Consider the following 123,077-nt stretch of genomic DNA (forward strand, 5'->3'; position numbering starts at 1 on the left):
ACACACACACCTTTAAACATACAACCTGATGAAGACTTCTGGAGAACTGGAAAGCTTGCACATTGTTATCTCCGTCTTCATAAAATGTATTCCCCATGACTTATGTTCAAGGTACACCTGGAACTCAGCAAAGGCTGGAAGGTACAGCTTCTTGAGGAGGGCCATGTCCATGGGGCTACAGCAGGAGCAAGAATGGAGTCAACGCAAGGCCGTCTGCATTAACAAAAGTAGGCTCCTGCCATGCATCTGTAACCCTCACTTGGGATGGACTTCCAAATGCAACTGGAGGTGGGGAGGAGGGATTACAGCCTGGCGCCTCATATTGGGGGCTGCTCCCCCGGCCCCAGAGAGACTTGTGGAAGGAGAGTGAGACGTTGCAAAATGTGGCAAAATGTAGAGCCTCATTAATTCCTTAGCTGTGACAGGCACACCCTAAAAGAGTGTAGGGTGACAAGTCCACCACCCCTTGAAGGACTGCAGGACTTGAACTGACCCTTCCTCGACTTGGTTGGTTGATCATGACAGCAGTTTGGCACTGCATACAACATCAACAGTTGACTACACCATTCTGTTTATTCCACATGCTTAACACCTATCATCCAGATTACTTTATTGCAGCATTGACAGCACCTTTCCCTCTCCCAAATCCCCAAGAGGCTGGGGTTGGCATTACTGCACATAGCCTTAGTTTCAACGGCTGCCTGGTTCTAATTTAACGACTGAATGGCTGCTAAACTGCTGCAACTTACCCATCTGTGAAGCAGGAACCATTTGTGTCTCTTCAGTGGTCAGTGAGGGATTGTAGGATATAGAACCACAACAATGCATTTTTTAAAACATATAAAGAAGGCTTTCTGCTCCAGTACTTTGCCTAAAACAGTTCCAGTGCTCCACTGTCTTCCCATTTTTGCAGCGCCCATTAGCTCTAGCTTTATTTGCCACATGCAGTTCCACAGGGCCTGTAAGACGACCCTCTTCCGGCTAGCCTATACCTAGCCAGAATGACAACTGATAACTGGCCAGCCATCTGTTTACAGTAAATTGAAATATCCTGTTTTAAAGTTTTAACTGTTTAAATATTTAATTGTTTTTATACCTGAAATTGTTTAAATTTTATGTTGATTAATTGTTGGAAGCCGCCCTGAGCCATCCGTGGGAAGGGTGGGATATAAATCCCAAATAAATAAATAAATAAATAAATAAACATGCAAAGCCCAAGGATCTTATCATGGGCCACATACAGTAAATGCCTCCTCATCTCCCTCACCAACTAAAGCACATCACCTGGCATGGGAATACAAACGAGATGCTCCCTTCTTGACCCTGTGTTTTTGGAGCAGGACTCATCCAACCAAGCCAGGATCCTGTCTGTATTGTAGAAGACAGTGCCCCTGAGTATGTGCAGAATGTTGCCTCTCAACATTGAGAAGCCACAACCTCTGGAGGTGTGGATTGTATACAGCTCCCATGCTTTCTTTCCAAACTTAAGCTTCAGTAGCCATTAACTGAGTGCAGCCCTGCTAGGTGGAAGGGCTTTTCTTCCCTCTGGACAGTCAGCCAAGTCCTTGGAAAAGGGAAAGCACTGAAGGTCACCAAGGACGTGTTTGCCCCCCAAAATCTCTCATTTCCAAAAATAGCAGGCGGCTCATGGCCTGGATAAGGAAGTGGCCACTTTGCCCAGGACCTTCCCAGCTCCTGCACACTCGGCCGAGCGGCTGAGGCAGCCACACCCGCCCCAGCCGAGGCCTTGAACCTGGCAGAGTTATTTCCCATGACATTGGCATCGTCTTCGAACATCTGGCATTCAACTGATAATTGCCTGCGATTCTGCCGGAAGCTCAGCTCTCCTTTCTCTCTTCAGTGAAGCAGCCAGAGGGAGGCCTCGGGTCCCCTTTTCTTTCTGGTTTGTAAGCTGTCAGAAGCCCTTGCAGAGAGGAGGAGCTGGTTGTGGTCCTCCAGCATTGAGTGTAAGGCACTCTGCACAAACTCTGCGGCACTCAGAGCCAAGCTGGAGCTGCAGCATTTCCAAAGGAAAATAGGTAATAGAAGCTGGAGGCCAGTGCAGCTTTTGCTGAAGTTGCTGCAAAGCAGGCAAAAAGACAGACTTTACCAGAACAGCACTGGCAGAATGGCAAAAGGGTCCAAGAGAGTTGGCTAGTTGGTTGTTGTAGATTTTCCGGGCTGTGTGGCTGTGGTCTTGGCACTGTGAGACCTGACGTTTTGCCAGCAACTGTGACTGGCATCCGCAGAGGTGTAACCCAGAAAACTGGAGTTCTCTCTAGTTTTCTAGAGAAAACTCTAGTCTTCTGGGTTACATCTCTGAGGATGCCAGTCACAGTTGCTGGCAAAACGTCAGGTCTCACAGTGCCAAAACCATGGCCACAGAGCCTGGAAAATCTACAACAACCAATGGACTCCAGCCATGAAAGCCTTCAACATAGAGAGTTGGCAAGGTCTGACCAAGAAGGGATGTGGGTGTACCTTGAAGCTTCTTGTGTTAGGTATGCCACCTTTTTTTTCAGAACCAAATATAAACTCTCAACTAAATACTTTTATATAAAGTAGCATACCTAACACAAGAAGGCAACTATTCTACCATCCATACAGCCCAATTACCAGAGTGGAGGCATGGCTTCCAGGTACGTTTATGCCCTGTTTCCTTTTTCATATAATCATAGAGTTAGAAGGGACCTTCAGGGTCCTCTTGTCCAATCCCCTGCACAATGCAGGAAATTCACAAATATCTCCCCTCCATACACACACCCAGTGACCCCTGTTCCATGTCTAGAAGATGGAAAAACCCTCCAGGATCCCTGGCCAGAAGAAAAATTGCTTCCTGACCCCAAAGTGGTGATCAGCATTTCCTTGGGCATGTAAGAAAGCACCATGAGAACTAAGCACTAATGCAAATCTTCCTGCCCTCCCTCTCCTGATCTTCCTCATGATTTTTCCACAGGAGGACATTCTGTGGGAACCTGAAATTGCCACCTAGATACACTGTTGTCAGATACCAGTTGCTCGGCAATAAATTGGTTTTCTGGGCAGGAGGAAGAAGTTTCTACAGCCATGCAGTCATCCAAGCCATTCAGTCTCCCCTACAGCTCCACTTCTCCCTTTACCCTTAGCCAAGGTTTTACTAACACCCCTAGGCTTTCTTGCTTCTCAGGCCTTGTTCCTCCCATCAGGCTCTGTGGCTCTTGCCTAGAGGCCTGGGCAGATTTTAATGTGGACCACTTATTTCTGAAACACAAATGGAAGCTGAACCTCAAAAGTGGAAAATGGAATAGACACACTTATGATCGTTAGGGAACAGCTCTTCTTACAGAGCTTGATTTGAGCTATTTTTGAACCCCTTCAATCCTTCTCCTTCACAATGGTGCACCTTCTCTGATATCAATTTGTTTTATATTTTTAATTCCACTTTTTTATCAGAACCAAATATAAACTCTCCACTAAATACTTTTATATAAAGTAGCATGCCTAACACAATCCTGAATTTATCAACAATAACAGTAGAACCTCAGCCTAATGGTGACTCCCCATCTCATAAATTCTACTGCTACCAATCTGGATGAGGGGTTTTTTAGCCTCCTGAAGGTCATGAAGATGGACAGCAAGCTTTGCAGGGGCCAGACTTCCACAATCCTGGTGACACCAATGAGAACGCCCTGTCATGCTTGATACAGCACAGAGCCAAGGCTTCTTTGGTTTACTTTGGTATGCAAATGCAACCCTTGAAGTAATCTGGTCTCAGACCATTTCTGCCCTTTAAAGGTTGAAACATTGTACGTTGAATTGGGCCTAGAAACATCAAAATGGGTGTAATGACCATTAAACCAGCTAGCCCCTTTAACAATGTGGCAGCTACATTTTGAATCAGATGAAGCTTCTGAGAAAATTTTAAAGGCCCTGCAAAGAGTACTTCTCAATAATCCAGTCTAGCCATCACTGGCATATGTGTAACTGAGCCCCCTTGGCCAGGTTTCTCCAAATAAAAGCAAAACAACAGCCAATACGGGCAGACAAATACCAGCAGCAGCACCAATACCTTAGTTCAAAACAACACAAAACATCCCAAATCTTTCAGTGGGGAAGGAGAATGCCTTGGCTAGCAGGAAAGGAGGTAGACTTCCCTGCAAGGAGAATGTGACACAATTCCAAGGCCACTACCAAAAAGGCATATAAGCCACTTGCTGTGCTTCCAACAGAAAGGATCAGGGCCTCTCATTAATATGCTAACCAGCAGCTAGATTTGCACAGGAAGAGGAGGGGATCCTGGCCCACTCCATCGAGACGCAATTTGTACTACAGGGAACTTAAAACCTTCAGCCACCTGGCAGTCACATTCAGAACCTGTTGTTACTTCCAAACACTCTTCAACAAGTGATTCTGGCAGGTTCTGAGGTAATGAACATAGAATGCTTGGGGAAAGATTGCTATAAAAGCCAGGTGTTGTTGCTGTTATTGAGCAGAATGCCAGCTAAGCTATGGGTCAGCAACTCTGTCCCCCATTCAAATCTCTCTCTTGCTGTTAATTCATTAAGTAGTCTTATTCATCAGCTAGGTCTACTTTTTGGTGCTGCTGTAAGAATGGAAACTTGCATGCAAAGCTAATTTAAAGCCCTTACTCTCAAACAGCAAGGCAGTGCCTTGGCCCACTTTCTAACAGGCAAGGAGGGAAGAGCACTTGGCACATGCTCAAAGATGTTACTTGTGGGGCATCTAAGGGCCACCAGAGCCAAGAGACATCACTGAACTTTTTTCTTGGATATCCTCCCCAGCTGCATATGTCAGGTCCACTAGGGCTGCAATTGGACAGGGTTTCTTTTTTACCTCAGACAGCCCCACTGTGCCCAGTGAGCAGAAGGAAGGAGAAGGTGGTGCTGCCCATAAAAAGTTATCTAAAGGCAAGTTTGAACAGGGACATGAGCTAAGTCTTTGTTATTCTGAGGCCCTGGGCAAAGTCCAGGAAGGACCCCCAGAATCACTGCCACCCTGCCCCCAAGAGGGTGACCCCAGGCTCACATAAGGGATGGACCTTGCCCCATGCAGAGTGGACAGGTGCCCAGCAGCTGCACTGCCCGAGCCCCAGGGTGGGGGTGGCTGCAGCTGCTTCCTCAGTCCCAGGAGAGAACATGCAGTCACCACTGAGACTGAGCCAGTCGTCTGAGAACCAGAACCTGCCTGCTCCTCATCTTTTCTCCCCTTCAGAGGAGAGTTGGGCTCCAGGTGGTTGGTCCATGACCTGCCCATGTGGCAAAGACCTCTCCTGGGTCTGAGTCACATCACAACTGGCAGGCTACAGCCTGATCCAGCCCTGGCATCCAGCCCTTTCTGGGAAGAGGGGAGCACATCAAGCTGTTATGGAACCTTCACAAGTCAGAAACTGCCACCTCAGGGAGCCTCACGCATATCAGAGCCTGTCAATGGGAAATTGTGGCAATCTACCCTAGTTAACCACTCCGGATTAAGCCACCAGATGGGACCAAACTTCATCTCTCAAGGGAGCAGTGGGAGTGGGGGGTGGAGAGAAATTGCTCTGCTGCAGGGGAGATCTCCTTCAGCAGGACCAGGCAATAAATCAGGGAAGGTTCCTCTCCCTCCCTCGTTTTTTTAATGAGCCCCTTCCTCGGCAATCCATGAGCAAGTTTCCTTCTTCTCTTGCTCTCTCTGTGGCAAAGGTCCCACATTATCTTCTCAGCTGCCACATTCTAAAACTGTTTTTTTTAATGAACAGTATTTTGTATCTTAATTTTTTTTTAATGCCGTCACGTGGACACAGAAAGCCAATGAGGCACCTTGTCTGAGCCCATCTTGACCACCATTTGGAGGTAGGGAGTGGCTGAGAGTCCGGCAAAGTCTGCGACTCTGGACACAAACGTGTCCACATTTATTCCATTGGATGAGAACGAAGGAAAGAGAAACCACAGCCAGGGAAACTTCTTGCTGTTCTGATGTATCTCCATTCCGATTAAGAACCACATCCAAGGATCTATTGCTTGCAGTTTCTACAAGAGACACACAACGGAGATTCCCGTGGACAGAGAGACATTTCCCAAGTAAGTGATTCATATGAGAGCTGCCAATCTTTTTTCTCTGCAGTTTACCTCTACCACTCTACCCTCTGTCTTTAGATAAGGAAGATCAAGGGCATCAGCAAAATACGGGCATATTTGCATGCCCGTTGCTGGAAAGATAAAATCTGCCTCCTTGTTCTGAACTAAGCTTGGAGGAGCCCTTTGAGGTTATCTTCCTTCCCTGCATGCGTGTGTTTCTATCTTGCTTCTTTCCAACAGTCTTTTCCTTCACTACTCTCCAGAAAGATAATATGCATTTGGATTGGGGCAACAAAATGCCAGCTGGCATGATCCTTTTCTCTGCAACAGATGTTGGTCTGGGCTGCAGATTTCAGCGTGGAGCAGACTCTATTGGATCAATCTCCGTTCCTATCAGGGCTGGATCTGAACAGGGGCTTACTAGGGCTTTGTTCCTACACTTGTTCTTGGCACAGAGTGGCCCTGAGCAGGGCACCTGCCTAGCCACCATCAGCCTTCCCATTTCCAGGTATCCAGGCAAAGGGCTTAGAAGCAGGACCTCTCAAAGGGAGTTGTAGCATCATAGACTGTGGAGGAGTGAGGTTTGTGGCTTAGAATCAGCCTTCTTTCCCCTAAATGCTTAGACCCAAGCCCTTATTGAGGACCAATACTCCCCCTAAGCTGTGGAGTCTTGGGAGCAACAATTCTACTTTAAGAGCTACTGGTACTAAAGTTGTGAGCTCCTGCATAAATTAGCTTGCTCTGAGGCCATTTTTCCTGAGCTAAGACAAAAATGGGTGAGCCAGAGGCTAAAAAACTGAGCTAGCTCATACTAACTCAGCTTAGAGGGAATGCTGTTGAGGATCCTTCCCAATTCAGTTCAGTCTCTGATGCCATTTCTTTCCAGGTGCACGTCTTCTGTGTTCACGTCCCTCACTGCCTTTCCTCATTGTAAAGGGGGGGGAAATCAAGGCATATGCAGAGTGCAATTCCCTCATCAGAATGACTGGGGTTGTCCTCTGAGCATGCAGGTTTAGGAAACAGGGCTTCCCATTGAAGGCCCTAAGCAACTACAGCAGCCCCATGGGTGCCAGGAGAAAAACTTTGAAAAAGAGAGAAGCGCTGCTGGGTCTCAAGTATATCCACAAGCCCCATGTTCTTAGCCAGAGCCCCACTCCCTTTTGCAGAAATCAGTCCTGGCCTCAAAACAGATTTCTGAGCAGGTGACTGAGGAGACATGCAGAGGACTTCTGTCAGTGCTGCATTGGCAGCTGTTCTCTTTTCCCCAATCCCAAGTGTGCAAGATTGGTTGTGATTACTTACCACAAATGTAGATGTTCAGAAGCATTCCTGTTATAAAGATCTGAAATATAAAGTTCTGCCAAGACAGACCATGATCCATCTAGCCCAGTTCTGTCCAGGCTAACTAGCAGTATCTGTAAAACCTGTATTAGGCGTTTGCTCATAAGAATCCAGATAATAACAAGCAGGAGGCAATGCAATTATATTATAAAAGAAAATGCTATTTAAAACTATAAACATCTAAATTTAGTATAAAATCAAGGATAAACTAAGAATTCTAGCAATACTTCTTTGTTTCTTCCCTAACTTGATAAACCCAGTCAACCATCCCACTCAGTTGAATTATTGCCCACCAGTAGAAGTAGACAAGGAAAGATTAGTATTAGTTGGAACATGCATGCAAGCAGAGTGAAGACATGATTGTTTAAAACTTAAACAGCATAGATATTACTTTCCAGCCCTGCTGAGGATTCACGGCCTCAGTTAGTACCAATACTGGGGGAGGGGAAAATATACTGAGAGGTAAAGATGAACAAGAAGTAGCTTTCCATTTGATAGGTCTTTTTCAGATACATTAACTAGCGATGCCAGAAATGGGAACTGGGGTCTTCCAAATGCAGAGCTGGCACTCAGCTGTGGCTAGTCCCAGTTATAGAAACAAGGACACGGGGAAACTTGCTCGTGAGCATGTGCAACTACCTTCTACCACATTTGTCCCGTTCAGCTTAGCATTACCTTTGCCTCAGACAACAAAAGTTCTTTCCCAGCCCCTAGGATCCTGTATGTAAGAATGCCATCATTTATACTTCTGCATGTTGACCCATAAGTCCCCTCCCCTTCAGAGCAGCGTTATTCTAGGTACCCCATAGCATCATAGTCAGTTTAGATGCAGACCTTTGGCACCCTCTGTAGCAGAAGGGCTGTTCTGCTCTGTTTGCAAATGCAGCCTTATGTATGGCTCTTTGCATGGGCCAAGAGGCTTCCTATTGGTAGTACCATCTCCAACTGGTAGTCACCATTCAGTCCAGTTGCTGCGCCTTGGCAAGGCCCTGGACAGCCATTTCCCTCCCGCAGACAATAGCCCAAGCAGCGCAGCTATTCTTAGACACAAGAGGAATCCCTCCCTCCCAGAAGGCATCTGTTTCCTGCTTCCCATCCCAAAGATGAGGAAGCCACAGCAGTCCAAAGCTTTTAATTCCCCTCCATGCTTCTGAATACACAGCAAAGTCACACAGTCAAGCTTTCCTGGAATATACCGCTTCATCCTAGAGGTTGTGGTGTGCAGATCTGAATTCTCCCCCATAGAAATAAACTTACTTGTACATGTTTAAAGCCCTATCAAGCCAAGAAGTAATATTTTTTTGCAGCCTCTCTGGTCTGCTTGTTTTTGGTGGGCGGATATTGTTCTGTGTTGTAAATGATTTAGGCATGCAAATCCCTTATTTCACCCTCCCCAAAGTGCCATCATCCAGTGCCCACCAAATGAATGGATGCCCTTTAGGTGGCATGGGACATCACCTTGTTTTGTGCAGCTGTGGCTTATGCTGCTGCTACCGGCTTGCGGGGGGGGGGGGGCTCATGCACTTTTGTCCATTCCCCAAAAGCCTGCAAGGCCAAAAGACTGAGCTCCTCTCTGCATCAAAAATCACTATTCCCTCCCCCACCCAGCGCCATGGAACAAGCTCCAAAGGCTCTGGCCTTGCAGCCGGGCTTAGTCTGTAGTGCAGCAACTGCCTGGCTTGGATGGAGACCTGCCTACCACAGCTTGCCTGGGCCCTGCGTCACACTTGCAGAAGAATGTTGTGGTGGAAGGGAATACAGGGCCTTAGAAGGCAAGTGGCGGATTCCTGCTGCAGTTGGAATATTCCTTTCCTTTTAAAAAAACCACACACACACAAACATACGCACACAAATAACAAAAAAACCCCCATCCTTCTCCCATCTCTTAGTTTGCTGCGCTAGTTTTCTGCTCCCCCACCATATATATATATAGAGAGAGAGAGGAGTAGCCAAAAAGGTTGACTCAGCCCTCCATCCTTCCGAGGTCGGTGAAATGAGTACCCAGTTTGCTGGGGGTAAAGTGGAGATGACTGGGGGGGGGGGGGACAACAGCAAACCATTTTGTAACAAAAAGTCTGCCAACAAAACATTATGATGTGGTCACCCCATGGGTCGATAACGACTGGGTGCTTGCCCAGGGGACCACCTTTACCTTTGTATCCAGACAGATGACCCTCCAGTTGCCTACTGTCCTCCATTCGACGATCACATCATTCACTTGTGACTTTCAAATACTGGCCCTCCCTCCCTCCCTCCCTTTCCGGCTGTTGAGGGGCTTGCCCGGATTTCTTTTCCAGGGGAGGGAGCAAAGGGCTCCTCCACCTGCCTGCATCGAGGAGGGGGCATTGGGAAAAGGCGCCCTCTAGCACACCTGGAACCTGGCCGAGGGAGGGAGGCCTCCTTCCGCCTTGGGCCTCCCACCCTCGGCTCCCAGGAGCGGCGCGAAGCCTTCCCTCTCCAAGCCCACCCCACTCCACCCCCAGCCGCCTCTGTGGCCAGAGCCTTTTCTGCACTGGGCCCACCTCGCCCGCGGAACCCGAGAGACACTGGCGGCGCCTGAGCCGAGGGAGATCAAGCCCCCTGGAGGAGAGAGAGAGAAAGAAAAGGGGCCGGTGGTGGCGCTGCTCCCCATCGCCACTTGGTGGATCGTAGGCAGAAACCCCCTTGGCTCTGCCTGCCTGGGGCCGGAAGCACTTGAGGCCGCTGGGCTGGCCGCAGCCCTAAGTCCCAAGCCCTTCTCTGCGGGTAGCGGGAGCGAAGGCAGGGGGCGGGGGAAGGAAGGGAAAGGTCCGCTGTGCAAGCGCCAGTCGTTTCACAACGTTTTCACCGCAGAGTTTTTTCGGGGTGGTTTGCCATTGCCTTCCCCAGTCGTCTACACTTTCCCCCCAGCAAGGTGGGAATTCATTTTATTGACCACGGAAGGCTGAGTCAACCTTGAGCCGGCTATCTGAAAACCCAGCTCCCGTCAGGGATCGAACTCAGGTCCTGAGCAGAGCTGGTGCGGCCAAGTGGCTAAGGCAGCCCAGCGCAGGCCGAGCTCGGGAGCTCCGCAGGGAAACCCCCAGGAAAGGCCAGGGGTGCGACGCAGGGACAGGCAAGAGCAAACAATCGCCTCTGAAGCCAGCCCAAAGGCGGTTGCGACTGGACAGCACCCATCCCAAGCGTTACTCGCCCAGGAGGAGGAGACCTTTGAGTCGTGGCGGATTCTGCGCCAGGGCTCGTCCCCCCCTCGCCCGCACCGTGGACTTCCAGCGATCCCAGGCTCTCTGGAGAGGGCGAAGGCGGCTGGGCAGATGGCGAGAGCCCCGGAGGCCCCCACGCCACGCCACCCGGGGATTGATTGCCCGGCCGGGGGCAGACTCGGGAGGGGAGCTGCTGGCGCTCCCCCTCCGGTGCTCCAGCCAGGCAGCCCCCCTCCCAGCAGCTCCCAGCGACACCCTCACCCAGGAGGGAGCGGGGGAAGGGAGGAGAAGGCTGGTTGCCATTCGCGGGAGTGGTCTGCGGTGGTACAGCCTAACCGTGGAGGTGGCGAGGACTGTACCAGGTCAGCTTGCAGGTGGGCAGCTTCTCTTTCCGGAGGAGAAATACTAGGGGCGTCGAACTCACTTGTTATGAGGGCCGGAGCTGAAATAAAAGAGACCTGGTTGGGCCCCGTGGCGCAGAGTGGTAAAGCTGCGGTCCTGCAGTCGGAGCCCTTTGATCACGACCTGAGTTCGATCCCCGGTGGAAGCTGGGTTTTCAGGTAGCCGGCTCGTGGTTGACTCAGCCTTCCATCCTTCCGAGGTCGGTGAAATGAGTACCCAGCTTGCTGGGGGGAAAGTGTAGATAACTGCGGAAGGCAATGGCAAACCACCCAGCAACATCAAAACGACTGGTGTTTGCACAGGGGACTACCTGGGCCTCCTGCAGGGCAGCGTCTGGTTGGGTCAAGCCATGTTGGGCCGGCCATGTGAGTACCTATTTAAAATTAGGTAGCAGAGATATAAATTTTATAAACACCACAGACAAACAAATATATATATACACAAAGCATATATAAATATGCTTAAAACGTTAGCACTCATTGGTCTTAAAGGTGCTTTCTTTGTATGTCTCCCATTCTCAGTAGCTCTGCTGTGCGATTGAGAGAGCCTGGCAAAGCAAGCTATTCGTCCCCAAGGGAGGAGCCTTAGCCAATGGAGAAAATAGAGGTTTTGTTCTATAGCTCCTGTGCAGTTGAGCAAGGCTTGCAAAGCAGGCTGTTATGCAGAAGGAAGCAAGAGAGGGAGAAGGAAGCAGATGACAGCCAGTTGCTCGGCCCCCAAACTGCATGTTTGACACCCCTGCCTACATAATGCACTTTCCAACTGGATTTTACTGGTGAACTGGCCAGATCCAGTTGGAAAGTTCACGGAAAGTGGATTGGAAGTGCATGATTTAGTGTGGGTGATGGCAGCAGCGGAAAAGGGAGGAGGGTGAGCGATACCCTTTCTCGGTCCCAGGAGGGGTTTTGTATTGAAATTGCGAGGCTTGCCCCCTCCCCCCCCCCCACTACTACCCGGAGGGTCCTCGGCCTGCCTTCCCTGCCCCCCGCCGTTGCGGCTGGTTCTTGGGCAGGCGCCGCAGGGGACAACAGGGCTGAAGCGGGGGCCACACTGAAGGGAGGCGGGCGGGTGGGTGGGATGAATCCAGCCCTCTTCCTCCTGACCCCGCATGCCGGGCTCGGCGGCCTCTGTGGAAGACCTTCTCGCCCTCCTCCTGCTTCTGCCTGAGGCCGCCGGGGGAGGGGGGGTGGCCGGGATGGGCCTCCTGCAGAGCAGCGCAAGCTGGGGAATCCAGGCCCTGTCTGGGGGCACCGATGGCCCGGCCCTGCCGTCTGGGCGGCCAGGCAAAAGAAGCGACCCGCTGGTCACCCCCAGGGAAGGGGCCCGTCTGCTTCCACCCACCGAGGGCGTGGGCCGGGGGGCTGCACTTCGGGAAGGGGGGGGGGGTTGCTGGCTGCGTGCTCCGACAGTCCCGCTCTATCAGCTGGTCTTCCATGGAGCATGTGGGCGCTAGCCTCGCTGTCCCACCCCTCGGGGCGCCTGTGCCCGTCTAGCCGCGCCCGCATCGCGCACTCCTGTTGGAGCTGCCAGGACCCCCCCCCCCCCCGCTCCCCTCCTGTGAACACCGCGGGGAAAAGGCCTCCTGTCCAGAGGGAGAGCCCTCCGCTCCCCCGCCCCGGCGCGGCGCGCCTCCTGCCTGGCGCCGCTGCTGCCAACGGCCTCCGCAGCCCCGATCCGCTGCCAGGCTTCGGGGGACAGTATGGATTTCGCCGAGAGATTTTAGTAAAGTTTCTCTCCCTGGCCAATCCCAATTGGGGGGTGGGATTCCCTCCATTGATTATGGTTACCCAGTTCTCCCTTCCAATAATTGATTGAGGGGATCGGTACGAATTTTATATATATATAAAATTCGTACCGATCCCCTCAATATAATATTTTAAAAGTTTGCAATTTGATTTTTCACTCCCGACACAACCCCCCTCTCGGGTTTAGATTCATAAGGCTGTTGGACGGAGGAACCCTAAAGTAAGCAGGTATCCCGAGCAAGCAGAGCAGGCGGCCCCCTTTGGGGAACCCTGGCTGGGGGGAGGGGGAGAATAAACCCCGCGGGGCGGCCTCGCATCGAGCAAGAGACAACCCTGGCAAGGGTCGCCCTCCCCGGCCTGGCACAGTATTTGCACCCCTTTCCAGACTAGACAGCCGCGGCTTGTTGAGCGCATCCGACTGGAAAGCAGCCCCGCCGCCCGGAGGCCTTCTGCCCAGGCGGGGAAATCCTGAGAATTCCAACAGGAAACCTGGAATTGGTCTAAAATCCAGTTGCTTTAAAGAAGAGGGAGACGTGTTGACGACAACAAGGCTCTGGGACTGAGGCGACTGAGACGGGGTCCGGGGAAGCGGTGCGGCCTTTTATCTTGCCCCCCCCCGCCCCACTTAGAATCATCGAGTTGGAAGGGACCTCTAGGGTCATCTAGTCCAACCCCCTGCGCAGTGCAGGAAACTCACAAACACTTCCTCTTAAATGCACAGGATCTTCATTGCTGTCAGAGGGCCATCTAGCCTCTGTTGAAAGACCTCCGAGGAAGGAGAGCCCACCACCTCCCGAGGAAGCCTGTTCCACTTAGGAAACGCTCTAACTGTCAGGAAATTCTTCCTAATGTTGAGCCGGAAACTCTTTCGATTTAACTTCCCCCCTGCTGCCCCAGTGGTACCCGAGGGGTGGGGGGCGGACCTCAGTGGTACCCGGCCAGGGGCGTGGGTAGGATCCGAGTCGGGCTGCTAGGAAGGGAGGGGGGCGCCTCACTGCTCTGCTGCCCGAGGGCCAATCGCCCCAGAGTTGAGGCCGGAGCAGACCCGCTCAGAGGCTATCCTTGATTTTCCGCGGAAGATCCGCGAAGGGCATCGAAGGGACCTGCTGAGGGCTGAAGCCTGCAGCGCGCAGTTTCTAGAGCCCGAAGGCAACGGAGGCAGGGTGCTGCTGGAGGGGGGTAGAGAAGCCAACGCCCCCCCCCCAGAGCCGCCCCGCTGGCGGAGGGGGAGGAGCGAGGCCCGGTCGCTTCAGACGTGGCTGCTGCTCCTTCTGCGGAGAACCCGGCCGGGGTGGCTGCTGTCGAGGCGGCGGCGGCGAGGGGCCCCCAGCTGGCGCAAGGCTTCGGCGCCCAGTAATGTCGAGAGTCCCTTCTTCTCCCCTGCGGTTTCTGCTCAGTCCCCCGGGGAGTTCTGCTCCTTCCGCCGCCGTCTGCCCCGTCCAGGCTTTCGGAAGGAAAAGCGCCCTGAAGCCTGGTCGGAACCAGAGCGCCCGACGGGGAGGGGGCCTCAGGGGAAGGAGGGAGGGGAGCTTCTCCCATAGGTCTGCCCCACTGCGGGGGGGGGGGTCTGCATCGGAGGGGGCTGTGACCCCACCCCACGGGGAACAGAGAACTCAGCGCACTCGCAATTCCCTCCTCCCGCCCCCAGCACCTCGAGCCCGCCAGGCTATAAAGGCGGCCTCTGCCCGCCGCGGCACCTCCCTCCCTCCCTCCTTCCCTGGGTGCCCGGGCCGCCGGTCGCTTGGTGGGTCAGGCGGGGTGCGTGTCCCTTCCCTTCCCTCCCTCGGGGCTCAGGCGCTGCCCGGCTCTTTTCCTTCCCGCAGGCCCGGCGGAGGTGGTGATGGATTATTCGTACGACGAGGACCTAGACGAGCTCTGCCCCGTCTGCGGGGATAAGGTCTCCGGCTACCATTACGGGCTGCTCACCTGCGAGAGCTGCAAGGTAAACGGCGCCGACCGACGGGGACGGCACAGCGCCCCGCGGGCATTGGGGCGGAGAGGAGGGCTGGGGGACAGGCGAAGGCTCCCGCTCCCCCGAATATCCCGGGCGGGAGGGCGCTGCCTGCCACCCAGGAGCCAACCTCGACGCCCCCCGGGAGGGCGGGAGGGGTGCCCCTACGCCAAAGGAGAGGCAAGGGAGGCAATCTTTGCTCCCCAGTAAAGCCCTCCGCGTGCCAATCGGTTTCCTGAAGCCAGGACTGCCTGGCGGCGGCCTTCTCCCAAAAGCCGGGGGGCTGCAGGGCGAGCGGCGGGCAGGCGGGACGGGGCGCGCAGAGCCGGCGGAGACTGAGCCGAGCGGGCTTCCCCCTGGGCAGCAGCCGGGAAGGGGCGCAAACGAAAGGGAGAGAAGGCGGCGGGGGGGGGGGGTGAGTGAGGCGCACCTACCGCTTGAAGAGCCGCCCTTGCAAATCCGGTCTCTTCACAACCGCGCAGGAAGAGGTCTGGCTTGCCCATCGCCTTGAGGCGCAGAGGAGTCGAATTCATCCCGGTCGTCCCCAAAGGCAGCCCTTCCCGCGGGTCTTCGGCCTCCCGGGGATCGGGGCTCTTTCCTGCGCACGACCCCTCCCGCCCTCCCTCTCCCCGGCGGCCGCCCAGACCGCTCGGGCCTCTCCGGGATGGCCCAGGCTCCCCGCGGGCCGGGGTTCTGCCGGCTGCCGCCTCCGGTTGCAGGGAAGCGGCTCTGAGCGCCCCGTCTGCGGCTGCTTTGCCGGCCTCCCCCCTTCCTTCGGCCTCCCGGGGCAGGAACGAGCCTCCATTCGTTTCCTAGAGCCCGCTGGCTGATCCAAACCGCCTCCCTTCTAGTCCAGATCTGAATGTCCGTTTGCGTTCGTTTGGGAACGAGGAAAGCGGCAGCGGCGCCAATTCGATGTTGCTCCGGTTGGTGGGGAGAGGGTCAGGAAAGGCGCCCCGAGAGCTGCACAAACTGCCCTCGGGATTTGTTCTTGCGGCCGCCAGCCCCGGCTCCAAAGGAACGGCGGGGCTGAAGGAAGAGCACACGAGGCAGAAATGAAGGATAAGAACACAAACGGGGAATCGCTTGGGAAGAAACCGAACCGCTCCTTCCCTCGCCCAAAGCCCAGCAGCCTCAGGGCAGCAGCCCGCGGCCCTTTTCTTTGCAGCGGGGAAAGTGATGTGGAGCCGGAAGGGCTTTGGCGGGCTGATTCCCCGCGGGGACAAGGCGACAGCCGCCCGCCCCCGGCCCTTCAGGGCAGGCCCTTGCAATGAGGGGGGGGAGGCACCCGGGGGCCTCTCCCTCCACCCGCCAGCCTGGGAGCGCCCGCCCGACATCCTGGTGCCCATGCTGGGAGAAGGTGGCTCCGCTCAGGGAAGGGGTGACAGGGGGTCTGGGCCTGGAGGGGCTTCGGCTGGGTCCCCCTTCTCGCCTTCTAACGGCAGCAGAGGGAAGAAGGTCTCCCCACCGCCAAGAGAGCCGGCGACAAAGCAAAGGGGCTGCAGGCTGCTGACCCCTGGGCGGGGGGGGGGGTTGAGGGGTGGGGCGAGGCTAATGAGACGGGGAGGGCGCTCTCCTTTTGCCAGGCCTTCCTTCCCAGGTGTACTAACCCCCCTCCCAATCCCGATGGCTGACCTAGTCACCGACAAGGCTTCTCCAGCGAATAGGGCGCGGGGAAGTCGTGATTCCCGGAGGAGCCACGGGTCACTTGGTTGACCTCCCCCAGGGGGGCAGTCTCCCGCATCTGCTTCTTGTCCTGACCCCCCCCTTCTACCCGCCTTTTCATGCGTCTCTAACAAGAGTCCCGATAAGCTCCCCCTCTGCTTTCTAAGATGGGCACTAGATTGTGGTCTCTGCATGTGCCCAGGAGAGCGCTTCCGATGCTCTGCTCTGACGGCCCTGCACAGAAATGGTTGCAGTGGTGCAGAAACGGGGGAAAGGCACACTCTGTGCATGCTCAGTTGCCCCTTGGGTTGCTTGTTTACATAGTCTAGGATTCAGCCCTGGTGCCAGAGCTGAAGCCGGGTCTACGACCGACCGTCGTGTGTGTTTAGAGCCATGTCGCTAGTACAAGACCGTGTGCCTTCAGGGGGTGCGGAGAGCAGGGGATTTCCAGCGCCCTGTCCTGCCAGCCTGAGAGGGCCTCCTGCACAGCTTGACAACAGCCCTGTGAGGTAGATCAATAGCTTCAGCCTCATACAGTCGATGAGAAAGTAGCGAGAGAAGCTGCCTAGAGAATGGGGTGTGTTTGCGTGTGAGCTTTGGACCGGTGAAAGAGTCTCGCTCAGCTCACTTTCTTGCCCCCCCTTCCCTAAAAGGCGACCTAAATGCCAAAACTGGATCAGTTGGATATTTGGGCGGCCTGTGCAAATACACAGATCTGAGGCCAGGACTCTCAGAGACCAGCCTGTCTCTCTCCTCTCGGGAGTCGGCCCCAGAAGCCACGGGGATGGGCTGCGATGGAGGCTTTTTATGCCAATAAAGGCATGGAATTGGAAATGGATGGAGGCTCAGAAGGGTGGATCTGAGCGCCTCCCAGGAGGGGCCGGAGGGCCGTGGAGAGCTCTCCTGGTTGCTCTAGTGCCAGAGAAGCAGCCCCCCCCCCTTGGCCTGCCCGTCCTGCTGGACTCGACGCTCAGCCGCCTGTCTCCGTCTCCCCTCCCCTCCAGGGCTTCTTCAAGAGAACCGTGCAGAACAACAAGCACTACACGTGTACGGAGACGCAGAACTGCAAGATCGATAAGACGCAGCGCAAGAGGTGCCCCTACTGCCGCTTCCAGAAGTGCCTGACTGTGGGGATGAGGCTTGAAGGTAAACCCGGGTCCGTCTCCGGCCCTTTCTTTGCGCCTATGAAATATCAGCCCGCAATGCATGCAGGTGGTCTTGGACCCGGAGGAGCCAGGCGGGACAAACGCGGCACCAGTTTCAGCGTGAAGGCGTCCGAGGGGCCCTACACAAAATATTCAGAGCTCCCCACCCCCTACTCCTCGAAGCTTGCTTATTAAAAAAAAAAAGTTAGACAGGAGATGTGCCCCGATTAATAATTTAAAGCCGTTTCCTCCGCACTGGCCCAGAAGGCACCTTGCAAAAGGGTTTTCTACGGTCTTGGGAGGATTCACGCGTGGCAAAAGAAATCTCCGGAGTATTAAACGGCTTTTCAGTGCAACGTGTGAAAACTTCCTTCGGGCATTCAGGCCATGCTTTGTTTGTGCTCAGCCTCCTCTTGCTAGATTTGCGCCATGGGCGAGGCAATGAGAAGCGCAGCGCAGCGCAGCCCTTACAGGCGTCTCTCGGGCAAAACAGAGGCTGCCAAGAGCCATGGAAACAAGCAACGAGGAGCAGTGCGCAGATGCTATTGTCTGGAGGCAAAACAGAATTTTAAAAGTAAAAAATAATAACATATAAATGATTTGTTTTGCGGTGTGTGTGGGGGGGTTTGTTCAACGAATCAGGCTTCTCTGCGGCTCAGCCCTAGAATATAGTTTCAGTTCCAGGGCTCAGTCTGGGAACAGCTACCTAATAAAGACTGCATCTTTGTACATGTGCAAAGTGTCTTTCCTTTCCACAGTAATGGAAAGGGACTGCAAGACAGGACTGCAATGGAAGGGACTGCAAGACTGAGAGCTGACTTTCAGTTCAGTTCGACCCCCCCAACACACAGCTCCTCTCCAACCGGCTGTTAACCCTAGACCTAAGAAAAATATAATCAGTCGGCATCGAAATCGGGGGTAGGGGTGGGGAATGCTCCCCGTAGAGGAGTCTGAGGAGGGGGCAGGCTTCCCGGGAGGCGCTGGAAGGATCCGCTTCTTTGGCCTGGAAGGAACAAGAGAAAGTGAAAGCGAATTCCTCAGCGGCGGGGCGGGGCGGTGCTGGCAGCCGGGGAGAGGGAGCTTCAACTGACCGATCCTGGCTGCTCCGCCGCTTCGTTCCTCCTCCGAGGCCTTTTAGCCAGACTCTTTTCTTCTTGGAGGAAGAGATGGGGGGAGAGCTCCTGGTTGCCCACCAGCCACAGGCACAGATTAGACTGGAGGGGGTGGGGGCAGCTGTGCTGAATCAGTCGTTGGTGGGCAATGCTCCCTCTAAGCTGCAGAGTCTTGCGAGAAAAAAATGCTACTTTGTGAGCTACTGGCATGAAAGTTGTGAGCCACTGCATACATTAGTGTGCTCTGGGTTCGTTCTTCCTGAGCTAATACAAAAATGTGTGAGCTGGAGGCTAAAAATCTGCGAGCTAGCTCATCTTAGAGAGAAAGCTGCTGGTGGGTATGCAAAGGCACTTTGCGCATGGTCAGAGGCGTTTTCTTTTGGGCAATACAACACGGCACAAAGCAAGCATTTTCCACTGGTACTGATCCGGGGGAGACAGCGTTGTCGAGGGACCTTTGGGAACAGGACACCCTTTGCCTGTTTTTGTTGCAAGCTTGAGGATGTGTTCTTTGGGGAGAATATATGGCAACGTGGTAGCCGAAGCCGAGCCATGTCAGTCTGTCGCAATAGAAGGGAAAAGGGCTCCCCTGGCGCCTTAAAAGTCTCACAGACTGATGGAAACATAAGTCTTTCTAGGCTCCAGCCCAATAAATCTCTGAGCCTTTAATTCTAAACGTGCCACGAGATTCTTGTGCGTTTTTGCAAAAGGCACTCAGAGCAAGCGCGCAAGGGGACTCGGTTTAATGCAGGGCACACAAACGATCCCTCTGGGCCCAATCCTGACGCGTGCGGAAGTCAGGGGAAATTCCAGTCAACCGTCTTATTTTCCAAATCTTGTTTCTGATCCTGACCTTGAAAGAGCAGTTATTAAAAGTACTTTCCCCTTTGCGATCACGATCGGCTTCTCCCAGCGCTAGATCAGCCAGACGGCTGAAGAATTTCGCTACGTTGCGCTGGACTCCCAGGCAAGGGGTCGGGGAGGGAAGAGCGGCAGGAGGCAGGCAGCGGGGCCATTTGATTACTGGGGAGGGCAGAGGGGGAATGACACCCCCCCTCCCGCTTTGGCTGCTCTTCTTGCGCTGAAAATGCTTCCCCTGGCGCGGAGAATTTCCCGGGCGGACAAGCGACTCTTCCGCAGCAGTGCTTCATCGGCAAGGGACTGTAGTATCGAACCAGGCAGTCTCCCAGCCCCAGTCCAGTGTGCGAGCGAAGACTCCCGCCTGGGCTTTCCAGAGGGAGCCACTGCTCGCCTGAGAAGGGGGCAAAGCAGAATGCGCCGTCGGTGCGCAACGGAGATGTCCGCCAGCCCCTGCTTGGACGCTCAGTCTCCGTGGGAGGGCGACTGCAAAAGCGGCGTCTTTGCGTGAGTGGGGGAAGGATTCCCGGGGCCTACTCACAACAGCCCTGTGAGATAGCCTGAATGGCCGCCGCATTCCTCGGGCGCAAAATGAGCCTCCAATGGCGAAGTCCAGACCACCAAGGGGGCCTCCGACTAAAGCCGGATTGGAACCCAAGCCATCCCCGCCCCTCCTCAAGTCTATCCTTTTGATCATAGGGGCTGGACAAGTTTTAGGGGGGAAGCTCGGTATGCCGAAGCAGGTGGGTGGGTGGGTCTTGGGAGCTGGTGTGAAATGGCGGGCTAAGGGCTGGGGGCTCTGGCCCATTTTCGTTTTCCTGCGGCTCAGCAGGCTGGGGAAGGAGTAGGCCAAGGCTCCTGGGGCTCTAGAGCGCTGGAACTGCGGAAGCCCGCGTGCAGAAGAGCCTCTCAAAGAGGGCCCACTAAGGCCTTTGCTGCCGTGGGGTTTGGCTTGCTGCGGCGAACTGCAGCTAGGATCCGAAGGCCACAGCCGCCATGGCCCAAGAGGGCCTTCTGCAGGAAACTCGCTTCGGAAGAATGTGGGAGGCGAAGCCGCGTCCCTTTTGCAGCGACTGGGCCTTTGCCGCGACGGGGGAGTCTAGCGTGGCGGCTGGAAGCGTTTCTCGAGCCCTCCCTTCGCCCTCTCAGGGGCCTGCACAGGCCTTGGCTTGGAACTAGCGGGGAGAGAGGCCCGGCCGGGGGCGGCTGCAGTCTTTCCCCTGAAGAGCCTGAACGCACAACCCTCCCAGGCTCTCTGGCGGGGGTAGAACCTCCAGCTGTCCCGAGTCCCAATCGCGCTGCAGAGAAGCACCTGCTTCCCGGCGGCGCCCTGACACATTCTTGGGCTTCTGGAAGAAACAAGGCGGGATTTTGCCAAGGTGGCTGCATGGCTGGGACCCACAAGGCCGCGGGCTGCTCCCCACCCACCTCCGCCGTCTGCAAGTTTCCGGCCTCCCTTTACCCCTCACTTGATCCCCCCACTCCCCAACTCCATGTCTAGTGGGTCCAGAAATCCTTCCCGGTTGCTAGGCAACTGCCAGAAGGGCCCCTAACCAGCCAGTTGCCTAACAACCACAAGGCGCGTCCTTCTTCCACCGTCCCAGGGACCTGTCCAAACTAACCCACCAGTTGCAGGTGTGTGGAGAGACAATAACCAGGGGATATGGGGACAGAGTACACTATATAGTAGTACATGTGCCTGTGAGGTGTGGTGTGTGAATTCAACTAATGCAAAATGCCACCCTGTGTCCTTCTAGAGCCCTGCTCTGATGCCTCTGTCTTCTCCCCGCCTGTAGCCGTGCGTGCTGACCGCATGCGAGGGGGACGGAACAAGTTTGGGCCCATGTACAAGCGAGACCGTGCCTTAAAGCAGCAGAAGAAAGCGCTGATCCGGGCCAACGGCTTCAAGCTAGAGACCACTCCGCAGATTGTGTCCCCCGTGCAGGCGGACTATGGCCTGCCTACCTCCCTGCATGGTGTGGCCCACCCAGCCTCCAAGGGCCTGCAGCCCACTGCCATGACGCCTGTCGACTATGAGCGGAGCCCCTATGGGACCCCGGCCATGGGCATGCCAGTGCCAGGCCACGGGCCACTCTCCGGCTACCACTATCCATCCTTCCCCAGCCGGGCCATCAAGTCCGAGTACCCTGACCATTACGCACACCCTCATGAGGCCGCTCCGGCCTACGCCTACCCAGAGGCCTATCCCAACAGCTCACCGGCTGCACCCGATGTCCCGGACGTGATCCTGAAACTGCTCCAGCTGGAGCCTGATGAGGAGCAGGTCAAAGGGCGCATCCTGGCCTGCCTGCAGCAGGAGCAGTCCAAGAGCCGCCATGACAAGCTCAGCCCCTTCGCCTTGATGTGTAAGATGGCCGACCAGACCCTCTTTGCCATTGTGGAGTGGGCCCGCAGCTGCCTCTTCTTCAAGGAGCTGGAGGTAAGGAGGGGGAAGGCAGCAAGTGGAGCCTGGGGGCTTCTGGGCACATGCAGAGGGCCATTAAGAGCCCAGATATTCCACCTTCCCTTGTCATAAATGAAGCAGGCAGCATGTCTGTATTAGGATTTGAAGATGTGCATGGTCCATGTTATTATTATTCTTTTTAAAGATTTTATTTACTTAGATTTGGTGCATGTTATGTTTTGCTTCATTTATTTCTTTGCTCCCTTTCTTGGTCCCATGCCTGATAGGGAAGTGGTGTGCAAAATGAATGCAACATACACATGCATGCTTTTCCTGCCTGGCTGTGTGAGGTTTGACGGAGAAACAAGTCCCTCAGGCAGCCTGATAGATTTAAAGCTTCTCCCCAGCGGGGCCCAGGTGTTGCTGCCGCCAGCGGTGCTGGAAGCCGGAATTGAAAGCACAAGAGTTACGGCACTGACTCGTGGCCATCAAAACTGATTGCCTTGTTGCCTGCCTGCGTCATCAGCTTGTAGGATGAATAAGGCCCTCACACTTCTCTTATGCACCATTCCCCTCCTACGCATAGTTTCTCAGAAGAGGAAGCCCCCACTTCCTTGGATTTTGGTGCTTAGGGTGTGCCAGAGCAAAATCGTAATGAATGACATTATTAAAACACTTGTCCAAAGATGAGATTGGAGTGGTAGTGGTTAGCATTGTATGAGATCAGACAGGGAAGTCGAGGTCTGTTGGGAAGTGGGGGGAATATCTTTCCATCTGATTTGAATATTTAGATGAGCATAAAGAGGGGCACCACTTGGCCTTTGGGCAGCATTAAGCATCACTGACCTGAGTGGTACTTCTGGAATTTACTCCATCCACCACTGGAATGGAGAGTGAACTGGACACTGATCTGTTCTGGTTTGAGACTGGAATACTGGACTGGATGGGCATTCAGTCTCATTTAGCAGGGTTCTCACTAAGAACACAACCCACATAATATTTTTAATTAGGACCAACCAAATGACCCATAACAGTGCAAGCTTTTGAGTTCACCAAAACTTATAGTCAAGCAGTAACATTAATTAAAAAGAATTTGGGAAAGGGACATAGTATTCAGCCCTGTTAAAGCTTGCATTGTTTGTGGGATGCAGAACAGATTCAATTGGAGTTGGTTTCAAGTCACTCCAAGCCAATAAAACAACTAAACTCCTCAGCTAAGTAAATCCAGAAAATGTGTGATATCTCAAAATCCATTTTTAGAAGACAGACTACAAATCACTTGGCAGTCAGTGTATTAACCCACAGCCTGTGTGCTGAACAAGAGCATTGGTTGATTCCAGTCCTTCCTTTGCCACCTCCTCACTCTTCTAACCTTGAGTGTGGTGTTCTGTCTTGCTGGCACTTCAGGTGCGAATTCAACTTGAGCACATGGGGCTTACCTAAGGTTACTCACTGAGCAGTATAAAGCTAAAGCTCAAGCCAAATTATTCGTTGCCTCTTCAGGAAACTTTGGGGCTGGGTTTCCCAATATCCTGTGTAGCTAGTAGCAGACTTCTGGTTTTCTAGCAGAACAGCACAGTTCTCTTTTGGGGCCATTCTGCTTCCATCCAGCCATTCTTACACTGTAAAAGACAACAACTTGGCTGCACGTTAAATGAATTAAATGAACTCTCTGCAGTGTGGCTTTTATAGCATCCCGTTAAAACTGCTAGCAGAGTATAAAACTGCCACCCCAGCAATTGATGGGTGTAACTCATTCGAGGCACAGCTGAGAGTGTGCCTCTGAAACATGGGCAGAAGTGTTACTTGCATCTGCCATTTCCTCTTACAAACTGCAGCATGGTGCCAGATGTGGGCTGTACCTTCCTTCAGAGTTGGCTGCATGGTGTATCTCCAGCTCTTCATTCAGCTGGATTATATGCTGGAGGTACATCAATTCTCCCATCCTAGCAACCCATGGCATGTCATATCTAGGCTGACAACACTCTTTTGGTGTTCTCCGTGCAGCATGAGTGAAAGCCATAGTTCAGAGCAGTTGTCAGGGTTTAGGTGCAGTAACTGCTTGTAATTTAAAATTCAGCTCTTGAACATGTGAATTTGCAACCTACAGTACACATCCAATAAAACTGCAATTAAAATACACATAACTGAAATCCATAGATAGCCACAGAATAAAAAAATAAATACCCAGTACAGAAACCCAGACCAAAAACAGCTGCATAAGGCAAGCTCAGTAATATACCTCTTCCTTAGCCTCCTAAATCTGAATCCAAATGGTCAAAGACCAGAAATTGATCTGTCAGACAAATGAAACATATTGATCAGACATGAAATCTCAAAATCCTGTTGGAATAATGCCACTTCATGTAATTTACTAAATCTTGTTGGAGAGGGCACTCTATGCACTTCCTCTGGCAAAGCATATTCCACAAACAGGAGTAATGACAGAGAAGGGCGTGGCCCTAAGAGAAGACAGATAGCCCTCCTGAAAAGAGGGAAAGGCTAACAGATGACACTGTGCCAATCTGAACTGGTGTGTGGGCTCATATCAGGAGAGACAGTCCTTCAAGTTTTACAGCTTTTGTGTAATAGCTCTCGTTAAAGATGATAGTCCCTCTCTGACAGCAGCGTGTGCCTTTTCCAGACTCTGGAGATTTTATTTTACTGGGATACACGCTGGTAATCCTGCTCTTTTTTCTTTTTTTTTTGAAAGAGAATTGGTTCTTAACAATTTTGTGGGGAAATGCTTGGTTTTCCAGAAAAGACAAAGATCAATTGGGAAATTTATATTTGCTTCTCCTTAATTGTTGGTAAGAGTGCTTTGAAGAATGATACATCCAAATTTGGGAGGACATGTGCACCCTCCTTCAGAGTTAAAAAATCTTGCAGTGCCAGACTTTTCCTACTCAGGGTGATGTTTATGCTTTCTAGTTTTGTCTGGAAGATTGCAGGCTGTCATAGGGGAAAATAATGGAAAGACAGATGAGGCTTTTCTTTAGTATCAGTGAATGAGAACGGTGAGCCTCTCTGGTGCAAGGAACGGAACTTTGGGGTTCAGATAGTGACATCCCAGCCATAGGCTGAACTGCTGTAAGAATTCGGAAAACTCGCATTTTTTTCTTAACTGCTCATAATGAACATGTGCATTAGAAAGTTGATGGTGCAGTGTGGAGGAGAGGGCAGAGTCAGCCATAATGTGAGGAGAAGGATGTTCTGTGGAAAAGAGGTGACAGGAAGATATGGAACTGAGGCAAGAAAATAGAAAGTGATGTGGGAGGGACAGGGACTTATGGGGCCAAAGGAGTTACAGAACTACGGACATTTGGATATACTTTAGAGTGGAGAGCTAGAATGGCATGCAAGGCAGTATGGAGTTGAAGAACTGTTGCACGTATTGATTCGAATGGACCTAGAATCTGGTGATCTTAGTCTTGGTGCACTTTTCCTGATGACCCTACCTGATTGTTGTTTGCTCCAGGGACTGTAGCAGCCTGGCCCTATCCCTAAATTCAGCAGTGGCACCAAACTTCCAGGGGGATGTTGACAAGTCCCCTGTGCTTCCCACTCATAACCGTTGGTGCTCTGTTGTGAAGGACAAGGGGAGAAGAGAGAGCTGAACCGCCAGGGGTCTAATTGGCCTCTTGACATTGGTTCCCATGTAATATTCTGCCCCCTCAAGCCCTAGGACAGCCAGATTGGAAACAAATTTAACTTCCCAGATATATCGTTTCATTTAAGAGCTAGTAATTCTGTCAGTCCCAGGTTGACAAACGAGAGCCTGCCTGCCAATCTGCCGGCAAGAATGATGCGCTGGTGTACCTCTCATGTCACCCGCTGGAGAGTTACAGGCTCCGCTGGCCTTCGGAGGCAAGACTAATAATGCAGCCTGGCCAAAGGGGGATTTGGGGGGCTGCTTGTTTATGGAGGGAGGTGTGTGGTGAGGGCAGGCGAGCTGAGGGGGAAGAGGTCAAAGCTGACACCCATAAATACCAACTCTAAGTGAGTAGAGATGAGATGTGTCAAGGCTTGAGAGAAGATTTGCAGGGGAGAAAAGTCCAGGCAGGGAGGTGAAATCAGACTGTTTTCCAGCCGGCCCTGCTTTAAGCTATGTTAATATTAACATTATATAGATATAATATACATATATAGTTAATTACATAAAAACAGATGCTACGGCAAACACAGAACAAAGTTTGAGGCCAGTGGCACCTTTAAGATCAACAAAGTTTTGTTCGAGGTATAAGCACGCACACTTCTTCAGATACAGTGAAGTGGGAATTAGCAGTCCATACATATAGGTAGACAGTATGGAGTAAATTAGCATACAGTTTAATGAAGAGACCAAACAGTAATGATAAGATTTGCTTATATGGTTACCATTTATTTGGGTTTAATTTCAGGGAAAATATTGCGAAGGAAAAATATGTCAAAATTGGAGATTGATGGGCAGGCAGATGTATCCTTAACTGTGGAATGCTGAGTGTAATTAACTGAATCCTGCCATTATGCTCCATCCATCTCCTCTCAAGCATGGAGGTGACCTTACAGCATCTTCTTTGAAGTGGGATGATTGGCTGCGCAGAGTTATCTCCCCTGTCCCCAGACCAGAGAAATACATTCCAATCTACCATTCCAAATTACATTACATTCTTAAATTTTATTTTAAAAATAATAAAAAAATTACATTACATTCTGCTATTTGTTGTGTTACATTACAGTCTGCTATTCTAATCTATTATTCCAAATAAGAAATAAAATAAAGAGAGCGTATGTCCTTTCTGGAGGATTGGTGGGAATACAGATGTAAGGGCTGACTGAGGTTAGCATATATAGTGAGATAAGAAACCAATATTCCTGTTAAATCCTGGGGATTCTATTGAAACACAGTACAAGTTGATTGTGAGAATGGATGGTGGAGAGGATAAACGGATTGTTTGGGTCACTCCATTCTGAACCCTTTCCCCTCTCCAAAAAAAAAAATGAACTCGTAATACCTCAGTTCCTTTATATGTTAATATGAAAACACTGTTGTTAGTTGAATTGCAAGTTTCTGCACTCTCAAAGGAACAGCAGATTAAGACAAACATTCAGTCAAACTGCCTTTTGAACCATGAGAAAAGACGAGATATAAATGATTTAGTTCAGAAAAAAATTAAGTAGCTTTAAAAAAGAGATTAGTGCTGAATCACAAGCCCAGCCCAAACAAAACCATCTTGCTGCTGTCTGCTGGATATTTGCTACCATGATGGAAAAAGATCTTTTTGCAGGGACCCTTGGCCCCCTGTGCAAGCACCAAGAACATGCTTGGTCTGTACAGAATTTCAGAATTCAAAACACCAGCCCAGGCATATCTGGAGAAACTAAGGAAGTGGCCACAAGGGTGTTTTGTGGGGATGATTGGTGCTCTCAGTAAGTGTTCATGGAGGATGTAAAGAAGGAGGGAAAGCATGTGAGTGGAAAAGACACATGGTTAGCGAAGGTATGCTGAAATAACTAGAAGTCAGCAGGAATAGAGATTGCAGTAGCCCCTCAATCAAGAGGAGACCAGGGGTGGGCAGCTACTCTGGCATCAAACTCAGAGGCCAGCCTTCTCAATCTGTGCTGACTGTAACAGGCACCATGATTGTAATGCTTGTGTTTGCGGGGACAGTTGTCATTGCCGTGTTCCTGTCACTGCTCTGTTTCTCTTTAAAATGGGTTCAGCAGACTATTATGCTGAGGTTTATTTACTTATTTTATTTATACCGCACCTTTCATACTGACACTTAAAGAGGACTGCAGAATATAAAAACAGTTCAGTCAGACAGCATAAGACATCCAGTAAACACTGCAACAGAATTAGAAAACATGGCAAATGGAAAACCATCTAAGGCATGATTTACCATTAATAATACAGAAAGAGGATTACAAAAGTAGAAGATGCTGATGGCTGGTACAGAACTGATGCCAGAAAGATATCATTGCAATAACAGCCAGAAGTTCTAAGACCTGGAAAGTTGGAACCTTGCTGTAGGGCTTGCTCAGAAGCCAAGGCAAATGGCATCACTTTACCTAGCAGGCACTGCTAGTCTGATGCCCATTTCTTGGCTTGGGCAGCTGTCTCCTGAAATTGCAGTGACTGGTTCCTTTTCCCTGCAGTTCCTGATGTTGTTGACCATCATCCTGTCGGCAGCCAGATTCTGATTTGGGTCATCATGACCCCAATTTCTGATTTGGTGCCAGAGTATTTTTGGCTGCTGCTGTCACCACATGGGGAAATGGCTTCTAGCCTGATGTTGCTGTTTTGTAACCAACCAGGTTGCCTCTTTCTCAGGAAACTGAAGCTTGCTAGGAGGAGCAAAGAGCATCCTGGGAGGAGTTTTCATTTTCTGACAAAGTTCAGTTTCCAGGCTATTGTGAGGGCCATGCTCTGAATTAGGAATGGTTCCTTTTGCACACCAGTAGCTGTGCTCAGCTGTTTTGTGAGTGCTCTTCAAAACAGGCAATCCTGGTCTGTCTTTTCTGTTGCTTTCCTGGCTTTGTTAAAATTTTAAGCTCAGCCCAGAGATAATTGTGCAACAGTACAAGAAGAGGTGGAGGTCTTTACCTTGGACATTCCCACAAGTTTGGCGCTAATTCTTTGACTGGAAGAGCTCCTAGTATTTGTGGGCAATGATTGGGCTAATTCTGCAAAGCCTAGCCATATAGATTCCCCACCCCACATATACACCTGTGTTTCAAGGATGGTTTAGGAGAAGAGTTCTCTTTGCTTTATAAGGATACCTGGTGAATGAGAATTTTTTTTTGTTTGTTAGGGTCAACACAGAGTCAGCACAGGGCTCCAAACACAAGATGAGCTGGGTGTGGTTTAACTGAGAGACAGACTGTTGTAGTGTTTAGAGAGTTGGGCTAGGATGGGGGTGACCAAACTGTAGCTCAGGAGCCACAAGTGGCTCTTTTACACATATTGTGCAGCTCTTGAAGGCCCCCCATCAGCTTTGTCTCTTTAAATAGCTTTGCCAAGCCAGCCAGCAGGTTGGAGAATGCATTTAAAGTTGGCTTTTTTACCCTCTTCCTCCTCTCACCTTCCTTCCTTCCTTCCTTCCTTCCTTCCTTCCTTCCTTCCTTCCTTCCTTCCTTCCTTCCTTCCTTCCTTCCTTCCTTCCTTCCTTCCTTCCTTCCTTCCTTCCTTCCTTCCTTCCTTCCTTCCTTCCTTCCTTCCTGTTGTGCAGCTCTCAAACAACTGACATCCATGTCATGCAGCTCTCAAATAGCTGGTGCTTATTCTGTATGGCCCTTACGTTAACCAAGTTTGGCCACTCTTGGACTAGGGATCTGAAGACAAGAGATCTGAATCCTCACTGTGCCATGGAAGTATACAGGATGACCTTGGGCCAGCTGTGCACTCTCAGCCCAGCCTACCTCACAGTGTTGTTGTGAAGATAAAGCAGGAGAGGGGAGAATGATGTTGTACACCTCTTCAGCTTCCCACTGGAGAGAAGGATAGGGTGAAAATAAGTTTTAAAATGTTACAGATATCACTTATATGACTGACAGAGAAAGGGCTGCCAGGCCAGGGTTGCCACTTTTAGCCAAGTTTCCTCCCTGTGCCTCTGTGCTTTCTCTTTCCAGATGGAGGAGTAAAATCTCAGGATAAGGAGCCAAACTCAAGTAGAAATCTTAACTTCTGCCTCCCCTCAGAACATTTGCTGCTCATGTTCTTCTGACTCCTCCTCAGAGGCACCAGGCATACTGATTCAGGCTTAATGGGTTCTGTTAGGCTTGGCCTTTATCCCGCTGGCTCTGCCAGGCACCACTTCTTAGTGGGCTTTTCCCACTATTCTTGGGGTCAGAGACTTAGCAGATCTGGCAACACTAAACAGAGAAAGGACAACTGCTTATAAGTATAGTATATACATTGGGCCATCTACCACAAGTTGTGGAGACAGTCACTGGGTTTGTGGGGTTTTAAAGGATTTCCACAAATGCATAGGGAAACAGGTATGTCCCGGATAGCTGGAATAACTCACAGTGCAGAGACTGGTCCAAATTGCAGGGGGTGGGGCTCAATAGAGGTGGATTGTTGCCTTCATACCCTACGGGGGGATTTCCCAGCAGTCTTTGTCTGGCCATAGGATGCTGTACTAGATAAGACATTTGCTCTTATTTATCTTAAAGTGTGAGTATAAAGTTCAGTGGTTTAGAGGCTATCAGGTGAATTTCAGTTGTATTGGGAGCAAAGCTACTTAAAATAGGAATTTTTTTTTACTTCAGGTAGCAGAAGCCTTTATCTTTAACCATGCATGTTGCAATACAGCCAATGCACCCAAAGACCCAGGGAGCTGCAAGTCCATGTGATGATAAGCTGACAGCTAGGCAATAGGCAATTAAACCATTGCTGTTTTCTTGATGGTCTGGGGGGGAGGGTGGAGCCCATCACTTTGGCATCCAGAGGGGCAGGGCTGTTATTAACACCTTCAAATTGTGAGTGATTTTGATTGTTCTCTCTTGGTCCTGATCTCTCCCTTCTCAATTGTCGAGGTGACACCTCCAGTCTTCACCAAATAATTGTGTCCCCTCCCTCCAATTGTTGCATTTGTAGTCTCTTAAAGGGCTTGGTGGATGAATTCATCTTGATTTTATAGTGCAGTGCGCACACACACAACCATACGGTGCCAACAGCAATCTGACATGCAGTTACTTGAAGGTAAGGTCTTTCCTAGCTTGGTGATGGGAAAGGCAGTTTCTGCCTATTAAGTAGCTATTATAGGCACAAGAACCTATTTCCTTGCTCAGAGTTCTACTTTCTTGTTGCACCAGTTGAGTGATGCAGGACTGATTCAAATGAGGAGCTGCTGAGTCTTTGGGGCAAAGCTATAGGGAAGGCTCAGTTGCCAGCATGCTGACCCAAGCAGGGGATTCCACCACACACCCTTTCCTTCTAACTTCACATCCAGGCTGCACAGTCATGCCTAAGAGTGTGCAAAATGCCGCTTTGTGGAGGCAGGTTCCTTAATTGCCCAGTCAAAGACAGCCTGCAATTGTTCCACAAAGTAAACCTGATAACTACAATACCCCTTAGTTGTGCACCACAGTTATTCTCAAGGTTTGTACATCTTGTGCTGTTGCTCTTGAGCCATTGTGGGTGTTGGGGAGAGAACCTCCTCCTGCACCAGCTTTGAACTCCAGCACCAGCCAGTGCTTACAGTCAATGACCCTGTTATCCAGGCCTCAAACCAATTTGCACCTCTAAATAGTGACTCTGGGCCGCTGGTCATTTGTTAGAGATGGCTTGTGCAGAAGCAGCTTCTGCCCTTCCTTCTGGGGCTTTGTGTTTCTGAGGTCATTGGTCATTTTTTCCCCCTTAATGTAAAACTCAGGACCTTTCATTTTCCTTTAAGATATATGCTGAGAAAAGAGCAATTATGTTAGCTCTGCTTATGGCTACCTATACAGCCTGTTCTGTGGATTATCATCTGTTAAGGCTCCTTGTGGGGTCTGACAAGAGGACTACAAAAACAGTGGCAAAATTCAGTTCATGGGCACTAAAACATCGTGGCCAAGTCTTGAAACTATCTTGTCTGAGTGGGTTTAGAGGACTGATCTAATTTTGATAGTGGGCTTATTAATATTTTACTTAATTTCCACAATGTATTAATTCCATCCTTTTATGATATAAAATTCTGAATCTGAAATATGTACATCTACTTATTCTATTTTACCGAATGCCTATATTAGGGCTAGCCTGAATAAGTCATTATGCTTTATGTACTATTTTACTGAGAATAAAACGGAATAAATGGGGGGGGGCACTCAGCAATGCCAGAAAAATGTTCCCCATAATTGCCAAGGAGTGAGTTCAATCCCAGCAGAAGCTGGGTTCAGGTAGCCGGCTCAAGGTTGACTCAGCAGTCCATCCTTCCAAGGTCAGTAAAATGAGTACCCAACTTGCTGGGGGGAAAGTGTAGATGACTGGGGAAGACAATGGCAAACCACCCCATAAAAAGTCTGCCATGAAAATGTCATGATGCAATGTCACCCCAGAGTCGGAAACGACTGGTGCTTGCACAGGGGACTACCTTTACCTTTTTAATAGCGTCTAGTATTGCCATACTAGCTGTGTAGTATTCATCTCTTCCTGTTATCAGGGTTGAGAATAGAATTCAGGAAAGAAAGTGCTCTTGAAAGGCAGCCTGGTTTACACCTCTGTGAGACAGCGAGGGTGCCTTTCTGGACTTTCCTGGATCTGCTACCATAGGTAGCCTACCAAGGAGCACATAATCCCCTGGGCTTGATCTCTAAGCAGTCCCCTCTCCCATCTAGCTGCCTGTTCTTCCTGCAGCCATTTTCCAGGTCAAGAGAGCATTTGACAGATCAGCTCCATTGAGGAGCTCTGCTTTTTTTTTATGCCGTTATAGTGGTCCCTTTTCTTTTCACCATCAAGAATCAAGGCTCAGTGCCCAAAATTATAGATTTAGGTGGTCTAATTGTTTTGAGTCCAGTGACACCTTTAAGACCAATAAAGTTTAATTCTTGGTATAAGCTTTCATGTGCATGCAGACTTCTTCAGATACATTGAAACAGATTTTGCCAACCATTAAACATACATGGAGAGAAGGCGAGGATTAGTCATTAGGAAGGGCTAATTGGAGTATAGATGCATAAGTAACTGAGCAATAACTATAGTGAAGTTTGAATTTAAAAAGGTAAAAGTAGTCTCCTGCAAGCACTGAGTTATTACCGACCCATGGGGTGATGTCACATCATGACGTTTTCTTGGCAGACTTTTTGCAGGTGGTTTGCCATTGCCTTCTTCATTTGGTAAAGCCCGTGGATAGCAGCAAATCAGCATACAGATCATTAAAGAGTTAACAAACAGGTGTGAGAACTGAGTGACTTAGCATGTGTAGTGAGATAAAACCCCGATGTCTCTTTTAAGCCCTTGGTGTTCCATTGTCATGAGTGTTGTAATAATTTGTAATTCGGCAATCTCTCATTCTAGTCTGTTTTTGAAATTCATTGTGATAAAAAGCTATTAAAATTATGCCTATAATTATGACACATCTTTCGATAAACATATTTTGAGAAGTGCAAACTGTAATTTGGAATCTTTTGGAACAAAACTTTAGCAAGGGGGGGTCCCTAAGGCACTTTGTAGCAACTTCGAACAGGTGATCCTGAGGCTGCAGTGACCCTTTGATATACCTGTCCTTTGGTGGTGTTTGCACCATGTAATTCCACTGGAACACGTTTGCAGCCTTCTGGTTAGAGGAGATAGGGCTTTGTTTACGTTGGTTGGTTAGGAGAGGGAAAGGAGGAGAGCAGTGTGGACGCTAGCAAAATGAACAGGCTGCACTAAAACATCGTTGAACCCCAGGGCTTAACAGAGATATTGGGCATTATCATACTTTGGAAGGTAAATCCTTTAGTGGAGGGGCGGGTTCATAGTGTCACATTTTCAGCTTATAGTGAGCATAGGGCTCATTCTGAAACTGAGATGCAAATAGCACAAGATGGCGGCTATGCACTCATCCTATGCAGACTCAACAACGTTCTTAAAATTCAATTGAACTATGACTTCACTGGGCTATCTGAGATAAGCAGTATCCTTGACTTAGTTTCCAGGTTATAAAAAATAAAATAAAAAAACTGGAAGGCCAACCTTATCAGGAGACCCCTAATGTTCTCTGAGGTTGAAATAGGTGCCCTGAGAGTCTTGCTGGTTGTAAGCGCTTCTGGGAATGCTAATAGATTGCTTTTGGGCAGGGCCTGGAAGGACGGAGACCCCACAGGGAACAAGAGAGAAGGTACTCAGATGAGTATTGTTTCTCTCCTCTGACACTTGGCCTCAGCTGATAACAGGGTGGGGGGCTTGCTTGGCCTTAGTTCACAGCAGCAACAGCCTCCCTGCATTGTTATCCAAACTGATGTAACAAACTCCTTGCGATTTAGAAATGCCACCGGAGCAGGAGGGGCCTTAGCTTGAGGAGGCTCCCAGGATTGTACATGGGCAGTGGCAACAAATCCAGGGCTTTGAGTTCCTAAAAGCCCTCTTTCCTTGGCAGAGTTCTCTGTTTGCTTGCTGTGGTTGCGCTCTCAAAACCTTTTGCTTCCAATCCATAAGTGCTGCTTTATTGCTACCCTTTGCTAGGGAATCATGGCATTCTCTAGTTCCTCAACACCACATCTGTCTTCTTTCTATTAGAAGTGGCTCACACAATGGCACTGGAGGCCCAGACTCTATGAAGGCGGTGTGTGTATGTATGCGTATATTACCCATAATAGGCTCAGCTCCCTTGTTGTTCTGTCAAGGTGTCTTGTTTTTGCTCCCTTAGAACAGGGGTGCTGAACTAATTTGTTAGGGGGGCCGGATCTGACACAAATGGGATTTTTGTGGGGCTGGGCCATGTGTGTCATAAAATGTAATATGAGGTAGTGGAGATACAAACTTTAAAAAGGACACAGACAAATACAATTAAAGATATTATATTTTAACTTAAAATACAAACATGCTTAAAACTGTTGCAATATTTTGTTTAAATTGGAAAGGTAGGGAAGTAGTGGGGTTTGGCAATGCAATTTTAAAATGCCTGCTTCGGCGGGGAGGGTGGGATATAAATCAAATCAAATAAATAAAATAAAAATAAAACATCAAGAAAAAGCACAAAGATCACAGAAGAAACAAAAAATATAAAATGCTCTGAGCCTGGGAAAAACATTGAAATGGCATAGCAAGCTCCCCCCCCCCCGGGTCTACTTAGATTGGCAGTAGCTCTCCAATGTAATATCCCCCTTTGACTGTGGATTCCCAAGTTAGAGTACTCACTAAGCATCATTTCTCAGGTCTATTGAGCAGAGACAAGCTGGCTCAAAGCAATCAACCTCTTTTTTTTTTTTTGCAAGGACACAACTCCAGGAAGCATGAGCTTCAGCTGGCTATAGGAGCACTGAAAAGTGAAACTGATCTCCATTCCATTGAAACAGATTCTGTATAGACAAAATTGCAAGCAAAATGTGAAACTGATTCTCTGTTAAGGTCTCTGGGCCCTATCTATCTGAGCACCTTAATGGAAAATCCACTCCACATTTTCTTTACAGCTTTGCTTCCTGCTGCATCCGGCAAAGACAAAACAGAAAGAGCAGGGAACTTTGGCAGCCTTGGAGCTTCAAAGGGTGAGGATAGGAGGGGGAAGAGGGGGAGAAAAGAGTCCCACTGGCCAGATTAAAGCCCTGGGCAGGCCAGTTGTGGCCCAAGGGCCAGACATTTGACATCCCTGCTGTAGAAAGTCATGACATACTGGGGTGCATGTTTGTCTGAGGACTGTCTTTGAAGCTAGATAGTGAATCCAAACTACCATGTGGCCATCTTTATACGTTGGCCCTATGTAAACACTTGTGCCAGCAGGTATTGTGACTCAGCCCGGGGGTGCTAATTTCTTAATTGACCAGCATGGTGAGTAAACACCAGGGCTAAACTTACACATTCCAACTCCAAAACCTATTTACTAGCAATTAAAGTGAAGAAGTTTCTCTGAACATGCGGAGAGGGCTTTCCACACACAGCACCTGGTGTGCAAGGGCCAGATGTTCTCAGTGGATGGAGAGGATGGTGCCAGAGGGGTTTAGAATCCAGTCAGGTGTGACTCTCCAGTATCTGTTGGCAGTCAGCAAGGGATGATAAGCCAGCAGATTGGAGGTGTTGTGGGAGTTTGGCTTGGCTGGATAGGTCACCATACCCAATGAGGTGGTTGGAATTTGCCAGCTTCACCTTTGCTTTAAAGCATATTCATGTTGGCTGCTGCATTTGGAAGCTTCACACCCTCAGATATGAAGAGGGAGGGGTGGGGACTTCTAACTGACCATATGCACCTGTGTGATCATTCCGAATTAGGGCAACCAGATGACTAAGGAATTTTCAGTTGACCAACTGATTACATTTACATGTTACCAAAACCGCTATGTAGGTGCCATTTGGAGATGTTGAGGGAAACATAAGATAATGTACAATTTTTTTTTTATTTAGCATTTTGTATATTTGTGCATCCATGTGTGTGTGTTTGCACCTGGAAGTCGTGTAAATCTCTGGTGACTGACCCCTACTGGGGGCCTGGAGGATATTCAGAGAGGTGGCTCCTGTCCTTTCAACTGGGTATTTCAGGGAAGTCTCCTATCCAAGTACTAACCACAGTCAACCCTGCTTAGCTTCTGAGATCTGACAAGATTGGGTTTGTCTGGGCTATCTGGGTCAGAGCAAGATAATGTACAATAGGGAAAAGTGGCTCCTCCATGTCAGAAAGAAAGGATTCCTTTCAACTTTTGCTTTTTAATTCTCAATGGCAGAAACACATAAAATAAGCCTTAATTTGTCCATCCTTCTGTGGGCTCTTTACTTGTTGCCCTGCCAGTCTTAAAATTAGCCTCCATTCATTGATTTAAAGCTATCACTGATTAAATGATCTGATTATAGGTGCTTATGGGGTGTCTTGGCTAGGCTTGGACTGGAGACACCCAATTCCCACTTGGGTGTGCCACTCACTTGGGCCAGTTGCTTTCTCTCAGCCCAGCCAACCACACAGGATAAGATCAAGGAAAAGAAAGCCATATATGCCATCTGCAGCTAACTTTCCAGCCCTGATTGCCCTTTTAGGATGAGTTTGTTGTGTTCTGATTTTGGCATCTTTGTTACAAAATAAATTCAATAGCTGACCCTCCCAGGCCATATCAGATCCCCCAAAGTTCCACCTCTTCCTCCCTGTTCCTCCTTCTCTCATCTACTGCCCTTACACATTGTGAACAATGCTCATGGTGGGTGTTGCCAAACTTACTTAATGTAAGAGCCACATGTAATAAATGTCAGATGTTTGAGAACCGCAAGACATGAACGCCAGATGTTTGAGAGCTGCAAGGAAGGAAGGCAAATAGATTGGCAGAGGGAGGGAGAGGTGGAAAGAAAGCAACGTTTAACTTTAAATGCATTCTCCAAGCTGCCAGCTGGCTTAGCTTGGAGAAGTAATTTAAAAAGAGAAATGTCTTCTCCACCTGGCCAATGGGGGCTTCATATTTCACACACAATATGTGTGAAAGAGCCACATGTGGCTCCCAGGCCCCACAGTATGGCCATTTCTGTCATACATGTTCCTGTAAGGAAACCAGCTGCCTGGACTAAGGGTTAGGTGATGGCCAGCAGACAAAGGGATATATTGGTCAGGCTCATGATCCATTTAATTATTTACTTATTTCATTGGGTGGGGATCCAGAATGACTTACATAGTTCTCCTCATCTCTATTTTATCTTCACAACCCGGCTGGGACCATGTGACTGGTCCAATGTCACTCAGCAAGCTTCCATGGCAGAGTTAGCATTCATACCTGGGTCTCCCAAATCCTTGTCTGACATTCTAACCCCTACACTGCACTGGCTATAATTTATAGACCATTTTTAATGTGTGCAAATGGGAGAGGTCATGCATGTTGCCTCCATTCTATAAGGTGCTTTGGGTTCTTGTTGGAGAGAGAAATGGAGAATAATTATTTAAATAAATCAGGCCCCATGCAGGTGTGGTTGGTGCTGGAGCCTTCCCGACACCTTCTCTTGGCCATTGGACTATGTCTGTAGCGCTGCAATAAGAAACAGGAGCAATGCCAACATCCCCTCCCTATCCCTCGATCTGCAGTTTTAATGCCAAGCAAGTGAGGGTTCTGCCTGGCACTAGGGGGGTTAAGGAAGGCTCTTTGCTCCACATTCCTGTGGGGCAGAAGAACAAACACTGTATTTTTGAGAGCAAAATGTATCCAGAGTAGCATCCCAGGAGACACTGGCCCCTTTGTGTAGCAAACAACGGGGTGTTCTCCCTCTTCTAGCTCTGCTGACCGGGGGATGCGCCTGGAGATATTTTGTTGAGTTTGGTGAGATTCTTGCCCTGGGGAGGTGACTGAGCACAGATAGGAGTGCAGCTGAAAAGAGCTGGCTTGCTCTGCGCTTCCTCTGTTGTGGCAAGGGAGGTGGCATTGTCTTGAAAGCAGGGCCTGGCAGCCACAGCCTCTGAAGCCCAACCCTCCTTTTCAGAGGCATGGGAGCCAAGACACCTTGCACACACACACTCAGCACTGTCGAAAAGGAGCCCCGTCTCCTGCATAATAAAGGATAATTGGGATCCAGATCCCAAGGATGGATTTTTGGGCTACCAATCTCCATTCTCTTCTTGTCATGCCCTACTGGCCATGTCCCTCCACCCTTCTTTTGAGGACTGTTCATGGCTGTTTCTAGCAAGAATGATGTCTGATCTCAAGGATCGACACCAAAGAGCTCAGATGCTTCTCCTCGGCCAGAGCTGCACTTCCAGTTTCACTGCAGTGCAGACCTACTCATAGCATGCTGCAGCCCCCACCCTCTCACAAAGACCCCCTCCCCCCAAAAAATTTCCTGGAGCAAATCACTTGCATATATAGGATGTTAGATGCTCCCCATCCACAACTCTCTCCCCATCAGAGAGCTTCCATGTTGCATTTTAAACCCTGTAGGGGTGGGGAGTAGTATGACCCCCCACAAAAAAAGTCTTGCTGCTTCTTTCTGGGTTGACACAGCAGAGGTCACAGCAGGGGCTGCAGAAATGGCTCCCATGGCAAGACTGGGACTGCAGGGTAAGGAAAGTTACTCTTCTCTGCTTTGCCAAGCAATTCCTCAGTTGCGGAGGATGCTTCTTAGCCCCTGCTTCTCTCTGACCAGGTGGGAGACCAGATGAAGCTGCTGCAGAACTGCTGGAGTGAGTTGCTGGTGTTTGACCACATCTTTCGGCAAGTGCAGTATGGGAAGGAGCATAGCATGCTGCTGGTGACAGGCCAGGAGGTACGTTTGTGTGCATATATGTCCAAAGGTCACTGTTTTCTTTTGGGTAGTGATACTCATACGTTAAGGATGAGGGACACCAAGTAGGCACATCTAATCCAATATTCTGTCTCAACAGCAAAGCCAGATGGCTCTGGTGGTGGTGGTATTTTTATTATTATTTGTTATGCTGCCTTTCACATTGGGACTCAAAGCGGATTATAAATATGATTTAAAAAATCAATTTCAGTCAATCATTTAGCAGAATAAGTGTGAGGGCGTTCTTTTCGGGGAGCAAGTATTGAGAGATGTGCTGCCTCTGAGCATATAATGAGTGATGGTTACTGATAATCCTGTCCTACATGGATTATCAGTCATAAGAATCTGATCCAGTAGCCACAAATTGTGCCAAACTTGATCTTTTGGATCAAGCACAGAGGGTTGCTAAAGCCAAACATTTTCCCTAAAGTAATTATCTTGCTTAGCATTGAATTATTTTGTTGATAGGGGGGAAATATTGCCCACTATTGAATTTAGAATGAATTTTAAAATGTCAGAGTTACATTTCAGCTTTTGGATCAAATGTTTGGATCTCTCCATTTCATTGAGATATTTCCCTATTAATAAGGAGTTGATATTCTTTAATATGTTTGTTTAAATAAATTAGTACACTTGTTTAGTCACATATTCTCCAAGCACTGTCTGTATGTTAGAGGGTCCTATTTATTGAAGTGGCTGATGCATCAATTGTCTGGGCGCTCTCCTGGTTCTCTCCTGAGATGGAACTTGAGCCCTGTCTGTCTCCTATGTTTCTAGGTGGACATGTCAACAGTCGCTACACAGGCAGGGTCTATCCTGAACAACCTGGTGCTGAGGGCACAGGAGCTGGCGCTCCACTTGCATTCCCTCCAAGTAGATAGGCAAGAGTTTGTCTGCTTGAAGTTCCTCATTCTCTTCAGTCTTGGTAAGTGGGGAAGGGAAGGAAAGGGAAGGAATGGGGGGCATTGTAGGAACATGTAAGGGGGGGCATAGGAGCCCAGGAGGAGTCAAAGACTTGAGTGCATGAGTCATCTGCACAACAGAGTGGTATCCCTGTTCTCTGGTTTGTGTGGGTGGGTGGCCCCTGCCTTTATGCAGAGGACTGTTTCCTTGTGCTCTTCCATCTCTGTGATTCTGAGAACAGGGTGCAAAAAAGATGCCTGCTACCATTATCTTCTCTCCCCTCCTGTGTTCTTCTGCACTGGTTGGCATGGGTGGCTGGTCTTTGGTTACCAGGCCCTTGCACCCTGATGAGTGTAGTCTGCATTGCAAAGCCTCTCTTCTTCCTGATTGACGCAGCAGAGACTACAGCAGGGTCTGCAGAAATGGCTCCCATGGCAAGATTCTCAAGGAAAGCCAATTGTGTTGATTCCCCTGCAAGTTTCCATGTAGGCCACTTTTGTGCTTCCATCTTGTGGATCTTATGCCCTCCCCAAATATTTCCTATACCTTGTTTTGTGCTCCAAGCACTGCATTTCCTGCATGTTGCAGTCTCCTCTTCCATAAAGGTTATATGTTTCAGTGCTTTACTGTTGCTTGTACAGATGCTATTTCCCTTGGAGTTTTTGGTTTGTGGAAAGGCTTGTCTTCTTGCAGCCTGAGAGCACCCACCAGACTGGCATAAAAGTTTTCGCATAGGCTATGTGAAATCTGAAACTGCCAACTGGGACACAGAATCAGCAGCCTGTGGCAGAGGATTCCTTGCCATCTGGCTGAAATAATCCTGGTTACGTCCTATCAAACTTCAAAAGATTTGTTTGTGTTGAGTGTTGCCAAAACCAGTTGATACAGCCTTTGCAAAATATAGGTGTTGACAATCTCTTGCTGCCGTGTTGGTGGGGGCAAAGGTAGACGCTATCTGGTTGGATTTGCGTCAGAGGAATTCAGGGCAGCCTCCAATGTGGCAGGCAGTTGCACATTACTCAAGATTAGCTCTGTGGCACAGTTCACACATTCACTTTTTGCCTAGACAAAATATCTGTGGTGAATTAGGCTAGGCTTGATTTGTGCCTCTTCTGCTCAAATGCTGATGTATGCCAATGCACAGACCTGCTTGGATGGATCTGGGTAGCTTGCAAAATGTTTCAGCTCCTGCTAGTGGCCAAGGAATCAGCCACCAATATGGCATAAACAGGAAGGTGCCATCATGAGCATTTCAAAATGGCAAAGATTGGAAGGCAGCCTTGCATGTTTCATCCCTTATTTGGACCTGTTAGATGGCCATACTGTTGGAAGTATTCTGGCCCAGCTGGTGCAGCAGCACAGTACAGGATTCCACAGATTTTTTTTCTCCAGAGGGCCACTTTGCAAGAGTCTGGGGGAGGAAGGAGCAGATCATTTGTGGAGCAGATTTCAGCCTCTTCCATTATAGTGTTCCAGTTAATCTATGGATATTTTCTATATTGTACTCCACTGAGAAAGTAATGGTTTTCTGGGGATCCGTCAAATCCCAGTCCTGAGCATCATCAATGAATATTGTAAAAGATTTTCTTTCTTCCTTTTTGGTATTTTTGTATTTTTGTGTGTGTCTGCACCTGGAAGTCATGTTGACCTCTGGTGACTGACCCTGACTGGGGGCCTGGAGGATATTCAGGGAGGTGGCTGAATAAAGCCTGTCCCTGCCTCCTGACCCGGTATTTCAAGGACAGCCTCCCATCCAAATACAAACCACAGTCGACCCTGCTTAGCTTCTGAGATTGGGCTTGCCTGGGCTATCCAGGTCAGGCTATTGTAAAAGCTTTCTGTGGAAGGGTCTGTGTTTGTACTTGATGCTAAAAATTAATCCCAGTTATGCACCAAGAAGAAACAGTTCTGTAACTTCCATACATTATGCAAGTTATGTAATTCATTCTGCATTTTTTTTTCTTGTTTTGGTGTTTGCAAGGGATTGAAATCAGCCCACCCCCCTCTCCTTTTTTGTTTTGTTTTGGTATTTTTGCATTTTTATGTGCATGTCTGTGAGAGTGTGTATGCACCTGGAAGTTTGGTGACTTCTGACCCCTACTGGAGGCCTGGAGAATATTCAGAGAGGTGGCTGAGTAAAGCTTCCCGACTGCTGGTATTCCAAGGAAGTCTCCAATCCAAGTACTTGCCAAAGTTGGCCCTGTTTAGCTTCCAATATCTGATGAGACTGGGCTTGCTTGGGCTATCCAGGTCAGGGCCATTGCCCCCTCTCCTTCTGAAAATCTTATGCAGAAATCGCTCTGCCCTCTGGCTTCCAACAGCATTGCCCTCACACTCCCCATGCATGTCTCAACTGCCATAAGGACTAGGGACACGCTTTGGGTTAAAAAGAAGAACTGAATTCAGCATGATTTTTGTCCTTGCACAAAGGCATGGCCTGCCTCAGTTATGTTTGGAGAGGGTTACTACCATGTGCTTAATATCCAGTGGTATTCAAATGGGAGGTTTTAAAATATTCTTATCCTTTCTAGAATGTGATGGTCAAAATGGAGCATAATATTTTGATCTCCTTTTGAAGCAGGCCATAGTTAGTTAATGTTGAAAAAAGTGCACTCTACATATGCACAAAGACTTTTTCTAGCCTATGAGAGGGCTGCCTTAGTGCTTCAAACAAACTGTGGCTATGCTGTGGTGGATTCTTGTTCACACCTGGATCCTTTTTCAGAGGGAGGGGGGAGGTTTTCTGGAGGAAGCAAGCAGCACCCCAGTCCCCAGGCCTGTCCGCCTCCCCCCTCCCCCCCGCCGTAGCTAAGCCTTTCTCCATCCTCTAGCATCACATCCCAGGTCCAAAAGAACCCCCTCCCATCCTGTTTTGCGCATTGCGTTAAACTTCTGCCTCGTTGTTGTCCTTTCTCCTTTGCCCAAGCTTTCCAGAGAAAACCAGGAACAAAAGGTTACCATTACTGGCGCTGCGTTGCTGCCCCACATCCAACTTTTCTCTCTCAGTACCGCAGAGCGTGCTGGGAGCCATTTGCCCTTCACAGGCTCAGCTGTACAGAGCTGCCTCGCTTATTATGTGTAAGATGTAATTGCCTTTCACGAATTTTCACATTTCCCTCTTGGCTGTAGCACAATCAGAGCTAAACTGCACACACACACACACACACGTTCGTTCGTTCGCACCCGCAAGTACAAGAGGCTGCCATTTGAGCCTAAATAGATTTCTCTCCTGAGCAGGTAAAGAGATTTAATTAAAATTAGGGCTTCTCAAAATAGCAATATTTATGAGGTTGGCACACAGGTTAGCTTTGTTCTCCAGAAGGGTTTAATAGGGCCTTAATGGATTGACCCCTACCGCGGCTGCCTGACTTCCATTCACCACGCAGCCACTCCAGGGGAGGGGAGCAAGAGCGGCTTTTATAAGCCTGCATTCCCTTAAGCGGTTGCAATTTATCAGAAGCCTCCGGCAAACAAAAGGAGCCATGAATAGGAAGAACACTTCAGGGCATAGAAATCGTCCCCGGCAGCTCCGCTTGTGTGAGGGGCTGCTTTGTCAGAGGACGGAGTCTTTACAGCCGCTGCGGCGGCTCTAAATGAAGTGAGTCGATGTTATTTGGACAACATTCTTTATGCCTTGCAGGAATGAAACGATTATTCAAATATTCAATTAAACTGTGAATAGGGTTTCTTTTCCAAACCAGGTGAGTCGCTGAGAAGAACTTGCTATTGTGGTGCCAACTCAGGGTAGAGAGTTGACATTTAGCAATATAACTTCTAAATGTGACAATCACAATAATATTAAGCCGCTAAAGAGATTTCAGACTGATGTGCCTGGTTATAAGGGAGTGCAGTGCGTTGCCTCTTTTCCACTCAGCCAGAGCCGAAGACCCAGGGCTTTTTAGCAGCTAGAACAGGCCGGGACTGACAGGAGCTGCAGACTCTGAACGCATAACATAACATCAAGCGGCTGATGTTGGCGGGCAGTCTGCTGCCTCCCACACCAACTTGTTTGCTTGGGTAGAAGGCAGGGAGTGGCTTGGGTGGCTTCTGCACAGCATCCATCCTCCATGAAGTCCTAGGAGGCTGCTGCAGTGAATGCTTCTGGCAATGGAGCATCCATAGTGCAATTTCCCCCTGCATCTGGCTTGCCCCAGCTCTCTGTAGTCACCATCCCACCCAGACGGCTTTTTAAAAACATCAGTAATTGACAGATGGCTGTAGTATTAAGCTACAGCCCCATGCCAATTAGGGATTTTAAACTGTAGCTATGTTAATTATATTCAGCAACTGACCTTCCTCTGCCAGAGATTCTGCAGTCATAGTGTGCTGGGTAGGTGGATGGTCTGACTCAGTAATGCAGCTTCCTAAGTTCAGTCATACACAATAGCTCAGTCTCATGTGCTGACCACCCCTTGAGCAATGATGGAGAGCCAGTTTAGTGTAGTGGTTAAGTGTGCGGACTCTGATCTGGGAGAACTGGGTTTGATTCCCCACTCCTCCACTTGCACCTGATAGCATGGCCTTGGGTCAGCCATAGCTCTGGCAGAGGTTGTCCTTGCAAGGGCAACTGCTGTGAGAGCCCTCTCCAGCCCCACCCACCTCACAGGGTGTCTGTTGTGGGGGAGGAAGGTAAAGAAGATTGTGAGCCGCTCTGAGACTCTTCGGAGTGGAGGGTGGGATATAAATCCAATATCATCATCTTCTTCATATCTATGACCTTCAGTCATGCAGTCTGGAGAAACATAACACTGTGGCACTTTCCCCCTGCTGCTTCTTTCAAAACCAGAGAGAGGCAGATTTGGAGTCACATTTGCAGTCCCCCAGCCTGGCTGTGTTGCTCATCTTCTACTAGAAAGAGCAGCACAGGCTATCCTTGCATGGTCCATCTGAAAGGGCTGGGGCAGGCCACTGGGACAGCTTCAAGGTGGTGAGACAAGCAGGTGGGAGAACTCAGAAGGCTGCTGAATGAAGGGTGATTGCAAAGGAACATAACTGAAAGGGACAAGCATTGGGTGGAATAACTATAAGCTCTCGGTCTCTCAGGGGTATTGTTGGTTTTGTTCTATTTGCAGAATAACTTCGCAAAACTTTTGTTTAGATCACTTAACTCTCTGTGTGCATGTGAGTTAAGTGTCGTCAAGTTGCTTTTGACTTATGGCAACTCTATGAATTAATGACCTCCAAATCGTCCTATATAATGATGTATTCGCAAAGGGCTTTGTTTCACTCAGACTGCTCAGTCCTTGCTTAATTTGTTAGCTAGCACTTTCAAGAGGAAGCTTCAAGGAAAAATTAGCACAGTGTGAAACTGGAAAGCTCCACCTAAGAAAGGTATAGCCAGGAACAGCCAAGAGTCAGAACTGAGAAGAAAGAAGGGACGGAGGGTCACTCCAGCTGGCACCAAGGAACCTCCCCCCCACTCCCCCTCATCACTTCTTATAGTGCTGCTTCAGGTGAGAAGCTGCCACGAGCAGTGGATGAGTGAACACATATGGAGCAGATCAGCTGGTAGGGCTGACCCACTGCACTGTACAGCCTCAGCCCGGTCCTCTATCTTCTCCCCACCCTCCACTCTGAGGCCCGTGATGAAAGAAGCGGAAGCAAGGCCCTGCCTGCCTCTTCCTCTCACCTGATGGGGATGAAAAGGCTTGCCTTCCCAGGCAGGCTGCCAGCTTAAGGGGGATCTGCTTATCGCCTTGCATTCACGCTTGCCAACTGCATCTCTCGCTTCCAAGGAAGTCGTCCCTGCACGAAGGGCCCTTCTGCTGTAGATTTAGCAAAGCCACTTGCCAATGTCTGGTTTCTGAGCGACAGCTCCAGGTACACCAGGGATAAAGGTTTCCATGTCGCCTGATCCATGTTGCCACTTCTGAGAGGTCGGGGCAGATTAAGGTGATCTCTTCAGGCGCTGTTCAGAAAGGAACACAATCTGTGGCCTTACACGGAAGGTGAGAGCTCTGCAGGTGCCCAAAACACATGGACAAGAAACAAAAAATAGCCCTGGGGATGAATTTCCACAGCAGCCTTACACTAGGACCTTAAGACATGCTGTATCTTTTTTGCATTCTAAAATGTGTTTGCTGCTTTTGTATAGCATTTAAAGGAGTACATTCTGGGAATCACATATCTTGTGGGTGCTGGAACTTGGACTCTGTAGGGATCTCCTCCCCCAGTTTCTTTTTATATAAACAACGGTTGGACTGGAATTAGTAGGAATTCTGTAGCTCTATGTTTTAAGCTTTAATAAAAATACCAACTAAAAATTCATGCTTTGCCTGAATGAATTGTTTTAGTCCTGCTTAATCGAAAGGGACTAGCTGTATAAGACATGCAAATTGCTTTTGGATGGCTGGTTCAGATAGTATTGCCACATCTGTAAAATTCCTGTTTCAAATTAATCAGGCAGCCCTATAACAAGATGTATGTAATTCAGCCCTTGCTTGTGGCTCTCCCTGGACCACAATCCCCTGACCTCCTATACTTGGCTGTCCTTACCAACAGCATGTTTCTCAAATCTGTATGAGATTTTTTCCCCATGGCCTCAACTTCTCCTTAGCTGCTCCTTTTCTTGGTTTCTATCCTCCATCCTCTGCATTTTGGATATCAGTTTTTCTACCCACCATTCTCTTGTCACTGTTTTGTAGCCCACTGTGTCTCTTACCTGTGTCTGGACCCTCTTCCCACTCAGTCCTCCAGGTTTACCAATAGTGAGTGGTGCTGTCTCTTGTTTCTGTGTTGTGCTTTTCTCTGTTAGGGCCACCACTTGTTGACATATTGTATGGTTTGCTTCTATGTGCAAGCAGTCAGAAAATTAAGAGTGACTGTGAACATTCTGTGGCATTGTGGGAGATTGAATTTCTACACAAGTTTTGCAGGAGTCAGCCAGATTTCTTTGGCTTTTACAATTCGGTCCCTGTTTCAATATCCCCCTGAAGATTCAGGAATAGCTCTGCACCCCATTAGGCATTGCCTCAACATGAGCTCATTTTGTCTTCCTTTCTCATTTTGCTGCAGATGTAAAGTACCTGGAGAATTCCAGCCTTGCAAAAGATGCCCAGGAGAAAGCCAATGCAGCACTGCTGGAGTACACCATCTGCCACTATCCTCACGCCACGGACAAATTCCGGCAGCTGCTTCTCTGGCTAGCTGACATCCGGTCTCTCAGCATGCAGGCTGAAGAGTACCTCTACCACAAGCATCTGAGTGGGGAGGTCCCTTGTAACAACCTTCTGATCGAAATGCTCCACGCCAAGCGGACTTGAGTGTGACCTCCCCCCACCTTTTCATGGGAAGACTTTGGTGAAGGAGATGCTGGGGCAGATGGGAAAGATGGTCAGGAGAATGTCTCCTTGCCTGCTGGCCATTTCCCTCAATAGTTCTGTTTAAACCAAGCCAGTGAAAAACTCCAGACAGCTTAATATGAATATACAGTATCTGTGGGAGTTTACTACTCTGAAACTGTAGTCCTTCTGCATTCAGTGTGCCCAGCCCTGAGTTTTAGGGTTTTGTTCCTTTTATCCCCTCATGAGGCACAGGAAAGTATTGCATCCAAGAGCCCTGAGGCTTACCAGTGCAAGGCTGCCCTTGATGGCAGTTTGGAGGCTGAAACTGGTAAAGAATGGTTAGAGACGCTATGGCTGGGGGGGGGCGGGAAACAGGGAGGAATTGTGTTGCCCCGGAGCCAAAGGCACTCGCTTCCTTGGCCTTCACCAGGCCCAGTTCAAGCTGTTCTTTTAGACCACTAAAGATTTCAGTGGCCTGATCCCCCCTACAGTGAAATCTCCCCTGTGGCCTTTTGCAGCTACTGGAGGCAGTTGAGGAAGTAGCAACAGCATCTGTGCACCATCTGCTGCAGTGAGAGCCTGCAGGGCTTTAGCTGTGGGTGCCCTACTGCTGTGGAACTCCCTTCCCATGGCAAAAGATTGAGACGAAGCATGGTTGAAAGACATGGTCAGATCTTCCCCTGAGGTGGGAGCGAAGTTGAGCAGGGGGTGGGGGGGTTGTTTTATTTTAATTGCCAATTAGTTCAATATCTATTTTTATTTTCTAAAACCTGTTGCAAAGCACATTGCATACTCTGAGCCTTCAAGTCTGTGTTAGGATACAATCTTAAGCTACTAATTTAATTGTACCTTAAATGTGTGTGTTGTGCTGCCTAAAAGCAGTGTTCTTGTATCAGATGCTTAGATCCATCCCGGGGGCATGAATGAGCCAAGGCAGCCTCTCTGCACTTTGGAATGGGTCAGTGGCCCATCTGGAAGCGCTTCTCTTCCCTTACAGGCATAAGGAGTCTAACATAGATGTGGGACATAGATATCCACCAGCCCACAGCTGTAGGGGTGGCTGCTTGGCACCAGTCGGAGTGCCTCTGCAGTGATGGACTGCAGTTATGAATTTGCTAAACATCCCTGCATACAACTGCAGGTTTTCTCCAGAGTTTCCATGAGAGGTGGGGGCCATTTTGCAGAAGCTCCCCCATAATCATAGATGTTCAAAGGGGAAGGTGAGCATGCAGAACTCACAAAAACTACCCCAGGGAATCTGCAGAGAAGCAAAATTGTCCCCTCCCACAGAAGGCAGGGTGGGTACGTTTGTGACATCAGTGTGCTCAGGCGTGCTAGCATGCAGGATCACAGGGGCATATCTTGCAGCTTTGCTTTGTCCAGCCTTGGACTAAGAGCTGCTGCTTTAGATGGTTGGACTCTTTTATAGGCATTATTCCCCAGATGGGATTCTGATCTTCTGAGGCCTTAATCCCACTGATGCCTCCTGGGGCTCTCCTCTGGCTGAAAGTTTCAGAACAGAAAGAAAGATGTTTCTTCTCCATGTGTGGCTCATCCTCGGCAAAAATCACCTTTTTTTGTTCCAAAAAAGTAGTTATATCCTTGGGGATATAATCCCACTGAGCATCTCTGCCCCCCAGCCCTCTGGACCAATCAGGACTCAAATCCATAAGCAAGCATGGCTGTGACAGGTGCGCCAACTGGGCTTTTAGAACCAGCTTGCCTTCCACTTGTCCAAGGCTGCATCCAGACTGAGGGAATATTCTGCCTTTAACCTCTCTGCTTCCCCCTCCCACCCTTCTGCCTGACACTGTGCTCTCTGCAATTAGTGTGCAAAGTCCCCTTGCCCCACTGTGGCTTAGATGTGGCTGTGATTTCAGAGGGGGGAAGCTGGTTTTGGAGCTGCTCCATTGGAGCTGGGAACCTGCTGCTCAGAGCAGCTTCTGGCCTGGCATTTGCCTGCATGGCAGAGCTCTTGTAACAGCTCTGAAGCCTTTGGAAGCTTTTAAGCTACTACTCTGGTTGCTTGTTTCTGCATTTTGACAACATGTTGCTGCGGTTTCTGCTCCACATCTGTTGTTGGGATTCCTTTGTTTTCCCTGTGTGTGTGTGTGTGTGTGTGTTTTACGGGTCAAGAGAGTTGGAGAACATAGTTCAAATGTGACAAGCTGTCTTTTTTCTTCTGAAAGCAAAAAGTGCCCTTACGTGTGTGTGTGTGTGTCTCTCTCTCTGTTTCGTTCTGTTTCTCTTCCTCCTAAGTCCTCCTGAGGCAGAGGGGGGAGCGATGATTGAACTACCTTGCCAAATGAAGACATTCCAATAAATTTTGCAATTCACTTATAAGCCACTGGTGTTCTTTCTTTTAAGCCAGCAAACAAAACCAGCCAACCAGCGGCAGTTGAGGATGCTGGCAGGCCTTTGGCTGGCTCCCTTGTGCCACTGTGCCCGAGTTCATGAGTGACAGCTGGCAACAGCATTTGCCCATGTAGCACACCCACCTGTACAAACCGGCTTGTTTAGTCACAAGTGGCAATTGCAAAAAAACACTTTCTGTTGCTGCAAGTGACGCATCACAGCCTGCCGCAGCGACCCGGAAGCATATGTCCCTGCTACTTGATCTCACCAAGGAGTTAATGTTCATACTCTCTTCGAGGCAACTGTTTCCAGCCACTTTTAACTTAGCTTCACCAAGAGCGCACTCACCCAGAGAAGAGTGTTCAGCATTATTAAGAGTCTCTTGAGCAGCAAACGTGAATGACTCTGGCCGTTTTCCTAAAATGCCGCTCCTTTTGCAGCCTAGCTAGTATCACGCAGCAGGCGCCTTTCTACTGGGCCAGCTGTGTGGGTATCTGAGGCCAGTGAGCATCTGAGACACCAGAGCTAGTCCTTTGCGTGACCAGGGCAGCTTAGACTCTGGCCCTACTACCACTAGCCTACAAAAGGCATCCTTTTCAGTAATACTGTAGTCTTTTTTAGTGTGTGAGAGACGCACACTTGCCTTTTCTTCGAAATTCCCTAGCCTACAAAAACAGTGACTGCGCCACAGCTGGAGGCACATCCCTGGCCATCTGAAGGAGAAAAAGGCTCTCCTGCTTTCAGAAGACATCAGGAGTGGGTTGATGTGATAAGGCACCAGGCCTAACAGTGGTTGTGTGGAGTATGGGAGAGACAGTATTGCTTGCTTGGGAAGAAATCTGGGCTGAGAGGTTGCTGAGAGAATAATCAGACAAGACAGCAGCAGTCCTAAGAATAAGGAGGTACCAAATAGGACAAAATGGATGTCTGCCTGGGGTTTGGAGTCCTTGTGCAGGTGTTATACCTTGAGTGGGGTTGGGAGCAAGCTCTACCTTCTCAGAGGGTTATTTGGGATCAGGATAAAAGAAGAGGGAATCATTGTGTCTACCAGTAAACCTCATAAATTCAAAAAGTTCCTTCAGGCTCACTCAACAGATGCTGGATTCCAAGACTTCTGCAAGCAGGAACCATCGCATCAGCAGTGATGAGAGCACATCCAGGGCAGAAGTAGCACTGACTGGGAAGGAATTTCAAGCCAATCCCCGCAATACAATTTGCTTGCAAGATCTTCAATACCGGGAGCTCCTTAAGTTTTTAGCATAACATTTCTAATTATGAAAGATGTTAAAGCCAACTGTTGCAAGCCTTTTTAAAAAATGTGAGGGATGGTAGAATTTACTTTTTCTTTCAATGCTTGTTGTAATCTACCTTGCAAAGGGGGCTCTGTTGTTCTGAGTTAAAATTAACCTAGAGATTTATTTTTTTTTTAAATGTAAACAAGCTTCCTCCTTGAAAGGAAGCCCAAGGCAGCTAATTAAATCATAAAATCATTAAAATAATGCATTCACAATAATACAAATGGACACGATTTTAGAAAGCATAAATGAAAGAAACGAGAGTTTTAACTCACAAACCTTGTCTTAATTGAAAAACAACAAACTTTTTACAGATTTCTAATGCATCAGTTCCAGGGGCATCCAGGCATATGCATGGGGAAAGGACAATTCAGACAGACACCAAATCCAGAGAGGTGGAGTTAAATACAGGTTTTAATCCACCAATGTCACTGATGCAGCCAGAGTAGTCTGCACCAACACATGGCCAGTTGAGAAAGAGATGGAAGCCTTGGGAGGCAGAATGACAGGGGCAAGACAGAACTGCAAAGTCCCTTGGGGGCCTGCAGTCATATCACTGCCATCAGAACAGGCAGGATCCACTAGGAAACAATTATAGGCTACTTTGGAAGAAAAATATTTCCAGAGTCATGAGAGTGGTCAAAAGGGGAAGAAGTCCTCCAACACAAATACCACTGAAATAATGGGAGGAGCTCATAGACATGGTAGAGAACTTCCCCAGCAGATGATTCCCAATAAGTGTGACAATCCATCAATGACAAGAGAAACTTATGGCAGATTTCTTATAGAGGCACATAGGTTACCTCAGTCCTCCTTGCCCAGATAAATAGTTTGGTCTCCTGGGTCCATGAACAGTCAAGACCAGCAATGCACCCTAAAAAAACCACCAAACATTGCCCAAAATAGATAAATACCATTATGGGAGGACAGTGTATTGAAGACCATCTGCCCAGTTAGCTATAAGCAAAACAATGCCCATTTGCTGCCAGATCTGAACGAAACTGAACCTGGTCGCCTGCAGGTTCCTTGATCCTGTCTTCTGCCTGAAGAAATTCTTCCAAAGTTGTGCTACCTTGGGGTGGATGGAGGAGATAACGAACACCTCAGAAACCTGAAGGACAAGAGGAGAACACATCAGCTGAAGTCAGAACAGTAAAATATAAATACCCTGTACTAAAAAGTATTTATCTCAAGCTACAAAGTGGGCTTGGTACTCCCCTGCTAAAAATAATGTAACAGTACCTCATGGAGTTATTCAGGCATTTCCTCAAGGGCTTTTTAATGCTGTGTAAATAACCAGAAATCATTGGCTTCGATCCTATGACCACTCACACTTCTCTCTGTCTACTATAGCAGATTTCCTCTGCTTCAATACTGACATCCTTTGCTTCTATTATTCACAAAGGCTCCTTTAAAAACTTTGATCTTGTATGCACAGAAGTACTAGCCACAGAGGAAGCCACTGCTGTAGTGGAGGGAATTTTTTGGAGCTGCTGGAGAGAAGCACAAGGAAAACAATGTCATAGGATAAGCCACTCTCTCTAGGTCTCACTTACCCACCTGTAAAGGGGGAATAAGTAATGCCCAAAATTGCAAGGATGCTATATGTGTGTGTGGTGGGGCAAGTAATACAGTTCATAAAATGCTAAAACTGATTCTCTTTAGGCAATATGATGACCTTGGGAAACTTGCGTAATGACTAACCAACTTACTGGTTCAATGAGCTCAGGATTAGCCACTAAATAGCAGTGACTCACCAGGTGCTCAGACAGAGATCCTGAGATCTATGAATGGGAAATGCTGGGAACTGAACCTGTGACCAGTTCCCTCTATGCTGAGTTAGTTTGAGCTAGCTCGCAGTTTTTAAGCATCCAGCTCACACATTTTTTGTCTTAGCTCAGGAAGGATGGTCGCAGCACAAACTATGCAGTAGCCAAATTGCTCGCTCACAACTTTGATGCCAGTAGCTCACGAAGAATTTTTGCTCACAAGACTCCACAGCCTAGAGGGAGCATTGCCTATGACCCACTGAATATAAATTGCAGCACATAAAGTTCTATTAAAACACATCAGATTATCCCATTCAGGTAATGTCATTCAACATCTAAAATCGTGCTGTTTTTCAATATATACAACAGATGGACTCACATTCTAGCTATATCTGAAGAAGTGAGCAGTGACTCACAAAAGCTCATACCCTGTCACAAATCCTGCTAGCCTTTAAGGTGATATAGGACTCTTGCTCTTTTCTACTGGTGATCAGTAAAAATTTCAGGTCAAATTTGCATACAAAAATCAAAGCAGTTTATTTTCACAGTACAATTGTTGATACTGTTGGGCTTGGGGCTGCACACACAGATTTATAAAAGGTTGCAAATCTGGCACATTGATTCTTAACATTTAGCTACCAAATTAGGACAATCAGGTGTTTCAACCATGTCCATTTAGAACCTTTAGCAAAATCAGAAATTGCAAAGGGAAAAAATACATAGGCTCAAATTGTAGCAACTCTGGAGTGCTTGGAAAAAGCATGAAATAAACAGAGCATTCAGATTCTGCTTGTCTTGAACTGCTGTCATGCAGAAAGAACAACACAAGGATTCAAAGAGGACACTATCCCTCCCCCCAATTTCTGCTAGCAAGAGCCATCTAGGCACCCTGGTCTTCATTTGAAAGGCAACTTTTAAAGGGGGCTCATTGGGACATTGCGGAGACTCGTTGGAATGGCTTCCTAGTACTCCTGGAGGTGCCCAGCTGTGGAGACCAGGAGGCACATGTTGCTATGCACGGCTTAGCAACATACAAGATGTATTCAAAGTGGATAATGAAATTATCACAAGGAAACAATGGAGCGACACTCGAGGAGATGGGGGCCGAGGCGATCGCCTTCTTCGCCAAGATGAAAAAGACGCTTCTTATTGTCTGCAAATATGTGACAACATCCCCCCACACTTTCCAGGGGCCTCCCCTGCCCACATAATGGGGTATAATGAATATTGACAGAAGATCATGTCTCTATAAAAGAAGCCAGAAACTCATTAGAGGGGTGTGTGTTTGGGGGAAGGAACATGTGGCCTCTTGTGTGGTGAATAGGGTCCAGAAGCTTTGAAGGGGGGGTGTCCTTAACATGGAGGGGGAATAGAAGAACCTTCCAATACAAGTGCAGAGCACCCTGTGTTGTGCCAATCCAGGCTCAACAATATGCCTGCCTTTTAGTGTAAAGTGGTAGTATATATCAAGGGGTAAAATTAAAATGGTGGGTTTTTCGTTAACATATTTGTGAAATAAACGATTGTTTACAAATGAGTAGCTGATTTCTCTGCAGCTATATCTTTTTTTTTTTAATTCACTGGTACTATCTTATTCTTTTCACTGAGAATTTCATGCCTCTGTTCAGATGTCACCTTGGAAAAGCAGCCAGTAAATAAGGAAAATAAATAAATAATGCTAGGGACCCTGATAAATAAATACCACAACAGCTTTTATGGCTATTGTTTCAACCACACCTTTGCTTCAAAGCAAGGAATAACAGAGGGTTGTAATTAAAAAAAACAAACGTCAGACCACTCTTTGCCTATCCAAAAGAGCAACAAAATCAGGAGAAATAATAGAGTCCAGCTTCTAGGTACTATATAGTCAGACACTGCTTAGCTATCTCATAAAATTAAGTTTGTTGTATGTACAATTTTTACATACTTGGAAAAAAACCCTGGAAAATAAAAAAGAAACAAAATGGGTGGGTGGGGTCATATACCCCAAAACAACATGTGGAAGTGGGGTAGTGGAGCCCCATGAGTGAAACAATGTGGGGATTGGAAGGATTAAACCCCTCTCCCCCCTAAGGCCCCAGTTAGAATTGGGGCTCAGAGCAGCCTTTGTGAAATAACAATCTACTCAGGGACTTTCTGCCATCATGTTTATGTTTACAAGAAAACAAAAAGGAGGGGAAAACTAGCGTGCAAACAGCCAATAGAAAAAATATATGCTAGTATAAATCATAAGTATATACCACTAGAGTATGTATATGTATAACACATATAATGAGCAAACAATATTAATGAGACAAATATATTAAAGACACAGATCTGATTATATATTATATTATATAGTGATACATACTTATGATTTATACTCATGTTTATGTTGACATCTTAGACAATTAGGTACCTATAAGTTTTAAACTTGCCTACTACGGATGTGTATTGCCATTTTTTTTCCACTTTCCAGAGTGAGAATATGGGGATTATAATTATTCCAGATTATTAGGGTCTCCAATACTGGTTAAGTATTCAGATTTTATTTTCTCCCCCTGGAATTCTGAAATTATTCAGGGCCCTTCTTTCCTATGGGGAATCTTTCCAGGGGACTGGAGTGGTTTGTTTTCAAGCAAATGAAAACATTTGCTCCACAGTTAGTGTCACGTGTCCACTAAAGATCCCCAACCCCACCTGAGTATCAGGTGAATTTGACCAAGGGGCCCTGTTCTAGGTTGGTACTGAACAAGATGCTCCCCCAGCCATCTGCCATTGTTTCCTTGGGGGGGAGGGGTTAATCCCATGCTTTCTCCAGGGCAAAGAATACCCAAACATACAAGAGCAAACTATCATCCAATTCACACAGAACCAGCAAGCCCAACGGAACCAATGCCAAACACAGAGAATCCCAGTAAAACCACAGGCTAATATGGTAAACCCAACACATCCAATCTAATGCCTAACCAGAGAATCCAAGCCAAGCTGACTGAAGCAAAGGAAGGGAGCCCAGCCCAACAGAACTGATGTCAAAACACAGAAGCAGGGCAAATGTGGCAGCATAAATCCAACAGAACCAATGTCAAACCACAGAATCCCAACAGTATGAACCTGGCAAGTTCCCTCTAATGGGTGATCCCATTTGTCTGTGAAAACTGCCTTCCTCCCTGCTCCTTCTTGTTGCACAGTAAACCTTCAGAAATAAAAAAAACCCCACTCCCCAGGGTTCCAACTTTAAAATGGAAGCCACAAATATTCCCAGATATTTGGGGGGATATTCAAGATTGACCAAGATTCCCAAATATTGATCAGGTTCCCAAATATATATATATTAAAAATACTGATGAAGTATCTGGGGGGATATGTATTCAGATATACCTGAGTGCACATTCCTAATGCCTACTGTTACATATAGGGGGCAGGTGATTAATTCATCCCTAATGAGTAGGCAGAAAACAGAGTGGCAGTGGCTTTGTTGAATGCGAGTGAGGGACCCCCTAAGTGCTTGCAGAACCCGTGGCTCACTTTTCTCTCTCCTCTCCACTGGTCTTACAACTCTGCATGGAAGGCAAAGGTGCCAAAGAGGGATTAAAATAGCTGGGAAAACCCCATAGGCTCATTCTTTAGATTGGTCAACAGGGTAAAACATTTGGTCCAACACAGCAACTGGTCCAGGATATGCTGAGACCAAACCTTCTTTAATGGTGAGCAGCAATCTCCCAAGTGCCAGCTACTACACGGACTTACATGGTAAGAGGACAAGCCAAATGACAGACCAGGAGAGAGTCGGTGACTAAGATCTGAGAACTCTACTTAGTGCAGCCGCGATGGCCGGCCGAGGGATTCCAGTGCTCCTGGGGAGGGGAACGTATGACGGTGGGAGTAGACAGTTATATAAAGGAAGGAGACAGAGACAAAAAAGGGCTCGGTCACCATCCAGTCTACTTCCCATCCCAATGGTGGCAGGTAGTGGGACCAAGAGGAATTGCTCGCCTCTGTCATTGGTGTTATGCAACGCCAGGTCCATAAACAACAAGACCGTGACCCTGAGGGAGTTTTTGCTCCAGCAGGAGGTGGACCTGGCTTGTGTGATCGAGACCTGGGTGAGGGACGGGGAGACAGTAGCTCTCTCCCAAATGCCCCCCCCCCGGGATACTCGGTCTTTCACCAATCACGGATTAGCGGGCGGGGGGGGAGGAGTGGCGTTACTCATACGGGAGGGTTACTCCTTTCGGGCCCTCCCGGACCCAAAGATTGATGGCATTGAATGTGCCGGTCTGGCGTGGGATGTCGGAGAGGGGTTGGCAGTCTGGTTGGTGTACCATCCGCCTAACGCACCAACCGGCGCCTTACCATCACTATTGGAGGCAGTGGCGGGCTGGGCGTTGAGGTTCCCGGGGCTTATGGTCCTGGGTGACTTCAACGTCCATGCTGACGACACGGCCTCCACTCAGGCGATGGACCTAGTGTCTTCCATGGCGACACTGGGACTCTCTCAATTTGTCACGACTCCCACGCATCAGGCCGGGCACACACTAGACCTGATCTTTGCGTCCGGGATTTTGGTGAACGATATCGCGGTAGAAGCGGTACCATGGTCGGATCACCTAGCCCTTAAGGCCCGTGTGGGGACGCCACCCCAACCCTGTATGGGCGGAGAGCCTATTTTGGCTCGCCCTCGGAGCCTGATGGACCCGGAACGGTTCCAAACGGCCCTGAGGGATCCTTGGCCCACTAGCAATTCCCTCGATGGCCTTGTGGAGACCTGGCAAGACCGGCTAACCAGGGCCATCGACGAAATAGCACCCCGGCGCCCTCTGCGCCGTATGAGGCTGGCTCCATGGTACACCTTGGAATTGCGCCAGCTGAAACAAGGGCTCAGACGACTAGAGAGGCAGTGGAGACATACTCGGGACGAAGCAATGAGAACATCCTACAGAACGTTTATGAAGTCTTATGAGATGGCAGTCAAGGCTGCAAAGAAAGACTATTTTGCAACCAAGATTGCATCTGCAAACTCGCGCCCAGCACAATTGTTTAGAATAATCGGGGACCTGATAACATTGCCACAAGGCAAACCAAACATTGGAGAATTGGAGATTGGCTGTGAGGCATTTGCGAAATACTTTGCAGATAAAATCACATTGCTCCGCCAAGACCTGCCTACCACCTTGGATACAGTGAGCGAAATTGAGGCTCCGTGCCTGTCTTCGGATCTGGTACTGGATCACTTCGACCCACTCAACCTGGAGGAAGTCGATGGGATCCTCTCGGCTGCTCGCCCAACAACATGCGATTTGGATCCTTGCCCCTCTTGGCTGATTAAATCTTGCCAGAGGGAGCTTAGATGTCCTTTACGGGACATCATAAACAGATCCCTCACTGAGGGGCATTTTCCAACGCCCTTGAAAGAGGCGTTGGTTCGCCCTCTCTTAAAAAAATGCACAGCAGACCCGGCCGAATTGCCGAATTACCGTCCGGTGTCTAATTTACCGTTTTTAGGTAAAATCATTGAGAGGGCAGTGGCGTTGCAGCTGCAGAGGTTCCTAGATGACGCTTCCGTTCTCGACCCGTGCCAGTCTGGGTTCCGACCGGGCCATGGGATGGAGACGGTGCTGGTCGCCTTGGTAGATGACCTTCAGTGACATCTGGATCGGGGCGGCACTGCGGTACTGATGTTATTAGACCTGTTGGCGGCATTTGACACAGTCGACCATCAGTTGCTAAAGTGCCGCCTCGCCGACATAGGGGTTGGGGGGCTGGCCTTGCAATGGCTTTCCTCCTTCCTCTCTGGTCGGGGACAAAGGGTGGCTATTGGGGGTGAGCGATCCCAGAGGCACACACTTGATTGTGGGGTGCCTCAGGGGGCAGTTCTCTCCCCAATGTTATTCAACATTTATATGCGCCCCCTTGCCCAGATTGTCCGGAGGTTTGGGCTGGGTTGCCATCAATATGCAGATGACACCCAGCTCTATCTGCTAATGGACGGCCGGCCCGGCTTCGCCCCAGGGAATCTAGATCGGGCGCTGCAGGCTGTAGCGACGTGGCTCAGATTGAGTGGGCTGAAATTGAACCCAGCGAAGACAGAGGTCCTTTGTGTGGGTCGCGGCGCGCTAGGAGGGGAAATAGCTCTCCCAACCTTCGACGGCGCACCATTGAAACCAGTGTGCCAGGTAAAGAGTTTGGGCGTTTTACTGGAGCCTTCATTATCAATGGAGGCCCAGATAGCAGCCACTGCCAAGTCAGCATTCTTCCACCTGAAGCGGGCGAGGCAGTTGGCCCCCTTTCTAGAACGCCGCGACCTCGCAACAGTGATCCATGCAACGGTCACCTCAAGATTGGACTACTGTAATGCCCTCTACTTGGGGCTACCTCTGTGTCGGACCCGGAAGTTGCAGCTGGTGCAGAATGCGTCGGCCAGGCTACTATTGGGGCTCTCGAAATGGGAGCACATACGGCCGGGGCTGCGCGAACTGCACTGGCTGCCAATTACCTACCGAGTCCAGTACAAAGTGTTGGTTATTACCTTTAAAGCCCTATATGGCCGAGGACCAGCCTACCTAAGGGACCGTCTCTCCCCATATGAACCCCAGAGGGCACTGAGGTCAATGGGTAAAAATAAAGTGACCATCCCTGGGCCGAGAGAGGTCAAATTTCAAAACACCAGAACACGGGCCTTTTCAGCCGCGGCTCCGGCACTGTGGAACCAACTTCCGGAGGAAGTGCGGGCCCTGCGGAACCTTGACCAGTTCCGCAGGGCCTGCAAGACCGCCCTTTTCAGACAAGCCTATGCCAATATCGACTGCTGAGTTGCTAAGAATAAAGAACCGCCATCTATAATACGATCACAGAACTATCTAAACTGGCAGAACCAGCGCCAAACAATTTTATTGCTGCCAGATATATTTAATGTAATTTGAATTATGTATTTTAACTTAATTAACTGGTTTTTATGTTTAATTTCTTTTTAATTGTTAAATTTAAAGTTTTATCTATTTATGTTAATTGTGTGAAATGTTGTTAGCCGCCCTGAGCCGCCTAGGTGGGGAGGGCGGGATATAAATAAAATCTATTATTATTATTATTATTATTATTATTATTATTATTATTATTATTATTATTATTATTATTAACTTGGCCTCAAGAATTCACTATTGAAGACATGGAGAGAAAAAATAAAGTTGATGCCATCATTGGTATGTGTAGAATGCCCAGCTCTAATTGCTGAGAGCCAATTGATACTTTACAAAGTCCACTGGCACACGTGAGACTGCCACAAGAACTCTGGATCATAGATGTGCCTGGGATTCCGCATTAGGAACTCAATTCCTAGGTGCTCAGCTGGCCGCTTCTGATTGGGACTGCAGCATTTGGGGAGAACAAGTTTTAACCCCCTCCCCCCTGTGCTGTTTTCCTAACCTGAAACAAGGAGCTGCCGTTTGCCTAGTTGGGAAAACATACCTGTAGCTATCTGCACATGCAAGTTTCTCCAACAGGCAGTCAGCAACTCTATGTGACCATTTTCGGCTAGGAAAACAGTGAAGGAAAACCTGCCCTGAGCTATGGTCCTAGTCCAAATTGGGCCTGCATGAACTTGGGAATTAAGCTGCCAGTACAGAACTCACAGAACACATCTGTCAAAAGTCCACATGTGAATTAGCCCTCTGGGATGGCAGGGTGGGGTGGGGGGAGGGTTAGGGGTTCCAAGGCTCAGGAAGTGTTTTCTATACAATCCGAACAGTTCTCACAGGAAAAAAAGAATCCCACCTCTGCATCCACTTGCCATCCCATGTGGCTGTGGTCAGGGCTGAAGTAATCAGAAGGAGGCAACCCCCTGGCGAATTTCCCTAACAACAGAGCTCTAAAAGTCTATCTGCCATTTGTGAGGACTGGGGGCTTCACCACTAGGTGGTACAAACCAGCCTCAAAGGCAACAGCCATCGTCAGTTTGGCGGACTGAACTACCCAAAGCATTCTGGATATGTCCAGGTTGCTTGTTTATTATGGTCTTAAGACCAGCATACAGTTTAATCATAGGTCCAGGCTTATGAACAGCACCTTGCAATCTGCCTGTGAAATGCTTAGGTTGGAAAGTTATTCTGGGGGAGTCAATGGCAACAAAGCTCTTTGCATAAGGGTATTTCCCCTGCTTAGTGCATTTTGTTTTTGCTTTTAAAACAAAATTAGGGTGAGGAAAGAGGCTGCCATGATCCCAAATGATTACAAGATCTGGGCATAGTTGTACTTTTCCCTGCAGCACATAGACTTAAAATGCCTATCCTAAGCATCAATTGCTGCTTGTTCTGCAGGCTCTCTTCTGTTGCATAACTTGCTTGGGGCAACTGCATAGCTCGACTGGCTAGGGTGTGGGGGGGCTGCTGCAATGGTCCAACACAGCAGGAAGGAGTGATTGGACTAGAGAGTGATTCCCTCCACCCTCTGATTCTAAGCCAAACAACAAGGCATCGGGCAGCTGTTTTCCTCATCCTGATGCCAGCCACAGCACAGTCCGTGTGTGTGTGTGTGTGTGTGTGTGTGTGTGTGTCTCCACCAGAATTCTCTGCTCTCAACACAGTATTGGGCTGATGCTTCAGATAAGAGAAGAATCCTTTGCATTGGTAAGGGAGCCTGGGAACAAGCGGGCACAAGTGGCGTGGAATTTGTAAGCATGGCATTTCCCCTGCAACAGATGTCCAAAGGGATGCTCCCCCAGGCTGGCCAGCACGGTGGCTTCTCCATTCTCCGGGGGCTGTGGCCTTGAGGACATGGTGGTGTGGGCTCTGCTGAGCCAGGCATTGAAGAACCAAAGGAGACCCTGCGCTGAGGAAAAAGCAAACAGAGCAGCTTCACAGAGTTGTGGTTCAGCAGGTCCTTCCACGCTATTAAGTGACCAGAAGACCTTTGCTTATATATATTCTAAAAGGAGCTCCATTCTCTGGTGCTGTGTGTGTGTGTTTGTAGGGGGTGGGCAGGTATGGAGAGAGATGCTAGAGCTAAATAAAGCCATGAATGGCAAAGGGAGAGAAGAGAGTGCAAGACAACTCCCACGCTCTGGAAAGACATAGTACTACTCACACAGTGGTTGGAGAGAAATTGATTTGCAGCAGATTCTGAATCAACAAAAGGGTAGAGAGGGGAGGGGGGAGGGAGAGGGAGCACTTTTGAGCAGTGAATGATTAACTCATGGAGGCAGTGATAATCACTAGCATGACAGGCTTCTCAAAATTAGATATACTGTTAAGGATAACTCTGCCACTGATCATGATAGCTAAAATATAACTTCCATATTCAATGGCAATATACCTCTGAATACCAGGTACTGGAGACAAACAACAGGCATAAGCCTTCTTGGAGCAGCTGGCTGGCCACAGCTGAAATCACAGCACTGGTCCAACTACAGAACATCAGCCTTATTTAAACAGCACTGTGATGTTTCAGGTGGAGGAATTCTATTTGAGATGCATGAAAGCCCCCTTAGGTGGGAAAAATGGTATATCTGAATTAACCCTCACAAACACACAGATGGTGGCATAGTGGTTGAAGGGTTTGATCTGAAAGACTCTGGTTCAAAATTCCACTCCGCTGTGGAAGTTCACTGGGTGACCTTGGGTTAGTCTGTCTCAGTCTGACCAACCTTGCAAGGTTGGTTTGAGGATAAAATGAAAGGGAAAGGAAGTTGTAAGGTGCTTTGGGTCCCAACTGGGGAGAAAAGTGGTAGTAGAACTATCAAAATAAATAAATAAAACAACAACCTCTGTTTGAGCAAGCTTAAATGTGGAAGGAATCTGAAGTACTGTTGTTGTTTTTTAAAAGAAGTCCCTTATTGTCAAAGAACAGGAGAATCTGGCCTCACATACCACTCAGGAGACCAAGAGAACCAGGAAAAATATACCAACTCATACAAGAGGGAAAACAATTACCTGATGATTTGAATGCAGTCAGTTGCACAGCCTGAAAGAAGGCGGGGGGGGGGGGGGGGGGGAGAAAAGCAACAACAACAGTGTATTTATTGTTAAAAGCATACAAAACCTGAGAGCCTCCAACAGGACTTATCTGCAGCCTACAGTTAGTCATAAGGCTCATGGCTAAACATGGGGCTCAGTTTTACTGGCAAGAAAGATTTCTGACTCCCTCCACATGGCAGCCTCTTAAGATCAGCTATCAGATTTGCTAAGATAACTGCAGTCTGCAGTTAGCCCCCCCACCCCCGCCACCTTCCAAGGTCACTGTAAGGACTCAGTAATGCTAAAGATGTGCATTATTGCTGGTTTTAATATTTTCAGGTAAGTGGCAAGTTGCATTTCTTGCTTTGTCCCAGATGTTTGTTGTACAACATTAGACTTCATCAGCATGATCCACTTGTAACCTAACTGAGCCTGCTGCAGCTCAGCCCCTCCCCAATCCACTCTATGGAAGAATCAGCATGTCCAAAGGTTGCCTCTACGGTTTTAAACACATTAGCCCTAAACAGAGACCTAGTTCTCTTGCTCTACGTCTCTTGCTGAGTTACCAACAAGGCAGCTAAGACTGATTATCAATTCCATGTCAAATTTCATTCTGCAGCTGCTGAAGTGAGAGTTGGATGAAACTGACATACAATTTATCTGGCTGTATACTCATCAAGGAAATAATTTGGAAACTTTAGACAGCCTTGGACTTTGTTGTAGCCCCCAGCCCCCTCTGAGAATGTCTCTGGGCCACTACCCAGACTTTAGGCAACAAAGGTCACCTGGAAAGCATGTGGGTGAGGCCTGGCAAAAATGGAAGCCAGAGTGTGTGTGTGTGGGGGGGGGGGGGGGAGGATAGCCATTCCTAGCGGCCAGCAGGTAATTTGAAAAAAAATTGAAATTTGAAGGAAAAAACCCCAACAGCCTAAGTATTTAAGCAAGTGAACACACTGGATTGGCATTGTCTGAAATTCAGAATTTGGGCTGTTTAGGGTTGTTTAATTTTAGGTGCACTTTCAACCCAGCCCAGATGATACTATGCCCCTTTGACCCACCATCGAAGTAGAGAAGCTCTCCCAGCTCAGAGTGCAGCTGATTCTATCTTTGCCTCTTAAGACCAACAGAGGGAAACACAGTGGCCTTGGCATTTCAGAAATCCACCCCACCGTTAACAGCACTGGAAAACTTAATCTCTTTAGCCTGAACCTGAGATTGGGTGCCCAGCAGCCTAGCAATGACGTGGATCCAACAGCTGGGCTCAGGGTGTGAACAAATGGTCATACTGGGCTCCCTTTACCTAGAGGGGTGTTTGGCTGATTGTTGCAGCTAATTCTACTCAAAAAGAGCCCCACATTGCTAAGGGCAAATTCTCAGGTCCTCTCCTGGAATCAAAGCACTGTTTATTTGGCTGTGATGCAACTGGTGCCCTTGGATGTCAAGCAGAAGGAACACGACATAATCCTTTTCAGCGGCAGGGACACTCATGGCAGAAATGCAATCAGGTTTTAAAAATATTCTTTGCTTCATAGAACACTTCCTTCAGACTACCCAGCTCCGAGTCTGCTGTCGCCAACTGCAGCGCTGGGGGAAAACAATGAGCAAGCTGCTCACCTTGGATGGAGTCACACCCAGCTATACAAAGAGACACCAGCCTTTCAATAGCAGGCTTGCTTTGGGGATGGCTCAGTAGCCATGACCTCTGTTGCTTTTAGCTGGCATGTTGTCTTAGTTCTGTACAGGCTCTTTGGAAGAATGTATGGTTTACTTTTGTTTGTTTGTTTGTTTGTTTTTTCCTTACATTCAAATGTCTTGGGGGAAAAAAGAAAGAAAACTTCTGTCTGAGAAGCCACTGGCTTAAAACTCAGGATGATGTCAAGCAGAGGGTGTCTGGCAGCCAAGAGAGGACAGAAACAGGCCCAGCCCTAGATTGTCTGGCACTCTAGGCAAGGCTAACTTCTGGTTACCCTCCCCCCCCCCCGGCACTGATAATGTCACCAACCCACATGGGGAATTCAGTGCCCCCAGAAGACTGGTGCCCTAGGCAATTGCCTAGTCTGCCTAGATGGAAAAGGTTGTTTCTCCTACAGGGTGACCACAGATGGAGAGATAAAATGGGGAGTTCAAGGGCTGCAAGAATCTTTCCTTAAAGGGGAGGGGGGTCCATGCAGAGCTAGAGTTAGAAGCAGGGAGTACAAAATTGAAAAAGAATATACAAACATAACCCAAATCAGTAGTGAATTTTGAGTTCCAACCTCCTGCTTTGAGCCAGTAGGTGACAATCTACTTGTCAGCCATCCCAGGAAGGACTTAGATACATACCGGTCTCTCTGGTGACATAACTGAGGAAATCCCCATTGGGAGTTTGGCACTCAAGTTCCCTGTATTTGGAAGAAATGAGTATCAGTTGGTATGTGAAACGTGAACTAACACATTTATTGCTTGAAAAAGCACCTAACCCTGAAAGCAGAGCAAAGGTTATCTCCATACCTTTGTTGCTGATGTTCTTGTGGTTGATGTCCACCGATAGGTCTTTCTCTACATGGGGAGAGGCAGCACTGTCGGGTGTGGAAGGGCAGAACTTGCCCATTTCCCAGGATGTGTTTCTTGGACTTGACAGGTAATTGATGGGGTGGGAGCAGTTCTGAAATGACAAGGCAGTTGAAGTGTCTGTCCTGAACCTGGGAAACCATTCAAATCTGCAAACCAGCTTGATCTTGTTCTGTGCTTCTCTTCCAATGATAGGCTCTTGCACGATATCTTTGTGCTTTCCAAGCTTTCTTTATGCTTTCCAAGTTTCCTCCAGCTCTGCCACAGCTTCCCCCAAAACTGCTTTGGTAGGATCAAGCAGGTTGGTAGAAGGTGTGGACAGGAAGGTGCCAATTTTGGCATCTCCTTGCCCATTTCCAGCGTCATTTCTCCTCATTCACTCCACCTCACCCCAACCCTTGACTGCCAGTGGACTATTTGCAGTTTTTTTTAAAAAAAATCACTTGTAAATATATTGCTTTTCCTACTACTATCAGTTTAAAAAAACTGCAAAAAGCCCAACTTAAATGTGACCACTCTACAATTCCCAACTGTGTGACAACACTATCACGTTACCTCTTTTATGGGCTTACTATAAGACCCACATGTAAAGATGTGTCAGGACACAGAGTTTCTAGGACTACACCTTTTTAAATGTCAGGTGATCAGTTGCCCCAACACACTCTTTGCAGACCAAACACCAGTGTGTCAGGGACAAAGTTGAGCTGGAATCCTCTTCCCAACATGATATTCATTGTCCTTGAGCAGCAAGCTTTTATATTGGGGACATCCAGAAGCAGGGCATTTTTTGTAGCAGGAACTCCTTTGCATATTAGGCCATACACCCCTGATGTAGCCAATCCTCCAAGAGCTTAGAGGGCTCTTAGTACAGGGCCTACGGTAAGCTCCAGGAGGACATCAGGGGTGTGTAGCCTAATATGCAAAGGAGTTCCTGCTACAAAAAAAGCCCTGTCCAGAAGACTGCCTGTCCACAGCTAGATATTAATCCCCTAATGGACGAGGCATCACCTATCAAGAGTGCTTACACAGATGTTGTTTTCCCACTTCAGCCCTTTTTGTTTGACTTTGTTCACAAACAGCAGTCACAGGCTCCCGGTTAGATCTGTCGCATAGTGCTTACCAGAGCTTTCTTTGTAGAAAAAGCTCAGCAGGCACTCATTTGCGTATTTGGCCACACTGCCTGGCCTGGGAGGACATGGCTGCCGCATGGCAGGTTGCATCAGCTGGAGCCTATGGGCTCCAGCAGAAAAAAAGCCCTGGTGGTGACAGCATCTGACTAGAATCTGGGAGACCCAGGTTTGAATCCCTACTCTGCCACAGAAGCTTGTGGGGTGACCCTGGCCCAAGCACACAATTTCAGCCCACCTACCTCACAAGGTTGTTGTGAGGATTAAATGGAAGTGAGGAGACCAATGCAAGCAGCTTTGGGTCCCCATTAAGGTAAATAAACAAAGGAAGTCAAATAAATTTGAAGAGAATCAGAAGGCCAAAGTCAGGCATGTGCCAAGGAACAGCAACAAAATGACTTCAAAAAGTTATCAAACCAGCAGTCTGGACCATCGACTTGGGAGACTGAGGCAGGAGGCCAAGAGGGAAAGATGGAATAGTATTTGGAAAGAAGGTTTTAGAATGTTTTAGAACACAAGGATCAATAGAAAGAGGCCCATTGGGCATGTCTGGGATTGTTTGGCTAGTAGATTAAGCTAGAGAAGTTATCAGCTCATATTAAAGCTTGCTATAGAAAAAGTGGAACTGAAAGAAACAGATGCAAGAAAGAGCAGAGAACAACGGAAGCGCAAAGGTGGGGGCACTCAGGTCAACCCTAAAAAAGCAGAAGTAGAAGATTGTGGTTAAGGTTGCCTAGGGTTGCCTAGCGACCCGACAGGCCAAGAAGGAGGAAGCTGAAACAGGTGAGCGACATCACGCTCTGTTTACAGCCCTGATAAAACGGAAATGTTTATAGCTTCTTCAAACGGAAATGTGTGTGTGTAATGATTATGCAAAAGGGTATATAAGGCCTGCGTGCCTCTGTGGTCTTCGCTCAGACTCTCGGGTCTGAAGCCCGCACATGTGTGTCAAATAAAGAAAGCAGTTTTCCTGACTTCGCCTGACGCTGCCTCTGTTATTGATCCGACTGAAATTGGTAACGTATGAGCTTTTCCTGCTACAAGATGAGACACAAGCTAGGAAGTAATGTGTTCCCTCATTGTGGCTGTCAAGATTTCCATTGCTGTTATGTATTTGAGCTTTTGACTTTTGTTGTTTTCAGTGGCCAACAACAGATGGCCGGCATGGGGCAGCACGAAGCCACCCCAAAAAGAGCGAGCCAGAAACAGCAACTGGGAGCTTCCCAACAGTGCTAGGAAAAGGGGCAGCCGCAAGCACCCAGGGAACATCTGGAATGCTTATGTGCCCTGTCCACGGCTCCCCGGGTGCTTCCCGGCCTTCCAGACAGCCAGAGAGGCAGCTCCGAGGCGCTCCAGGGAAAAGGCACCACTTTCAAAGGCAAGCTGGGGCGACTTGGGGGTGGGATGGGGACAGGAGTCAGATGTGTGCATGTGGATGTGCTTTTTTGGTCTGCCTGCCTCCCATCCCCAGGGCAGCTTTAAATGCCCGTCTGTTATCACCCAGTCTGTCTAAATAGTTAAATATTTCAATGCACCTTGTGATGGTTGTTTCTTATAGCATAAGCTGCTTTGAATGCTTGGAAAAGCAGTTATATAAATACTTTAGATACACAATTACTTTTAGAAAAGCTGCTCCAAGATCAGCTCAGGGGTGACACTAGCTCCCTTCCCCTGCCTCTTTGATACCCACCGTGAATGAGAGAGCTTTCTTCTTTTCTTTCATCCGCTGGATGGCATTTCGCACCTACAAGTTGAGCACAGACAAGAAATCAGCACTCCTTTCACCTCTCTTCAGAACCCCCAAGAAAAAAAATGGAGGAGGGAAAACATGACAGCAATTGATCACACCCACCAATCTGGTTTAGCCCTGATCAGATAATTTCTTTGGCTGTCTCTGCAAGTAGACTGTCTGACTGTGATACAGATGGGTTCCACAAGTTTGCCTGAAACAAAATACTCACGCAGCCCAATGTGTTGGACCCAGTTATTACTGAAGGCATCAAGAGAAAAGATGGAATTCACCAAGCTTGCCTTGTTGTGAGTTCTAGGGCAGCAGTCATATTAGCTATACAGACTCTGCTCTTAAAACACCCAGATCCTGTATTGTCTTATAATGTGAGAAGGCTGGAGACAGAACAAAGTTTCAGTCCAGTGGCATCTTTTAGCCCAACCGAGTGTCATTCAAGGTGAGCAATAAATTCCAAGGGGAAACATACATGTAATTTAATTTGGAATGGTAGACTGGAATGGTAGGGGGGGTGGGTGGGCTCCCTCTGGGTATCCTACCCCCCCAGGGAAAGTGTATACGCAATACATAGCCTCTCCTCTCCCGGTGTAGTGAACGCCGCGTGGTCAATGTCTGGCTATGCCTGGCAGATGGTCACTGCAATGGCCTCTCCTGCATTACTGCATCCGTAGCAACACCTTCTCGCTGGTCCCCCCTGTTTTTCACAGAGTTTGCTACGTCATGGTGCGACCGAATTGTCCGGCAGTATAACCGATGGGCAGGCTGGGCCCACCTACCTCGCCAGCCTAAGAGAAGGAAAACTCTAACATCAAACCCGGGCAGATAGAGCTCGTTAATGTAACACCTACCACCTGGAGGATTCGCTGCCGGCGTCCCGGCTTACTGGGCCATGGCAGATGACCCCCAGGTGAAAGGGTGGAGCCAGTACCGCGCACACTGCGCTTCACCTAAAAAATTCCTCTGTGCAGGCCTGAAGGGCATATCCACATACACAACCCACAACACATCAAGTCCTGCAGCGATGGGCAAGGGGCGAAACGGCAGGTGGAAGGTGCCACTGGAAGGCGCAGTCCTGATCCTGCATGTAGGCGGTTCAGGGTATTGGTCGCCTGATGCTAACCCGGAGACGAAAGCATTTTTCGGCAGCACCCTGAACGACCAAGCAGCCTTATCTAGGGACAGCACTGCTTGCTCCACACGGAGAGGGGCCTAGAAAAGGTGGCCTAAACAAAGCTCGTCTCCTCCCCCCCAGTTGGCTAGCCGCGGTCAACGGGCATCCTTACTTGCGATCAAAAAATAACAACAAAGAAAAGGCATGCACCTGCCTCACAAAGTGTGCAAAGACTAAAGCTTGCGTGTTGGAACATCAGAACCATGCTTGACACAGTAGACAGTGGTCGCCCTGAACGACGCTCTGCTCTAGTTGCCCACGAACTTCTCAGGTTGAATATCGACATAGCAGCTCTCAGTGAGGAAGGTAGTCTTCAAGAACACGGTGCTGGCTATACCCTCTACTGGTCAGGTAAGTCAAAGGCTGAGAGCCGCCTTTCTGGCGTTGGCTTCATGGTCAGGAACTCCATTGCCTCCAAACTCGAAAACCTGCCAACAGGTCACTCAGATCGCATCATGTCCATGTGCCTCCCACTTCAAAACAAGCAGCATGCAACACTCTTCAGTGTGTATGCCCCAACCCTTCAAGTAGGTAAAGACTCGGAAGCCTGGAAAGGAGTACTTGGCAAACATGGCATTGGCAACTGCAGTGACAACGGGCGCCTCCTGCTAGAATTCTGCATGGAGCACCAGCTCACCATCACCAACACTATCTTCCAGCAGAAGAACAGTCTGAAGACAACCTGGATGCACCCACGGTCCAAGCACTGGCACCTTATCGACTACATTCTGGTGCGCCAGAGAGACCTTCGAGATGTCTTACACACCCGAGTAATGCCCAGTGCGGAATGTCATACGGATCATCGTCTTGTACGCTGCAATCTCCGTCTTCACTTTAAACCCACACCCAGGAGAGGAGGTATCCCTCGGAGGAAGTTTCAGGTTGGCAGTCTCCAGTCAGCCGAAGTTAAAGCTGCCTTCCAGGCAAAACTCCAGTCAAGAATTGAGGACCCCAGTTGCCCCACAGACCCTTCTCCAGAAGCACTCTGGGAACACCTAAAAACTACCATCCTGCAGATCTCTGAAGAAGTCCTCGGGTTCTCCACAAGGAAGAACAAGGACTGGTTTGATGAGAACAATCAAGAGATCCAAGATTTACTGGCAAAAAAGAGATCTGCCTACCAAGCACATCTTGCTCAGCCCTCCTGTCCTGGGAAAAAAGCAACCTTTCGCGCTGCATGTAGCAACCTCCAGCGCAAGCTTCGAGACATTCAGAACGATTGGTGGACCAAGCTTGCAGAGAGAACCCAGCTGTGTGCAGACACTGGTGATTTAAGAGGGTTCTACGAAGCCCTGAAGGCAGTATATGGTCCATCATATCAGGCTCAGAGTCCCTTGCGTAGTGCAGACGGCCAAGTGCTCCTCACAGACAAGGCATCCATACTGAACTGGTGGTCGGAGTATTTTCAGGTTCTCTTCAGTGCCAACCGCGTAGTTCAAGATTCAGCAATCCACCTCACCCCACTTCAACCAGTGAAAACAGAGTTGGATGAGATCCCCACCCTAGAAGAGACTGTTAAAGCCATCAAGCAACTGAAAAGTGGCAAGGCAGCAGGAGTTGATGGAATTCCACCAGAGATCTGGAAGCATGGGGGCACAGTACTACATAGCTCACTTCACAAAGTACTTGTCACCTGCTGGGAACAAGGCAAATTACCACACGACTTTCGCGATGCAATCATCATCACCCTATACAAGAACAAAGGGGAAAAGTCAGACTGCTCCAACTACCGGGGGATAACCCTGCTCTCCATCGCAGGCAAAATCCTTGCCAGAATACTCCTGAACAGACTGGTGCCCACCATTGCAGAAGAACTCCTCCCAGAGAGCCAGTGCGGCTTCAGAGCTAACAGGAGCACCACCGACATGGTATTTGTTCTCAGGCAGCTCCAAGAGAAATGCAGGGAACAGAACAAGGCTCTGTATGTGACTTTTGTCGACCTTACCAAAGCTTTCGATACCGTTAGCAGGAAAGGCCTGTGGCAAATCTTGGAACGTTTAGGATGTCCCCCAAGGTTCCTCAGCATGATCATCCAGCTACATGAAGACCAGCGAGGCCAAGTCAGACACTGCAACGACCTCTCGGAGCCCTTCCCAATAGGCACAGGTGTAAAGCAAGGCTGCGTTCTTGCGCCAACTCTCTTTACGATCTTCTTCTTTTTTTTTTTGAATTTTTAATTTTTTTTTAATTTTTAATTTTAATTTTTTTTTTTTTTGAATTTAAGACTACTGCAACTGGATCGAGGCGGCGTGGCGGTGCTGATATTGTTGGATCTGTCGGCCGCATTTGATACGGTCGATCATCAGCTACTGGCCCGCCGGCTCGCCGACGCGGGGATTGGGGGATTGGCCTTACAGTGGCTTTCCTCCTTCCTCGAAGGACGGGGACAAAGGGTGGCCATTGGGGGGGAGCGGTCCCGGAGGCACCCACTAATATGTGGGGTGCCACAAGGGGCAGTTCTTTCCCCGATGTTGTTTAACATCTATATGCGCCCCCTTGCCCAGATTGCCCGGAGGTTTGGGCTTGGGTGCCATCAGTACGCCGATGACACCCAGCTCTATCTACTAATGGATGGCCGGCCTGGCTCCGTCCCAGAAAGCCTGGACCTAGCATTGCAAGCCGTGGCAGGTTGGCTCAGACTGAGCGGGCTGAAGTTGAATCCAACGAAGACAGAGGTCCTTTGCTTGGGTCGCGGTCCCCTGGGAAGGGAAATCCCCTTACCGGTCCTTGACGGTGTGCAGCTTAAAGCGGCACATAGGGTCAGGAGCCTGGGGGTTCTTCTGGAGCCTTCATTATCGATGGAGGCACAGATAGCGGCTGCTGCCAAGTCCGCGTTCTTTCATCTTCGACGGGCGAAGCAGTTGGCCCCCTTCCTGGAGCGCCGTGACCTAGCAATGGTGATCCATGCTACGGTCACCTCGAGACTGGACTACTGCAACGCCCTCTACATGGGGCTGCCCTTGTGTCGAACTCAGCGGCTGCAGCTGGTGCAGAACGCGGCGGCTAGGCTGTTGTTGGGGCTCCCAAGTTGGGAGCACATACAGCCGGGGCTGCGCAGGCTGCACTGGCTGCCAGTGGTATACCGAGTTCGGTACAAGGTGCTGGTAATTACCTTTAAAGCCCTATATGGCCGAGGACCTTCCTACCTGAGGGACCGTCTCTCCCCACACGAGCCCCAGAGGGCACTGAGGTCATCTGGGAAAAACCAGTTGAATATCCCTGGGCCAAGGGGGGCCAGACTGAAGGCCACCCGGGATCGGGCCTTCTCTATCGCCGCTCCAATGCTATGGAACCAACTCCCTGAGGAGGTGAGGGCCCTAAAATGTTTAGATCAATTTCGTAGGGCCTGTGAGACCCACCTTTTCAGGATGGCCTTCAACTAGTGACAGAATCAGTGACAAAGCTAGTTATGCTGCTGGAAATGTTCTATAACGCCACACTGTTATGTTAATTTTAATAATTTATAACTGTTTTAATTATGTTTTTATGTTTTTATTATGTAAAACCGATGTAATGTATCATTATGTTGTGAGCTGCCCTGAGCCCGCTCCGGCGGGGAGGGCGGGATAGAAATAAAAAATTATTATTATTATATTATTATTATTTACACCACAGAAACCTAATTACAGAAAAAAAAAGTAACCTAATAGAGGTAGATTATGGTATACAACAGTTACTGTCATCTAACAGGTAAGTTATTTTAAACTTCATCAATAAATAGTTTCATACAAATCAGCCCTTTTCCAACCAAATATATAATTTTTCCCATTTCTTTATAGCCTCACATTTTGACATTCCTTTTATCAGATTTGACAAAATATCCATTTCAGCAATGTTTAATATCTCACAAATTATTTCATCTTGGTGTGGGACAGCTTTCTGTTTCCAAAGTTTAGCAAAAAGGATCCTGGCCGCTGTCAGGATGTAAACAGTGATATACTCGTCTTCCCGCGGGATTTCGTTTCGGATGTACGAAAGCAACATCATTTCTGGCTTCAGTTTTATATTCACATTTAACATTTGTGTTAGCAATCTGTGTACCACAATCCAATATTTTTTGGTTACTTCACAATACCACCACAGATGGAAAAAGGAACCTAGGCATTGGCCACACTTCCAACACTTCGGGGAATAGGCGGGATTTATTTTATTCAAATGGGCAGGCGTAATGTACCACCTATGAAAAAGTTTAAAAAAATTTTCTCTAAAATTAACTGGTTTGATTATACTATAATTATTTTTCCATAGCAACGTCCATTGTTCCAGCGTAATATTTTTCTCTAGATTCTTAGCCCATTTTATCATTACCACTTTGACCACCTCATCCTCCAATTTCATTTGTAATACATAATTGTATACTTTCTTAATTAATTTACGTGGTCCTGAAAACAAAATTTTATCGAAATCGAAATTATGCTTAGAGAATCCTAACACCTTATCCCTGCTATATTTTGTTGTAATTTGTACCATTACCCACCAGTCCATGTTCAATCCACACGCCTTCAGCTCCTCTTGCTTTCTCAGATTATCCTTATCATCAAGTATATCTGAATATCTTATCAGCCTCGATGGTCTCCACAAATGGGGGTGCACCAAGGCCTCTTCGGGCGAAATCCATCTGGGGGTCTTTTCCCCATATATTTTATTTTTAATCTTGATCCATCCTTCATAAAGAGATTTCCTAATAAGGTGGTTTTTAAAATAATTCTGAGCTTTCCCTAAATACCAAAGATTAGCGTGCCACCCGGCTTTTAAATCAAAGCCTTCTATTGCTAAAATACGTTTATCTTCCAACAAAACCCAATCTCTTAGCCAAAGTGTCGTACATGCTAGATGGTAAACTTCAAGATCAGGGAGAGCCAGACCTCCATTTTGCTTTGTATCCGTTAAGACCTTCCACCTAATCCTGGTTTTTTTCCCCTGCCATATATATGACCTTATCTGTTGATTGATCTTAACAAAAAATGGCTTTCTAGCGGCAAAATTAACCATTTGTAATAAAAATAGAATCTTTGGGAGAATAGACATTTTAATAAGGGCGGCCCTCCCCATAAAAGATAATCCTAAGTTTCTCCATTTTTTCAGCTGCAAATCTGTTTCTTTTAAAAGGGGAATGTAATTATTCTCATAAATTGTACTACATCTATTGGAGAGTGTAATACCTAAATATTTTATTTTGTTTTCCAGTTTAAAATCCAACCTTCTCTCAATGTCTCGCGATTCTTGTAAAGTCATGTTTTTTGTCAAAATTTTCGATTTATGTCTATTTACCTTCAAACCTGCCACCTCACCATATTTGTCTAGTTCCTTAAGAACCTCATCCACTGACTCTACAGGATCTTGTAGAATTAAAACTAGGTCATCTGCATAGGCCAGAATTTTGTACTCTTCTCCCTTTATCTTCAAACCCTTAATTTTCGGGTTTCCTCGAATCACATTGTTTAAGACTTCCAGCGATAAAATAAATAGCAAAGGAGAGAGCGGGCAACCTTGTCTTGTCCCTTTCTCCAGTATTATCTCCTCGGTTAGTTCCCCATTAATGATTATCTTGGCTGCCTGTTTGTCATAAATTGCTTCAATATTTCTAATGAAATCCTTACCAAAATCCATTTTCTTAAGAACATTAAACAAAAAACTCCAATCTAAATTATCAAAAGCTTTTTCAGCGTCAATAAAAAGAAAAGCTGATTGTTTATCCCGGCTCAAATCAAAATACTCCAGCGCATTTGCAAGTATCCGAATATTTGTCCGCATATATCTATTGGGAAGGAAACCTGACAGGTCTGGGTGTATTACCTTTTTAAATATCTTTTTCAATCTATTGGCCAGAATTGATGCGTATATTTTATAGTCCACATTTAGTAAGGATATTGGGCGATAGTACCTTATATCGTCCAATTGCCCACCCGTTTTTGGGATCAACATAACATTGCTACCTACCCATGATTCCGGCAACTTTGCAGAAGACCAGACCTCCTCTATTAGACTTTTAAAATAGTCTATAAGAATATCTTTAAAAGTGATGTAATATTCTGGGGGTATGCCATCTGGACCTGCCGCTTTATTTTTCTTTAAGTTAGACCAAACTTCTTCTATTTCATACATAGCAATCGGTTCATTCAATATTTTTATCTTATCTTCCGATAATTTCATCTGCAGTTTATTTACTAAATATTCCTCTTGTTTTTCCTTAGATAACTCCCCCTTTCTATATAGTTCTGTATAGAATTCTGTAACTATTGACTTTAAATCCTCAGTTCGTACTTTAAGTCTTCCCTCTTTATCTTTTAAAACTTTTATCGTCTTTTTTCCCTTTTCCTTCCTAACTTTGTAGGCTAACCATTTCCCTGCTTTATTGGCTGATTCAAAGTAGTGTTGTTTAGAATATGCGATTTTCCTATCCATTTCCTCTAACATTATCAGATGGAGTTTATGTTGTAAAATTCTAATTTCATCCTTAAGGTCCTTTTGTAATGGATTTAGCTTTAACTGCTCTTCTTTTTGTTTAATTAAATCCGTCAATTCTATCGTAGCTTTAGTATCTTCTCGTCTTTTATTTGCCATAAAATTAATAACTAACCCTCTAAAGTAAGCCTTGCTTGTTTCCCATACTAACGAATGCGGGCTCTCATCCTGTGTATTCAATTGAAAAAAGACCTTCATCTCTTCTTTTATATGGTCAACAAACTTCTTGTTTTTAATCAAACCCGGATACATTCTCCAACCAGATTTCTTTCTGCTGTACCCCAACCCTAGAAGCATGGGAGCATGATCCGCTATTGTCGATGGTAGAATCTCTACTTCATACACCATCTTGACCAAACCTACTGAAACCCACATCATGTCGATCCTAGACCAGGAGTTGTGTCGGTTGGAAAAAAAAGTATAATCTCTTCTACTTGGATTTAAGATACGCCAAATATCAACTAAAGCAAGATCATCCACCAGTCTAAAAAAAGTCTCAGGTAGTATATTGCTTCCCGACCTCTTCTTCTTCTTTTTATTATCAGATATTGAGCTCCTATCCAAATCAGGAGTAGTCACTGCGTTAAAATCCCCAGTAATGCAAAAGTTTTCATATTTACTCTTGATCACCTTAGAACATAACTTCTTATAAAAGGCCCCCTGCGTACCATTAGGGGCATATATATTGACCAAAAGAAATTTTTGTTGATCACACACGATTTCTATACCCTGAAAACGTGCATCTTTGGCCTCAAAAATTAACTCAGCTTGAATGTCACCCCTGATATAAGTTACCAGTCCTCTTTTTTTTTTCCCCTCCTCTGATGTAATTATAGCTTTCCCAAGTCCTTTATTAACTAGTAGATACTCATCCTTCTTTTTAATATGAGTCTCTTGTAGACAGATAATATCCGCCTTCAATTTTTTAAGCTGAAGGAAGGTTCTCTTTCTTTTCTGGGGGGAGTTTAATCCATTAATATTCAGTGATATAATCCTCAATTTATTTATCATACTTTATTTTATACTCTCTATCAGTCAGTCAGCTGGGCTTTTTTCTTCCTCTGTGATCTGGTTTCTCTTTGTGTAGCTTCTTCTCCTTGACTTACTTCTCCCTCCTCCTGTCCGTCTGAATATAAAGGTTCTGGAAAACGTGAGGGCTCGCCCTGTGCATCTGTATCATCCAAGCCCTTCACCGTTTTAGATTTCAGCTTTCTTTGCCAATTTCTTGCCTGATTAGTGATAAAATCCTCTAGCTTAAACATTGAATCTATTTTATATCTAGTGTTAGCATATGTGAATAACATCCCTTCAGGTACTAGCCACCTGTACAAAATACCCTTGTCTTGCAATTTCTCCGCTAACTTCAAATATGGTCTTCTCCTAGATCTTATTGACCAGGGGATCTCCTTCATTATCTTAATTCTAGTTCCCTTTATCATTATTTGCATTTCTTTAGCTTCCCTCCATATCCTTTCTTTCATAATCCTGCGTGTGAATTTCACGTGTACCTCCCTAGGGAGGTCATTCTTTTTAGCATATAACGTATTAACCCTGTAAATACAGTCTACCTCTTTCTCTATTTCTTCACTCTCCATTCCTAAGATATCTGTTAGAGCATCCGCCATTACTTTCAACAGGCATTCATTCCTGTCCTCAGGTATGTTAAGAAATCTGAGAGTGTTTTCAGCCTTCCCCATTTCAATCTGAACCAGTTTATTATCGAGTTCAGCCTGTTTTTGCTCTAGATCTCCCACTTTGGTGTCTGTCAATTTTAATTTATATTCTATTGATTTTGTTATTTTCACCACTTCAGATAAATCCTTTTTAGTGTCGTTAAATTTGTTGTCTAGACCTTCCAGTTTATCTGCCAACCCCTCTATCTGTTTAGATAGAGAAGCCTGCATTTGACTCAGTGCCTCTTTAAAGTTCTGCTGAAGCTCCTTAATAGAGTCTTGTGGGATTGAGGCACCCACTGCTCTTGGTTGTCCCGGCGAAAATTTAGTTTTACCTTGCTGAGACATCATAAAAAGATAAGAAAGTATTTAACAGACAGTACTAATATTATTCAATTAAAGCCAGTAAAGAAATACCAAAATAAGGCAATGCCTTAAACCTCTAAGGGAAAAAGAAAAAAGAAGTAAACCCCTTTGAAATCCTGAAATAAACTAGGTTCGCTCCTAAACTCTTAAACAATATAAGGCTTGTAATCTTACTGTTCTATGTAGCCAATGAGGTCAACCAAACACTTATTAAGCACTTTACAGATACAGACCAGAACCGAAATAAAGGATCTATTAAGTCCGCTCCAACAAAAAGTTTTCTCTTCAAATGAGAGTCGCGGTCTTTTTCCAGTCTTCCTTATAGTCCAGTAACTGTAAGCGTCCAAAATGCTGTATGTCAGATTAGCTTGACTAGCTTGATTGTAGCCTTCGCACCACAGACCCCTTACAATGTGCAGCAGAGTCAGAACTATTAAAGTGTCTCCCTCAGCATCGGCTGAAACAAGAGACAAAACTGAGCTTCTCAGCCACCGTCCGTCCGTTCGTCACTTTCTGCTCCGCCGACGTTTCCACCAGCCCCAGTTGCTTCTTAAAGGGGAAGCACCTTCCAATCAAGCCTCTCCAAAAGGTGGGGATCTCAAACAAAGAGTAAGCGGGGTTTTCCAGACACCACGTCGCCGAATAGAAATCGCTCGACCATTCCTCCACTCATCCGACAGGACCACACCGCCGCCGGCCCCTCCACACCCGCCCTGCAAACAGAAGGGGGGGGGGGAAAGAGCCCCAGCCGCCAGCAATTGCAAGAACTAAACAAATCCTCCAAAGTCGCCCAAAGTCCAAAGAAAATCAGTAGGGCACAAAGAAACCGCGTCTTCCCCACCTTCCATGCACCACCTCTGTGCCGGTGGCCGAAGCTAAGTCGTCCTAGGACGTCTTCTGCCTTCGGGAAGATAAGGTAGGAGGGAACACTGACGGGGAAGCCAAACGGCTCACCCCTGCCCCTCGCCCCTTCCAAGTACTATGACTCCTCCACGGAGCTAGTACGGACCTATCGGCCCCCCAAAAAGGCAAAAATTCGGCGGGTCTCACGCCGAGGTTTGAGACGCAGCCGCCTCGCTTCGCCGGAAACCGGACTCTTTACGATCTTCTTTAGCATGATGCTTCAAAGAGCCACAGTAGATCTAGATGATGACGATGGTGTCTACATCCGCTATCGCACCGATGGCAGCCTGTTCAACCTGAGGCGACTAAAGGCCCACTCCAAGACGATGGAAAAACTCATCCGAGAGCTACTGTTTGCTGCTGATGCTGCACTCGTCTCCCACTCGGTATCAGCTCTGCAGCATATGACGTCCTGCTTTGCAGAGGCTGCCAAGCTATTCGGCCTGGAAGTTAGTCTGAAGAAGACAGAAGTTCTCCACCAGCCTGCACCCCAGGAAGATTATCACCCTCCCTGCATCACTGTGGGTGAATCAGTTCTGAAGACAGTCCAGCAGTTCAGCTACCTGGGGTGCATCATCTCCTCAGATGCTAAGATCGACAAGGAGATTGACAACAGGCTGGCAAAGGCAAACCATGCATTTGGCCGACCGTACAAAAGAGTGTGGAGCAACAAGCATCTGAAAAAAGGCACAAAGATCAATGTTTACAAAGCGGTTGTGATGACAACCCTCATCTACGGCTCCGAATCGTGGGTTTTATACCGTCATCACCTGCGACTCCTCGAGCGCTTTCATCAGCGCTGCCTTCACACCATCCTCAACATCCACTGGAGTGACTTTGTGACCAACACTGAAGTCCTCAAGCGGGCGGAGGTTACCAGTATCGAGGCACTGCTGCTGAAGACGCAGCTGCGCTGGGCAGGGCATATTTCTAGGATGGAAAACCACCGCCTTCCCAAGATTGCCCTGTATGGCGAACTCTCCACCGGCCATCGAAATAGAGGGGCACCAAAGAAGAGGTACAAGGACTCCTTGAAGAAATCCCTTGGCACCTGTCGCATCAACCATCACCAGTGGTCTGACCTAGCCTCAGATCGCAAAGCATGGAGGCACACCATCCACCAGGCTGTCTCTTCCTTTGAGAACGCACGCATACCTGGTCTTGAGGACAAAAGGAGATTGAGGAAGAATTGCACTGCTACAGCACCAACCCTAAATCAGACTTTTCCCTGCAGCCACTGTGGCTGGACCTGCCTGTCCCGCATAGGTCTTGTCAGCCACCAGCGAGCCTGCAGCAGACGTGGACTATTGCACCCTTCTTAAATCTTCGTTCGCGAAGCCAAGCCGAGAGAGAGAGAGAGAGAGAGAGAGAGAGAGAGAGAGAGAGGTAGACTGGAATGTATTTCTCTGGTCTGGGGACAGGGGAGATAACTCTGCACAGCCAATCGTCCCACTTCAAAGAAAATAATGTTGTAAGATCACCTCCATGCTTGAGAGGAGATTGATGGAGCATAATAGCAGGACTCAGTTAATTACTCTCAGTATTCCACCATTAAGGATACATCTGCCTGCCCATCAATCTCCAGTTTTGACATTTATTGCTTTCACTGTGTTTCCCCTCCCCACAATTAAATCCAAACAAACGGTGACGGTATAAACTAAGTTCATTATTCCTGTTTGGTCCTTGAATCTGTTAACCATCTTCATTTTGTTATATGCTAATTTACTGCTCACTACCTATGTGTATGGACTGGTAATTTCCATTTCATTGTATCTGAAGAACATATGAAGCTGCCTTATACTGACTCAGACCCTTGGTCCATCAAAGTCAATATTGTATACTCAGACTGGCAGCAGCTCTCCAGGGTCTCAAGCTGAGGTTTTTCATGCTTACTTGACTGGACCCTTTTTAGTTGGAGATGCTGGGGATTGAATCTGGGGCCTTCTGCTTACCAAGCAGATGTTCTACCACTGAGCCACTCTCCCTCCCCAAAGTGCGCATGGACATGAAAGCTTAAACTTTGAATAAAACTTCACTGGTCTTAAAGGTGCCAATGGATTCAAACTTTGTTCTGCTGCTTTGGACCAACATGGCTACTTATCAGGGTGTATACAGTACACATACAGTGGGGGGACTCTGAGGCCCTTCTGGCTGCTTAGCACTGTCCATGTGTTCCCAACCTTCCTCCCCCCACAAGCCCCAAATATCACAATCATGGGTTTTGATTAACATCAGAGCTGTGATTCCCTGGTGCCAACTCTGCCCTAGCACAGTGCACCAAAGGAGTACAAGCTGTGCAGGAGGCTAGAGACAAATGGATCAAGCCACTTATGGGTCAGCAAAATGTGCCTCCCCTAGATATTTTAGTTACTAAAATTTTAATGGATCCTAGGCCAACAAATATATACATATTTAAGCTAAATTCCTTGCTCAGGCCATGAGAGGTTGGGTAGCTTGTTTAATATAGACTGGCTTTATGTCAGAGGAGGAAAGAAAGAAACAGTACAAGATGTCAGCCATTCCAGCCACAGGCCCTGATCTTACCTCACTGTTGTAGATTGCATAGACCAGGAATATGTAGAGACCCTGCAAAGGAATAATCAAATAAATATACATATGCAGAGATATATAACGTCCAATATTATTGCTTTGTCATCAGGCCAGCATACAAGATACAAGGGGAGTAAAATTTCCACACTGATATGCAGTTATCATTTCATAGGGAAAATTCTTTTCCTAAGCTGACTCTTTTAGAATTGGTGAGCAGATCAACAGACTCATCAAATAACCACCAAATGTGGGCGAATGTTCCATAAAGCCAAGAATGTCACTGTATAAGTGCAAAACTGAAAGCCACATCATACCATTTTACTAAGACTAATTAAGAATAGCACACAATATTATGCAAGCTTTTAGAATTCTCCAAAATTTTGAATCAGGTAGTATTTTTTCCCTTAAGTGGCAAAGATGTCATGTTTGCAGGCCATGATCCTAAATCTTTTGTCTACCTCCTGTGTAGAAGGCTAGGCAGATTTGAACTGATTGTTACCAAGTTCAGAAGAGAGAGCTTCTTTTTCCCCTAAGTAGCATTCCGGGGCAAGCAGCATAGCAATGCTCCTCCTACTGGTCATCTGTTCTAACTGCAACTTCTCCAAGCAGGAAGAACTGGCCCAGTGCAGACTTAAGAACTCGCCATGGAATCAAACATATTTAGAAAAATAATAAATGTGGTTGTGTGTGTTGATTTTTTAAAAAGTGCATGTCATCATTTCACAATACCCATGGATTAATTTGTTTCTTTGTAATGAGCACATGTTACAGAGCTGTTGTTGATTAAAGTATTAAAAGTTTTTTCCTTGATTTTTATTACTATGACCCAGGAACTAATCCTATTTGGGAAACTCACTTCAAGAAATCAATGAGGTTAGTAAAGATTTAGCAATAAAAAAAATTCATAAATGCTATTCCATTAGATCCTCTGGGAAACAATAGGCTCCAGGTATGAACTCAAAATGTTTTAAGAACATTCACACAGTACTGAAAGGGATGGTTTTGCAGTTATGTACCAAATCCAAGAAATAGAGCTCGGTTAATTTCTGAAAGAATATATATATATATAGGATGCATTTTAAACGCACTTTATATAAATGTTTTAAGTGAATTGTACAAGAGACAGATAACTTTGAAATAAATAGGAATACTCCTGAGGAAGACAAAATGAAGAAGAAGAAGATGATATTGGATTTATATCCCGCCCTCCACTCCGAAGAGTCTCAGAGCGGCTCACAATCTCCTTTACCTTCCTCCCCCACAACAGACACCCTGTGAGGTAGGTGGGGCTGGAGAGGGCTCTCACAGCAGCTGCCCTTTCAAGGACAACCTCTGCCAGAGCTATGGCTGACCCAAGGCCATTCCAGCAGGTGCAAGTGGAGGAGTGGGGAATCAAACCCGGTTCTCCCAGATAAGAGTCCTCACACTTAACCACTACACCAAACTGGCTCTCCCAGTGAGAGCCTCCCAATGAGCCTATATCTGGGTGCTCATTGGGCTAGACTTTTCTTTGCAATATTGTGATGTTGTACTTCTTTACAATGTGACAAAAGATTTGTAAGATTCTTGATTAAAGTATTCTTGATAAAAGTTGTACTAAATGTGGTAACCAGCATATCACAGTGTTTGTTTGTTGGCATCTGAATACACTGCAGCCCCCTGCAGGAGGATTTGCAACTTGTGGGGCCAATGGACTTTAGTCTCATTTAAAGAAAAAGCAGGAAAAGAGAGACAGGAGGTCTAGAACGCAATTTGTCAAGGATGAACAAGGCCCTTTCAAAATACACCTGACTTGCATTCATTACAAGGCCCCAAACAGATAAATGCCTCCCTTCTCTAAGTCACCCAGCTACTGTGTTGAAATCTGTTTCTCAGCCTCTTGCTGTGTGAGCATTGCCCAAGAATGCCAGAGATTGGGGTGCCTTGGCTTGCAATTTCTGGCCAAGCTCTGAGGACTCAGTGGGTCATGTATCTTTCAGGAACCAGGATTATTCAGTGTGGTCCAGTATGTAGAATCTGGGAGAAGCCACCTAGAAGAGGATATATCCTTTCCTATGCAAAGGTGACTCAAAGCATAAAGAGGCCTAAATCAAGGAAATGATACAGCATTACTTGAAACCTCCAGCTTTCTTCTTGTAACACCATTGCTGATTGTCCTACAGGGCAATTTTGATAGAATTCTAGTCGAGTTTACTTGCAGGACCCCTCACATTTATTGCAGTTCTTGGAGGGAGAATGTGTGTATTGTGTATGAAAAGAAAAGGAGATTACTTCCAGATCCACATACAACACCAGCTTGGTGTAATGGTTAAGAGTGGTGGACTCTAAACTGGAGAACTGGGTTTGATTCCTCACTCCTCCAAATGCAACCTTGGGTCAACCACAGTTCTCTCAGAGCTCCCTCAGCCCCACCTACCTCACAGGGTGCCTATTGTGGGGACAAGAAGGGAAGGAGACTGGAAACCACACTAAGACTCCAAGTGAATAAATTCAATATTTTCTTCTTCTTCTGGATCAGACTGAAGTTCCATCTAGTCCAGCATCTGTTTCCAACAGGGGCCATCCCAGAGGACTCCAGGAAGCCCCCGATCAGCTTTAGCAAGGTCTGCTTATCAACCTTCCCCCTCGTATTTGCTCCTCCCTCCAGCATTCTCTAAACATGACAAACTGAATTTAGCCACCCTGCTTATGGCAGTGAAGCCCCATAAACTGATTAAGTGAGGTATGGAACAGAAATTATTCTATCAGTCCTGAGTCTACTGCTCTAGTGTTATATATAGAGAAAATTCTCTCTTCTCAAGATCCTCACTGGAGACACAAAAGTGAACCCAAGGAACTGATAACAGAATGCCTACAGACTCAGCACTCTACCCAAGTTGTCTAGCATGCCCTGAAGCTCCCTGCCGTCCTCTTTGCTGGGAAGGGCCCTTAGATCTCACCTCTCATAATCAGATTGCTCATCACTAAATCATGGTTCAGGAACAGCTGCTCCAAATGTACACCCTCATAGCCATATTTCTGCTTTGCTCTGGGAGGGATTCACTTCCTGAGAGTTTTTTCTTTTTGCTATCTCAAAGCTTTGCACTCTAATTGTGGCAAGCTATGAAACAAACCTGACTCCTACACAGCCAGGGAAGGGGGCTGTACACTCCAGCACTGACATCACACTCTGTGCAGAGGGGAAGGGCCATCAGAACAACCCCTCCTCTGTTTTCTCTTGTCTGTAAGCTGGCATTCATGTGAGTGCACCTGGGTCTTGTTACAGAACAGGCAGAATGAGCTGGGGGTGGGGGGATTGCTTCCTTATGTACACATGATTTTCTTTCCGTTGAGTGATTTTATTTCCCCTTCTTTCCTGGGAGCATCACTGGATGAAGGGCGCAGTCCTGATTGCGGTCTGTTGCCAATCCCCCTTCGCACTCTCCAGGAGATTATTTTTATTTCTAGGGTATTTCTCCTTCTGAAAAAAAAGAACAGCTAAGGGCTGCTTTTCAATCTGAAGGGAGGAGTTGGGTGGATGTGTGGGTTAAGATAAGAACACTGGCCCAAGTGCAAAATAAACCAAGGCAAAAGGGGTTATTGCAGGATGCTCCAAGTTGAGCAAAGTCGTGAAGGCATGGCCAATGAACAAAGGTGGATGATACATGGAAGGGGCATTTCCACAGATAGACAAACAGTGGTCCCTGTGTCTGCTCTGTCGGATGGTGCTGGAAGTTGCAAGGGGCAATTCTGCACTGAAAAATCTCTTGAGCCATTTGCCAAAAGAGAGCTGCTGCAGCTCAAAGCAACCTTTTGAGGCCAACACTCTCTCCCCTGCCAACCCACAAGATCAAGAAAAGGGCACTCTGTATGTGTTCAGAGGAAACCAAATCTTGGCTACTTCAAGGCGGAGAATGCAGCACTAAAAACTACTTCTGAGGCTCCTTCTGGTTTAGAACAGCCTCAAATGTAACCAAGAGAAAACCATCTCCTTAGAATGCAGCCTGTTGTCCTGGAGCAAGACTCACCTGGAGGGAATTCAGCACTATGAAGATGTAGGCCCAGGTGATGCTGAGGTGCACCAGGACACCGCACACCCAGGTGAGACCAAGGACGGGCAGCAGCACCAGGACAGGCTTAGCGGTTGCCCTGGCAAGGGGCAGGAGGAAAGGGAAGAAACATGCACCATTAACTTGACTTCATGCAAAACTCAAGTCAGGAGAAGGAGGTTGCATTTACACCCCCAAAGACATACTGTGCTACTGAAAATCAAATTTGTGCAGGCCAAAGATGTATTTTGGAGGCTGCTCATCTTTAAAGAGAGAGTTCAGATGCATCTTTTGGCTTTGTGCCTGCTGCTCCAATGCCGATATATGAAGGTTTGGTTTTATTCCATATGTGGGAATCTGAGACCTTTTTTCTTATTTTGTTAGTCTCTAGGGTGCTACTGGACTCTTACTCTTTTCTACTGCCACAGACAGACTAACATAGCTACCCATCTTGACCTTTTTCTTACTTTTACCCAGGTTGGGGGGGGGGGAGTTGTTCTCCCAGACTTCTCTGTCCTGCGTTGGTGTTGATCAAGGGAAATATAACTGACAGGGCAAGCCTGAAGACTTCAACAAGGAAGAGAAGCCAAAACAGAAGCTCCTCTGCCTGCTGATAGTACTAGTATAGGCCATGCCACCCACCATCTTTCTTTCCTGGCCAACCCTGCCCTTTGTTTACAAACAGGAGTGAGCTCAAGAGGAAGTCTGTGGCATCACCAGGCAGGGGATCATACTGCCTTCCCCCCTTCTTCTCTGTGGGGCTCTGGCCATTAGATGTCATCCTGCCCTCCAATGCCAGGCTACGTCTGCAAATTTAGTAGCATTTATTTATGCAACAGCAGGAACAATGTGTCTCTGGTGGTTGCAAAGTGGCGCCTGCTTAACATCAACAAGAGATTTTTGGCCAGGCAGCATTATCAGCATCGAGGGAAAGCTCTTGCAAGACTGAGCGATATAGAGGTGACTGAACAAAGGGGAGGCTTCTGAAGAGAGACAGAGCAACAAGCCAGGACCAGCCATACCGGCAAGTGACATGAAGCACTCACTTTGAGGAACGGGATCCTGGGTCAAACATTTCCCTACATGCAACAGGCAGAACTGCACATAGGAGTGGCGTCATTTTGACTTTGCCTTCTTCAAGTATGCAAATGTCCTTGGCTAGCACCATCAAGGAAGTTCTTCCTGATTCCAAAGGCTGAATTGACTAGCTTGGTGGTTGCAGGGAAAAATCTGACAATGTCCCTCTGAGAGCCACACTCTACATTGGGAGACAAGAGACTCATCACAATGATATGGGGTGAAGCCATGCACAGATTTGCCCTCTTGCTTGTCTGGACATCCCAAACTCATGCAGCTTGCAAAAGGTGCCACTGCAAACCTTCCAAAATTTCAAAATTGAAAATGGGACATGCCTGCAGCACCACAATACTTACACCCATGATCACTGCCTCACCCCTCCCCGCTTCCTGCAATTATGCCTGCTGTCTCACTGATTTAAAAGGCAGAACTGTGTTTGTTCTTTTAGTTAAAGGTATGTCAGAAACACAATGATCTGACCACATGCTATCACAGTTCAAAATCTATCAGGGTGTCTACGGCGTGTAAAAAGGTGGACTATGCATTAGCTGAATATAATGGCCAACCAGATCCTCCAGAAGGCCTACAAGCAAGGTGCAGAGACCAACACCTGCCCCTGCTGCTGCCTCACCCAGCAATAATATTTAGTGGCTTACTGCTTCTGAACAAGGAAGATTCATTTAGCCATAGTGGTTAATTGTCATTGATAGACCCAGGGCTTTTTTTTGTAGAAAAAGCTCAGCAGCAACTCATTTGCATATTAGGCCACACCCCCTGACATCACCATTGTTTCACACTTTTGTAAAAAAAAGCCCGGTGGGGACTCATTTGCATATTAGGCCGCACCCCCCAACTCCAGGCCAGCTGGAACAGTGTTCCTGCTCAAAAAAAAGCCCTGGATAGACCTGTCCTCAATGAATTTGTCTAAGCTCTTTTTAAAGCTAATGACACCAGTGATCATTGCTGTGTCAGGAAAATTCACATTTTTCCCTCTGAGCAAATAAATCCTTCTGTCTGTCTTGTATAGCTAGCCCATCAATTTCACTGGGTGCTTGCAAGTTTGAGTATTATGGAAGAAGGAGGAATCCACTTTCTCCACCCCATGTATTTTATTTATAAACCTCACCATGCCCCCTGTAATCTTTTCTCTAAATCAACAAATCCCCAAACATTTTAGTCTTTCATAGTAGAGTCATAATTGTTTCTGCTCTGACCTGTTTTGGCTCAAGAATCAGAGGTTGCTGACCCCTGAACTCTGGGAGTTCCATGTCAGGGCTTCCCAGCTTTCTTTTATTGAAGTCCCTTAGTAGGCAAGAGGGTCCCTGATTTGGACCATGGTGTGCGGGAAGGATGGTTTTAAGCCTCCCCCTGCACTTTTTTCCTGATTGGACACCATTCCAGGGTTGCTATTTGCCTGGTTGTCAAAAACCTGACAACCAGTGTCTGACTCACCAGATTTGGATGCCAATCTGCTTCTCCAAGCTGCTGTTGGGTGTCAGCATCCTTGTGCGCCGTCGTGCACTGGAGACCGTAACCATCACCACGCGGAAAAGCACAAAGGTGTTCACCTGCAAAGGATTGAAGCCAGCAGTAAAGGAGGGTTCTTTCAGGCAGCACAACAGTCAGGGAAGGAACCCCAGCCTCTGCCTCTATAGTGAATATGCAATCTCCACTACCACAACAGTGAACACTGCTATGCCACTGTAAGGGCTTCAATAAGTGTGAGGCTCCTCTCTAGTGGAATGGCCCGAATGAAAACGCTCAGAAGGTGCCACTGCTTTATCATTCCACAAATTGCATAGAATCAAATTCTTCAAGAGGGTGGTTTTTATAAAAGTAATAAAACCACTATAGTTTTAACACCTGGAAAAATTAAGCAGTTTCTCCCCCCCCCCCCTTTTGCATTGTTTATCAGATACATTTATATACTCCTTTTAGTTCACTGTTCTTTAATTTCGTAATCTAGTTTTATTGCAATGTTTGTTACAGGTACTATGTGTGTTAAGTGCCATCAAGTTGCTTATAATAACCCTATGAATCAATACCTCTAAAATGCCCTATCATTAACAGTCTTGCTCTGGTCTTGCTCTGGTCTTGCTCTGGTCTTGCTCTGGTCTTGCGAGCCATGGCTTCCATTATAGAGTCAATCTACCTCATGTTTGGTCTTTCTCTGTTCAGCAAGAGGCAGATTGACTCTGTAATGGAAGTCACGTCTCTCCGTTTGCAAGACCAAAGCAAGACTTGCTGCCTTAGTTTTTCCTAGCAACAGGTACTATACTGATCTCTATTGTATTTTTTCAGAATTCTGTAGCCCAGCTTGAGTCTCAACAAGAAAGGCATATGAATATATAACATTATCTATTATGCTAGGTAATAATACCAAAGCCCTATGTACATGGAGAGAGCATCCCTCTAACACAACAAAATAGCTGCAAGCAATTTCACCTACCTGAGATTTGTACAGCATAAAAAAAAAGACTTTCAGGCAAATCTGAGGCTTCATGCGTTTATGTTTCATGCATGATGTACTGGAAAGCAAGACCAAAAAATGGCCTCCCCTGGGACCCCTCTCAAATACTCAATATCCTTAACTAACAAGATCCACCCATCAGACTTTGCAAACACACTCTGATTCTTACCGTTAGAACAAAGAGGACTGGCCCAACAAAGGCCCAGATGATGTCCGTTTGCACATTCAGCCAACAGTGATTGTCTGCCACATACTTGTTGAATGACGTTGCCAGAGTCACACCAACAATAACAACTGGAAGCCCTGAAAGTGCAGGCAAGAAAGACAAATGCAGAGTCATGAGTATTTTTGTGAATAACCCAACTCACAGCCTGGGGTGGATTCTGAGCTGCTGCTTGCAGGGTTCTATGGGCTCCAGACAGAGGCCTGTAGCCTTAAAAGACCTACAACAAGCAGAGTCCATCTTTCTTTGCCATGTCAGAGTACACCTGGGATTGCAATTATCTGGGAGTCAAATATAACATAAAGCCAGAGGTACTTAATGGTTAGTTCTTGGTCCACCTTCCTCAGTCTCAGCTCCCATCAAGCTTTAGTCATTCCTCATCTCTCTGCAGATCACTTCTTTGGCTTTTGACTTCAGCTGCCGCACACAAAGTTGCCTAACCCCTGAATGGTCTTGGTAATTGCTACGGCCAACTTGCTAGGCTCTGGAACCCCTTCACCAGTGAAGTGGGAGGGGGAAATCTACCCATCATCGTGAGTCTTAACTAGACGCAAGGTACAGCTGGATTGTTTTTCAGGAGGAGGCAAACCACAATTCCAGCACAGGTTAATATTTGCAAGGTGAGCATACCAGGAGGACCACTTGTGGTAGCTTTGAATGCTGCATCCAGGCCCGGCGTGTGGGGTTCTGCCGCTCCAGGCAGCCCTCTGCGCCCCCCCCCCAGCTCTGGTCAATTTCACGTGCAAGCTTTGCGCGCGTGGGGCAAACACCGTGCTCTTTTGAGAGTGCCGTGTTTTAGTGACTTCCGGCCACTTTTGGGAGTAAGGGGTGCCTCATGACAACCCAAAGCAGGGTGGCGCCCTAGGCAGTCGCCTACCTCGCCTACTCCCACGTGCCGGCCCTGGCTGCCTCCTCTTTCTAAACAGCTGCAAACCTCAGCCTTATCTCCAAGAAAACCTCCTGCAACTAACAGGCCCCTTGCAAAAGTTGTGTTTACATGACTTACTTTCACACTGTTCATACAAATTCTTTATGAACAGACACTATACTGCCCACCAGGAGGGCTGCATGTGGTGAAATGACATCACAACAGCTCATATTTCTCCCAGCAAGCAGCACATAAATATTTCTCCTCTGTACTTACACAACAGTCCTGCAAGGTAGATTAAGCTGAAACAGAGTAACTGGCCCAAGGTGACCCAAGGCTGAACGGGGATGGGCCTCCTTTGTCTAACTCCTCTTACCAGGGGAGCTTGTTAGTTCTCTTGCAACACAAGCAACAATACAGGAGTCTGTTAAACTGCATCAAGAATTCCTCAAGAAGGAAAAGAAAGTATTCCATGCCATCGGCCTCCCCCCACCCCCACTCTCTCACTGCTTCACCCGAACACAGACCCCATCCGGTCACGTAATAGAACCGCATCCGTCGATCCTCGCTCATGTTCACAGCAACCACTTTGCTCCAGAGGAGAAGCCCTTCCACCAGCATCCAGGCAAAGGCAGCCATGAAGAAGAGATGGAGGAAGGCAGTGACTGCAAAACACACTCCCTGGCAGGAGGCAAAGGGGAGGTTCAGGCAATGAACAGGGTCATCTGGCCAAGAGATGGACTGGAGCCTGCCCACCTTTTGCCCTTCCTCTGCCTCCAAGAGGGAGGGGGTGAGCAGGATGACATTTGGGGGATCCTGTCAAGCATGGACAAGTCATGTGATTTATTTTCACATGTTGTTTGGGCTGCTGCAGTGGGTGGTGTGAGAAGGGCCCAGAAGGAACAGTTGCAGCCCTGCTGTTCTCACCCCTTCCTACCTGGTTGGTTTTGGCCAGTTCACTGAACATAAGCAAGGCTTCTGCAGCTGCTAAAGCAAAGATCAGGTTTTTGTGCACGGTGGTCCGCTCGCTCTTGGGAACACTGCAGGAAAGAAGGAATGCAAGAGCGAGTAATGGGGTTGCCAACAGCAATGCTTCTCTAGAGCCAATGCAGCAGTGTTGTTTGCATCTGCTTACATCCAAGGAAAGAGGTGGCTGGGGGCTAGGTGTGGGTAGGCTGCAAGAGCACAGGGGACTGGGCCTTGTGGAGAAATTAGCCTCAACCTCTGAGGACCCTCCCTCTGGCCCATAAACATCCCACATTTCTTAGGAGCTGGAACTGACAGTCACTGCAGCAGCAATGAAGAAATCCTCCCCTTGGCTCTATCAGAGCATTAGGCAAATGCAGGGCCATTGCTTGGCAAGCATCACAGGTAGTGACTTCACTCATCTTCACTGCTATTTGCTCAACAGGTACTTTCCTGCAGCACATGTGATACCCTGCTTCTAGCAGACAGTGGCCTGGGTTATACAAGCGGATCAGTGGAACTCTAGTACAAAGGACCCTGGTAGAATTCTAGTAGAAGGTCCCAGCAAATGGTGGCTCTTGTCTTTTTTCTTCATGCACTGGCTCTGAATTTCTACAAATGATTCTATAGGTAATTGTGAATGAGATGGAACAAACTGCGAAGGGAGGGGACTCCACAACCCATCAAAGCCCACAGCTTTGCTGCTCTTGCCAGGTATCTTCTGCTGCCTTCAAAAAACTACACCAAACTCATCCAGAGACAAAGTACCGGTGGGCATAACAGTCAAAGGGATTGTGGAAGGGTTTGCTGGATCCTCAAATTATTAGCTGTCAGCCAACCTGGTATGCGTGTGGTGGGGACAGCAGTCAGGCCCTTTGGCATAACTGCCCCACACCTGTATGGTGATCTAGAACTGTGACCCCTAATCCAAGCCTTCACACCCGACAGCCTTACCCGACAGCCAGGAAGAGAATGAAGGTGACAATCAGGGCACAGAACGAAACACCGCAGCCAACAAAAGTCAGGGTCTTCAAGGTTGATTCCTCTTCTGCACTCCTCTAGCACAGCACAGAAAAACAAGCTGCCTGAGGGCCTGCCCTGAGTGGGTCTTGCCCTCCTCCCCCCGACCCTGGGATTGACTGTTTCTTACCTGCACCTCATAGATCTGCAGCAGCACTGCAAAGTTGGTGGTGTGGTTGCAGAAGCAGGAGGTAAATTCCGTGTGGGAGGTTATGACGGAGCAGCCTGTGGAGGACCACCCTCCACCAGCTTCAGGACTGGCATGACAGAGAGAAAGAAAACCCTGGTTGGTACAGATGTTGAGATCTTTACCTTGAGCTGTGCCTAGCAAAGGGTGGAAGAGTGGAAAGCACTAGAGCAATGAGCAGGAGGGACGTGAGAACTCCGTTGTGCCCCAAGGCCAAATATCAGGAAGTGGTATTCTCTTGGCTGAATCAGCATCCCAGCATACCAAAGAAAAGAATCACAGGGATGGACTCCCATAGTCCAGCTCTTCCCTTGACTCAAAGCAGTGTCAGCTGCAGATCTGTTCTTCCTCCACATGCACAGCTGCTCACAGATGTATCCAGAACATCAGAGCTTGGAATACATGGGGTGAGTCTGGTGAAATCCTAATCAACTGTGAAGGAGAAAATGGGTCTCTAATACTTGTGTGCCTTGTGCCTCCAGGGTACAGAAGGTAAAGAGGACACACACAATGGTTTGGAATTCTCTGGCAGACAGAGAAAACAGGAAAGGAATCGGAGCACATTTCCAAAGCTCCCTCTACAGCAGAGTAGCTCACAATCCGGCGCACAACAATCACCCTGAGCTCTCTTTGGAGACGACAGTCTGAGGTCTTGCACTTCCACTACAGTGTGGACAGTCTGTGTGGTGTATTAAGTACTTGATAGAATGTTGGCTCAGGATCTAGAAGAGCTAGGTTCAAATAGTCACTTGGCTACCATGGAAACTTGCTGGGTGACACTTAGCCTAACCTATCTCTGAGAGCTGTTGTAAAAATAAAATGGAGGGAAGAATCATGTTGTAAGCCACTTTGGATACTCACTGGGGAGAAAAGGAAGATATATGTATAAATAAAGTAAAAGCAGGAAACTTCCATTGTTTATATTTCAGGTAACATCCAACCCAAATTCTAAGAGCCAAACCAAGCATCTGTCTGCTCTGCACTCTGCAATAGTGGCGATGGGAAAGGGCTCCGCAAAGTACTAAGGCCTCCTCCCTTGGGCACTACCGCAAATCTGGTTGAAACCAGTGTTCCCTCTAAGCTGAGTTAGTGTGAGCTAGCTCACAGATTTTTAAACTCCAGCTCACACATTTTTGTCTTAGCTCAAGAAGGACAACCCCAGAGCACACTAATTTATGCAGTAGCTCACAACTTTAATGCCAGTAGCTCACAAGTAGAATTTTTGCTCACAAGACTGCAGATAGAGGGAATATTGGTTGAGACTACTCTGGCTCCTGAGAATTCACTAAGGTACTGCCTGCCTGCTGTTTTCAAACCTACTCCTGCAGCCACAAAGTTTGGTGCCAAGTCTGCTGCCAGGATCCCCTGTCCGCTCATACATACTCCAGTGATGGCACGACAATCACTTTGTTGTGTGCTTTTGTGACCCACCATACAGAAGGCCAATTGCCTTCTGCAGGCTGGGCTTGCAAAAGATACTGGTTTGGGAAAGCAGGTTGGTGCCTAAAGGCAAGTCTCTGGCAGAATCCAAAACCCCCCATCATTTTGCTCCTCATTGACAATGCAGACAGGAAAACAACATCCTGGTGCCAGCTGATATTTACGATGGACTGAGCATCTCGCATTCCTCATGGGTCATAATTCTCCTAGTGCCTCTTCCCTGTCCCAGCTAGGAGGCATAATTAAGGGGGGCCTTCACCAAAGGTCACTTGCTTTGCAAATAACTTTGCCAAAGGAAACCTCCCCAGCAGGGCAGGCTCCTTCTTGCAATTTGGTTGTAAGAACAGACACATAATGGTCAGTCAGCTTCTGACAAGAGAGTGATTGACTGACTATTGGAGGCCTTTTGGTTGCGTCTGCAGTGATACAGGAGAAAAAGATGTCAGCTCCCCCCTCCCATTCCCAGCAAGTTCTTCTGTTGCACACTTCCCCTTCTGAGCAGGGACAGGAGTTGTCCTCCCACACAAAATCCGCCTACCTTCTGCTGAAGTCCCAGAAGGCACACACTGGCTCCACCAGCTGCTCAGGCAGGCCCTGCAAAGAGTGGTAAAAGGAAGAGCCTGAGCCTCTCTCAGATGAAGCCCTCAGCTGGCCTCCAATTCAACTCCAAAAGGAATCAGCTCCAAATCTGCATGGGGAGCTAGTGCTGATGCAAAAGCTGCGCCCACTGAATAATTCTTAGCAAGGCTTTTTTTGTAGCAGGAGTTCCTGCTACATCAGCCGGATGTAGCCAATCCTTCAAGAGCTTACAGTAGGCCCTGTACTAAGAGCCCTGTAAACTCTTGAAGGATTGGCTACATTAAGAGGGCATAGCCTACTATGCAAAGGAGTTCCTGCTAAAAAAAAAGAAGCCCTGATTCTTAGAGGGAAAATCCAGTGAAAGAGGTCTTAGACAAAAATATTTTGGGTACTCCACATATCAGCTTCCCGCAGCGATCTGATTGCAAGTGAAAGTTGGCATGGTGAAGTGGTTAAGAGTGTTGGACAAGGATCTGGGATACCCAGGTCTGGATCCCAATTCTACCATAGAAGATTGATGGGTGATCTTGGGCTAACTGCTTCTACACAGTCTAGTCTACCTTGCAGGGTTGTTGTTTTATGAATACATTGATGAGGGGAGAACACTGTTATAAGCCACTTTGGCACCCCATCAGAGAGAAACCCTGGCTATAAATAAAAAACTAAGTGTCTGGCACACTGGCCTGCTAAGCATTGCAGCAACTGCCATGCTGATCACTACTAGATCCAAGCATATCAGCAGGGGTGAACAAGAACCATCACACAAACCCAGAAACTGTAGCTTCAAACCCCAACAGTTGCCAGTCCAACTCTGAAGATGCATTTCATCTTGTAGCTATCATTGCTGGAGCACCTCCACTCCCCCATGTCATTTTATTTTGCATGAAATGTCATGCTTCTTGAAAGAGGTGACCAGTCATGCAGAAGCCAGCCAGAGGTCTCCCACTCCCTGACTTTTTATAAGATTGAATCTTATCCCCTTTTATTTTTCCACTATACTCTCAGCGATCTCTCTGTTGCACACTTCACCAAACTTGGCATTATCTGTAATGTGTAATGATCATGGGGACTTAATTTAGGATAGCAGCTGAGAACTCCCCATGGGAATTCAATTCTGAAGTTGTGCAGGGGCCTGATTCGTATCGTGACCACGGCATAGAAGAAAGAAGGGCTTTAGCCGTCATGACTCAAAACAGGCTACTTGCCCCAAAGTGGGGTTACAGTCATACTGAATACGTGCACATGAAAATAACTCTCCCTGGATCCTGATCCAGGTGGGTAGAAGAAGATAGAAAAAGATATTGGATTTATATCCCGCCCTCCACTCCGAAGAGTCTCGGAGTGGCTCACAATCTCCTTTACCTTCCTCCCCCACAACAGACATCCTGTGAGGTAGGTGGGGCTGGAGAGGGCCCTCACAGCAGCTGTCCTTTCAAGGACAACCTCTGCCAGAGCTATGGCTGACCCAAGACCATGCTAGCAGGTGCAAGTGGAGGAGTGGGGAATCAAACCCGGTTCTCCCAGATAAGAGTCCGCACACTTAACCACTACACCAAACTGGGTAGCCATGTTGGTCTGCAGCAATAAAACAAAGTTAGAGTCCAGCGGCACTTTTAAGACCAACAGTTTTATTTAAAGTATGAGTTTTTGTGTGCTTCATGTCTCCATGTATCTTAAAAGACCGTAATCATGTTACACGCTAATTTGTTATTCAGCCTCCGTCTACAAGTCTGAACGGTTATCTTCCATTTCTATGTATCTGAGAAAGTGTGCATGCACACAAAGTTCAATCTTGAATAAAACTTGGTTGGTCTTAATGGTGCAAGTGGAGGGTGAAAGCTTCATCTCCCTCCATGTCACAGTCCCATTCCAAATTGGGCCCCTGCAGCTCCCCTGAATTGTCTTTCCATGGGGAACTCGCAGCTGCTGTCCTACTGAAAGTTCCTGTGGTGATCTTGTGTTCCATGTACCATCTAGTGGGACTATTCCTCACCTGGACTTGTGCTTGATGCTGGAGACGGTAATGCACGGAGGTGCTGATCTCTTCATAGTCACTGACCACGGTGGAAGAGATGATGGAGGAACTCACCTGGGTACTCAGATACCTAAGCAGAAAGCAACACATAAGAACATAAGAGAAGCCATGTTGGATCAGGCCAATGGCCCATCCAGTCCAACACTCTGTGTCACACAGTGGCAAAAAAACCCAAAACAAAACCCCAAGTGCCATCAGGAGGTTCACAAGCGGGTCTAGAAGCCCTTCCACTTAGCCCTCCCCCGCAAGCACCAAGAATACAGAGCATCACTGCCCCAGACAGTTCCAGTAATATACTGTAGCTAATAGCCACTGATGGACCTCTGCTTCATATTTTTATCCAATCCCCTCTTGAAGCTGGCTATGCTTGTAGCCGCCACCACCTCCTGTGGCAGTGAATTCCACATGTCAATCACCCTCTGGGTGAAGAAGTACTTCCTTTTATCTGTTTTAACCCGACTGCTCAGCAATTTCATTGAATGCCCACGAGTTCTTGTATTGTAAGAAAAGGAGAAAAGTACTTCTCTACTTTCTCCATCCCATGCATAATCTTGTAAACCTCTATCATGTCACCCCGCAGCTGACGTTTCTCCAAGCTAAAGAGCCCCAAGCATTTTAACCTTTCTTAATAGGGAAAGTGTTCCAAACCATTAATCATTCTAGTTGCCCTTTTTCGAACTTTTTCCAATGCTATAATATCCTTTTTGAGGTGCAGTGACCAGAATTGTACACAGTATTCCAAATGAGACTGCACCATCGATTTATACAGGAGCATTATGATACCGGCTGATTTGTTTTCAATTCTCTTCCTAATAATTCCCAGCATGCTGTTGGCCTTTTTTATTGCAATCGCACACTGTCTTGACATTTTCAGTGAGTTATCTACCATGACCCCAAGATCTCCCTCTTGGTCAGTCTCTGCCAGTTCACACGCCATCAACTTGTATTTGTAGCTGGGATTCTTGGCCCCAATGTGCATTACTTTACACTTGGCCACACTGAACCTCTTCTGCCACGTTGACGCCCACTCACCCAGGCTCAACAGATCCCTTTGGAGTGCCTCACAATCCTCTCTGGTTCTCACCACCCTGAACAATTTAGAGTCATCTGCAAACTTGGCCACTTCACTGCTTACCCCCAATCCAAATCATTAATGAACAAGTTAAAGAGCATGGGACCCAGTACTGAGCCCTGCGGCACCCCACTGCTTACCGTCCTCCACTGTGAAGACTGCCCATTTATACTCACTCTCTGTTTCCTATTAATTAGCCAGTTTTTGATTCACAAGAGGACTTGTCCTTTTACTCCATGACTCTCGAGCTTACTAAGGAGCCTTTGATGAGGAACTTTATCAAAAGCTTTCTGGAAGTCAAGGTAAACAACATCTATTGGGTCCCCTTTGTCCACATGTTTGTTCACCCCCTCAAAGAACTCTAACAGGTTAGTGAGGCAAGAACTTCCCTTACAGAACCCATGCTGAGTCTTCCTCAATAACTTGTGTTCATCAATATGCTTACTCTTTCGGTCCTTGATAATAGTTTCTACCAACTTTCCCGGTATTGAAGTCAGACTGACTGGCCTGTAGTTTCCCAGATCTCCTCTGGAACCCTTTTTAAAGATGGGGGTGACATTTGCTACTTTCCAGTCCTGAGGAACGGAGGCAGATTTCAATGAAAGATTACATATTTTTGTCAGGAGATCCAGAAATTCACTTTTGAGTTCTTTCAGAACTCTTGGATGTATGCCATCCGGACATGGTGACTTATTAGTTTTTAATTCATCAATCATTAAAAGGCCAACGCCATGCTGGGAATGATTAGGAAGAGAATTGAAAACAAATCAGCCAGTATCATAATGCCCCTGTATAAATCGATGGTGCGGTCTCATTTGGAGTACTGTGTGCAATTCTGGTCACCGCATCTCAAAAAGGATATTATAGCATTGGAAAAAGTCCAGAAAAGGGCAACTAGAATGATTAAAGGTTTGGAACACTTTCCCTATGAAGAAAGGTAAAACGCTTGGGGCTCTTTAGCTTGGAGAAATGTTGACTGCGGGGTGACATGATAGAGGTTTACAAGATTATCCATGGGATGGAGAAAGTAGAGAAAGAAGTACTTTTTTCCCTTTCTCACAATACAAGAACTCGTGGGCATTCAATGAAATTGCTGAGCAGTTAGGTTAGAACGGATAAAAGGAAGTACTTCTTCACCTAAAGGATGATTAACTTGTGGAATTCACTGCCACAGGAAGTGGTGGCGGCTACAAGCATAGCCAGCTTCAAGAGGGGATTGGATAAAAATATGGAGCAGAGGTCCATCAGTGGCTATTAGCCACTGTGTTTGTGTGTGTGTGTGTATGTATATCTACCTATCTATATATCTATATATTTTGGCCACTGTGTGATACAGAGTATTGGACCGGATGGGCCATTGGCCTGATCCAACATGGCTTCTCTTATGTTCTTAATCAGTTGTAGGACCTCCTCTCTTATCACTTCAATCTGACTCAGGTCTTTCAACACCCCTTCCAAAATTAGTGGTTCTGGAGCGGGCAAACACTTCTCATCTTCCACAGTGAAGACAGAGGCAAAAATTCATTCAGCTTCTCTGCCATTTCCCTATCCTCCTTCAGTAATCCTTTTACCCCTTGGTCATCCAAGGGCCCCACTGCCTCCCTGGCTGGTTTCCTGCTTCTAATATATTTGAAGAAATTTTTATTGTTGGTCTTTATGTTTTTTGCAATATGCTCCTCATAGTCCCTTTTTGCCTGCCTGATCACAGTCTTGCATTTGTTTTGCCACAGCCTGTGTTCCCTTTTATTAATCTCACTTGGACTAGCTTTCCACCACTTAAAGCAATTCTTCTTACCTTTTACAGCTTCCATTACTTTGTTTGTTAACCATGCAGGCCTTTTCTTATACCTGTTTGTGCCTTTCCTAACTTGTGGTATATATTTTAACTGAGCTTTTAGGATTGTAGTTTTAAATAGCCTTCAAACTTCCCCAAGGGTTTTGACTGTATTTACCTTTCCTTTCAGTTTCCTCTTCACATGCCTCCTCATCTCAGAGAATTTACCCCTTTTAAAGTTAAATGTGGTTGTGCTGGTCTTTTGGGGCAACTCCCTATTTATACAAATACACAGTTGTTTACTGCAGAACGCAATGACAGGGCAATGAATGAGGAGAGATATATGTAATACTGTGATGGCTAACCTAGCAAAATCAAAGAAGAGCTTGTAAGTATAATACGATTCCCCATGTAGAATTGTGATTTGCCAAAGTCACAGGATTCAAAATGAAGAAGATGAAGAAGATGAAGATATTGGATTTATATCCCGCCCTCCACTCCGAAGAGTCTCAGAGCGGCTCACAATCTCCTTTACCTTCCTCCCCCACAACAGACACCCTGTGAGGTGGGTGGGGCTGGAGAGGGCTCTCACAGCAGCTGCCCTTTCAAGGACAACCTCTGCCAGAGCTATGGCTGACCCAAGGCCATTCTAGCAGGTGCAAGTGGAGGAGTGGGGAATCAAACCCGGTTCTCCCAGATAAGAGTCCGCACACTTAACCACTACACCAAACTGGCTCTCCAGTTTGAGAGCCATTTCCATGCAGTCATTTCCATGCAGCTCTGAACTTTCAGGAAATGGCCAGATATTTTCACATAATGGATGTTTTGCATACTGTCCCCTACTCATTCATACAGCGACTAGGCTATGCCTATAGAACAAAGTCTGAGTCCTACTGCTTCAGACCAACATGGCTACCCACCTGAGTCTTGACTGCAGCTGCCAACTCTGGCCTGGAAAATGCCAGACATTTGGGGGTGGTGCCTGCAGAGGTGGGAATTTGGGGAGGGATTTCATCTAGGACCTACAGAAAACCATACAGTCAGCCCTCTGGAGCTGCTATTTTCCCCAGGAGAACTGATCTCTGCAGTCTGGAGAGCAGCTGTAATTCCAGGAGAACTCCAGGGTTGACCTGGAGGTTAGCAACCCTAGATTTGACCCTGTTCTTTAATCTATTTACTACTTCAGTAACTTAGCATCAAGAGTTTCCTATCCAAATCTGTTTCTGTCCTGAACACCCAACACAGAAGGCCCCCCCTCCCGCCCAGCACTAACATGGGGAAGAGCCAAAGTCTTCCTCCATGCTGGTGATGTAAAGGGTGCCACTGCCACCTAGTGTCCAAAGAACAAAACAGTATACAAGCCTCTCACCACAACCTATTGCTTATTGTCGTGGTCCAGGAATCCCACCTAGCATTTCACAAAGCTATTTTAGCTATATCTACTTAAAATCCAGCCACTAGACAAAGCAAACAGCAACTTTACTCTCTGAACAGAGTCTTCTGAAAGTGCTATCATGCAAACAGTAAATATCAACACCTGCCCATATAGAAACCTTCTCTGCGGTAGCTCACGTATGACAAAATATCCTTTCTGAAGAAGTCGGGAAAGCTCTCTCACTTCTATCATTCTGAACAATGTGCAAAACAGAACTGTCCAGGAGGGTCTTTTTATAAATGGAATGAGTTTTTAGTTTTAATGTCTGTGCACTGCTGTTATGTGGCATTGTTCTCTAATTTTGTAATCCAGTTTTCATGCATTATTGGTCAGTATTATACTGAGTTTATTGCCTTTTCCCCTAATTAATCTGCATTGAGTCTCAATGAGAAAGGCAGACTACAAGTGAAATAAATAAATAAGTATACAAGCCTCTTGATACCAAGTTGCTCCAAACACAGAGCTCCACCAGGTTTTATTTTTGTAGCAAAGGAATCTCAGAGGCCCTTCTCACTGTTATTTCTTGGGCACGTAAGGATTTTGCTAGCAAAAAACCAAAAAATTCCAAACCAGCCTCTCCCCTAAACACTGTGTAAACTCAGCTAGGGCAAAAGGCATTGCATGCTACAAACCCATCTTGGGCAGAAAGCAACAATCTGGGTGACCCACCTTCTGCCTCCATCCGACACGGCTGCATCTTTGAACACAGCACTGCCGCTGCCAAGAAGGTGCTGGAGGGAGCCGTAGTTGTACCAGGTGTTAGTTACTGTGATTCGATGCAGGCCTGGACAGAAGCAAACACAGGCAACTCCTCTTGGGTGTGAGCAAAATACAAAAGCACCACAGCAAAAGCAGCGATGAGGCCAAGGGACCAATTCCTCCTTCCCAGCACACCTCTACTCCACCCCTACCAGGTGCGGACACAGTTCGATTTCATCTTTCAGTCCAAGCCGGCTCCCTGCAAACCTCACCAAATCTGCTTTCATGAAGGCCTGAAACTTTCTTGGCACTGATGTAATTCCACAAACAGGAGAGACAAACAAAGCACAGACGGCAGAACGTCACCCAGTACTGCCTCCCTTCACACCTCTCAAGCTCAGCCTCTCCATTTCTTCTGCAGGAACCTCAATTTGGTCAGGCTTCTCTCCATGTTGGCTTGGCATGATGTATGCAGCACGGTCAGTCATAAACGTGCCAAGTTCAATGCATCGCACTTCGATTCCTGGGAAGCCAAGAACGAGAACAGACTCACAACTTAATGGGCCACCAAATATATTTTTAATCCGAAGAATTGTTTGTCATGTGGCTGGGAGGGACAGAGGAGGAGAGCATTAAAAGAAGGGCTTTTTTTTTTTAGCAGGAACACACAGGAACGCAGTTCTGGCTGGCTTGGTGTCAAGGGGTGTGGCCTAATATGTAAATGAGTTTCTTATGGACTTTTTCTACAGTAAAGTCCTATGTGAAACAATGATAACATCAGGGTGTGTGGCCTAATATGCAAAAGAACTCCTGCTGGGCTTTTTCTACCAAAAAAGCCCTGATTAAAAGCATATGCCTTGGTTCATGCATCTCCTGATGATGTCACCAGAAGTCCTGAATCATTGCCTGGCTGCTGTGGTTAAATGACTGAGAGAACAAACTGAAACTAAATCCTGAAAACACAGAGGCAGTGCTGGCTGGGAAGGTGGAGACCTCGAAGAACATTCTGCCCTCTGAAGGATATTTCAGTGAGGTTCAGCTGACGCTTACTGACTAAGAGCCCAGGGATTAAACTGGATCCAGAAGTACTGATAGGCCGTTTTCGCACTAGCGTTTGCTCCAGCGTAGCGCCCCATTTACCTCCGGATCTTCTCTTGGATTTCGCACATCTTGCTCCGGCGCTGCGGTTTGCTCTGGCGCTTCAGGGATTTTACGCCGGAGTATGTTTTTCAGCATTCTGCCGGAGTTTCCGAAAACCTCCGGATCCACTCCGGATCCACTCAGCGGAGTTTGCTGTGGGAAATCCATCCACGCCGGATCGACGCTTTGTGGGCGGCACCCTCTCCCTTTCCGTCCTCCCACCCCATCCACCCCCTTGGCCAATCATCAGCCTTTCGCGGCGCTTCCCCGAAGTGCCGGCGCGGCCATTTTTTTTTTTTAAACTTCACAGTTTTGCGTAATAGCGATATTTCGAAATTAACAAAGGGAAAAAACCCCTCCTGGAATAGTTGCGTTATTTCGCTGTTGCGTTATCCCCCGCCTCTTCTCCCTTTAGGGGCCCCGGTGGGGGGACCGCGGCAGCCCCCCCAGCAGGCCTTTTCCAGCCAGTTCGTTTCGGGTCTAGTTTGGGGAGGGCGAGCGGGAAGGAGGAGGTTTCAGCGGGCCGGAGGAGGGGCCCCGGCAGCTTCGACTCTCCCCAGCTCAAACACCCCCACTTCACTTCCATTTGCGCCCCGCTTGACCCCGCCGGCTTCCCGCTGCCGCCGCCGCCGCCTTGGCAAAGGGAGCCCAGCCGCCCAGAGACATTTGGCGGCGGCGGCGCTTCTCCATTGTTGGGGGGGGGGAATCTAGTGCCGGTGCGGGCCAAAGCGTTCATGTGTGTGTGTTAAAAACGGAATGCCTCCCTCAGCTGTGCCACCAGGATTTCTGGACCTGCACAAAATCGCCATGTATAAAATGGGAAGTTGGAGTCCTGCATTCTTCTCCCTGGCTACATTCTGCTCGGTTAGAAAATAGACGGAGCTCGCTCTTCATACCCGCCACAGAAGGGGAAGGAGAGAATGGGGCGGGGGGGGGGGAGCTCTGGCAGCAGGAATCAGTCAGGTCCCCCGTTGCAAGAGCCAGCCGGAGAGGGGAAAGAGAGCGGAGGAAATCCCAGCTTCGCCACCCGGGAGGGAGCGAAGGGAAGAAGCTGCCACACACACACACACACACACACAAACCCCTCGATTTCTCTCTCTTCGTTATTGCGATATTTCGCAACTTCAGAATTTGGGGGGGGGGAATATAGCGCTAGGAATGCTTCTGTTAATACATAAAGGACTGTGGAGGATTCTACAGCTGCAGCCAATCCATGAGCAGCAGCAGCACACGTGATGCGGTTTGTCCACGAAATGAAGGGGAGGGAGCAGCTCGATGTTACGTTAGTACGTCATTACGCAACCAGACTTGCGCTTAAAAAAAAAAATGATTGACAGGGCATCGAACTCAAGTCGATGCCAGTGGGAAAACGATTTGAGCCGGGGCTTCAGGGAAGGCGACTCCGCAAAGAGTCACTAGTGGGAAAACGAAAAAAATGATCCGGAGATAATTGCGCCGGGGAATAAGGGGAGCAAACGCTAAGTGGGAAAACGGCCATAGAGAAGCAAGTTAACGCAGCTGCAAAAAACAACAACACTTTCTTACATCTAACCTGGAAGATGATCCCTTATCTTTATATGGTTGATCTGGCCACCTATGCCATAGTAGTATCAAGACTAGACTGTTGACTACTGTAATTCGCTCCCCATGGTTCTCCCCTCTAAGTCAACTCAGAGGCTCCAGTTGGTACAGAATGCTGCAGCGTAGTTATTATTAGGAGTTAGACACAGCATGCATATTACTCCTGTTCTATAGACATTCCAGTGGCTGCTCATTACTGGGATCAATTCAAGGAACTGGCTATCACATGCAAAGCCCTTCATGGGTTTGGTCCCTCATATCTGCAGGACTGCCTCTCCCCCATGCTTCATCATGACAGCTTCACTGCAAATGGGCAAAAGTAACAGCTGCCTGTACACATACATTCCCAGTTGTGACCCCCTCTACACCTTATGGAATGGCCTAATGGGTGAGATCAGTAAAGCTCTCGCTCTCCTGGCTTTCTGCAAACTACACAAAACTGAATTATCCAGGGTTTTTTTTTAATACAAGTAATAGGGCTGTACTGTAACAAAATGGTTTTAAAAAATGCTTTGGTAAAGGGATAGGGACTGTGTGGACTATATTACTGTGTATGGTACATACTACATGTTGCTGTAAGCATGCCATGTTAACGCTTAAGCCTTGTTTCAGCTCTGTTTTAGATTTCTGCTTGGTTTCAGACTTCTGCAATCCAAAGCCCACTGCACTGTTTATTGGATGTCCCATCTTGTTGATTAAATTGACTTACACTGTGTAATCCACCTTGAGTCTCAGTGAAAAAGGTGGACTATAAATAATGTAAATAAATAAACATCTGGATCATTTTCCTGCTGTGGTGTGAATGAGTAGGCTGGATACACCCCTTTGAACCACCTTGCTCCCACAGCCAGAGATGTTAGGGGGCAGAACCATGTTGACAACTCAAAAGTTTGCTGAAGTCATATATAGTTGGTGTCTCAGACGCTCACTGTCTTCAGCTTGGCTTCAGGCTGACTCACTCTCCTTTGATAATTTATGCTGCTGCTTTCCCCTGGTTCTGTTATTTTACTTGCCTGTTTAATTATGATGTCATATTGACAACTTTCAATGTTGAGTAACCTATCTAGAGGCACTTGGTTCCAAAAGGTGAGTGTAGCTGGGAGAGCCAATGGGGCCAGCTACAGGAGTGAAGGAGATGGTGGCAAGAACAGTGGGGAAAGAGGCAGTGCCAGGACCAGTGCCACTGGATGAGGCTGGTTGGCTCCTGCCACTGCCTTTGGGGTAGAGAGCATCCTCTTGCAATTATGCTGGGTGTGGGAGCACCAAGGAGAGGGCAGGGCAGGCCCAGATGCTACGATGGGCTTTAAGAGAGGTAGTTGGGAGGAGCCTGGGGGAGAAGAGTGAGGCAAGGTTGAGTTAAGGTAACCAGAGCTAGTAAGAGAAGGAACTCCAGGAATAGAGTCCGACATGGACCCAAGTGTACACAGCTTCAAAAGACTGATTAAAAATTGTTTCTACAACATGGTTGGAGCTGAGCTTGCAGCAGGATAAGATGGACCAACATCCAGCCCAAAGCCTGCTGTGCTTTCTGCTACTCCAGTTACACCATGGACCATGAGCCCCACTTACAATAAGCAATTTTTTAAAATTGTATTTAATTCTATTTTTATCCCACCCTCCCCATGAGAGGCCTCAGGACAGGTTACAGATCAAATGTTTTAATAAATTAGAGACTGAATTGTATATTTTTGTCTACACTTGGGCATATATCTTCGCTTAATCCACATCTTTTAACTGGCATAAAAATATTTCTGAAACTGATACAAAACCACTGCTCAGGCATACTGTGAGCAGCATGACTCATGGCACCATCTTGTTCTGTGGAAAATGCCACTGTGCCCATCTGGCCCTAGAAAGGCACTGCTGGCTTTAGCTGATGTGCTCATCTAGTGATGATGTAGCCAGATGACTCACCGCCTCAGGTTGCCTGTACAAATCACAACCTGCCTTGCAGCATCCTAGCAACAAGGCAAAGCTGCTGCCAGCCCTGAATCTGGAGTTTAAGACAGGCTACAGGTGGAACCAGGGCTTAATAAAACTCCCACTGGGTATTGTGCTCTCACTGCACTACAGCAATCATTCACCACTGGACAGTTTTTTCCACCACAGGGAAACCCAGTTGTAAATAACTGCTAGCACAATGAAAGTGCAACATCCCAAGGACACAAGGATGCAGCCGAAATGATAAAATTCTTCACATTCACATTCCTCTGTCTGTCACATTCCTCTTGTGCCAAGACTGCCCCAGAGTTCTGCATCAACTCACCAATGTTCTTATTCTTGATGGTGACTCTGGGCCTCTCCGTGCTCAGAAGTTGCTGAAGGCTGGAAACCATCTTGTCCATGTTGTCCACGACTGTCATGGGCCCCCCGATGATCTGGGGAAGCACAAAAACAGCTACAAGAATCTTCAGCGGCAGCAGAAAGACCACAGTTGCCCTGGCATCTTCCCATACCCACCAACCCCCAACTGCTCCTCTTTTTACCGGTTGGATCTCAGACCACTCCTTGGCATTTTGCTCCTCCAGAATTATCCCAGCAATTTCCGCGTAGTGCTGGCCCAGCTGCTCCAGCATGGCTAGCTGCTTTGGCTCCTTGGGGACTTCAAGGTCAGAGACCTTGCTCAGCAACTGGAAGACGCCCAGGAGAGCAGCTGTGTCCAGAGTGGGTGGCTCAGCCTCTGTCAGGACTGTCTCCACGACCCCCAAGAATTCAGTGGCTGCTAACAGATTCAGGCCTTGAGCCTCTGCCTGGAAGACGCTTTCAGGAATCTGTGGCAGGACAAAGAGTCTGAGACTAGGAAGGCAGGGCTAAGTGGGGAGAGGCAGAGGTGGTTTGCTGCAGCACTCAGTGCCCCTCCCTAAATTCTGCATCTGGGTATACATTTAAGCCCATTAAGGAAATCTGTATAAACTCCGGATTTTGCTGCCAAGGCCAATAGTACAATCTTAAACAGAATTACATGCTTCTAATTCCATTGACTACAGAAGATTTAGAAGGGTTTAACTATGTTTAGGATTGTACTGCTAGAATCTGGAAGTTCTGGCTGGCAGAGAAAGGCCACCACATTAGAGAAAGGGGTGGGAGAAAGCATCCATCAAGAAAAGGGGACAGAAACAGAGCAGTGGGGAAGTTATGCAAAGCCCCCTAGCCAGAGTAGTCCACAAATCTACCAAACACTCCATCTAGTCCACTTTGGGATTTCACCAGAAGGTGTGAAGGCTGGAAATTAGTTTTACTGTGATATAGTTTGGTTCCCAAAACATCAGGTAGAATGCATGGCACTGCTAGCAACGTTCAGAGATTCCTCCTACTCAGTCCAAGGGATCAGGAAGCTGCTCGAAGCCCAGCTGTACTTTTAGCCACCTGACTGGGCCACAACTAGGTTTCCAACCTCCACCATGAACCCCAGAATGCCCTGGCTTCTCCATTAACACCTCCTTGTGCTCCTCACCATTTATTTACTTAGTTTATCCCTCACTTTTCTCTTCACTGGGGATTCAAGGCAACTTACATAATTTCCTCCATTTTATCATAACAATCCTATGAAGTAGGTTAGGCTGAGTGCTTGTGACTGGCCCATGGTCATCTAAGCAAGCTCCAATGGCCAAGTGAGCATTCAAACCCAGGACTCCCAGGTCCCAGCTCAGCACTCCAGTCACTGCTCCACACTAGTTCTCTGTGGTACAGTGCCAGTGTGAAGCACAGGAGTTGCCAATTCTTGGGTGCAGAAATCCACAAGCGCTAGAGGGGCATTGGTGCTTGATGTCAGAGTAGGAGATCCAAGTTCAAAAAAGCCACGGAAGGTCTCCTGGGTGACTCTGTGCCTCTCTCTCAGCCTAATCTACCTCAGGCTGGCTATAAGGATACATGGAGAAAGAAGAACCATGCATGCCTCCCTGCAGGAAGAGCAGGACAAAAATGCATGTATGTATATACATTTTAAATGGTAAGCCTTAGCATGCCACTCTGATATGCCTGCCACCTGCTGCCAAACTTTGGATTGAAGATATTTTTGGTACATGTGAAGATTTTCCCTTTGAGACTGGGTAATCTGTAAAATGGATTTACCTTGCAATTTTTAAAACTGAAGCAGTATTTGACTGCAACTGTGTCATGGGGGAGGGGTTTATTTTAACCCCCCCCTGTCTTTCTCACAATCTGTCCCCCCACCATGGGGACTGTTATATAGACTGATCCAAGGTCACCCAACAGACTGCATGTGGAGGAGTGGGGAATCAAACCCTATTCTCCAGATTAGAGTTGACCACTGTTTAACTACTGCATCAAACTGGCTCCCACTGCGCTTTATGAGGCAGTTGGGATTTGACCTTGGATCACCCTGACCTGAAGTCAACCACCATATCACACTGGTACTCTCACAAAAATGGTACTGAGGAGGGAGTTAATCTCCTCCAGCAGCTTCCATCAAAATACCATTAGCTACAAATTACCATGGAAAAAATGAGGAAGAGAAATCTTCTGCCATCTTTCCTAGTCCAGCCCCCAAAATGAAGCCATCAGTAATAAAAAATGGATAGCAAGATGGATGCTTGACACTCACCACTGTGGTGTTTGCCCGCCTGTTAACTTGAGCTATGAACAAATGGTTGGAGCTTGACTGCATTTCCTTCAGATGGTAATAAAGATCTGAGAAGGAAAATGCAACAGGGAAAATTTAATGTGCTTGAAATGATGCTGACCAAAGAAAAAGAAGAAGATATTGGATTTATATCCCGCCCTCCACTCCGAAGAGTCTCAGAGCGGCTCACAATCTCCTTTACCTTCCTCCCCCACAACAGACACCCTGTGAGGTGGATGGGGCTGGAGAGGGCTCTCACAGCAGCTGCCCTTTCAAGGACAACCTCTGCCAGAGCTATGGCTGACCCAAGGCCATTCCAGCAGGTGCAAGCAGAGGAGTGGGGAATCAAACCCCGTTCTCCCAGATAAGAGTCTGCACACTTAACCACTACACCAAACTGGATGCAAAGAAGATACAATCAATTGAGGCCAATTCCAGACAATTCTTTAAGCATGGCAGGAAGAGAAGCAAAGCACTCTGGTTGTGCAAAAATACCATCCCAATGAATGGAAAAATAAAAAGATATTGTTGGAAGTGAAGGATTGTGCAGTCTCTCTTTGTACCAAGCACACCAACATTCCAGAGGGGGACAGAATGCATTCTTCTGTATCTCTTCTCCTGCCTGTACTCTTCTTTTACACAGAATGTTAACCTGGGGAACTTCTTTCCTTCTGGCTGTTTCCTTCTCTTTTGTATCTTTGTGCTGCTGGGATTGCCAGGTGGGGCCTGGTGATCTCCCAGAATGACAACTGACCTCTATGGCATACAGAAAAAGCTAAAAGGAGAGCTGTGCTTCCTTACCCCCAGCGCTAGAAGGCAGCTTAGCTGGGATGCCTGCATAAAATGTAACATCTATCAAGGTAGGCAGAACAAACAGCCATACCTTTTCTGTAGTGGCAGACAAAGGGTAATGGCTGCAGGCAAGAGGCATAAGTGAGGATTCCAGGGGCAACTCTGAAGACATGGCATTCCTCCACAGGCCCTGTAAGAGCACACAAACGCACACCACAAATTCATACAAGAGCAAATTAGCTTTATAGGAATTTTGCCTACCCCTATAGGTTCACAGAATGCCCATACAGACCCTTCACTATTCATCATGCATTCAGAAATAGTCAGTTGTGATAACTTGTCCTTTAAAAGGTTCCAACCGGTGAAATAACTTCCTGTCTGCGAGCTACCCCATACCTACATACTATTGGCTGTGCTACTGTGATGTCATGAAGTGTTCATGAACATTCTAATTCCTGAAAGTAACAGCAACATGTTGCAACTGAATGACAGTAAGTAGTGCAGTTCTGGAGAGGGTGTGAGGCAGTGTGGAGAAGCCTCACATGGTGCCCAATAATAGGATGCACTGTATTCTCTTGGTAGGAATGTAAGGGATATGTTCAGAAATGCCAGCTGGGGAGGGAAAAAGAACAGCATCCACTCACCCCTGTTCCTGCACCACTTGTGTCTGCTGCTACCTCTTACACCACTGCCTTCCTCCCCCACTGCACCTGCACAAAAGTACAGAGTTTCAATCATTGTGCCAGGCCTCCATTTGGCTCAGAATACTCCCCCTTTCCCCCTCACTTTTCCTTTTCCAGCTGAGCTGCGCTGTAGCATTACAGGGAATGGCAAGAAAATGCAAAAAAGCCTTTTAAAGAATGCAGGGAAATGGTTCATGGCAGTGAGCTGTCCTACATCACTTTATAAGTAGAACTTAACTTTACCTTCTTCCCAGAGCAGCAATGGAGAAAGACTCCAAATAGGCATTCTTCTGCAGCCAGTCTGAAGATGCCCATTTGAGGAAGATTTTTTTCTCCAGATCAAAGGGAAGCCCTGGAACTCCACTTATAAATTGACAATTTGTAGACAATCCACTTTGGTCTAGGGGCTTCCTGCAAAGCTGCACAAAGGTTGGCAGGAGTTGTGACCTGGAAAAACCTTGCACAGGGCAAGAGGGCAGGAGAAGCAGTATGCCATTGGCAGAAAGAGAAACCATCAGAGGTTCTTGCTGTCAAGGGCAAACTGGTCATGTGACTCCATCTCCACCAACTATGTTTTGCTCACCAGTGGTATATGACCAACTATGGATGTTCTCACAGTTTATTCCCAGCTGCCTATACTCATGGTTTATCCTACCTGTTTGCCATGCACAGGGAAAAGTGGTCCCAGCTGCTTGGGCTCCAACAAATTTTATTTTCAATTAGGATAACTGATAGTGGATATAAACATCCTCCCTAATGCCACAGAAAAGACTCATCTGTATGGATTATTCTGATGGTTGTAATGTGTCACTGGATTTTTTTTTTACATCACCATCCTCAGGGCGAAGCGATCAGCTGACAAAATCAGTTACAACACAATCTCAACCGTGCCCAACAAACATAATAAACAGCCTCAGAACAATTCTGACATCATAATCATAATAATCATAATACAAAGGAGGGACAGCTGACATTATGAACAAGCTGGACTATATGCAAGATGCTCAGAGACAACTCTCCAACTTACCACATTTCTACAAGCTACTGTCCTCAGACTCTACAAAGTAATGTCAGAAAGAATTAAATAAAACAATGGAGAAATTACCTGCGCATATAAGCACATCCCAGTAACTTCCTATCTGCCACCTAAATAACACAAGGCTGGCATCCTGGGACACCTGTTATTTCAGGCAATAGCACAATCAGTGTAGGAGTGTAACTTTACAAGGGCTCTAAGGTTGCCATCCCTGTGCTGGTAAACCCTGGGAGCATCTGGGGGCAGAGCCTGGGAATGGGGAGTGTCACTGACATTATGGCAGCCATGTCATCATTCTCACCATTTCCCTACCATTTTGTTTTATCATCTGGATCTGAATATACCACTGCTCCAATGAGTAAGTGTGAGGGATGGACTCACTGTGGAGGTGGAAGGTTGCCTGCCACAGGCGGGCAACTGGTAATCCCAAGCGACTCTATTATCAGTTGAGTCCTACTCAAGGTGGCTTACAAGTAAAATGGTACTATAATATGATGAAGACACCAAAAATTATTAATGTAAAAACAATCCACAAAAAAATAAGCTGGGGCACTGAAAAGCACAAAACAATTCAGCACCCCAAAAATATCATCAAACAGGTCTCAGACAGAATTAGACCATAAAACAGCCAAAAAAGATAAACCCCTTGTTAAAATCCTGGGCACTGTTTCTGGCTCTGTACCATCAACAGTCCATTACTTAGGAGGTACTTATTTACTTCCTGAAGAAACTGTAAGCCACTGACTGAGAAAACTCAGATAATTCAATCTTGGCCATTATAGACACTGATGCTTTCTATACCAACATCCTTCAAAAAGACATTCTATGAGCCATCAGTAACATTATCCCTGATAAAAACACTGTACACCTTGCTATCAGACTTTGTTACTTCACCTTACCCATAACTACTTCAGATTCAATCCATCAGGACATTCTGTTGGTGATATAAAAGTCACTACTGCTTCTGCAAAAGAACTTCAAAGGCAGATGCCAATGTGAAATGGCTGAATTGAAGGTTCATTAAGAGATTTCACACTACCTTCACCTGTCTGAACAAGAATAAAGGGCTGGACCTATGATTTCCTTTTATGAAGTTGGATTCTGTGACTCACTACATATTCCTCCAAGAAATAATTACTTTTTCTGATAGAGAAAGACTTCCTCTAATGAAGAAAATCCTTTGTTGAAGGAAGCCTTTCTCTGTTGGAAAACTTGGTGAAAGAGTTATATAATCCAACCCTTGGAATTTATGACTCTATGCAGGGATTAACTATCTGAACAAAACCTAGGTGTTATAACTAGCCTAGCACAATTAGTGAATGGTCTCTTTACTTTTCTTGATTAAATGTTGATATCCATGTAATTTTATACCTTGTATTTCATGGCCAATTGACTAGCCTGCTTTTTTCTCACCTTCCTACATAAAATGCTGATGTGGTAGGGGATCCACTGCATCTGAAGAAGTAAGCTCTAGTTCATTTAGCTTTGTTAGCCTTTAAAGTGCCACAAAACTGTTTATTTTGGAACACAGGCAGTTCCACGGGTGGGCAGGAGGCCATTATCAGAATGCCTCTGATTGAAAAATTGCCAGATCCAGATGAGCAGCCATGCTGCTAAAAAGTCAATTAGGTGGACAGGAACACCTCTGGGAAAGGCATGTTACTGTTTGGTTGGTTTCCCACGCAAATGCTATCCGGACCAAATGTTCTTTCAATTTGTTAATTTCACTATTTTGTCATTGAATTCTTACTTTGTACTACATTGCATTCTTAACCACTGCTATATGTAGCTCTGCTCACTGTACCCCATTCCATTGTCTGAAGTATGCATGCATACAAAAGCTTACATTCTGAATAAAACTTTGTTGGTCTTAAAGGTGTTACTGGACTCCTACTCTGTTCTGGAAAATTGCCAGTGCAAGCTGCTGCACAGTGGCAGGATGCTTCCTTCCCCACACAGCTTCACTCCAGATCAGTACAGTCAGTCTACATAGCAGAAGCTGAAAATGGGAATACTTCAGAGAAGGTGACTTCTCATCAGTAACCTTTGTTCAGCTTCCTGTCCTCTTAGGCTGCTTCCACATAAGAACTCCCCTCACCACAGAAAGAAGTCCCTAGTTTAAGCAGTAGACAGCTACTAAACAGAGCTGCAAGTGAGATTTACCTGGACAGGTGAGCTGCAGCATAGCCTGCTGGACGCTTACTTCAACATCCAGGATGTCAGCACTCCAGCCAAAGACAAGCCCTTCCTCAACTGAGAGGCAGGAACGCACTTTCTCCATCTGCTCCCTGCTGAGGACTCTCTGCCAAAGATGCAGGTCTGTGAGGTTCCCACTGAATGACTCTTTCTCCTTGAAGGCTCCACCCAGGGAATCTTGATCTTGCCCAATAATGAAAGTCCCAAGGCCATAAATGGCTTGTGAAGCAGAGAGCCCCACGGCAGAGGCCTTCTCCTTCCCATCGGCATAGATTGCCCATGTGCCATTGTGAAGCTGCCATGTGACACAAAAGTGATGCCACTGTCCGTCACTGCGGAACACTGGCAGGTATGGAGAGTGATGTCCATGAATGATGATGGCAAACCGGATGAAGCCATCTTCGTCAATGAAGCCACGCAGCTGGAACTCATTGATGAAGGCCGGGACTGCGTACGAGAAGATAGTGGAAATCTCCACAGCCCCAGGGTCCCACTGGATGTGGGCACAGGCGCTCACAGCTGGCATCACTGGGAAATCCATCAGAACCTTCACGAACTTTGTGTCTGTTTTGTTTTTGAACACCAGGACAGGAGAGGAGTGAATTCCTGGAGAGCAGAGCAAGATGAAGAGTTGAAAGGGGAAGCACACAGAAGACTGGACATTCACAAACAGACATTTATTAGTGCATCATGGCTTGTTTCAGATTTCAAAAAAAGTGCAACACAGATACATTGTAGCACCATTCAAACTTCTGATGAACTGTGATGACTAGGAAGACATTTTTCCAGCATTCCAAGTCACTTTCTTCTTCTTCCTCTTCACCTTCTGCTCCCTATTATAAAGGAACAACCTTCATTGTCTGATGACTCCTCAGGGCTCTTGGTGCAAGTAGCATCCCCTCTGTACCAAGGAACTTCCAGTTAACACAGTCAGCTCTCTTTTGCATGGTACACAGAGCTGGTTATCCACCCAAGCAACCAAGGTGAGCTCTAAAGGTGCTTTGCAGTGTAGCTGGGACTAGCAGCATAGCAGAAGATAGCAGGTATGGCTAATGGCCATTGTTGCCTCCTGGACCCATACAGCCACAGGCCACATGTACAGCAAGCCCCTAAGACACTGGCAGCATTGGGGAGGTTCAGCTTGCTCCCATTGCATCTGATCAGAAAGAATTTTCATCTCTTCCCTCCCCCCTTTTGATATGTCAGCATTTTCAGAAACAGGCATTGTGTTTTCCCCCCAGAACTTGGGCCAGAAACGCTGCATACTTCCATACTAAACTCACAATGACTGAGGCATAAAGGTTCATCTGCCAACCCCAAAATATATTGCTACTTACGCCTCTGCTTGGGTCTCTGCAGAAATGCCTCCTCGTCATTTAACCAGATGGTGTTTCGGATTTGGTGGGACTGCAGTTTTTTGCTGAGAGATGCCAACTCACCATCCCAGGTCTCCGAGAGCAACTGAGCAAAACGCTGTTGGCAGTACCTGTCCGCATGCCACCAGTCCAAAGCTGCAGGCATGTATTCATACACATGTTCCCGGGTCTCAATGATAAGCGGGACAGGACCTGGAGGAGGAAAGTGGATGGAGTAGCTCCTGAAGCCTCCAAGGCACCTTAGCATTCCTTTGGTGACCCTTGGACAATGGCTCAAATGCAGCCCCTGGAGATGGGGGCACAGTGGTGGCAGAAGGACTTGACAATAGTGACCCATTAAGGTCATGTCCTTGGAGGGAGGCAAGAATGAGGCAGATACTTAGCCTTTGCACCTCTAGTTTGTAGTGCTGCCCTTCCATAGTGTCCACTTAGGGCTGGAAGTGCTGCATCTAGGGAAGATTGACCCCATGCACAGGGCAAGCACCTTCACTGTTGTGGTAAAAGGAGCATCCAACATGTCTGCCACACTTAGGAGCTGAATTTTTGCATTTTCATCTCAATTACAGACAACCCATCTACAGCCAAGGCAAGACTCATCCATCATGGATACAGAAAAGAGGGGAAAAGGACAGTGTTGAAGGCAGCAATTCTGTGCATCAGCTATCAAGCAAAACAGGTGAGGTCTTTTCCTCTTCTGTCCAGCAATATAAGCCACTCAGTCCACTCAAGAGTAGACAATGGTGCTGAGCTAGGTAGCAGGCAGCTATGTGTATTCAGACAGACCAAGTGTCTGCTGCCTATCATTATGGAGCCAAATATGGCTCAGTATGGAATCAAATAAGGTTATTTTAAAAAAGAAAAGAAAATCTTTAAGATACATTGAAGATGTGCCTGAGATGCTAGAATGACCAGTAATTGAAGGGACTGGCAGTAAAAATTTTTCTGAGACTAAAGGGCTTCTTAAAGATGCTTTACAGAAAGGAAAATGGTAGAAGTGAACAGTTACCAGTAATTCAAATGCAAATCAGTGACTATTTATGCCAGAGGATTAAAACAACAGTGTGAGTTATGAGATCCTATGAGTGCCACTTTCTAATAAAGGACTTGCAACAACCAGTGTTTTGGCTACAGAACTTTATGGATTATAAATCAACATGTCAATTATCAGTTATGTTTAGTTGTATAGATTTATGCAAATAGTCTCTCTTGTAGTGGCCGTTTGTTGATCTCATGCTCGGGCTTATTTTTTAAAGTATTTTGGCTCTTTACTGATCCCTGAGAGAAGCAGAACTTGCTATTTCTTACACCTATCATGCACATTAATACATAAAAGCAGAGATCAAAACACTAACCTTTTGAAGTATAATTTTCAGCAGGTACTGTGAAGCCTAAGATGTTTCTCGAAGGAAGGCCAACCTGTAAATGTCACATTTTGAGTGCAGCTCTTTCAAGACATCAGTTTTTCTAGGTCCATTCAGAATGCACAGCCTGAACTCCCTAGATTTTTATATCATTGCACAAAGACGGAGATTAGCCCTAGAACACCTCAGCAATAATGAAATTAGTGCCTTAGATAATGTGCAAAGAATCTTTCACTCTGTGCAAATACAGCCAACCTCCATGTATGTGGGATTCAGAATAAAAGTATCCAGGACAAAGGGTGTTAAGGTAGGCTGACATTCCTTTCTCTGGGAAATTAAGAATGGAATACACTTCATATACACACTACTAAGGCCCTTGTTTTTCTGCACAAGTACTCAGGAGGGACCACAGTGGCCATCAGAGCACTTGTTTTACATGCAGAAGAAGAACAATAATATACCTTGCATTTCATGAGACCCTAACTCAACATCTTTCATTTTGCCGAGAAAGCTAAACAGTGCTAAAGAAACCTAGAAACAAAAAATCTTACAAGAGTTTCTCAGAAATCCACAACAGTTGACAAACAGCACAATTGTCTAATGTTAAAGCAAACAGATGTGGCTCCCCCTCTGAGAACGAAAGGCAAGTTGTAAGTGGGCTAATAAGTAAAATTCAAGCATTCATAAAATTTACCAGAAAGCTAAGAAGCCAGTAGCCACATATTCTGTGTCTGCAAACCTCGCTGATCAGTAGGCAAATGTCCATTCTCTGCATGAACAAAAAATATGTTATGCCCAGGACTGTTCAGAACTTTACAAGAAAAAACATGTTTGCAATAATTTTTACAAATTTAGAGGGAGAATTAAAGCAATGCAGTCCAAAGACAAGAAAAGCCAACCCCAGTCCAGATGATCAAAGCAACACAGCCTCCAGAGGACATGATGCTTTCAAAGCAAGCACCGTGTTCGTTGCGGATACGTTCCCAACTTTTTTTTTTTTGGCAAGGGGCTCTAGCAACCCATGCCACACCAGGCCTTGAACCTGGTCTCTTGCCTCCCTGTGCTTACAGGGCTTGGCTCACTTGCCCAAGCCATCTGAAATGATTGAAGTATCAAAAGGCAGGCACTTATAAAAGAGAAGTGGTTATTTCCGCTCTCCATATGGGATACATAAAGGATTTACTCATAGCTAATAAGAGTTAAATAAAACTGAATGCCTCCCTAACCCATCCCACAGCTAATTCTACTCCCATTTAAGTTTCATGGAGAGCACCAGCACGGCAGGTGCTGTAAGGAGCTCGGAATAATATCGCCAAAGCAAAAAGGGGGAGAGCGCTATGGGGGCAGAGACCCTTCTTTGCTCCTTAAACTGCTTCCCGACGACCCAAAGCTTGACTCTTCCGGTCCTAGGTCGCTCCTGGGCCCCGACCAGCGCAGCCTCCAACTATAGGGTCCTTTCGTCGTTCCTCGAAGGCGCCTCGAGAGGGTCCGCTCCTCGGTCCCCCTACAGCTACGAACAGCGGCGGCAGCCTCTCGCCGGCCGGGCCTCTCCGTCGGCAGTGTCTCCCTCCGGCGACCTCTGGCCCCGAAGAGAGGCGCGGCGAGGCGAGGCGGCGCACGGGCTGCAGACCGCTTTTGCAGGCACGAGCCCACGAGGGGGCAGATCGAACCCCCTGCCCGCGCAAGTTACCCGAGGCGAATGAGCGGCGAGAGAGATTTTGCGAGGTGCGGCGGCTCCGGGAAAGCGGCCAGGGCGAGCGGGAGGAGGAAGAGGGGCGGCCGAGTGGCTCGGGCGGGGGGAGTAAGTGAAAAGGACTTTCTTCTTTGCGTACTAATTAAAACTCCCTGCCTCTTCACTGTGAGCCAAGTAGTAGTTTTTAAAAGAAGCTTGGGCGTGGCCGCAGAGAAGTCAGTCGCCTGCTTCAGCAGGTTTGCAGAAGCAGTAATATCCTCCCCCCCCCACCCCAAAAAACCACCTTGTCTCCTCAGAGGCAGAAACAGGATTAGCAGCACAAACAACCCCTTCCTGGCTGCATCTACACATCCCTGAGTGCTTAAATTTCTGGGTTGCCTTGTCCACATTGCAAAATCCAGTGGCCAGTTATTGCACCATGGCCTGCTATAGTGATTATAGTGTCAGAGACCCAGGTCCGATCTCTGCTCTGAGTCAGACACTTGCAGGGTGACCATGGGCCACTCACACACAATCGGCCTAACCTACCTCACAGGGTCGTTGTGTGGATAAAACTAAAGAGGAAACAATGTAAGCCACTTTGGTTCCCCACTGGGGAGAAGGCTGCTAAATAAGTTAAGAAATATAGAGCAACAACAAAACATTATCCAAACATAAATGCAATGCAATGATTCTTTCAGGGCTTTTGCAGACATTTGAAAAACTTCCTTTGAAATCTGTGGCAAGGTTGCTTACAGTCCCAAACAGGCATAATCTCACACAAGCAGAATGAAATAGTAGAATGCTGAAGGGGCAGAATGGACCACCCCCATTACAGGTGGTAGATTCCAGTATTCAACCTTCCTTTGCAAGGGCAGGGGAACACCTCTGTATGCAGTAGAGAAAAAAAGTAGCACAAGAGGGGAGGACACTTCTGACCTAAGGCTGCCAGCCATTGTCTGACAACCATATATAAATAAATCAGGCTTCGGTGTAAATTATATGAAATGCTGAAAGACAGGTTTTTTTTGTAGAAAAAGCCCAGCAAGAACTTATTTGCATATTAGGTCACACCTCTGCCATCACCAATGTTTCACAGCAGGGACTTTTTAAAATATTAGGCCACACCCCCTGATGCCAAGTCAGCCGGAACTGCGTTCCTGTGCGTTCCTGCAAAAAAAAAAAAAAAAAAAAAAGCCTTGCTGAAATAATCACCAAAGTAGAATGGTTTCAAGTACCCACCAATATTTACTGAATTTTTACTGCAACACTAAGCACTGTAAAACATCTGTTATCCTCTTATGAATAAACAATGCAAAGTACAAATCACATTCAACAATGGCTACAATTCTGAAGCCTGGTAAAGATACTGTCTCTTTAAGAACAGCTTAGTCCAAGCTGTTGCAGGAAACTCAGAACAGAGTATCTTGTACCTTCCTGTTGCTCCTATAGGCATATAAACTTCTGTTGCTTCTCAAGACACACAAAAATTCTCTGCTGAGCAATGAAGGGTAATAGTGAAGCCAATGTGGTAGAGTCCACTGAATGAACTGGACCACAAGAGAGAGAAAGAACTGGTTCCCCCAGAATTAAAGACGGTTTCATTTCATACCTTTGTCAACTTGATCCCTTTTTGTGTTAATATGAATTTCTCACGGAGCCCCAGAGGACAAAATTCACATATGGATCATTTCAATCCCTTTTTAGACTCTGCATCCGTATACTCATGTGAGCTACTGGGACTTAAGATTTCACTGCTATTACTCAAGGTGTGCCAGAAGCAAATCTCTCTCTCTACCCTTCCAGGCTTGAAGCCCAAGGCAACAGCCCTACATTTCTCTTTGACCAGGAAACATTTTAAAGCTAAACAATATGAAGCTGGACTGCAAAATATTTGGGACTTTAACAGAGGCACCCATGAACTTCTGGGGACTGAAATTACTCACCAACAAAGAGAAGTAGAAAGCATGGTTAGGCTTCCCTGGCAACTATGGAAATGGTAATACCTGTTTTTATTATTATTATTATTATTTTCTAAACCAAAACAATACCCAACAATTCTTTCACATTTTTTCACAATTACAAAGGCTTATTTAAGTTAACAGTAAAAAAAAAATCCCAAAAACTTTTGTGGCATCTTACAATATTCAGAATCATTGACTTGTATAGATTCAAGAACAGGGAACCACTTTTCTTCAGAATTATCTTTCTTCATGGGTACTTCTGATTGCATTATTTGCATAGCTATTTTTTCTGCCACCGACAGCCCACATTTTTAGAAACCATTGTGCCAATGTGAGAGTATTTTCTGTTTTCCAATTTAGTGCTATCAAAGTGTTCGCTGCCAACAATAACAAGGATGCTAGTTCTCCTTTATATGAAGACATTTTTGTGGTAACCAACAAGTATCAATTCTGTTGTAACTGGGATTGTTGTAAAATATCTTCTATAACTGGAATAATTGTCTTCCAAACTTTACTTATTGAAGGGCAATCCCATCAGCAATGCTTGAATGACCCTATTTGCTTACATTCCTTTCAACAGGTAGCAATGAGGTAGTTACTGCTTTCTTGGAGGTTGGGGTGGTCTCCAGAGCATCTGCCACGTTGACGCCCACTCACCCAGCCTCAACAGATCCCTTTGGAGTTCCTCACAATCCTCTCTGGTTCTCACCACCCTGAACAATTTAGTGGCCAAGTTTGCGGATGACACTAAATTGTTCAGGGTGGTGAGAACCAGAGAGGATTGTGAGGAACTCCAAAGGGATCTGTTGAGGCTGGGTGAGTGGGCGTCAACGTGGCAGATGCGGTTCAATGTGGCCAAGTGCAAAGTAATGCACATTGGGGCTAAGAATCCCAGCTACAAATACAAGTTGATGGGGTGTGAACTGGCAGAGACTGATCAAGAGAGAGATCTTGGGGTCATGATAGATAACTCACTGAAAGTGTCAAGACAGTGTGCGTTTGCAATAAAAAAGGCCAATGCCATGCTGGGAATTATTAGGAAGGGAATTGAAAACAAATCAGCCAGTATCATAATGCCCCTGTATAAATCGATGGTGCGGTCTCATTTGGAGTACTGTGTGCAGTTCTGGTCGCCGCACCTCAAAAAGGATATTATAGCTTTAGAGAAGGTGCAGAGAAGGGCAACTAGAATGATTAAAGGGCTGGAGCACTTTCCCTATGAAGAAAGGTTGAAACGCTTGGGACTCTTTAGCTTGGAGAAACGTCGACTGCGGGGTGACATGATAGAGGTTTACAAGATAATGCATGGAATGGAGAAAGTAGAGAAAGAAGTACTTTTCTCCCTTTCTCACAATACAAGAACTCGTGGGCATTCGATGAAATTGCTGAGCAGACAGGTTAAGACGGATAAAAGGAAGTACTTCTTCACCCAAAGAGTGATTAACATGTGGAATTCACTGCCACAGGAGGTGGTGGCGGCCACAAGTATAGCCACCTTCAAGAGGGGTTTAGATAAAAATATGGAGCACAGGTCCATCAGTGGCTATTAGCCACAGTGTATGGAGCACAGGTCCATCAGTGGCTATTAGCCACAGTGTATGTGTGTATATAACATTTTTTGCCACTGTGTGACACAGAGTGTTGGACTTGATGGGCCGTTGGCCTGATCCAACATGGCTTCTCTTATGTTCTCTTATGTTCTTATGAGCAGGACCATTCCCTTGGAAAACCACCCTCCATGCAGCCAGTCTTAACTATCATTGACAGGTCTTTAATATCTTGCATTAAAATAAGGCTGAGAAATGCCCTTCACCCTAGAATCCACCTCAATATTTCAACCTTCAGAATTACACTATTTATGAGCTGGAATGTGGCTGCAAACTGGTAGCTGGCAGAAAAGAGGGAATTGGGGGATGAGTCATCAAGCCCAAATCCTGGGAGTACTTTAAGGATAATGGCTGTGTCAAAGTAGGACAATGGTTTACTATCTCACACCTTGCTGGAACATCACACCCAAAAGCAACAGAGGCATAGACAGCCAAACAGTTAGAAAATTTTCTCTTTCTTTTGAAGCAGGTCAGAATGATCAGAATGACCCCAGTATCCAAAAGGATATTGTAAATTCTCTGTGCAAAGGAATTTGAGGATTATATTGATTGGCTGGGGGGGGCTTGTCCTTACATTTCTAGCAATAATAGACTTTACCCTTATTCTTCAGTCTTGTCTGAAGAGGTGTGCATGCACTCAAAAGCTTATGTTCTGAGTTGGTCTTAAAGGTGCAATCAACTCCTATTTTGTTCTACTACTTCAGACCAACACGGCTGCCTATTTGGATCTAGCTGCCTTAAATTAGACTTAGTGGCAATAAGGCAATATATCACTTTGCACTGGAATAGAAACTTGCACCTAGGGTTGCCAACCTCCAAGTGGTGGTTGGAGATCTGGAATTACTGATCTCCAAGTGATAGACCAGAGAAGACCGGAGAAAATGGCCACTTTGGAAAGTGGACTTTATGGCTGTATACCCTCCTGAGGTCCTTCCCCTCCTCAAACTCTGCCCACACCAGGCTCCACTCCCCAAATTTTCTGGTATTCCCCAACCTGGAGCTGGCAACTCTACTTGCACCCCAACCAAATGGAGTGATCAGAACCAATTCTGCAGAGGTCCAAATATGTGAGCCTGGGTACTGTTTCCTCAAACCAAGTGCAAATATTTCTGGGCTGAAAACACACATCACTTTATTTATTTATTTGTTTGTTTGTTTGTTTGTTTATTGTTTATATCCCGCCCTTCCCACCAAGGTGGCTCAGGGCGGCTTACAACAGATAAGTCAAACATAAAATATTAAATTGGTATTTAAATATATAAACATTTAAAACATTCAAAACATTAAGCATTGCGGCAGTACGCATAGCAAGGATCTGATAGAGCTACATTTAATTTCCTATGTCAGTTAGGGGTAAGCTAGCCGGAAGAGGGTTGTCTTACAGGCCCTGTGGAACTGAATAAGGTCCCGCAGGGCCCTCACCTCCTCCGGCAGCTGGTTCCACCATGTAGGGGCCATAACAGAGAAGGCCCTGTCCCTAGTAGATTTTAGGCGGGCTTCTTTTGGCCCAGGGATAACGAGAAGATTTTGGGTTCCCGATCTCAGTACTCTCTGTGGGGAGAGACAGTCCTTCAGGTAGGCAGGTCCTAGGCCATATAGGGCTTTAAAGGTAATGACCAGCACCTTGTACCCGACTCGGTATATTATTGGCAGCCAGTGCAGAGCCTGAAGACCCGGCCAAATGTGCCCCCATCTTGCCCCAATAACAGCCGGGCCATGGCATTCTGCACCAGCTGCAATTTCCGAGTTCAGCACAGGGGCAGCCCCATGTAGAGGGCATTGCAGTAGTCCAACCTCAAGGTGACCGTAGCATGGGTCACTGTTGCTAGATCGTCGCGATCCAGGAAGGGAGCCAACTGCCTTGCCCGCCTAAGATGAAAAAACGCGGACTTGGCAGTGGCTGCTATTTGAGCCTCCATCTTTAAGGAGGGCTCCAATAGTACCCCCAGGCTCTTGACCCTGTCCGCCGCTATCAACGGCGCACCGTCAAAAACTGGCAGGGGGATTTCCCCCCCCCGGTCCCCGATGACCCAAGCAAAAGACCTCTGTCTTCGCCGGATTTAGCCTCAGTCCACTCAGTCTGAGCCACTCAGCCGCGGCCTGTAATGCCCGATCCAGATTTTCAGGGGCGCAGACCGGTCGGCTGTCCATAAGCAGATAGAACTGGGTGTCATCAGCATACTGGTGACACCCCAGCCCATACCTTCGGGCAATCTGGGCAAGGGGACGCATATAGATGTTGAATAACATCGGGGAGAGAACCGCCCCTTGAGGCACACCACAATCAAGTGTGCGCCTCCGGGATAGCTCCCCCCCAATCGATACATGCGGAAGCTTATGTAGAAACTGAACTGAACATTTCACTCCTCTGTGCAGCAGCTGTACGGACAGGCAGAGGCTTGGCCCCCAAGTGCATAATTCATTTCA

General features: G+C 47.2%; 2 protein-coding genes across 3 annotated transcripts; one reads left to right on the forward strand and one right to left on the reverse strand.

Annotated features, from left to right (window-relative positions):
- Window positions 1-14,504: 14,504 nt before the first annotated feature.
- NR5A1 (nuclear receptor subfamily 5 group A member 1) lies at window positions 14,505-47,238 on the forward strand. The gene is made up of 6 exons (XM_060251481.1): window positions 14,505-14,668; window positions 17,347-17,488; window positions 21,254-21,897; window positions 38,567-38,686; window positions 39,482-39,629; window positions 46,622-47,238. The coding sequence occupies exons 1-6, from the start codon at window positions 14,567-14,569 to the stop codon at window positions 46,867-46,869; spliced, it is 1,404 nt and encodes a 467-aa protein (XP_060107464.1). The 5' UTR covers window positions 14,505-14,566; the 3' UTR covers window positions 46,870-47,238.
- A 3,566-nt stretch (window positions 47,239-50,804) lies between these two features.
- ADGRD2 (adhesion G protein-coupled receptor D2) lies at window positions 50,805-116,897 on the reverse strand. Of its 2 annotated transcripts, none has more exons than XM_060251224.1 (26): window positions 116,803-116,897; window positions 116,102-116,176; window positions 115,399-115,462; window positions 114,008-114,238; window positions 112,638-113,276; window positions 108,847-108,945; window positions 107,946-108,031; window positions 105,868-106,152; window positions 105,648-105,759; window positions 101,049-101,183; window positions 100,631-100,745; window positions 95,639-95,750; window positions 93,605-93,660; window positions 91,570-91,696; window positions 91,374-91,477; window positions 90,391-90,493; window positions 89,981-90,134; window positions 88,532-88,665; window positions 87,345-87,460; window positions 84,795-84,915; window positions 80,782-80,823; window positions 67,603-67,656; window positions 64,726-64,879; window positions 64,558-64,616; window positions 62,212-62,242; window positions 50,805-51,651 (listed from the first exon to the last, which is right to left on the reverse strand). In XM_060251224.1, exons 2-26 carry the CDS (start codon window positions 116,171-116,173, stop codon window positions 51,644-51,646), a joined length of 3,213 nt encoding a protein of 1,070 aa, XP_060107207.1. In that variant the 5' UTR covers window positions 116,174-116,176; window positions 116,803-116,897; the 3' UTR covers window positions 50,805-51,643. The 2 variants fall into 2 exon arrangements, with proteins under 2 accessions (XP_060107207.1, XP_060107208.1); XM_060251225.1 differs by having other exon boundaries at window positions 116,759-116,887.
- Between the last annotated feature and the right edge of the window lie 6,180 nt (window positions 116,898-123,077).

Source organism: Heteronotia binoei, chromosome 12 (assembly GCF_032191835.1).
Source record: "Heteronotia binoei isolate CCM8104 ecotype False Entrance Well chromosome 12, APGP_CSIRO_Hbin_v1, whole genome shotgun sequence".
Classification (NCBI taxonomy): Eukaryota; Metazoa; Chordata; class Lepidosauria; order Squamata; family Gekkonidae; genus Heteronotia; species Heteronotia binoei.

Bases quoted from the DNA above. Each gene is read 5' to 3' on its own strand.
- NR5A1 (XM_060251481.1), top strand. From the start codon at position 14,567: ATGGATTATTCGTACGACGAGGACCTAGACGAGCTCTGCCCCGTCTGC. The intron at 14,669-17,346 runs GTAAACGGCGCC...CCTCCCCTCCAG, and splicing joins TCACCTGCGAGAGCTGCAAG to GGCTTCTTCAAGAGAACCGT. The intron at 17,489-21,253 runs GTAAACCCGGGT...CCCCGCCTGTAG, and splicing joins TGTGGGGATGAGGCTTGAAG to CCGTGCGTGCTGACCGCATG.
- ADGRD2 (XM_060251224.1), bottom strand. From the start codon at position 116,173: ATGGACATTTGCCTACTGATCAGCGAGGTTTGCAGACACAGAATATGT. The intron at 90,135-90,390 runs GTAGGAAGGGGT...GCCTCCTGCCAG, and splicing joins AACTGGCCAAAACCAACCAG to GGAGTGTGTTTTGCAGTCAC. The intron at 84,916-87,344 runs GTGAGTCAGACA...GCCCCTTGCCAG, and splicing joins CAGATTGGCATCCAAATCTG to GGCAACCGCTAAGCCTGTCC.